This window comes from Callorhinchus milii, unplaced genomic scaffold (assembly GCF_018977255.1).
Source record: "Callorhinchus milii isolate IMCB2004 unplaced genomic scaffold, IMCB_Cmil_1.0 Scaffold2, whole genome shotgun sequence".
Taxonomy (NCBI): domain Eukaryota; kingdom Metazoa; phylum Chordata; class Chondrichthyes; order Chimaeriformes; family Callorhinchidae; genus Callorhinchus; species Callorhinchus milii.
Genome location: NW_024704743.1, coordinates 121,835,490 through 121,978,842, shown reverse-complemented (window position 1 = coordinate 121,978,842; position 143,353 = coordinate 121,835,490). Strand labels below are relative to the sequence as shown.

The 143,353-nt window shown below is 46.3% G+C and overlaps 5 protein-coding genes across 14 annotated transcripts; 1 reads left to right on the top strand and 4 right to left on the bottom strand.

The window, feature by feature from the left end:
• Positions 1-8,895: 8,895 nt before the first annotated feature.
• On the bottom strand, positions 8,896-42,511 carry grinaa (glutamate receptor, ionotropic, N-methyl D-aspartate-associated protein 1a (glutamate binding)). Of its 2 annotated transcripts, none has more exons than XM_042332163.1 (7): positions 42,334-42,511; positions 23,810-24,123; positions 18,700-18,815; positions 17,885-18,085; positions 16,835-16,963; positions 15,031-15,174; positions 8,896-10,474 (listed from the first exon to the last, which is right to left on the bottom strand). In XM_042332163.1, the coding sequence occupies exons 2-7, from the start codon at positions 24,093-24,095 to the stop codon at positions 10,325-10,327; spliced, it is 1,026 nt and encodes a 341-aa protein (XP_042188097.1). In that variant the 5' UTR covers positions 24,096-24,123; positions 42,334-42,511; the 3' UTR covers positions 8,896-10,324. The 2 variants fall into 2 exon arrangements, with proteins under 2 accessions (XP_042188097.1, XP_007893225.1); XM_007895034.2 differs by lacking the exon at positions 42,334-42,511 and adding an exon at positions 31,670-31,701.
• A 13,160-nt stretch (positions 42,512-55,671) lies between these two features.
• parp10 (poly(ADP-ribose) polymerase family member 10) lies at positions 55,672-71,170 on the top strand. Its single transcript, XM_007895033.2, has 11 exons — positions 55,672-55,903; positions 57,100-57,287; positions 58,024-58,269; positions 59,611-59,832; positions 61,002-61,876; positions 62,883-63,095; positions 64,097-64,235; positions 65,235-66,353; positions 66,997-67,133; positions 68,905-69,079; positions 70,685-71,170. The coding sequence occupies exons 2-11, from the start codon at positions 57,101-57,103 to the stop codon at positions 70,975-70,977; spliced, it is 3,606 nt and encodes a 1,201-aa protein (XP_007893224.2). The 5' UTR covers positions 55,672-55,903; position 57,100; the 3' UTR covers positions 70,978-71,170.
• Positions 71,171-74,782: 3,612 nt separating this feature from the next.
• recql4 (RecQ helicase-like 4) lies at positions 74,783-103,301 on the bottom strand. 5 transcript variants are annotated; one of them, XM_042332342.1, is made up of 25 exons: positions 103,147-103,301; positions 100,349-100,446; positions 99,775-99,808; positions 99,337-99,461; positions 98,228-98,374; positions 96,371-97,587; positions 95,618-95,720; positions 93,531-93,654; positions 92,952-93,071; positions 91,575-91,736; positions 90,916-91,008; positions 90,314-90,450; positions 89,450-89,533; positions 88,623-88,811; positions 86,695-86,877; positions 86,104-86,308; positions 84,617-84,894; positions 83,239-83,376; positions 81,719-81,896; positions 80,751-80,880; positions 79,902-80,077; positions 77,528-77,714; positions 76,897-77,065; positions 75,850-75,958; positions 74,783-74,978 (listed from the first exon to the last, which is right to left on the bottom strand). In XM_042332342.1, exons 2-25 carry the CDS (start codon positions 100,430-100,432, stop codon positions 74,857-74,859), a joined length of 4,494 nt encoding a protein of 1,497 aa, XP_042188276.1. In that variant the 5' UTR covers positions 100,433-100,446; positions 103,147-103,301; the 3' UTR covers positions 74,783-74,856. The 5 variants fall into 5 exon arrangements, with proteins under 5 accessions (XP_042188276.1, XP_042188277.1, XP_007893222.2 ...); XM_042332343.1 differs by having other exon boundaries at positions 100,349-100,443; XM_007895031.2 differs by lacking the exon at positions 103,147-103,301 and having other exon boundaries at positions 100,349-100,873.
• A 3,880-nt stretch (positions 103,302-107,181) lies between these two features.
• LOC103179654 (leucine-rich repeat-containing protein 14-like) lies at positions 107,182-114,461 on the bottom strand. 3 transcript variants are annotated; one of them, XM_007895030.2, is made up of 5 exons: positions 114,329-114,461; positions 112,886-113,265; positions 111,282-111,323; positions 108,583-109,224; positions 107,182-107,791 (listed from the first exon to the last, which is right to left on the bottom strand). In XM_007895030.2, the coding sequence occupies exons 2-5, from the start codon at positions 113,209-113,211 to the stop codon at positions 107,236-107,238; spliced, it is 1,566 nt and encodes a 521-aa protein (XP_007893221.1). In that variant the 5' UTR covers positions 113,212-113,265; positions 114,329-114,461; the 3' UTR covers positions 107,182-107,235. The 3 variants fall into 3 exon arrangements, with proteins under 3 accessions (XP_007893221.1, XP_042187927.1, XP_042187928.1); XM_042331993.1 differs by having other exon boundaries at positions 111,294-111,323; XM_042331994.1 differs by lacking the exon at positions 111,282-111,323.
• Positions 114,462-116,021: 1,560 nt separating this feature from the next.
• LOC103179730 (leucine-rich repeat-containing protein 14) lies at positions 116,022-131,949 on the bottom strand. Of its 3 annotated transcripts, XM_042332581.1 has the most exons (6): positions 131,918-131,949; positions 130,839-131,218; positions 129,019-129,060; positions 128,818-128,859; positions 118,210-118,851; positions 116,022-117,333 (listed from the first exon to the last, which is right to left on the bottom strand). In XM_042332581.1, exons 2-6 carry the CDS (start codon positions 131,162-131,164, stop codon positions 116,778-116,780), a joined length of 1,608 nt encoding a protein of 535 aa, XP_042188515.1. In that variant the 5' UTR covers positions 131,165-131,218; positions 131,918-131,949; the 3' UTR covers positions 116,022-116,777. The 3 variants fall into 3 exon arrangements, with proteins under 3 accessions (XP_042188515.1, XP_042188516.1, XP_042188517.1); XM_042332582.1 differs by lacking the exon at positions 128,818-128,859; XM_042332583.1 differs by lacking the exons at positions 128,818-128,859; positions 129,019-129,060.
• Between the last annotated feature and the right edge of the window lie 11,404 nt (positions 131,950-143,353).

Sequence of the window (143,353 nt, the reverse complement as noted above, 5' to 3'; positions counted from 1 at the left end):
TTGGATTTTCTCAAATGATGAAAGTCCTCCTTTAAGAATATCACTAATATTTCTTTCTCTCTCTCTCTCTCTCCAGCCTGCTGCTCAGGCCGTTTCAAGCTTCAGTGACACTGACACGTTTGAACTCCCTGTTCAGTGCTGCTGCAGGTTCTGTCAAAAACATCAAAGGCACCACATCTCGAGTTACACCGAACATGAAAGGAAACCGAGAAAAGGCAGAAGTAGTTCAAGACGGAGACACGGCAAGCTGGAGGCAACATCTTCCCTTGAGAAAATGGCACCTCGGTTGAGAAGGAAGGATAGAGTGAGGGTGATCGCCAAAGCGTTTGATAAAAGAGACCGGAAAGACATTGAACGTGCTGAAAAGGAATTGGTGTGGAGACAACTGCAGGAGGAAGAGTGGGGAAAGAAGATGTTGGCTTTGAAGGAGCATCGACACGAAGGTGGGAAGAAATCAACTTCCTCACGTACAGGAGCAGGAGATGAAAAATCAACGAAAAAATCTGCTTCAAAACATTATAGCCGGAATGCTTCGCAGCATGGGAAAAGAACTGAGAAATCAAATATAAGGCATGATCACAGCTCAAAAAAGCACAGATGAAAGAAATCCAGGCATAGTTCATCATAGACACAGTTAGCCAACTTTCTTTTTTATACACATTTGTAAAGCTCATTGGTTCAGATATTGTGCTTAATCCATCTCTTGGCTTTTGTGTTTTTTTGTTAAAATGATTGAATTCAGCAAAGCTTGCGTGTTCTCCGGTAATTGTATATAATGCAGTAGGATTTCATATTTTCAGGTACCCATGAACTTAACAATAACAAATTACATTCAGGAGGATGTCCCAAGGCGCTGAAAGTCAGGAATTTGGAGCGGAGCTGGAGATTGGGATCAGGAGGGATGGAGGGCAGAGAGGGTAGCTGAAAGTACGGTCGAAGAGAAGGGTCCCGAGACATTCCTTGAAGGAGCCATGGGAGGGAGCAAGGTGAAGGGACGATGAACTTGACATTTTCATAGGACAACTGGACTTTATATTATAGACTCAGAGGATGAAAGAATCACCTAAATGACCTGACACTATATGAGGCTGTTTTTCCAATTAAAGAAATTGCATTAGAGATTACAAAGCATTCAGATGAAATCATCTCCTGGATGATGAGACACTAAATGGCCAAAAATTAGATTCGCCGATTTATCTGACAATTTACCCACCCATTTTGGAAGATGAGTTACTCTCCCTCCACCCACCCACAACCTCCACTGACCCCATGAACTGGTTTTGTTAAGAAATGTGCTAACCGCTTGCTCCAATTGTACATCGAACTGTGTGTTTCGGTTCCAACGTTAAAACATTTCAGTTCAAGTGATTTGAACAAACTCAAAATCACAACATGAAAGATCTCAAGAACCTCACACGCTAACTTTGGATACGTTTTGTAAAGTCAGCCTGAGTCAAAAATAACATCAGGTGTTTGCCAATAATGTGTGTGACAAAATTATATCTGCCATCCAAATTTTCCCTTCCTAGCAACGACTGCCATCCCCCTTAAAATTCTTCCTTTTTTTCTCAATTATCCCCCTCCCCCTGCTCCAATTTTCTTCCCCCCCCACCCCCCCACCGCCCGCCCTTTCCTAGAAACCCTAATTTACACTGCAGCACTATTGCATGAGCATTAACTGGCCAACATTACACACTCAACTCTTCATTCATTCGTTAACAGACAGCCATCGTTGATAGAGTATTCAATTCTTGAAGCCATAACCTGATTCTGTTCTTGGCCAATATGCATATTTTCTAGTAACGTCCCTAGAAAATGATTATGAATGAGAACCTGGTTTATTTTTCCCTCCCACAATCTGTGGGAACCGTGTAGCTATTGTCATGTCCCTATTACTGCTGGGCTGAGATCAGCAAATTTATTACAAAACAGGAATCCAATCCAGGACTTCCAAGCAGCCACGACTCAGTTTCTCATCGGGAAAATGTCTTTACCACCGTAGTGGATAAGCGGAGTCTCCTTGGAGCTGAATTGGCCCCAAGGTGACGTGCCGGGCAACGGAATGGCAGAATCGAGCCAGCACTCTGTGGCGGTCTCGCTAGTCCGATTCCTGAGCAAGATGAGTCTGGCGTATTCCAGGGCACTGCTGATGACTGCACAGCCCATCGGGAGGACTTGGAAGGGCAGATCAGTGACCGGGGGGCAGGGAATCCACCTACTCAGCTCGTTAACTTTGCAGCCAAAGCTCTAGCGGGTAGGGTGGTCTCAGCTGAACACGCAGCAGAAACCAGTGGCGGGAACCCACCCCATTATTTATCAATTACGAAATAACAACTTTTGACTTACTGTTAGACTGCAATAGAAAACACGGGGAGTCATTTACAAAAATGCACTAATCCTAATTTTTAAATACCAGTTCATAACTAAATGCTAGTTATGAAAATTAGGAATCTTTTGATTCGTACTTAACACATAAACAGAAACATTTATCTATAATAATTATGCCGTACCGGTGTGTTCGATATTCATTATCCGGGATTGAGATTCTTCTTGGGCTGATACCGTAATCGGATATCTCGGCCATCACACATAACCAGATGTAGCTTTGTTTCATAATTCAGAATACAATAACAAAGTCAAGGTATTGTGGCTGATTATCCACAAATCTTAGAGCATTTTTGTTTGCACTGTTGCTGAAAGTGTATGGGAAAGTGAATATTCTAGATTTTAAGGTCTAATGTACACCACATCCTTTGGACTTCCAAAGCAACCATTATAAGGGGTATCAGGGGGAAATGACATGTCTTTCACTGGAGTTGGATATTCCAAACTGCAGGCAGTATAAATATTATTACCATAAGACTAACAAAATCCCCATAATAGTTCTGAATAACTGGCCATCCAAATTGTCTTACAGATGATGTTACTTGACTAAAAATGTTCATATCTGATTTTTTTTTAAATATTATATCTAAATAAATTTATATTTTTAAATGTCTGGAAGTCTGTCCTCACTGCAACTACTACTAAAACAATTCACATCATTGTTCTATTCCAGTGGTTATAATATACTTACATTTGATATAGCGTTTTATCACATCGTTGAGACATCTCTAAGCGCTTCATAGGATATGCTGTAAAGTGGATTTCCTGTGGATTTTGTGGGCGAAACACGGCAACCAATTGCGCACAGCAGCGTCCCACAAACAGCCAGTGACAAATTTTATTTAAGGGATTTGTTGGCCGAGTCACCGGGAGAGAATCTCCCTTAAATGCTTGTGTTTGAATGGCTAAAACCAGAGTGGTAGAAGGGCTGAAACAATTTTTCGATCTGATAGCAATCGCTAAGTGAAAAGGAGAAGCAAGACAGGCTCTCAACTGGGACCAATGAAGTAGTGCTTTTTTTCCAAACTTCCACTGATAAACATACATTTTATCCCAAAGTGAGTGAATGGGTAAAAACTGATTTGCATCTGAATTGGATTCTTAAAACTTGAATTCTGTGATTTTTTGACTGAGATTGTGCGCTTGTATTGTGAAACCCAACTGCTGCAATTTCTTTCAAAAGTGCCATGGAGTGTAGTTCGAATAGTTTCCCACATCACTTAAGGGTAAACCATAATCATTAAACTGAATTGGAAATTAATTAAGAAGAGTGAATAGAAGTTTTCAAAATTATGAGGGGATTCGAGAGGGTGAACAAGGAGAAGCTATTTCCACTGGCGGGTGGGTCGGTAACCCGAGGACACCGATTTAAAATAGTTGTTAAAAGAAACAAGAGAGGCGAGGAGAAATGTTTTCACACAGCGAGTTGTTCGGATCTGGAATGCATTGCCGGTGGTAGCCGATTCGATAACAACTATTAAGAGAGTAATGATTTGGGGAGGACAAGGGCTATGGGGAGTGGGATTGATTTGGATAGCTCTTTTCAAAAAGCCGACACAGACACGATGGGCCGAATGGCCTCCTTCTGTGCTATATAATTCTAGTTGTGGGTTGGTGGGGTGTGTGAAGAGGGAGAGAAACAAAATTATAACCACTTTAGCTCACTTACCTGTAAAAGATAATAATAATAATAATTCGGTGCACGTGATAATCATTGCAACTGATTTCATTCTATTTTTTGCCAACTGATGATGTTCTGATGAGTATTACCCAAAAAGAAAAATCTTTCTTTCAGATGTTGATTGATTTGCAGCATTTCTGTTTTTGTTGTCTAAACTCAAAATTTGAGAGGTTGTTTTGGGGGGGAAAAAAATGCAGCTACTATAGTTTGTGTGAAAACTTTATTCACTTGTAATGGTGCATTCAGCTAATATAGCAACACAGAGTAAGGGCCTCTATGGTACAGCATTTACGTCAATGATCCTATATCAAGAGGTTGAAAGCGGCATTGAACCATGAAATCTCTGGCAGCCACGTTTGTGTTATTAACTCAGCAATGACATCCGACAACAGTTAAGCACAAGCTTAGACAACTGGCAGCTCAGAGCACCAAAAGGTGAGCAGCACCCTCACTGATGCTAAATTAAACATAAAACAATACACAATTTTGCTGCCCCCAACGCCCAATGGCGGTGTGAAATTGAAGCCGATAAATTCCCCGCAGCTCAACTAATAAACTAGCTGATACAGCACATTCCTGATAACTGGTCGCTCCGAGGGAAAGGGTCACAGTGACAAACTATCAGGAGTGAGTAGCGAGTTTAGGCATATGTGGTAAATACATAAACGTGGCCCGGATATTGACAGCATGATGACTTAAGCGGTAATGATGACAAGTTAAGCCAGGGTTGAGTTATTAGGAGTTTACTGTACTTGCATCTATCTGAAGGCAAAGAAAGTTGAGAAAACATGGGACACTACAATCCGAGATTTGAAGAGGTACAAAAAATAAAATCCACAAAAATTAGCATTTAATGATGCCAAGTTCACTATAAGAATTCTCAATAATATGGTGGAATATGTATCTGTCAGATTACGTTGAACGTTACTATCTTGTATTTTGGTTTAAATCCATTTAGAATTAATATGGAGCAATGAACAAAGGTCATGCTTAAAGAAGGTATACATATTCTATGTAGGACAAAATGCTACGTATACACTGCACATCCCAGTACACTCGTTTAGTTGGAAGATGAACTGAAACAAATGGTGTAGTTCAGGGAATCTGAACGTTTGTTAAATGTACCACACCATAAATGGCGTTGATTTGAATGGAAAATTGGATGGATTTGATTTTGTCAAAACAACGTGGCTTTGCGAAATTCTCCACGCAAAAAAAAAAAATAGTATTGGCTGTTAAATGATTTCTGAACTCTACACCCCGGAGAATGGTGCTGAAGATCAAATCCATTGATCTGAGGCCAATTACAGTGACAGACTGCTGTCCCACCCAACAACCAGAGTGGAGAAATAAAACCTGGGAGTTGGGCCCAATTACTCACTGCATAAACTTACTTAATCTACACCTACATTAAAGGAAAGACTGTAAACCAGGATTATAGTCGTGCTAATTTGGAGAAAAGGAAAATTGCAACAACGTGCTCATGTAGTTGCACTTTTCGAAATGCATTTCAACATCTTAACGCAAATGATCTCAAAAACTCTCGTTTCTTTTCTCCTTTGGGATCTGGGTTAGAAGGAAAATACATGATACCAAGGATGAGGACCTTCAGCTGTGTGGAGGGGCTAGAGAAACTGGGATTGTTCTCCTTAGAGCAGAAAAGGTTATGGGGAGATTTAATAGAGGTGGTCAACATTTCTGAAGGGTTTTGATAAGAGTGAATTAGGAGAAATTGTTTCTATAGGCAGGTGGGTCGATAACCAGAGGACAAAGATTTAAGATAATTGACCAAAGAACCAGAGGGGAGATGAGGAGAAATGTTTGTAATCACAGAGTGGTTACAATCTGCACTGCCTGAAAGGGTGGTGGAAGCAGATTCAATAATAACTTTCAAAAGGGAATTGGATATTTACTTGAAAAGGAAAATAATTGCAAGGGTAATGGGGAAAGAGTGGGGGGAGTGGGTATGGTTGGGGTAGCTCTTCAAAGAGCTGGCATAGGCACAATGGGCCGAATGGCCTCCTTTAGTACTGTAAGATTCTATAGTTCTGAGACATGGTGGACCTTTCGTTCCAACCTGGATCCCAAAGGTGAAAAGAACAGAGTTGTGTTAATCCAATTGCAAAACAGCTTAATCTGGACTGTGCTTCACAAAAAAAAAGGAGCAATGTGTTAAAAATGTCCCGAGGCATTTTCAACCTAAGGAATCAACCTTCATTTGTATTTTCCAACAATTTAAATATACCTTTACTATAAGTTACTATGATACCACGTTAAATGCATGATGGACTAGTCAGAGGTTAAGCAACAATTCCAAAGCATTCCTGGGAAGGTCAGGGAGCATCAAGTCAACACAGATTGTTCAAGAACTCAGGTCAAGTTGTGGAATATCACGTAACTTCAAGCATCCAACAGTAGATTCAATGCAGTTCTGCCATGCAATGTTTCAATACCAAAATATTATTTTTCTACTGCAAGAATAATAGTACTCAGTAGCCCTATTCATCTTTGTGGCAGGAAGAGAGTCCTTAAGTTTCCTCACACCAAGATACTTTACTCTTATCCCTAGTTTAATATTTATATTTTTAATACTAAAATCAACATGTACAATATCCAACACAGTGTGCCTTTGACAGTTCAGAGATCAAATAGTTTCCTGTGAGTTTCTTTAAATATTAGACATAATAAAGAAAACTTAAAACCTCAAAGCCTGTTAAACTAGTACAGAAGAGCATCACGGATCCAAACATGAACTCGAAACTTTTTACTCCTGGCTACATATTATTTTCTTAAACAGCTGAACACATTCTGGGTGGTTCACAAACTAAAATTGAACCTTTCCTTTTTAAGAAATTTGAACACAATAATACATTGGTCTCACTTTTCATTTTGACAATACAAAGTAAACGATTTTCTTCAAAATGCTACAAAAATATGGGACCGCATTCTCATCTAGCAATCAACTTTATTTAAACAAAGTGCATCCTTAGTTATTAACATACCTTTTAAATTAATCTATTTACAGTAATAGTCCCACTTTGTGTGCAGGAAATGCTCAATCTCTTAATGAAGCTACCTCGGGTAATTCAGTCACTGATACATGGTCCCATGACTATTCACATCAATACGGTTGCAGTACAAACAGAAGCAGACAATACTGTTAATTCTCTAAGGTTAACTGTAAGGTTAATTTTATAAATATTCATTTGTTGTCCTATGCAGAAGTTCCGATTCCCCTGACCGCCCCACCACCACCACCACCATGCTGATAATTCCCAAGTTGAACTGAATAGTTTTATATTAAATGAATTCCGTTTCGTCCACAAAATACACAGTCTATTCACTTCACAGTATATTCTGTGAAGCGCTTCGGGACATTTCAATAAGGCGCTATATCAAATGCAAGATTATTATTATTACAGTACATTCCTCCATTAAATAATGTCTGCATTTTAACCATAACAAGTCCTGTCCTCACTGAGTGGTTGCTAATGTGCACCTTCACCTTGGATGACAATTGAGTGGGAATCTGTCTGATTTGCCCCCCTCCCCTTCCCTAATTGTGACGGGAGGCCATTTCTGCAACCACAATTTAGCATTGGGCAAGAAGCAAACTTTAGACCTTTCCCCTCTCTTCCCCCTGGACGTTATGCTAAGATTGTGCCTGAACAGACAGGCGTAGTCGGTTTCAATTTATTTGCAAGATTCTTGATGAAGATACCTAGAAAAAGACCTTTCTCTTTTCAATCTTGTGATCTTAATGTACACCCGATCAGGCAGATTTAGAGCGCAAGATTTTAATTGATTGAAAAAAAAGCACAACTGAGATGGATCATAGTAACACACTGGATGTACAGCATGTTAAATACACTATACTTTATGTTTTAGAAAGATTATGGATTCAGCATAAATGGGTAATATCATCTTTTTCGTGTGTAGTCCATTCCAACAATCTATCTGCGGGATTTCCATGTGCAGGTGGGAGGCATGGAATTCTCAGCTTGTTTTGCATACTCTTAAGCATGGTGATGTGTTTCTGCATGTGTCAGACACGCGCTGACCGAAAAAATATAATAGTATCAGCTTCAGTAGGTAGACCCCATGCTTCCCGCTGGGAATAATTTGTGCCTCTGGATGGGAGAAACATTTGACAGTCAAGAGTCTAATTCTTGCCCCACATTCTGATGGTCCTTGAACGATGGAGAGAAATAGCTTTGAAAATGGAAGAAATCTGTTCCAAGAACAGGAACAAAACATTCTTGGCTGCAGAATCAATTGGTTTAACAAACTGAAGTCCAAAATTCAAACTTGAAACATTTGCTGAAGAACTAAATGTGTTGCCTTGAACATAAAAACTCACTGAAAGCCACAAAGACAGTCAGGGATTATGTTATAACATTTCTGCACTAAGCAATTTGAACATGCAGTTGTGGTGGGGGGGTGGGGGGGGCGGTGAGCCTGTTCTAGCCTCATGCTGAAAAATCACAAACAAAAAAAACAGCGCAGTCTACAAAAACAAGCCATTAAGAGTTTCTTTTAAAAATGGACCACGCTTAAAACAATCCCTGGTCAGGTACAGTGCCAATCATTTTTGTAGGTTCTGGTCCAACAACAATTTTTATTCTACAAAACATTAACTTTTTAAAAATCAGACCAACTAAAGCAGCCAAGCAAGAAGCAGTTTCAGATTAGAGGGTCAGAATATATGAAATATGCAAGTAAGGCTTTAACAATCCTTGCATTTGATACAGCGTCTTATCACGTCTTCAAGTCGTCTCAAAGTGTTTCACAGAATATACTGTAAAGTGAATTGACTGTATATTTTGTGGGCGAAGCACAGCAGCCAACACTGTCCCACAAACAATCGTGGATTGAGACTTTAGAAGACTTTCCTACCTCAGACTGAAACTTAAATTGGATTTGTAAGAAATTAAGCCATTTGGCACAGACCTCAATAAGCAGATTTGTACCAAATATCAAGAATTAACATTAAAGCTAACCAGGAGAGGTTGGCTTCAACTATCCTTAAAGGCCAAATGATCATCTGGCTGGCCTGCTAGATCTTTTTCTAAATTTGGGATATAATTTAAATTATAACCTACTTCATTGGTTATAAATGCTATATTGGTATTCCATAGCTAGTTGTTCTTCCCATTATCCCACTTGCAACAGAGACGTTCAATATTCCTCAATTTTAGCACTACCTGCATAGGCCAACATAAGACTGGTACAATACGTTAAAAGCCATAATTTCGCTTAAAATCAAGCCCAGTTTTCACAATTTTAAACGTTCCCAAACGATTTCACCATTTGCAAACCCCAGAATATATTATAATATGCCAGGCAGCTTGGGCTCAATTCAGGAAAGTACAGGTTGAAGATTTAGCATGTTTACAAGCAGAGGGATAATTTTGGCTTAGGATAGTATAAATTGGGAAGCAAGATCAATTTCTATTCATCCTGAGGAAATGTCCAGATGTTTTGTCACAGTATGAAATTCAAGTAAGAATTAAATAAACCTCACTACTTTGTTCAGACAACTTAGCTCCACACACGTCAAGTGACCTAAGCACATGGTTGACAGTGCAAGATCCCACCAGAAGCAAATTATATAGTGAAGTAAGCCTTTTACGTCAGACACGGACCCTTCAATTAGTAATGATAGAACAAGCAGATCCAATTCAAATGTTAAGATCATTAAGTTCAACCATTTGGCAGCATCTCCTGCACACCCATTGCCCAAAAAATGTCTTGTAGTTTACAGGAAAGAATTTAGCCAGCGATATTTGAGATTTTCACCTCATTGTTGCAAAAGGTTAGTCTGCCTCATTACTATATACATCTTGGACACCCACAGCAGGATAAAAATCAATCATCTATTCAAAGATGAATCAGAAACATTGGTGCCGATCTCTCTTCCACGTTGCGTTATGACTGAAAAGTTGAAACCTTAGAACTGAAAATGACTGCCGATTTGTTGGGTGAGACAAATTATTAAAATACTTCCAATTCAGAACATTACATTTCTAGATAAATCTGATGCAAGTTAGGCAATTGTGATTGAACCCACTGAATAGCCATACTGAAGCGGTCATTACACACTTGCCCCATCCATGCAAACATGCTTATTCACAGGAGTGGCAATAACAACTGTACCAGTCTGCAAGAATATTTCTTAATCTAGTCTACACAAAAAAAAGTCTTCAAGTTAGCTCTTCACTGCACAAGGACAGCACTTCATCATCATGTTTCACTGGCTTACTCTCTGGTGTTCCCGATGATAGCCAGAATGAACATAAAGATATTGATGATGTCAGTGTAAAGGTTGAGCGCTGCAAAAATGTATTCCTCTGGGCTGATAACGGTCTGTTTGTTCCCCATGATCAGCTGGGTGTCAATGGCCAAAAACTACAGGAGGGAGAGGGGGAAAAAAAGCAAGTTAGACAAAATGTTCCAACTTCTCTATTAAAGTAGCTAATTCAAGTTGATGCTAAACTGGTGCAATTCTTTTGTATCTAGCACCACTTAACAAATCACTGCATCCCCATTTGTGAGTGGAATCGTGATCATGTAGGTACAAGTTAACACATGCCAACTGGCGGGGGGGGTGGGGGAGAGAAAGAGAAGAGGAGGAAGGTAAGTGGAGCCGCCTTGAAGCTGAGCTGGCTCCAAAGCGACGTGATTCGCAACGGAATGTCGGAATCAAGTCAATGCTCTGTGGCGGTTATGGTAGTTTGTTCCTGAGTTGGGCAGGTCCTTGGTAATCCCGGGCTCTACTGATGAGACACACTGCACCAGTTAACATTGCAAGCGGATTGGATGGTCCTATCTGGACAAGCAGTGGGAAGCTGGCCAGACAGGGCTCTCAACAGCAAGTATGCAACACAGGTTTAGCTGGTTAAACGCCAGCGGTTAGTCCAACAGACACTCTGGAGTTCCCAACCTGCACCTAATATTTTCCAGAATTAGGTAAGAAGGGTGTATCCCTCTCGGAAAAGTATGAATTCTATTCTAGATGCGCAGAAATTTCTACGTGCAAGTGGCATAATATGTGGAAATCTGTCTGGTTTGGATACTCTTAAGCATGGTGATGGATTGCCAGATGTGTCAAGACACCTGGCTGATAAAACAATTTACATCTAGTAATACATGGGACAATCTTTTATCAGCTGCTTGGGACGTCCTCCCGACGTGAAAGGCACTATACAAATGTAATCTTGTTGTTGTGGTTAATGAGATGAAATACAAATACAAATTCATTCCAGAAGCTAATTTGTATGAGATGTTTGGGTCACTTTTGGGCACCGAACCTCAGGAAAGATATATTGGCTCTGGAGGGATGCTGAGTAGATTCACCAGAATTATACCAGGGTTTAAAGGGTTACATTGTGAGAATATGTTGCATAAACTTGGTCTGTATTCACTTGAGTTTAGAAGATTGAGGGGTGATCTGATTGAGGTGCTTAAAATGATAAAATAATTTGATAGCGTAGCTGCAGAGAAACTACTTCTTCTGGTGGGTGAATCCAGAACAAGGGGGCATCATCTTAAAATTAGAGCTAGGCCACTGACAACAACAACAACAAGATTTCATTTATAGAGCACCTTTCACGTCGGTAGGACGTCCCAAGGTGTTGGACATTTGGGTCAGGACCCGAGCATTGGGGGGAAATGGTCAGGGTGAGGGGAGGGGGCGAGGAGGGGGTAGAGAGTCGAGAGGGGAGCTGAAGGCACGGTCAAAGAGGAAGGTCTTCAGACCAGCCTTGAAGGAGGAAAGGGAGGAGGCGGCGAAGGCACTGGGGGATGGAGTTCCAGAGCCCAGAAGCTGAGAGGCTGAAGGCCCGACCACCGATGGTAGGGCGGTTAGGACGGGGGATGTGGAGCAGACCGGAGCCGGAGGAACGGAGGGTATGGGCAGGTAAGTAGGGGGATAGTAGGTCAGAGAGGTAGGAGGGAGCGAGGCCGTGAATGGCCTTGTAGGTGAGGATGAGGATCTTGAATTTGATCCTCTGGGGGATGAGGAGCCAGTGGAGGCGAGCGAGGGTGGGAGTGATGTGGTCGCGGTGTCTGGTGCGGGACAGTACACGGAGCTGCAGAGTTCTGAATGACCTGCAGTGTGGAGGGAGGGCCGGGAAGGCCGACGAGGAGAGAGTTCCATAGTCCAGCCTTGAGGTGATAAAGGCGTGGACCAGAGTTTCAGCCGCGTGAGGGGTGAGGTAGTGCCGTAGTCTGGCGATGTTTCAGAGGTGATGGAAGGCGGTGCCAGTTGTGGTGCGGATATGAGGGAGAAAGGACAGCTCAGGGTCGAACAGAACCCCGAGGTTCCTGATGGCTTTGAGAGGTGGAGAGTGCAGCCTTGGATGCTGATGGTGTCAGCGCCTGAGGTGCGGAGGCGCTGACGTGAGCCAATCAGGAGGGCCTCAGTTTTACGCACATTGAGCTGAAGAAAGTTGTCTCTCGTCCAGGACTCTATGTCGGACAGACAGCTGTCAGGACATCGGGGGTCGTGGAGTTGAGGGTAGAGGAGGAAAGGTAGAGTTGGGTGTCATCCACATACATGTGGAAGTTAACCCGTGGGGCAAGGAGGTGGAGCTGAGAGATAAGGAGTGGAGTGGGGATGGGGTCAAGGGAGCAGGTGGTGGGTTTCAGGGACAGGATGAGTTTGGTGACAGAGGGTGGGGAAACGGGTTCGAAGGTGTGTAGGGGAGGATGGGTAGGAGTCGGAGTGTGGGAGGGTGGAAGTTGGAGGGGGAGTGACCGCGGAGCGAATTCCCTTGATTTTGGATTCAACGAAATCCAGCATCTCCTCGCAGTGAAGGTTGGAGGAGATGACCTGCGCGGGGGGTGGCGGGGGGGACGGAGGAGTCGGGATGTGGTAGAAAACAGTAGCCTGGGGTTGTTCTTCGCCTCCAGGATTATCCTGGAGTAGAAGGACGACTTGGCCGAGGCTAGAGTGGAGCGGTAGATTTTGAGGAGGTCCAGCCAGATTTGTCGGTGGACCGTTAGGCCAGATTTGACGCAGGTGCGTTCAGCGGCCCGCACCTGGCTCTTCAGTGAGCGGAGGTGGGTGGTGAACCAGGGGGAGGAGCGAGAGTAGGAGACAGTACGGGAGGTGATGGGGGCAAGAGTGTCGAGTGTGGAGGAGAGGGTGTTGTGGAGGAGGGTGAGAGCAGAAAAGGGGTCAGTGAGGGTTGAAGGCCAGAGGGAGAGGAGTTCAGAGGACTCCAAGACAGCGGTTACGGATTGTGGGGGTAACTTCTTCCAGGGGCGGTAGAAGATGGTGGTGGGTCTGGTGGAGGAGGAGGGTGGAGGTGGTGAAGGAGATGAAGTGGTGATCGGAGACGGCCTTGTCGGTAATGGTGACATCCGAGACACTGAGGCCCCGGGTGATCACCAAAGCGAGTGGGTGGCCGTGACTGTGAGTGGCGGAGTTGATGTGGAGGGAGAGGTTGAGCGAGGAGAGGAGGGAGGAGAAGTCCGAGGAGATGGAGCAGGAGGGGGTGAAGTGCAGGTTGAAGTCGCCCAGGATGATGAGGCGATCAGAGCAGAGGCAAAGAGATGTAAGTAGGGTAGAAATATCAGAGATGAAGGTGGGAGAGGTTTTAGGGGGCCGGTAGAGGAGGAGGATTTTGAGTGAGAGAAAGGAGGGGTGGGAGAGGTGCTCAAAAGAGGGGAAAGAGCCAGAGGAGTAGGGGGATAGGGCAAGTGCAGCCCTTGAAATAAGGGCTACACCACCGCCACAGCGTTTGGGCCGAGGGATGTGGTGGGAGGTGTAGCCGGGTGGTGTGGCCTCCGTGAGGGGGAAGGTGTCGCCTGGGGTGAGCCAGGTTTCCGTTAAGGCCATGATGTCAATGCTCTCATCAAGGATGAGATCGTTGATGACCAGGGCCTTGTTACAGAGGGAGTGGACGTTTTGTAGTCCGATGTGGAGGGAGCGGTTGACAGAAGGGTGTGTGGGGAGGGAGGGGGGTCCAGGTTGTGAGGCAGGGGTGGGAGGAATGGGGATGAGAGGTTGGCTCCCCAGGTCTGTGTCCGGGGTGGCTGGCGAATGGGGCAGTCGGTGTGGCTGCTGCTGGACAGCCAACGCCGAGTGCCACGGTGAGCCCGGCGGAGGATTTCCAGGCTGGAACAGAGGGAGGTTGTGGGAGGGTCAAGTGGGGATAGAAGGCGAGAGGGACAGAGAGAGAGGACAGAGCGGGAGAGATGCAGAGGGGGGAAGGGTTTGGAGGGAGGGAGGGGGTGAGGGTCAGAGCGGCAGCCATAATGCGCACGCGGGGACCGGGAGCGAGCGGTCAGGTGGATGGCATTAGCCCATAGGCTGGGGCAGCCAACCCAACAGGACCATAGTGGTCCCTGATGCGAGCCCTGGGGGGACGCAGAGGGTTTTTTTTGTTGTTGCACGTGCACACTCCTGAAACTAAACTATGATGTTAACGGTTCCCCCGCTCCGCCCTCTCCCCGCCCCCACAGCCCCCCACCCCCTAGCTGAACTCCCTGCCACCTCGTGCTCTTTACTACCTGAGAAGTTAGGCCCAGGATCCTCCCCGCGCTGTCCTGCCGCCGCTCCCCGTGTGGGAAATCAAGAAGCATTTCTTGACTTAGAAATCAAGAAGCATTTTTTCATGCAAAGGGTAGTGGAAATCTGGAACTCTCTCCCCCAAAAGGCTGTGGATACAGCATCCATTAAAATTTTCACACTGAGGTGGATAGAATTTTGTTAGGTCAGGGTGCCGTGGCATATGGGACAAAGGTGGGTAACTGGAGTTGAGGTACAGATCAGCCATGATCTTACAGAATGGCAGAACAGGCTCGAGGGACTGAATGGCCTACTCCTGTTCCTATGTTGGTATATCATAAACAGACATTGTCCGTAAAATCAGTGCAGTGAACAAAAGGCAAGTGTCACCTGAAGTGCACCAACATTCATTTTTAGGGTTAATTTTACGTGCAAGTGCCACACTTACCACAGTGAAGATCAGTGCACCAACTGATGCATAAACAATCTGGAGGATCTTGCTCTGGATGAAAATGCATAGAATTCCAAAGAAAAAGAGCACAACCACCGAGACCAGCATTACACCCATACAAGAGGTGAAGTCATACTTTGTCTGAGGAGAGAGGGAGAAATAACCATTAGCAGGGCAACAAATTGAAGCTTCAGAACAGTTCTGTGTGTCAGCACGAAAAGTTGATACGATCCGCTTTGCCTAGCAACAAAATGTAGACTCAGTGCAACTTAAAAGGAGTTTTATCAGCAGTTAATTGGGAATACGGTACTTGGGATCGAGTCTAGAGGAAGTAGATTTGTTCCACGTACTATTATGTGTTATCCACATAATTACACACACACACACACACACACACAAAGACGCTGACCCCACGTCTGAGGATGATGTTGCCAAGAGGAAGCACATAGAAGAGGAAAAGGAGGGGGCCAACGATACAGCCCTGAGGTCTACCTCAGGTTACTATGTCAGAGCAGGAGAAACAGTTGGAGACAGGGTATCTATTTGTTCAGTCAGGGTATTAAGGGATGCAGGGTAAGAGTGGGTAACTGGATTTGAAGTACAAATCAGCCATGATTTTATAGATTGGCGGAACAGGCTCGAGGGGCTGAATGGCGTATTCCTGTTTCTATGAGACAAAGTGGGGGCAGTGGAAGAACCAGGACAGTGTGGTCCCAAGGAGGTAAATGAGGGAGGAGGCGATAATAATAATAATCCTTGTATTTGGTAACAGCGCCTTATTACATCTTCAAGATACCTCAAAGTGCTTCATATAATATATTGTAAAGTGAATTCACTGTATATTTTGCAGGGAATTGCATACAGCAGTGTCCCACACACAGTCGTGGATTGAGTGACCAAATTTTTTGTTTATTTATTTCTTGAAGGGATTACCATCCCAAGAAAAGCGATCTGTCCATCGACTAACAACCAGGTTTCCACTTAATGCTAGGTAAACAGGCGTGAAGTAAGGAAACAACCGATTAATGAGGATGGAATGGTAGCCAGTATCGAAAGCAACAGAGAGGTCAAGGAAGATAAGGAGTTAAGAGAGCACGTCACTGGTTAACTCATAGTCCAGGCCGACAATCCAGTGCAGTATTGGGAGAGTGCCTTCAAATGGCAATATGGCCTCACTCCACCCTACCTCTGTAACCTCTTGTGCTCAGGCCATCCTCTCAATTCAGCAAACACTGACTAGCTTCACATCCTCTGCTACTTCCAATACCACAGGAATTTGAATCCCTCTGGCTCGTTGTCTGGAAATCCGTCCCGGAATCTCACAACTTGCTCCCTCCCTTCTCGCCTTCAAAACTCTTCAAACTTTTTCAATCATGCTTCTGGCTACTTTTCACCTTCCATTCTGACTCCTAGGCAACTGGGTGAAGAACTTAGAGATGTCCCTCCAAGGGGAGTGCTATAGAAATGTAAATTGTTGTTATCTTTTTTGAAATGTTAAACCTGTTCAGGCACATGTTAAAGATTCTATGACACTATTTGAAGAATGGTGATCCTGCCTACAATCCTCCACAAGCATTTTTCATTCTCCACATGGTTGTTTAATCGTGCTTTGTGCAATATAGCTGTTGCAAGAGTCACTACGATTCCTGGCCAACAATCCCCCAAATAAAATTGGTCATTCACTCCATGGCTGTTTGTGGGACATTGATGTGCGCAACTGGCCTGCCACATATCACCTTGAAGAAATTTCAATGTGATGAGGCATTAAGTAAAATTAGAAGAGTAAGTTGTTCCTTCTTACCTGCATGGAGAATAAGACCACAGTAAAGCAAACTGCTACAGTGATCCCAACAGCCATCACCACCGAATCTGTATTGTAGAAGCTAGCGACCATTCCAACCATGTACGACATACTTAGAGTCAGAACAGACTGCAGGCGAAAGGAACAAAGGATACCGGGTTAACCGTCCTCACTGTACTAAATGTATTAAAGAGAAACGTGTAATTTTATAAGATCTCCTACTGAACAGTTCACAGTTACATAGCCAGATCAACAATATACCCATTTAATAGGTTAATCCAGAAGCAAAAGTATCCAGTGGAACCGTAGAAATTTACAGCAGACAAGGTGGCTATTTGCCCCATTAAATCTGTGGGGCTAATTGAAAAACCAATTCACTCAGTCTCATATATGCTTTCCCCCCATACGTTGACACGTTATTCCTCTTTTGATATCTTTCTACTTTGAAAACTAATGTAGATCCTGCCACATCCTAAAAACTTCATAAAAACATTCCCCTTAAATTGCTCCCCTTGTGAATATCTTAATCTGATGCCCTCTAGTCAGTGATGCACCAATCAGTGGAAATAATTTTGCTCAACTATTGAAACAAAACCCCTCATAATTTTGAGGTCCACTGTCAGGTCTCCCCTCAACCTTGTCTCTTCCAATAAAAATAGGCCCATAAAGAGGGTGCAAAGGAGATTTATTCAGGTGGTATCAGGAATGAGTAGTTTGCAAGTACTTGCAAACCACTCATACCTATTACCACCTGAGTAAATCTCCTTTGCATCCTCTTTATGGCTCGGACTTCTTTTCTGAACTGGGGACTTAGTGGAGATGCCAATTCCAAATAGTGCAATTCAAATTTCTATACCTTTTGTCTTCACGTTAAACTTTTAACTTCAAGATAACCATCAAATTAATTCAAAAGAAAACAAAGCGATTTTTCTAGTTTGTGTGTCCCATACTTTCAACATTTGCTTTAGGTGAGTCAGCAGTTTGATTCAACTCTTCCAGCAAGATTTTTAAAGCCAATCCTTGGACAGGGAATTGAAGGCTTTTACGTACCAATGCCACCAGGTTCCAGGGATGCTTTCGTCGAAACTCTCCACAGCAGCTGAGGGCAATCAATGAAACTAAAAAGATGCCGTATGAGGCGTAGTATATTGAAGGAGTTTGTTTCACAAATTTCTTTGCATCATCAACGAATGTACAAATGCACACAAAGGCAAAAGTCACCATTAACTGAATGGTCAGAACCATATAAACCTGCAAGATAAAAACAAGCAAGCACGAGTTACACAAACGTCTTTAGCAGGTGAGTAACTGGACGAGGTGGTGCTCGCTCTCAGAATATCAAATTGCATAAAAGAAGTTTGAAGAAAAAGCATAGAAGAAGGCTTTCCTATAAACAGCTTCTCCCACATTTAGTCTTCTGGTGAAGATTAGAGTGTTAAAAGTTTTAATTTAGCAGAACCAAAATCCATGTCCCCAAAGTTAAGTCGAGTCCAGCAAACCTACCATCATAAAACTGTTGCCTTCCAGGACACTCCCATAGAAATAAATTAAAGCAAATACAGGGAAGCCCTGTTATAATAAGCTTTGCTTGTAGTGCTGGTATATGGTGGGCCATACTAACCGGCTGGACAGGACATCTAGCTTCTGCCACCCTTCAAAAAAACGACTTCAAGGTCTTCAGGTCACTGCTGACGTCACCCTCTCCCCCACACACCTACCCATACCTACCCACCCACCCACTGATATCACTGTCTGGCCAGCTTTCCCGCTTGAGGCAAAATTCCTTTCGACCAGGTCCTTGGGACTTCAGTTTCTCCCAAACTGTGGACTGTTTTTAAAATGAAGTAACACTACACACACCGTACCTTTCGAATGAAAGCTCTGCGGATGTTCTTGTCGTCAAAGTTTGATGAAGTCATTTCCTCGTTATCATAGTAGGCTGGTGGGATGTCGTCGTGGTAGCCTGAGCTGCTCAAAGAAACTGCAACAGAAAACGTAAATAACAAACCTTGCATTTAATATAGCGTCTTATGTCTTTGAGATGTCTCGAAACATTTCACAGAACATACGGCAAAGTGAATTGACTGTATATTTTGTGGGTGAAACGTAGCAGCCAATTGGGCACAGCAGCGTGTCACAAACAGTCATGGATCGAGTTAAGTAGGAGGGCCTCGGTCTTGCTGACATTCAACTGGAGAAAGGTGGCTCTCATCCAGGACTTGACGTCCGACAGGCAGAGCCAAGGTTAGCCTTCTGAATGACTCACGCGTCCTGCTACTTGAATCATACAGCACAGAAGGAGGCCACTTGGCCCATCGTGTCTGTGTCGGCTCTTTGAAAAGAGCTATCCAATTCAATCCCACTCCCCCGCGCTCTCTCCATTGCCCTGCAAACTTGTCCTCCCCAAATAATTATCTACTTCTCTTAAAAGTTGTTATCGAATCGGCTTCCCCCACCCTTTCAGGCAATGCATTCCAGATCCAAACAACTCGCTGTGTGAAACAATTTCTCCTCATTTCCCCTCTGTTTCTTTTAACAACTATTTTAAATTGGTGTCCTCGGGTTACTGACCCACCGCCAGTGGGAATAGTTTCTCCTTGTTCACCTTATCAAATCCCCTCATAATTTTGCAAACCTTCAAGTCTCCTCTTAACCTTCTCAGCTCCAAGGAGAATAATCCCAGTGTCTATCGCCTCTCCTGATAACTGAAGTCCCTCATTCCTGGTACCATTCTGGTAAATCTCCTTTGCACTCTCTCCAATGCCTTGACATCCTTCTTAAAGTGTGGGGCCCAGAACTGAACACAGTCTCTCGCTGAGGCCTAACCAGTGTTTTATAAAGGTTTATCATAACTTCCTGACTTTTGCATTCTATGCCCCATTTATAAAGCCTAGTATCCCGTATGCTTTTTGCTTTATCTCCCTATCCTGTCACCTTCAAAGGTTTACTTATATGAACCCCCACGTCTCTCTGTTCCTTCACCCCCTTTAAGACTCTACCATCAGCTTATATTACCTCTCCTCATTCTTCCTCTCAAAATGCATCACTTCACATTTCTCCACATTAAACTTTATCTGCCACGTGTCTGCCCATTTTACCAGTCTGTCTGTGTCCTCTTGCAGTCTGTTACTATCCTCCTCACTGTTTACTACTTTTCCTAGCTTAGTATCATCTGCAAACTTGGAAATTGTACTCCGTATACCCAAGTTCAGGTCATTTATATAGATCAATAACAACAGTGGTCCCAATACCACTGCACTCTTCCCTCCAGTCAGAAAAACCACCGTTCACCATCACTCTCTGCTTTCTGTCTTCCAGCCAATTCTGCATCCATGCTGCCACTGTCCCTCTAATACCGGGGGCTTTTATTTTCATTGCAAGTCTCCTATGTAGCACTTTATCAAAGCTCCTCTTGAAAATTCATATAAACTACATCAACTGCACTACCTTCATCAACCCTCTCTGTTACTTCATCCAAAAACTCTATCAGGTTTGTTAGGCGCGATTTGCCTTTAATAAATCCATGTTGGCTGTCCTTTATTAACTCATATTTTTCTAAGTGAAAATTTATTTTGTCCCGGATTATAGTCTCTAGAAGTTTCCCCACTACTGACGTTAGGCTGACTGGCCTATAGTTCCCGGATTTATCCTTTTGTCCTTTTTGGAACAGGAGAGTAACATGTGCAACCCTGCAGTCCTCTCGCACCAGCCCGGTGTTCCAAGGAGAAATGAAAGTTTGTGACAATAGCCTCCGTTATTTCCACCCTTACTTCCCTCAGTAACCTGGGATGCATCCCGTCTGGACCGGATGACTTATCTACCTTCAGCACCGTCAACCATTTTAGTACCGCCTCTCGGTTTATTCTCATCTTATCCAATTTCTCTACCTTCTCCTCCGATACTGTGGCATTGGCTGCATCTTCTTCTTTTGTGAAGACAAATGCAAAGTACTCATTCAGTGCGTCAGCCATGCCCTCTGCCTCCACAAGAAGATTTCCTCTTTGATCCCTAACTGGACCCACCCTACCTTTGACTAACCTTTTATTCTTTATATGTTTAAAAAAAACCTTAGGGTTCCCTTTTAGGTTACCCTCTAATCTTTTCTCATACAATCTCTTTGCCCCTCTTACTTCCCTTTTCAGTTCTCCTCTGTACTTTCTATATTCTATTTGATTATCTTCTGTATTTTGACCCTGACATTTATCATAAGCCTCTTTTTTCTGTTTTATTTTAATCCCAATTTCCTTATTTATCCAGGGAGGTTTGGATGCCCTACGTTTCCCCTTTGTTGGAATATATTCACGCCTGGTTCACGCCTTTGTCACCTCAAGGCTGGACTATGGGAACTCTCTCCTCGCCGGCCTTCCCGGCACCTCCCTCCACAAGCTGCAGGTCATTCAGAACTCTGCAGCTCGTGTACTGTCCCGCACCAGACACCGCGACCACATCACTCCCACCCTCGCTCCCCTCCACTGGCTCCCCATCCCCAGAGGATTGATTTCAAGATCCTCATCCTCACCTACAAGGCCATTCACGGCCTCGCTCCCTCCTACCTCTCCAACCTACTATCCCCCTACCTCCCTGCCCGTACCCTCCGTTCCTCTGGCTCCGGTCTGCTCCACGTCCCCGCCCCAACCGCCCTACTATCGGTGGTCGGGCCTTCAGCCTCTCAGCCCCGAGGCTCTGGAACTCTATCCCCCAGTGCCTTCGCCGCTTCCTCCCTTTCCTCCTTCAAGGCCGGTCTCAAAACCTTTCTCTTTGACCGTGCCTTCAGCTCCCCTCTCGACTCTCTTCCTCCTCCTCGCTCCCTCCCTTCCCTCCCCTCACCCTGACCATTTCCCCCTCCTCTCTCCCTCCCTTCCCTCCCCTCACCCTGACCATTTCCCCCCAATGCTCGGGTCATGACCCAACTGTGCAGCGCCTTGGGACGTCCTCCTGACGTGAAAGGCGCTCTATAAATGGAATCTTGTTGTTGTTGTTATATTTATTCTGTCTCCAAACTATCTCCTCCTTGAAGGCTTCCCATTGCTCTTTAGCTGTTTTATCAGCCAATCTTTCGTTCCAGTCCACCTTGGCCAGGTCCCTTTTTAAACTCACTGAAATTAGCCCTCTTCCAGTTGAGTATCTTCACCTTTGATTGTTCCTGGTCCCTTTCCTCACTTGCATGAGGTACTGGGAGTAATTCCGAGATCACCACCTTTGAGGTTCTACCCTTTAGCTTTTTCCCTAGCTTTACTCTCCCTGTAGTATCTCAGCCCTTTTTTTCCCCTACGTAATGGATCCCAACATGGACCACGACTTCTGGATGTTCCCCTCCCCCCTGTAGAACGCTTTGCGCCCGTTCTGTAATGTCTTCAACTCAGGCACCAGGGAGGTAACATATCATGCGAGAGTCACTTTTTGGTTGCAGAAATGTCTGTCTTCTCCTTTCACTGCTGTGTCCCCAAAGACAATTGCATTGACACTCTTCCCTGTGTCCCCCTGTCCATCCATTTGCTTTTGACTCCTCTACCCAGAGGTGTCATCACCCTCACCGGTATTCAGTACAGAGAACCAGTTTGTGAGTGCCACACTCTCAGGCGATTTCTGCACTGCCCGTCCCCTTTTCCATGCCGGGTGATCACCCACTCATTCAGTGACACCAACCTCTCCTCGAGCTCAGAAACCCTGAGCTTAAGCTCGAGCAGCCCGAGGTATTTGCTACACAGGTTTGTGGAGGGCACACAAAGCATCCTGGAGTCCCCACATAGCAGACATTGTGTATGCAACCAGTCTCAGCTGCCCTGCCATATTCCCAGATATTTTATATTATTTTAATATAACTATTATATATTTTATAATTAGGCACCTCTTTCCCCTCTGCACCGAATTTCTACTCTCACCAAACTCTTTAACAGAATTCTCATTCTGTTCCACCTCACTCAGTTCCCTCATCGCATTGCTGGGCTCTCTGCTCAAGTGAGGCTCCCGCAAGTCTTCCCCTTTATGTAGGACTCAAACAAAAGCATCCAGTTTCACCCAGTCAGCAAATATATTAATCCCCAATACCTGCTCTGTAATTAACTGCTAATTAACTTGTCTGCCTGCTTACATAGAAGGTTGCATCTACTTCCAGGAAGATTTCCCTCTCGTCTGCCAAATGAAAAAGTTCTCTCTTGCTCGCTGGTATTTCTCTTGCTGAAGAATTCCCACTCTCACCAAATTCCTTATCAGAATTCTCACTCTGTTCTACCTCACTCAGTTCCCTCCTCACGAGCCTGGACTCTCTGCTTTTTGACTCCAACTGCACAGCTCAACAGCATGGCTATAAAATATACAGCCACAGGATCTTGTGATTTTCTCCATGCACCCTCCCAAATAAAAAAGTTAAAGAACTTCCAGTGCTTCAGAGTAGTTTAATATCAATTTCACATTTAAAACATCCGGGTGTGCTCTTAAAAATGATGGAAAGACAGAATTCATGCTCCACGTGGACTTCGTGAGAAATCTGTTGAGCTGTCATAAACTAACTGGTCATTGAAGCCATTTGACTGCATGAAATGCACTTTTCAATTAATCCAATAGTTTTCTGTCAGATGGAGGAGCAACATCTATTGGGTTAGATGTTAAGGAGCAAAAGTGGAGTTATTACATTGCCGGGTGTACACTATAGACCACCAAAGAGTGGGAAGGAAATAAGAGGAGCAAATCTGCAAGCAAATTTCAGAAAGATGTCAAAGCAAGATAGTTATAATGGGAAACTTCAATTATCTTAACATAGACTGGGGGGAAAAAAAAGTGTAAAGGACAAGGAGGCGGAAGAATTCCTGAAATGTGTACTGGAGAACTTTCTTGATCAGTATTTTTCCAGCACAATGAGAAAGGAAGCTGGATCTAGTTCTGGGGGAATGAAGTGGGGCAAGTGGAAGCCCCTTCTGCGCTGTAACATTCTACGATTCTAACATGGGTCAAAACATTGCAGAACATTGCTCTTACCGTTAGAGTGCATCATCGGAGGCGGAGGCATGGGTGGCTGCTGTGCAGGATCCCTGTAAGTAGCTTGCGGGAAGGGAGGTGGCCCATACGCAGGCTGAGGGAAAGGCTGGCCGTAAGCTGATCCCATAAACGGAGGCTGCACACAACCAGCTTGCTGAAAGGAAGGCTGGCCATATGGTGGAGGCTGTGGTGGAAACGCAGGATTGCCAAATGGCATCTGGTTATGCTGTGGGTAAGGGAGCTGCTTGGGGTCCCCTGTGACCAGGTAACTCTTCTCCTGCGACATGGTTACAATATATATCTGTGCTCTCGATCTGTGTGGGAGGGGAACAAAAAGTCAGTCATTTAATAATAATCCTTGCATTTGATGTAGCGCCTTGTCACAGCGGTGAGACGTCACAAAGCGCTTCACAGAATATATTGTAAAGTGGATTGACTGTATTTGCGGGTGAAAAGCGACAGCCAATTGCACACAGCAATGGCTCACAAACAGTTGAATGAATTTTTTTTGAAGGAATTATTACTCCTGGAAAGTGATCCGCCAATCAACTAACAACCGGGTTCCCACTTACTGCTCGGCAGACAGAGACATGTGGAGTAAGGAAAATTGCTTAAGGTTTCGCTCTGCCTTTGAATCGAACCCGGGTTCTCTTGCTTTCAAGGCGAGTGCTCTAACCACTACTCTACAAGACACAGTCGATGAGAATTGAGCCATAGACAAAATATTCAAAACATGACATACCAGCCCCTCCTTGCCAAGCTGCATTGTTTAGTTGAGGAGGAATCATTTCAAGATCCTTATCGTCTAATATAATAATCCTTGCATTTGATATCACGCTTTATCATGTCTTTGGGACGTCTCAAAGCGCTTCACAGAATATACTGTTAAGTGAATTGACTGTATATTTTGTGGATGAAATCTTAGTTTTTAAATCCTCTCTCCACCCCCCATTGCCTTACTCTACACGGTGTAATCTTCCCAAGAATTGTATCTCACTCGACTACAAGTAAGAAGGCATTGACGGCATCAACTGCAAAAATGCTCACTGCACAGAGTGGTGTCTTGTTTGACTCACAACTTTCCTTCAAACTCCACATCTGTGCTCTCATCTGCACAGCTTTCCCTCATCTCTGCAATATCCCACCTGAAAACCCTTTGTCACCTCCCCCTCCCCTGATATCGAACCACATCACAGTGCGGCTCTCTGAGACATTACCCAACATGAAGGGTGTTATATAAAAGCAAACTGTTTTGCCACAACTGCAAGGATTGCCACAGATGCACAGCATAAACCTTGTCTAACCCTCCTCCACACGATTATTTTGAGCTCCAATCTGGAAGTCATGCAAGTACAAATAACAAATCAGGATCTACTGGGGGCAATTTGAGATGCTGCATTTTAAAATGCACTATTTTTAACAAGTACATTTTTTCCCTGAAGCAAATTGCTGCAGACATGTATTTTTTTTAAAAAAAATGTATTCTCACCTCCACAAGGACTGGGATCTTACACCACATTGCTAACACTCAGTTCCATTTTTCTGTATTCATGAGATTCTTAGTCTCCATCACCCAATGCACATTTTCACAATATCCACCGCTCACTGCACATCTAATTCAGGGATTTGGAATAAAACCTGAGAAAATTTTTGCCAATTATATGCAAACCCAATCTCTACCCTGAGATGTTGCAAGAAAATATGCAATTTGCCCCTGATTATTCAATGTCACCCTGTATTGAACACTTAAATTGGGTTATGTATTGTCAGATAGGTTTTAGCATTCTGAATAATAAATAATAAACCTTGCATTTGATAGAGCACCTTATTATGTCGTCGAGACGTCTCAAAGTGCTTCACAGGATATACTGTCAAGTAGTTTGACCTTGCACTTTGTGGACGTATAGGAGACTATCCTGCACACATTATAAGACGGTTCCTCTGGAAGGCAGTGATGAAAAATGACTGAAGTGTTCAGTGATATTGTCAACATGATATAGTTGAAATGCTAAGTCCTTTCCTGAGAGGCAATTAAGGAGGGTCTCATACAGATCCTAAGATATGGGCAGAGGGATTGCTGTCAGGTTGATGCACGATAAAATCATCCTGCCAACACGACAGTATTGCAGAGGCTGATCGTCCCAGCCCACCTACCTATGGAACTCCAATTGAGTGATTTCAGACCTGGCCTTGAAAACACACATCTGAAGAGATTAGCTTTTCACAAGGCAGATGGACTGGACTCTCCTGGGAATTCAGAGCCAGGATACTTTGATAGATAAAGGAGATTGCCTTGTTGAACTGCCCCTGAAAACCGCTGTTATCACACCCCTTCTCAAAACCCCCCATCAATCCCTTTAATCTCTCACACTCCCGGCCCATTTCCAAACTACCTTTCCTTGCCAAAGTGTTAAGAATAATTAGTTAAAAGCAATAAATTGTAAGTAAGGATAACAGGGAACTAGACAAATAGGGTGAACCACGTGAGGCAGGGAAAAACTGCTGACACTGACACTGTCTGAAGGTTGAAGCTCTGAACAATGGACACAGGGTATCTGCATTTCATAAGAATGCTTGCATAAACACATAACATATATATATATATATATATCTAGGTTGGAACAAGACAGAGGGAGGACAGATTACGGAAGGAGGTATTAAAACACGGAAGTAATGTCTGCAAAGCATCCTCTGTTACGGGTCACGCAAAAAGTACATGATAAAATAACGTTGATCCAGAATGTATAGAGAATCGTGTGATGCTATTCGGACTGTAAGAAATCACGTTGTAGCTTATCTGGACAGCAGTGGTAGAGTCGGATTATGCTGAGCAGTCTTACTGCCATTGCTGTCCAGAAGCTGGGATCGGGTAATATGGCTATTTTGCTGTACGCTGTCTAATATATGTATAGTGTTTAAGGTTTATCTTGTATGTGTTTGATTCAACTAATAAACTTGCTTGATTTAAATCTGCACATTGAAGTCCTAATGAAATCCTTACAAAAGTCCTGGGACGCATTGTTCAAGGTCAATTTTGGTCACACTTCTCCCTCCACAAGCCTCTGCAGTCTGGTTTTCACCCTGCCCGCAGCACAGAGCCAGCGCTTGTCAAAGTCACAAATGACATCCTCTCGATCTGTGACCAGGGCTCCCTCTGCCTCCTCCTCGTCCTGGATCCCTCTGCTGGTTTTGACACAGTCGACCACACCACCCTCTTCCACCACCTCTCCTCCCTCATCCATCTTAGTGGCACTCACGTGGTTCAAATTCTACTCAACCAATCACCTCCATTTCATCTCGGCAAATGGTTTCTCCTCCTGCCCCCGCCCGGTCACTTGCGGGGTTCCCCAGGGCTCCATCCTTGGCCCTCTTCTTTTCCTTATCTATATGCTCCCTCTGGGCGATGTCATCCGCAGACACGGGATAAACTTCCACATGTATGTGGATGACACACAAACCTACTTTGCCTCCAGTACCAACTCCAGGTCTACCGATGTTCTATCAGCTTGTCTGGCAGACATCTGCGCCTGGATGAGTGCAAACTTCCTGCAGCTGAATGTGGACAAGAAGGAAGCCATACTCGTTGGCTCCCGTCAATGTCTTCACTCCTAAGGATCTGAACTCCTCAACCTCCCTGGGTTCTCCCTCACGCTCACTGAACCAGTGCGCAATCTAGGCGTCCGGTTTGACCCCCAGCTTTGCTTCGTCCCCTACATCCGGTCCCTGACCAGGACCACTTTCTTCCACCTCCGTCACATTGCCTGCCTCCGACTGTACCTTACCCCAAAGGCAGCCGAAACTCTCGTGCATGTGTTTGTCACCCCCCACCTGGATTACTCCAATGCACTCCTCGCCGGTCTCCCCAGGTCCACTATTCAAAAGATCCAGCTCATTCAGAACCCTGCATTTGTGCTTACCCGCACCAAACTCCGTACCCACACCTCAGCAGTTCTGGCCAGGCTTCACTGGTTCCCCATCACCAAAAGGATCGACTTGAAGATCCTCAGACTCATATTCAAATCCACTCACTCTCTAGAACCTCCCTCCCTGACCTCCTCATTGCCCAATCCACTACCTAGCGCCTCCGCTCGTCTGGTACCGGCCTTCTGCTCATCCCTCACACACTCCACCCCACCATTGTAGGTCGCGCTTTCTGCTACTACACCCTGAAACTCTGAAACCTTTCCCCCTCACTCCCTTTTTCAAATCCAGCCTGAAGATCTTCCTCATTGACCATTCTTACGGCCACTCTCCACCCCACCCTCCACCCCGACTCGGAGTTAGGCTCCACCACTGTTAAGCGCTCAGACACTTCACTGCCTGGAGGGTGCTAAACAATTCCAAGTTTTTGTTGTTATTGTTGCTGATCGATGTGGAACTCACTGCCAGAAACTGTGGTTCAAGTAGGAAGTTCTCAAGGAGGCAAGGGAGAGGGTGAGGCAAAGGGATTCTGGATGAAGTTCCAGAGGGGACAGATAAGCTGAACGTTCGATCGCTAATGATGGTCAGGCAAGTGCCCACCGAGAGGAAGCAGCAAGCAGGTTGGTAAGTTTTTAGTAGGTCGCAGGGGTAGGGAAGAACAAGACTGCGTAGGGCTTTAAAAGTGAGAACGACAATCCTCTGGGGGATGGGGAGCCAGTAGAGCCGGGCAAGGATGGGGCGATCGGCTCACAGAGTTTGGTACGGGAGTTGACATGAGCTTCAAAGTTCTAAATAATCTGCATCTTGTGGAGAGAACACTTGGAAAATCCGCTGAGCGTGGAGTTAGCATTATGATGCCTGGACATAACAAAAGCATGGGTTAGGGTCTCAGCAACGTGAGGGGAGAGGTAGTGGCAGAGGCAGACAAGTATCATGGCAGAGATGTAGGATTTAAAGGACAGTTGAGGGTCAAACAGAACATCACAGTTCCATACTGGCTCAGAAAGGTGGAGATTGCATCAGTGAACAGTGATGTTTGTCAGAGCCTGAGATGAGGAGCCACTGACGGGAACCATGCACGAGGGCCTCCGTCTTATCAACATTCAACTGAAGAAAGTTGACTCTTATCCAAGACTTACTCTCTGACAGACAACCCATCAGGACATCAGTGGTCCTGGAGTCGAGGGAGGAGGCAGAGAGATAGAGTTGGGCGCCATCTTCATAGATGAAGAAGTTGACCCCATGCCTGTGGATGATATCATTGAGCAGGAGCATGTAAATATTAAAGAGGAGAGGACCAAGGACAGAGTCCTGAGGAATGTTGCACGGGACAGCATGGGGAGGAGGAAACGTCATTCGCGGGTATAAAATGGAGACAATGGGAAAGATAGGATTGCAACTAGGCAAGGGCAGAACTGTGAAGGTGGAGCTGAGGGGAGGTAGTGGAGAAGAATAAAGTGGTCAACAATGTTGAAGGCGGTAGAGAGATTGAGAAGGACAAAGAGACAGAGAGAGCCCTGGTCACAGAATATCATTTGCGACTTTGATGAAGGTTGCCTCTGTACTGTGGGCAACACAGAAACCGATTAGAGGGGTTTATGAGGGAGTCGCGTGGAGTATAAAGTGTCTAAACTGTTCTCCATTTATCCCAGCTCTTGAGCCTTCAGCAAAAAGAGATGTCCATCTGTGAAGCCAGGACCAGGCACGTATGGTAAACATCGGAAGCAGCTGAGGGAGGGATCTGGCTTATACACCTTCATACAAGCAAAGCAACAAGCAAACAGTCTAGTTACTTGATATTGAAAAATGGGGACATTGTACTTTCTACTCACTGGGGCTAATGTCCCATCAGAAGCATTTGAGCAGCTGGGTTTTTGCAATCCAGTAAATTGTAAGTATCGGTGCTTGAACCAAGTAAGTAAGTGGTAGCACAGCTTTGGGAATTGTCCTGCATTTGTGCCATTACAAATTCATGTCAGAATTAGACATTGTACATGATCCAGAGGGTGAGTTGCAAGAAACTAAATACATGTTAAAAATAGCTAACATTTATACAATACCCTTCAAGCAGGATAGCGTCATGGAGTGCTGAATTACTACAGTTTAATTGGTTTACAATTAATTTTATTACAACATCTAAAGACGCATTACTGATGGGAAAAGCCACAATACCACGAGGATGATAACAATAATAATCCTGGCGCTCGTCTCCATTATAATGGAGACATTCTAAGAAACTAACTGAATACACTTCTATGACCCTTAGCAATTAGCTGATACTGGTTACTATTTTAACAAGAGACAACAGCAGAACTGAACTTAAATTTTAGCACAGATTGGGGGAGGGGGAGAAACAGAAATGCAAGCAGTATTGAGTAACGACACCACTGTAATCTCAAAGTTCCTGAAAGCCAATTGCTGATGAGTTCTCAATAACCTTCCAGTAATTGCATCACGCAATATTAATCGCCACAGGAGCAAAGATTACAATCAATTTTGAGCAACTTTAATAATAATACTTGGAGTCCTGTAGCTCAGTGGTTAGAGCACTCGCTTTGCAGGCGAGACACCTGGGTTCAATTCCAGGCAGAGGGCGAAACCTTGGGCAAGTTTCCTTACTCCACACACAGCCTAATAATAATCCCTCCAAAACCAAAGACAATAATAAATTGGTCATTTTCAATCTACGACTGTTTGTGGGACATTGCTGTGCGCAATTGGCTGTCGCGTTCGCCCACAAATGTACAGTCAATTCACTTTACAGTGTGTTCTGTGAAGCGCTTTGGGACGTCCGCCTGACGTGAAAAGCGCTATATCAAATGCAAGGATTATTTATTTATTTGAACACAGCAGTGTCCCACAAACAGTCGTGGATTGTCAACTAAGGTTGTTTACAGGGAAATATGACAGTCATTAAATAGCCATGGGGCGAATAATTAATTTATATGGATGATTGATGGTTAGGACGCAGCGTAAATGCCGTACCCTTTTCCAATAGCGTCACGTCAGCCAATGTCCACCTGATTTGGCAGATAGGACCTTGGTTTAACGTCTCTTTCAAAGGGAAAAAGGCGTTTCAACCCAGCAAACTGCCAAGGTTCCAAGCCTAAAATGCACAGGAAATATTGCCAAAATACAGTACATCAAACAGAAGGAACGTTAGTGACTGGAAACTATGATACAATAGATGCTTCGAACAATAACAAAGATCATTATTTTAATCCCCAAAATGATTTTTGACAAATCTTTTTGTCATTTTAATTCACCACAGACAAGGGCTCAGATGTGGGTGGCATCATTGCCACAGGTAGATTTGTTTTACATTCAATTGATAGATCGTTTTCATATCTGAAATGATACAGGAATAAGGGGCTCACTAAAAATCACTTCACTGTACATGCATTGATTCATTCATTAGGGTGAATTTTATAATAATCCCTAATAATAATAATCCTTGCATTTAGTATAGCGCATTATCACATCGTTGAGATGTCTCAAAGCGTTTCACAGAATATCCTGTAAAACGCTTTGATGCAGATATTTTGTGGGTGAAATGCAGCAGCCAATTGTGCACAACAGTGTCCCACCAACAGTTATGCATTGAATGACCAAATTATTTATTTAAGACAGTTTTAGACACGCCCTCCAAGATACCACCAATTCTCCACCCAAATTTCCCGATCTCATTTCTACTAAATCAAGTGGATGATGGGCATTTTTTCCCACAGAAGAGAAAAATATGCATAAAAATATCAACAAATGGTACAAAATCTCTAGATAATATACTAACATATCACTTTTTCATTACAGTATGCAAAGCACTAAATTAGAAGCACTTTGAAACTATTTTGTTGCTAGGTTTAAAAAGGTAATGATGAACTGATAACCAACAGAAATTAGTCTTCAAACAGAGAACACAAGGTATCTCGTCATACGTACCGTGCAGAAAGCTTATGTAAAAACCTGCAGCACCAAACAAAAACAACAAATCACACTTGTATAGCGCCCGTCACATCGGAAAGACGTCCCAGGGCGCTGGACAGATTGGGTTTTTGGACACGAGCTGGGCGTTGGGGTCAGGAGGGGTGGAGGAGGTGGGAGGGTGGCTGAGGGCATGGTCGAAGAAGAAAGTCTTTAGAAGGGACTTGAAAAAGACAAGAGAAGGGGCTGTGGTGGAGGGATTGCGGGATAGAGTTCCAGAGTGTGAGGCAGAGATGTTGAATGCCCAACCGCCAATGGTGGGGCGGAGAGCGCGGACAGGCTGATATGGGGTTAGGAGGTCAGAAAGGTAGGGGAGCATACCATTCTGACCAAGTAGTCAAGTGACATTTATATTCCACCACCTCTAATCTCCTCTCTCGTACCTCTAATGTCTGCAAAGCATGTGGAATCAGCTCACTTATTAATGATGCAACCATAAACTTTTGAACCTAGGTTACTCCCCAGTGTTTGAAAGACGATGTCAAATCGACACCGTCAGCCTGGCTCAGTGGTAGCACTATTGCCTCTGAGTCAGAAGATTGTACGTTTAAGATCCACGGCGGAACTTAGAATCACATCGTCAATCTGACAGACACTCAACGCAGTGCTGGGGGGGGTGTTGTACTGTCGGAGATGCTGTCCTTCGGATGAGATTCAAACCAAAGTCCCATCTGCCTATAAGTGGATGTTAAAGATCCCATGCCGCAATTCAAAGAGAAGCGTGGTTTTCCCAGTGTCCTAACCAACAATGCCCCAAATAAAATTGGTCATTCACTCCATGGCTGTTTGTGGGATATTGCTGTGCGCAATTGGCCGCCACATTTCGCCCACAAAATACAGTCAATATCCACTTTACAGTATATCCTGTGAAGAGCTTTGAGGCATCTCAATGACATAATAAGCTACATCAATGCAAGGATTATTTATGTAGCATCTTTCACGTTGATTGTCAAATGCAAAATAAAGAAAATAATTAAGTATCAAACATCATTAACCCTTCTGCTTGGCGATACAGACAGCAATTGTTAGAAGAGAGAAAATATTCTAATCTGCATTGCAAAAAAAAGGGATTTAAAGGACTTAATCTACACTAACTAATCAGACATACAGTTAGAGAAGCTAAATTTCTAGGCAACGTGATTAACTTCTTGGAATGCTGCAAAAATCTTCCATTAATAAAATTATTTTTGGAATCATTGGACATTTTCCCTGCGGTACAAAGCAGACACTTGAGCTGAGTCAGACTGGGTCACGTAACAGTCAATGCTGCATTCACTCTTTTCTCTGCCAATTTCCGCATACATTTTGACTCAGGTAAGCAGAATTCAGCGCTGCATCTTTCTCCCAAGTTTCGCACCACAGCACTTCCCCAATCACAAAAACACAAACATACAGGGTTAGTTTAGTGGTTCCTGTGTTCAACAGTTATCAGATATTAAAATATCATTAACCCTTCTGCTTGGCCATGCACAGTGATTGTGAAAGGAGAGAAAATATTCTAATCTGCATTACAGAAAAAGGGAGTTAAAGGAATTAATCTAGGAATTAAAGGAATTAAATTACACTAACTAATCAGACCTGTTTTCTGTCAGATTTATGCAGTGCTTGAGCATCACATCCACATTTGATATGACAATAGCGATTAATCAACCACATGCATATTTCCGGGTCCCGTTGACAGTGGGGAAAACAAAGATATACATAATAATCTTATTTGATACAGTGTTTATCACATTGAAACCTCTCAAAGTGCTTCAAAGTTCTGTGTAATGACTGCGCACGTGTAGGTGAATCCAGCAATCAATTTGCACACATCAACATCCCATGCAAAACACGTGAAACGAATGACTTTTTTTAAAAAACTTGGGGGATTGTGACTAGAAACTCTCTTCCTCCTCCTGCCTCCGCCCAATTCAGGAAAACAAAGCTATTTAGACCATAGTGACCTCTGGATAAGATGGGGCAGCAAAGCAAAACCTGGAATTTCATAATGAGGGGAAATATTGGCCACTGCCAGTAAAATATATGATCAAAACCAGTTTTATTTAAATTATTTATTTATGGAGTTCTCAGTAATGTGTGCTGGAACACATTAGATACTTTCAACTAAAATATTGTATTGCCACCCACGCATGGAATTTTCTCTGGAATGGAGTGTGTACTCTCCAGTGAACAAACACACACGGTTTACCTAATCCTGGAAAATATTAGGCACAGGTTGGCAAGAGCTGAGGCTTGGGAACCCCAGAGAATGTGTGGTGTACTTGCCATTGAGAGCACCTCCCACTGTTTATCTAGCGGGGCCTATCCTCTAAGGCTTGGCTTGCAGGGTTAACAGGACCTGAGTGGAAAGAATTGCTGTTCCCAGTAGGATGACAGCACGGATAATAGAAAAGGGTTAAACCAGAGAAGCCTCAATGTAGGTCACAACAGTCCTTTATGGGTTGGTCTGCTACAGCAACCAGCAAACCATAGGGGAAAAATGGTACGACAAAATCTTGCACTCACACCTCCGAGCATCTTTCACATACAATAACTCTTCCACACTACTTAAGTATATAAGAACATAAGAATTTGCTAAGCAAAAGAAGACCAAGGTCCATCTAGTTCGCCTTCCACCAGCTTGGCAGTCGCTTGACATGTCATGTCCCAAACTATATACTGTATCCTGAGATATTATTTTCTAGCAGAAATCTATCAAAATTGTTCTTGAAACAAATGACATGTTCTGCTTTCACTGTCTCCCTAGGAAGCCTGTTCCATAAGTAAGAACAACAGGGAATAAATAGTGTACCAACTGATAAAACTCCAGGGTCAAGATCTGCGGTTCATCATCATGGTCAAACAAACTGATTTTACGCTGAAATCTCCACAAAATTCAGACTACTGAAAAACTGAATATTTTTGAGAAAATGTATTCACTCATTTTAAAAGAGCAATGAAGAATGTGGAGTGGGCGGCATAAGGACCCACAGCAGAAACCAGAGTGCAAAGCACTGCCCTTGTTCATCAATTACTTGCTTTCCTCACGTAACTAATCACTACTATTGGAGTCCTGAAGCGTATTGGTTAGAGCAATCGCCTCACAAGCGAGAGGACCTGGGTTCGATTCCCAGGCAGGGCGTTATGCAAGTTTATTTACTCCACACACCTCCATTTATCTAGCAGTAAGTAGGAACCCAGTTGTCAGTTGATTTGCAGGGATAATAATCCCTTCAGAAAAAATAAATTAAAATAATAATTTGGTCACTCAATCCACGACTGTTTGTGGGATGCTTTTGTGAGCAATTGGCTGCTGTATTTCACCCACAAAATATACAGTCGACTCACTTTACAGTATATTCTGCGAAGCTTTGCAGTATATTCTTATGTCGTTGAGACGTCTCAACAACATTAAGCGCTATATCAAATGCAAGGATTATTATTGTTATTTTCCAAGCTAATTTTGGCTACATATCAAGACAGAATTGTCCTGCAAGATGAAAAGTTAGACTCAATTAAACAGGCCCCAACTTTATAACTAACATACGACAGATTATCAAACAGGTTCCATCAACACCAGTTTGATAATTAGTGAAAGCAACACCATTTTCTACTCTCACTCCATTACCACTAAAATCGTGACAAAGGAAGTGACCATGTCTAGATGAGCTACAAGCAATAAAGATTCACACACTTACAGTTCTAGCAGGTTTTGCAAGATCTAGTTAATGTAGGTGTCTGGAAGAAATTTGTGGCTACGAGCCAATCACAAGATAACCCTAAATTTAAACATCATTGACAGATTATCTGCCTTGTTTTGCATTGTATAAATTGACCAAACAAGTCTGCAGTTTCCCAATTACTTGAATGGATTACCTGGCACAGATGAGATGCAGAGTCTCTAAAAGATTAAAAACAAAGTCATGCAATATACTTTTTAATAATAATAATAATAATCCTTGCATTTGATATAGCGCTTTTCACGTCGGGAGGACATCCCAAAGCGCTTCACAGAACACACTGTAAAGTGAATTGACTGTATATTTGTGGGCGAACGCGGCAGCCCATTGCGCACAGCAATGTCCCACAAACAGTCGTAGATTGAAAATGACCAATTTATTATTGTTTAAATTCTAGACATGGGGAAATTTCCATGTGTACGTGACATGCATGTGTGGAACCAGTCCGGTTTCAATACCTAAATCACGCTGATAGGTTTCCACATTCATCAGACACACGACTGACTAAAAATGTACCAGTTTGTCTGTCCATGTCTTTTTGTCTTTGGGATCAAGCTCAAAAACAAACGGTCAATCCACCCGGGCAGCAGTCAAGTGATTCACTGTTCAAATGCATTCCAGCCAGTTTTTACTGGTGGGTACCGGTCACTACCACAAAACTGTTTAAATTATAAGAGTTTTATTCAAAGGACGCTGGAAACCGTAGAAGTGTCATGCATCAGTATCCTTCCAAGGTTGAGTAATTTACGTAGAGGGAGCTTTATCACACATTTAACCCGCTGCAAATCGTCCTCTACTCCGCAGCAAAAATAAAAACCATTCTAACTGCACTTTGTAATTTTTTTGTCAACATCAGCTATCCTTGAGGGCTACAAGTAATTACACAAAGTAGCCATCGCTCACAGTGCCCAAACAAAACAAATGAAAAAACAAAATCCAAGAAGGGTTTATCTGCAAATTTTTTGGGGGGGTTTAAAAAAAAATCTACCAACCAGAGTTAAATAAGGTGAATCAAGAGACAGCTTGCAATTCATCAACTTTACAATAACAACTTTATATTTATATTTTGCCCTAAACAGGGCAGCGTCAGAACTAAACAGCTCGAATCCGAGCTGGGGGGAGGGAGGAGGTGACTGTAAGCACTGTCCAAAAGGAAGGTTTTACAACTGACCTAAGACCACAAATAGCAGATCTTTCAAGACCGAACTTTTTCTTCAAAAGAACCTAGAAGGTGAAATTGTGGTGCATAAATTAATATTGTTCAGATCTACATTCAGAGCCCAGGAAGGCAGCCTTGGGACGTGAGTTTCCATACTCACCACAAAAAAACAGGAGATTGTGTGAAAGAATCCCAAGGGCCTTTATTGGTCATCCGGGTGTCTGACAAATGCGGAAACCCATCACCGTGCTTTAGAGTATCCAAACCAAGCTGATAACACCACTCATCCCAACTACACATGGAAATCCCAGAGATAGATGGTTGGAATGAAATGCGCTCTCTCTCCCTGGAGGAACACATCCCGTTTACCCAGAAATTATTAGGTGCAGGTTGGCAAGAGCCAAGGCGTGGGGACCCCGGAGTGCGTGTTGGGATATTGCACGAGCCTAACCAGCTAAAGCCGCATAGTTTGCCATTGATATCACTCTCTGGCAAACTTTCCCGCCGCTGTACAGCTAGCACCACCCTACCTGTTAGGGTTTGGTTTGCAATGTTAACAGCTCAGTGAGATGATTCCCTGCCCCCAGTGACTGGCCTACCTTTCCAAATCCTGCCAATGAGCCAGACTGGCTGTCCTGTCATCAGCAGTGCCCTGGAATACTTCAGATCCTCCTGGCTCAGGAACCGGACTAAATCCTGAGGTAAATGAACTGTGATACACTGAACACGCTCGAGTGGAATGAGGTTTTAACCCCAGGTCTCAGTATTTGAAGGTTCTGGGATAGAAGGAATGTTACAGGTTGAGAAGTACACCAGTAACCACTCCATCCATTTTACATTTCAATGCTCTGAGGATTTCTTACATTCAGCTATTAAAAGTACCCACTAAATGTCAAGTTCCTTATTCTGGCAAGCAAATTTCAAAATACAGGGTGTCGATCGGAATCCATCCAGGTTTCAGCGTCACAGTTACGGGCAACTCAGAATCTGACAGATGTAGACATTGCAGGAAAGGTCCGGTGATGTGATAAACATGGTTAACCATGACATCAATGCAGAGTAATGGACAACTAATTTCTTCCATCATTCTGTATTACACAGAATGGTGTAACCGAATGCTAACAGTTTCATCCCCAGTCACTGAGCAAAAACAATGGAGTTGGGAGATGTTCAAGTTACAAACATATGCATGAGCAGCCCAATATCTGGAAAAGGTTTGGGGTTTTGAGGTCTTAATTATATATATATATATAAAATGCATATATATAAAATATATATATATATCACTAGTGCCTCACCTATCTCCTATACTGTATTGATTTAACACTTTTGGATACATATGTCTATTTTATCTAATTTATTGAAGTACATTGCTACACTGTCCACAAATGTACTCACTTTTTCCTGACTGATATGGATATGCTTCTGTGTGAGATTCAATGGTTGGTTTGCCAGTTTCATTATCGTTCAATAGAATTGTTTTGAAGATATGCCACTCACTCAGTGAGAGAGACACACATCATCGGCTCGATCAAATGCAAGTGTTTATTTAATATCATAGACAAGGAGAATTGAAAAGAATCGGCAAAAACCCAGAAGATAGAATGTAGAGCGATCACAAAAATATTGAGCAGTTCTTCAGGTCACTTTTGATGCAGTAAAATTACCCTGCAATTGGAGTACATGCACTAAAAGGTGGACCAATTTCACCCAAGGTGATATGGGTGGCGTATTTTATCGCATCCTGCCACTCCGATTCCATATGCAGAGAGTGAACAGCTTACAGCACCGCTCAGATTGTGTTTCAAACAATACATATTGCAATCAGGCAGGGATGAATAAACTCTTTGAGCTCTAGTATGAATGTCATGCATTGCATTGGTAGTAACAGGCTGAACTGCTTTTCTGGTGTCACATGTGCAAAATATGTTGGCAACAAATCCTTGGTACCGGCAGTCTGTTGACGTGTTAAAGCTGATCAATCAACAGCTCTGAAGTGGGCTGGTAATCAACATCAATTGGTGCACCCGAAATCTCTCTGCCAAAGCAAACGCATCGAGCAGCGATGGAAAGCTTAACATACAGCGATATTAATGGCAAGCTTTGCGGCTTTAGCTGGTTAGACTCCAGCAGTTACCCCAACACACACTTTGGGGTCCCCAAGCCTTGGTTCTTGCCAACCTGCGCCTAATACTTTCCGGAATTAGGTAAACAGGATGTGTCCCTCCAGGGAGAGAGAGCGCTGTCCATTCCAACAATCTATCTCTGGGATTTCCGTGTGTAGGTGGGAGGCAGGGAATTCTCAGTTGGGTTTGGATACTCTTAAGCACAGTGATGGGTTTCCGCATGTGACACCCGGCTGACTCCCAAAAAACAAGCAAACGACTTAGATTGGCCATAGTAAAGACCTCAGAGTAAAACCTTCATTGTAGGAAGTGACAACGGAGGAGGTCAGATGTTCCTTTTGTCACAGCTTTGAGCCATTAAACAGTCCGCCGCTGTGAAGAACTTGTAACAGATTTTTAAAATCACCTGAGTCCTGTGCTGTATTCGATTGCTTTTGCCCCACTTGAAAATCAAGTTGCTTCAATTTATATGCAAAGCTCACGTTGGGTATCACATGGTTATGACACAGTGCCAAAGGAATGCCTGATTTAAAGGGTAGATGACTTTCAAAAAAAAATCTAACAAGGAACTAATGCTGCAGCGTGTAGAGGATGTTGAGAATTAAAAAATATTGTGATGGGTGCTCAACACATACATATATTGATTTTCGAAATTTTACAAACTCTCTACAGACCCTTTTAGGCAGATTTGTCTGCATTCAAACAACAACAACAACTTGTACTTATATAACACCTCTCACGCAGGATAGTGTCTCAGAGCCCTTATTCAGGCGAGCCCTCGAGGCAAAGGAGGTTCGAAGACACAAGTAGTTATGACTAGTTTGTGAATTTTCATCTTAAGTCTAGTTAACTTAGCAGCATAAGATATTAAACAAGAAACATCATTTCATAACTTCCAATGCAGTGAAATATGCTCCTATGTAACTCTTCCCACTACAACAACAACATTACATTTGTATAGCGCATTTCATGTCGGGATGACGTCCCAAGGCGCTGGACAGAGTACAGCACTTCAGAATGACCGACTGGTATAGAAATAGATTATTGACAGTCAGTGATAGGTGGGCTCAAGCCGGGTGTCTGACACGTGCGGAAACCCATCACCATGCTTACATCTGCCAAACGCTCAAACCCCAACAAAACTCTACTGTACTGGAGAAAACAATGCAACTTTTTCATTGGAGCTTCTGATACTACAAGCCTAAACATCAAGAGTCAATGATTCTTCCAATGATCATTCAATCATTTAATGGTAGGTCAAGAGGCACAGGTTTGAGATTATGAAGCACAAATTTAAGTCAGCGGCAAGCAGTATCCCTTTACACAGAGGATGATTAACAACTGGAATGGATTACAAAGAATGGTGGTTGAGACCTGACTGGGAGGCATTTAATTAAAACAATGCTGCAATGGATGGCACCAATAGAATATTTTTCCAGCCAAAGCTACCTTGTGTCCCTGTCATCATCAATGTGATGCAGCCAAATTGAGAAAGACCAAAGCATAATTTTTTTTAAAACCTACAATAAAAACAATAAGAATCATTCAGACGGTTTTCTCCTTTTAGGGGTCAACTTAGCTCAGTTAGTAGACTCTGTGTTCAAATCCCACATTGGGAATACAAGTGTAGGAGGAGGCAGTTCAGCATTCAAGCCTATTTCACTGGTTTAATGGATCTGTGCAGTTTTAACTCTATTTTGCCAATTTTTCCTCTGTACCCTCAAATACCCCAATTCCCCCAAAGCAAGGATTTTAAAAATCCCAATTGATTCTACTTCCACGGTAACGGTTCTCTGCCCACAACCCTCCGCTTGAAGGAATGTTGTTTGATCTCACTTATAAGCGTCTGAGCTCTAATTTTAAGACAAAGTCCTTCCCCTTGTTATGCATCCCTTTACCAAGGGCAGAGGTTTCCCACCATCTAAATTTAAATATTGTAGAGAATTGATATGGTAAATACCTCAATAAAATCACCCCTTTAACTCTTAAGGAATATAATCCAAGTCTCGCCATATCTATGTTTTGCCTATAATGGTTAGCAATAGTAATTACTGTAAGCCATTATAACATGCGCAGAAATGATTTTTTCAGTTTGCTGTGGCCCCTCTAAAAACCAAGCTGTCTTGCTATAATCCTTTCCTCTTAAAAACACCACATTATTTTGCACAGACATTAGAACGAGAGACCGGGCATTTTACTTTCCATCAAATAAATATTACATGAATCTAATATCCTATTGCAACACATTCAGAAATTCGTTACGCTCGCGTGCAAAAATAAACGATTGCTTTTTTTTAAAAAGAAAGCAAATCCAGAAGCATCTGTCTTTTTCAATTTAAACAGTAAAGTCACGACAAGAGCAGAACAAGATAAACGCAGCGAAACAGCTTTTGGGGAAACACACAAACCATTCATTCACAGTCAGGGCAGATGATGGCGTACAAGGAAATCAGATTCCGCTCACATGGAGGTGAAATGAAACCGCCAACATGGCTAAAAATTGCATCTCCCTGGCATTGCATCCACCAATGCAATCTACCTTCTCAACATTTTGCTCTTTTCCCTCATCTCACAGCTCCCCCCCACCGCCCCCCCCAAAAAAAAAACACATACAACAGCTCGTTAAATTATAAAGAAACATTTCAAGGAAGGAGAGATTTCCATTTTTTTTCTATTTTATTTCTATTTTTAGCAGCGCGTCACGGATAATCTCAGGTGATAAGATGCGGCTTGTCCACCGGACAAAAACAACAGGGAAGAAGGAAGGGCAGAGAGAGACAGAAAAAAAATCAATGGGACACACCGCCACCCCCCCCCCCCCAAACCCCCTCCCCCTCCCTTCTGGCTTTAAAACAGAATTAAATGTAAAAATACAGTGTTTTTAACCCCGTTTGTGAATTCTCTCTCACCCCCGACCGAGCACATCAACTTGTACCGAAATTTAGATGAAAAATGGGAATAAAAAGAATCACAGCCCCACCTCTCCCCCTCTTACCCCCCCCTCTTTCCCCCCCCCCCTCTCCCCATCCACCGCTCTCTCTCTCCCTATTTTACACCAAAAATCCGCCATAGGAGGAGAGAGAACCTCCACATGTTTTTTTTGGGGAGGAAAAAAAAAGGAATTGCGATCGACATCGTCAGTAATTAAAACGTTACGAAGGACTGTGTGTGTGTCCAGAGATCTCCGTCAACAGCAAATACACACACAAACCCCACCGTAAATACAGAGATAACCCCCGAAATATACCATCCGGTTGTTAATACACCAACATCACCACCAAATAAACCCCATCTGCAACATATATAAACCCTTCGGAGAGATATAACCGGTCACACAAACCTGACAGCAACACATCAGCACATTCAGCGCATCGTAACACAAAATAGAGATACGAAAGTGGCAATGAATAAATATATAAAATAATATATAAATAATATATAAGATATATGTAACTGTCCGGAGCTGATGGTGAGGATCCCCCCCCCCGCGGGCGGCCTAACTCCCGGGGACCGTCTCCTCGTCGAACAACAACAAAATGACATTAAAACGTTAAATAAAACCACAACGTGCGCAGTGTTTTTTTTTAATCTTTATTACAAACGGTCCCCACTGACCTGCTCGGCCCCGCGGCGGCTCGGGCGGCGCTGGGTCTCGGTGGCCTCGGGGGGTGAGTGAGGGACGGAGGGAGTGAGGGGGAGAGAGAGAGAGCGGTAACGGCTGAGAATAAAACAAACGTCACTCGGTGTCGCCGGACTGACGGTTTGATGTCTGCTGTGGCTGCGCGCGCACCTCCGCCCCGGCACCTGACTCTCCCCCCCCCCACGCACTCACTGTGGCTGCGCGCGCACCTCCGCCCCGTGCCCCTGACTCTCACCCCCCCCACGCACTCACTGTGGCTGCGCGCGCACCTCCGCCCCGGCACCTGACTCTCCCCCCCCCACGCACTCACTGTGGCTGCGCGCGCACCTCCTCCTCCCCTGCACCTGACCCCCCCGCACTCCCTGTGGCTGCGCGCGCACCTCCTCCTCCCCCTGTACCTGACCCCCCCCCCCTCTGGCCTCGCGCCCCTTTTGCACGTGATCCAACAACACAACAACAACAACAACGACTTGCCCTGATATCGCGCGCCTTCCACACAGCAACAGCGCCTCAGAGCGCGGGCGGGAGGGACGTCCAGGAGGTAACGACAACAACAACCCCCACAACAACAACAACAACAACAACCCCCCACAACAACAACAACAACAACAACAACCCCCCACAACAACAACAACAACAACAACAACAACCCCCCACAACAACAACAACAACAAACAACAACAACAACAAACAACAACAACAACAACAACAAACAACAACAACAACAACAACAACCCCCCACAACAACAACAACAACCCCCACAACAGCAACAACAACCCCCACAACAACAACAACAACAACCCCCCACAACAACAACAACAACAACAACCCCCCACAACAACAACAACAACCCCCCACAACAACAACAACAACCCCCCACAACAACAACAACAACAACAACCCCCCACAACAACAACAACAAGATTCCATTTATAGAGCGCCTTTCACGTCGGGAGGACGTCCCAAGGCGCTGCACAGTTGGGTCAGTACCCGATCGTGGAGTCCTGTAGCTCAGTGGTTAGAGCACTCGCTTTGCAAGTGAGAGACCTGAGTTCAATTCCCGGCAGAGGGCGAAACCTTGGGCAAGTTTCCTTACTCCACACAGAGCCTAATAATAATCCCTCCAAAACCACAAACAATAATAAATTGGTCATTTTCAATCTACGACTGTTTGTGGGACATTGCTGTGCGCAATTGGCTGCCGCGTTCACCCACAGATATACAGTGTGTTCTGTGAAGCGCTTTGGGACGTCCTCCCGACGTGAAAAGCGCTATATCAAATGCAAGGATTATTATTATTATTATTATTATTGGGGAGAAATGGTCAGGTGAGGGGAGGGAAGGGAGGGAGCGAGGAGGGGGTAGAGAGTCGAGAGGGGAGCTGAAGGCTGAAGGTCAAAGAGAAAGGTCTTGAGACCGGCCTTGAAGGAGGAAAGGGAGGAGGCGGCGAAGGCACTGGGGATAGAGTTCCAGAGCCTGGGGGTTAACTACAGGTTAGAAGAAATCTGAATTGAATTACCATGGATTTTATCATTCCTATGGAATAGATGTATCTGCACCTAGGGTCAGTACTAAGCTAAAGGGAAGCCTCCACTATCCCAAATCTCAGCAACCTCCCGCTGCAGCATAAGTGTAGACATTCTTGTTAGCATTTTTGTATCTTTCCTGAATCAGGCATTCAGATAATTCTGCAATTTCAAAATTCTGTGGGAGATTTAACCCTCAATACCTCTGCCATCGATGATAGCTTTGGCAGAATTTGCAATGCAAAACAAACATGTGGACATGCAGGATGTTTTCAGGGGAGCAAGTGGCAGCTAAATGTCTGAAGGTGCAAGATGGTTGGTTTAATTACTTTACAGCTGGTGAATGTATGGAAACATTTTCCCAAAAAGGCAGAGGAGGTTGACAATAATAATCTCAAAGGTGAAAAGTGTGGTGGGGAATGGGGTATAACAACAACAACAAGATTCCATTTATAGAGAGCCTTTCACGTCGGGAGGACGTCCCAAGGCACTGTGCAGTTGGGTCAGGACCCGAGCATTGGGGGGAAATGGTCGGGGTGAGGGGAGGGAAGGGAGGGAGCGAGGAGGGGGTAGAGAGTCGAGAGGGGAGCTGAAGGCTCGGTCAAAGAGAAAGGTCTTGAGACCGGCCTTGAAGGAGGAAAGGGAGGAAGCGGCGAAGGCACTGGGGATAGAGTTCCAGAGCCTCGGGGCTGAGAGGCTGAAGGCCCGACCACCGATGGTAGGGCGGTTGGGGCGGGGGATGTGGAGCAGACCGGAGCCAGAGGAACGGAGGGTACGGGCAGGTAGGTAGGGGGATAGTAGGTCAGAGAGGTAGGAGGGAGCGAGGCCGTGAATGGCCTTGTAGGTGAGGATGAGGATCTTGAAATCAATCCTCTGGGGGATGGGGAGCCAGTGGAGGCGAGCGAGGGTGGGAGTGATGTGGTCGCAGTGTCTGGTGCGGGACAGTACACGAGCTGCAGAGTTCTGAATGACCTGCAGTGTGGAGGGAGGGCCGGGAAGGCCGGCGAGGAGAGAGTTCCCATAGTCCAGCCTTGAGGTGATAAAGGCGTGGACCAGAGTTTCAGCCGCGTGAGGGGTGAGGTAGTGCCGTAGTCTGGCGATGTTCCGGAGGTGATGGAAGGCGGTGCCAGTTGTGGCGCGGATATGAGGGAGAAAGGACAGCTCAGGGTCGAACAGAACCCCGAGGTTCCTGATGGCTTTGAGAGGTGGAGAGTGCAGCCTTGGATGCTGATGCTGTCAGCGCCTGAGGTGCGGAGGCGCTGACGTGAGCCAATCAGGAGGGCCTCGGTTTTTCGCACGTTGAGCTGAAGAAAGTTGTCTCTCGTCCAGGACTCGATGTCGGACAGGCAGCTGTCAGGACATCGGTGGTCGTGGAGTTGAGGGTAGAGGAGGAAAGGTAGAGTTGGGTGTCATCCGCATACATGTGGAAGTTAACCCCATGTCTGCGGATGATGTCACCAAGGGGGAGCATATAGAGGGTGAAGAGGAGGGGACCGAGGACAGAGCCCTGAGGGACACCGCACGAGACAGAGGAAAAGCCGTTTGTGGAAACAAAGTGAAGACGGTGGGAGAGGTACGACCTAAACCACTCAAGGACAGGGCCTTGAAGGTTGAGGTGGGAGGACAAGCGGTGGAGGAGGATAGCGTGGTCGACCGTATCGAATGCTGCCGATAGGTCGAGGAGGACGAGGAGGCAGAGGGAGCCCTGGTCACAGATGGTCAGGATGTCATTGGTGACCTTGACCAGGGCAGTTTCTGTGCTATGGGCAGCACGGAAACCTGACTGAAGGGGTTCGAATATTGAATGGGTGGAGAGGAAAGAGCGCAGTTGGGAGGCGACAACTCGTTCCAGGACCTTGGACAGGAAGGGGAGGTTGGAGATGGGCCGGAGATTGATAGCTGCGACGCATCAAGAGAGGGTTTTTCAAGGTGGGAGTGATGGTGGCAGTTTTTAAGGGAATGGGAACAGAGCCAAAGGAGAGGGACAGGTTGATGATGTCTGTGATAACAACAACAACAACAACAACAACAACCCACAACAACAACAACAACCCACAACAACAACAACAACCCACAACAACAACAACAACAACCCACAACAACAACAACCCACAACAACAACAACAACAACCCACAACAACAACAACCCACAACAACAACAACCCACAACAACAACAACCCACAACAACAACAACAACCCACAACAACAACAACAACCCACAACAACAACAACAACCCACAACAACAACAACAACCCACAACAACAACAACAACCCACAACAACAACAACAACCCACAACAACAACAACAACCCACAACAACAACAACAACCCACAACAACAACAACAACCCACAACAACAACAACAACCCACAACAACAACAACAACCCACAACAACAACAACCCACAACAACAACAACCCACAACAACAACAACAACCACCACAACAACAACAACCCACAACAACAACCCACAACAACAACAACAACCCACAACAACAACAACAATCCACAACAACAACAATCCACAACAACAACAACAACAACAACCCACAACAACAACCCACAACAACAACAACCCACAACAACAACAACAACAACCCACAACAACAACAACCCACAACAACAACAACCCACAACAACAACAACCCACAACAACAACAACAACCCACAACAACAACAACAACCCACAACAACAACAACAACCCACAACAACAACAACAACCCACAACAACAACAACAACCCACAACAACAACAACAACCCACAACAACAACAACCCACAACAACAACAACCCACAACAACAACAACAACCCACCACAACAACAACAACCCACAACAACAACCCACAACAACAACAACAACCCACAACAACAACCCACAACAACAACAAACCACAACAACAACAACCCACAACAACAACAACCCACAACCAACAACAACCCACATTAACAACAACCCACAACAACAACAGACAAATGTTCGTGGACCTGAAACGTTCATAGAATCACAGAATCGTACAGCACAAAAAGAGGCCATTCGGCCCATCGAGTCTGTGCAGTTCTTTGAGAAGAGCAATGTAATGTCAATCCCACTCCCCAGCCCTTTCCCCATAACCCTGCAAACCCGTCCTCCTCAAATACCCATCCACCACGTTTTTAAAAGTAGTTATCGAATCGGCCTCCACCGCCCTTTCAGGCAATGCCTTCCAGATTCCAACAACTCGCTGCGTGAAAAAATGTCTTCTCACCTCCCCTCGGCTTCTTTTAGAGACTATTTTGAATCTGTGACCTCGAGTCACCGTCACACCCACCAGTGGAAACGGTTTTTCCCTTTCCAACCTCTCAAATCCCCTCACGACTGACTTTCCTTTCTCGTTGACTGACTTTCCTTTCTCCCCGGATGCTGCCTGACCCGCTGAGGGTTCCCGGCGATTTTCGATGTTTCAGATTTCCAGTAGCTGCAGTATTTTGCGGTTTCTCTCTCCCTCTCTCTCCAGCTTCGCTAAGCGCTGGCTATCTTCCTGCTTGAGGTTGCTGATCCTCCTGCGATACAGGTCTAGCTCCCCGGAAAGAACAGAAGATCTCACACAGCAACGTGTTCCTTTCAAGCAACATCATACTTATCGATCTTAACTACGTTAAAAATATGCAACTCAGGAGAATCGAACCTTTAGCTCCTGCATTGACCGGAAAATCACAAGATTCCCTTGCAAGATCCCTTTGTACCACCACCTCGCTGGAAATTCGTGCAACTCTTATACAAAACACTTTGCTGGTTAGCACAGCCCAGTGCTAGCATCGGGGTAAATTCGGGATTGCTCCTTGTTCCGTCCTGTCTTCCTCTTCACCACAAGGCGAACAGGGTTGAATTGAACACCATGCCCTCCCCCTCCTGTGGACGTTTTGCAAGTTTCTGTACTCGTTTCACTTGTTGAAACAATGATGTACTTTCCCCTTGATGTCAATATCTTAACAGTCTTTGGGTTAATGGCCTTCACCACCTTACTCGGTTTGTGAAATCAGTCACGTAAAGTCCCTCCAACGTAGTGAGTTTTCCAGGCAACAAAATCCCCCTCTGCATAATCACGTTCACTATTCACTGAATGACTTGCATTATAATCAGTTGTCATACAGTCCAAAGCTTCCACTGAAATGTTCTAGTCGTGTCGTACCAATGCTCATGTAGTACAAACTCTCAACGAGTTTTTTAGTGCAGTAATTATATATTTTAGTAGACTGCAACCCCTCCCCCAACACTCCTGCTTCAAGAACAGGACTTGCTGCTCTGATTTCGCTTTCCTGAAGAAAAGTGTCTCCGCTGTTTACATATAGAACTGTGTACTGCTCTCATGTGGGGTATTCAGTCTACAGCTATTCTTTCCTCGGACCCAGTACTTAAATTATTGCCCCAAATTAAGAACTTGTTGAACGCTTGTGGTAGGCTTCCCTCCCAATTCCCTGCAGTGACTTCTCCCCGTGCAATCTGTGCCCTTAACTCCCCATTCTCCTGAGCATTCACGACCCGTTTTTGGCATTGAATGTACCCCTTGAATACTTCACCCTTGGAATCCCATTTTGTCTTCCAAGTCCAGTCGGTCCCTGGAGTTATGGATCTATAATGAACACTGAGATCTGGGAAATTTGCTCTCGACTTTCAATTCTAGGGATTTCACCGTTGGGTATTAAACCTGATGGCTCACCCGTGTGGAACACTTTCTTAATTTTTTCTCACGAAGTGAGTGACTCATTCTTTTAATCCCCTCAACTGATGTAACTGATGTTGAAGAGCTTTCATCCTCGCTAGATATCTCAATAGAACTGGTTTCACTGGGTTTATATTTAATTTCTTTAATTTCCTTGATGTGCGTCTGTCTGAATCTCAAAATTCAAAGTACTCGGCTTCGTTACCAGATCTACTATTTAATTTTTTTGACTAACAAACCCCAGTCTTTCTTGGTTTTCGTGTCTTTCACAAGCATACCTCACCTGTGTAGCCATTTCCCCCCAGAGAATGAGTTCTCCCAATGGGTTTCCCCGTTTTGTGCGGCAGATTTAGAAATGTTATGTGTTAATTTGTTGTCTGATCCCTGGCTGCGTCCATTTTTACTTATCTTAAACTAAGAATAAAACCTTGGTCCATCGGCCTGCTCTCGAACCCCATGTTGGGCACCAAGTGAGACGGCTTTATCAGCCTTATATGTATACCCACAGTATGGCTCGCTCTCCCTCGCAGAATGTACTGGGTGGCCTCCATGTTCAATCCTTACTAATGAATGCAAGTCCCTATAACTAGGTATAACTTGACTAATGAGTTCTTCCACATCGACAGGTACTACCAATTGTTATTTAAATTAAAGCGAATTGGGAAGCTTCAGTCAATCAGAGGTTTATTGTCGAATACCTCTGTGACCGAGGCTGAACCTGTTTGTGTTCCCTCGTTCTTTGATTTATACAGAAAACTCGAGTAAGCACAGTTAAGTAAACTCAATGGAATTTTATTGTACCTTCGATGAAATCCACAACACACAATAGCTCACACACACTTTGTCATCTGACTTGATAGCGTGCACCAGTCACAAAACAACAGCCAGATTATATATAATATAATAATCCTTGCATTTGATATAGCACCTTATGACATTGTTGAGATGTCTCAAACCGCTTCACAGGATATACTGTGAAGTGGAGTGACTGTGTTGCATGGAAACGCGGCAGCCAATTGTGCGCAGTAGTGTCCCACAACAGTTGTGGCATGAGTGACCAAATTAATATTATTTTGTTTGAAGGGATTTTTTACCCCTGGAAGAGTGATCTGCCAATCGACTAACAACCTGGTCCTCTTGCTTGTGAGGCAAGTGCACTAACCACTACGCTACGGGAATCCGGGATGCTTTACTGTCCCTTTCCTCACCTCCACAACTCTAGGTGACAACGGATCAGAACTGGCCTAAAAAGCGTCTCAGAGCTGTGATGAAATGGGGGGAATCCTTTAGCATGTGAGAGTCGGACAGGGCTGCTCAACAAAAACTAATCTACCTGGTGCCGGAGAGTGGTGGGAGAAGGGGGATTGGGTGGGTGATGGGGAAGCTAAGAGGAAGAGATGAATGTACAAGAAACAGGAACAATTTATACCACAACGAGGCCACGTTACACCCACTGTCACTTTCAGAGATCCTTACACAACCCTTACACATCCCCACCCCACACTCCCCCCCGCAACCCTTCACAGAAACAACCAGAACTGTGCCTCGCTTGCTGTTGTTGCCTTGCCCTTCCTATTCTCTCTGGCTCTGCCCCCTCCTTTCCCACACCCACCAAGCTGTCCCGTCACGAGGGGAGAGCTGTGGCTGAGGCTGGGAGTAAATCCCGTGGCCTCGCCTCGCTGAAAGGTGGACGTGAGACAAAACAAAAATCCATAATCGCTGAGTTTAGGCACATATATCTACATTTACAATAGCTGCTGCACAACCATTAGTCTCATTAATCACAGGCAGTTATATCAGAACTCCGTCAAGCAATGCTGTGCTCTTCACCAAACAAATAATAAGTAATAATAATCCTCGCATTTGATATAGAGCTTTTCACATCTTCTAGACGTCTCAAAGCGCTTCGTAGAATATACTGTAAAGGCAATATAAATATACTGTGGGCGAAACACGGCAGCCAATTGCGCACAGCAGTGTCCGACAAACAGTGTTGGATTGAAGTGACCAATTTATTATTGTTTTTTCTTTCTTGAGGGATTATTGTCGGGCGTGTGGAGTAAGGAAACTTGCCCAAGGTTTCGGCCTGCCGGGAATCAAACTCAGGTCTCTCACTTGCGAGGCGAGTGCTCTAACCACTGAGCTACAGGACTCCACAACTGCCTCATATCCTGCTAAACCTGAAGCCAGTTAATGATGTGTGTTTATTGGTGGGGGGTGCGGGGGGTTTGATTGTTAAATCAAGTGGCTGTTAGTAAAGTAATTAAATATTAATAATTCTTACATTGATATAGCCCCTTATCACTGAGTCGAGATGTCTCAAAGCGCTTCATAGGATTCATTGTAAAGCGAATTGACTATGTTTTGTACTCATATACACACACAGTAACTCACCCATTGTGCCGTCTCTGAAAAGAGCTCTCCAAATCAATCCCACTCCCCCGCTTTCTCCCCACAGCCCTGCAAACTTGTCCTCCCTAAATAATGATCTACTTCTCTCTTAAAAGTTGTTATCGAATCGGCTTCCACCACCCTTTCAGGCAATGCTTTTCAGATCTGAAAAGATCTGAACAACTCCCCGTGTGAAAACATTTCTCCTCACCTCCCCTCTGTTTTCTTTTAAATGTCCTCGGGTTACCGACCCACCCGTCAGTGGAAATAGTTTCTCCTTGTTCACCCTATCAAATCCCCTCAATTTTGAAAACGTCTGTTAAGTCTCCTCTTAACCTTCTCAGCTCCAAGGAGAATAATCCTTGTTTCTCTACCTCTCCTGGTAACTGAAGTCCCTCATTCCTGGTACCATCCTGGTAAATCTCCTTTGCTCCCTCTCCAACGCCTTGAGATCCTTCCTAAAGTGTAGTGCCCAGAACTGAACACAGTCTCTCGCTGAGGCCTAATCAGTGTTTTATAAAGGTTTATCATAACTTCCTGACTTTTGCATTCTATGCCCCTATTTATAAAGCCTAATATCCCATATGCTTTTTTAACAGCTTTATCTACCTGTCCGGCCACCTTCAAAGATTTGCTTATCTCTCTGTTCCTTCACCCCCTTTAAGATTGTACTATCAGTTTATATCACCTCTCCTCATTCTTCCTCACAGAATGCATCACTTCGCATTTCTGCACATCAAACTTCATCTGCCACGTGTCTGACCATTTTACCAGTCTGTCTATGTCCATTTGCAGTCTGTTACTATCCTCCTCACTGTTTACTACTTTTCCTAACTTAATATCATCTGCAAACTTGGAAATTGTACTTCCTATACCCAAGTTCAACAACAACAACAACAAGATTCCATTTATAGAGCGCCTTTCACGTCGGGAGGACGAACCAAGGCACTGTACAGTTGGGTCAGCACCCAAGCATTGGGGGGAAATGGTCAGGGTGAGGGGAGGGAAGGGAGGGAGCGAGGAGGGGGGAAATGGTCAGGGTGAGGGGAGGGAAGGGAGGGGCGAGGAGGGGGAAATGGTCAGGGGGAGGGAAGGGAGGGGGTGAGGAGAGGGTAGAGACGCGAGAGGGGAGCTGAAGGCTCGGTCAAAGAGAAAGGTCTCGAGACCGGCCTTGAAGGAGGAAAGGGAGGAAGCGGCGAAGGCACTGGGGGATGGAGTTCCAGAGCCTCGGGGCTGAGAGGCTGAAGGCCACCGATGGTAGGGCGGTTAGGGCGGGGGATGTGGAGCAGACCGGAGCCAGAGGAACAGAGGGTACGGGCAGGTAAGTAGGGGGATAGTAGGTCGGAGAGGTAGGAGGGAGCGAGGCCGTGAATGGCCTTGTAGGTGAGGATGAGGATCTTGAATTGGATCCTCTGGGGGATGGGGAGCCAGTGGAGGCGAGCGAGGGTGAGGGCGAGGGCGAGGGTGGGAGTGATGTGGTCGCGGTGTCTGGTGCGGGACAGTACACGAGCTGCAGAGTTCTGAATGTCCTGCAGTGTGGAGGGAGGTGGCGGGAAGGCCGGCGAGGAGAGAGTTCCCATAGTCCAGCCTTGAGGTGATAAAGGCGTGGACCAGGGTTTCAGCCGCGTGAGGGGTGAGGTAGTGCCGTAGTCTGGCGATATTCCGGAAGTGATGGAAGGCGGTGCCAGTTGTGGCGCGGATATGAGGGAGAAAGGACAGCTCAGGGTCGAACAGAACCCCGAGGTTCCTGATGGCTTTGAGAGGTGGAGAGTGCAGCCTTGGATGCTGATACTGTCAGCGCCTGAGGTGCGGAGGCGCTGACGTGAGCCAATCAGGAGGGCCTCAGTTTTGCGCACGTTGAGCTGAAGAAAGTTGTCTCTCGTCCAGGACTCGATGTCGGACAGACAGCTGTCAGGACATCGGGGGTCGTGGAGTTGAGGGAAGAGGAGGAAAGGTAGAGTTGGAGTTCAGGTCATTTATATAGATCAAAAACAGCAGTGGTCGAAATACTGACCCCCGGAGGGAACCCAATTCCCTCCAGTCAGAAAAATAACCGTTCACCACAGTTCGTTGTTCACTCCTGTAGATGTGTGTGTGTGTGACTGGTGTATAAGCCAGTCCAGAACCTTAGGGTCTTGTTTGACCCTCAAGTATCCTTTATACCCCACATCTGTGCCATGACCTGCTCTGCCTTCTCGTACCTCCGCAACATCAGCCGGCTCCACCACGGTCTCACACCGCAGGACGCCGAAACCCTCAGACACGCCTTCATTACATCGAGGCTCGACTATGCAAACTCATTGCTTGTCGGCCTCCCCAACTCCTCCCTCCATAGGCTGCAGATCATCTAGACTCTGCAGCCCGTGTCCTCTCCCGCACTAGGCTCCGTGACCCTATCGCCCCCATCCTCGCCCGACTGCACTGGCTTCCCATCACACAGAGGATACAGTTCAAGATCCTGGTCCTCACCTTCAAAGCCCTCCATGGTCTCGCTCCCCCTACCTCTGTGACCTCCTAACCCCCTATCATCCTGCTCGCTCTCTCCGCTCAGCGGGCTCCGCCCTGCTTCACGTCCCCAGCCTTGCTCACCCCACTATTGGCGGGTGGGCCTTCCACCACTTTGCCCCCATCCTCTGGAACTCCATCCCGCAGTCCCTCCATCTCGCCCCCTCCCTCGCCACCTTCAAGACCCATCTCAAGACCCTTCTCTTCGACTGCTTTTGATCTCCCTGTTTCCCCCCCTGCCCTCCATCCTCCCCGATCCTGACCCTCAGCTCGGGTCCGAAACTCAGTCTGTCCAGCGCCTTGGGACGTCCTCCCGACGTGAAAGGCACTGTACAAATGCAACGTTTTTTGTTTTTGTGTGTGTGTGTGTGACTGGTGTATCTCTGTAACTGTGTGTGTGTGTGTACGTATGACTGGTGTATCTGTGGGTGTGTATATGTATGACTGGTGTCATACATACACAGATACACCAGTCACACAACGACAACAACAACAACATGAGGGCAAATTCCCTACAGTTGAATGAACAAGACTGAGGCCCTCCTGATTGGTTCACACCAGCGCCTCAGCACCTCAGGCTCTGGCAGCATCACCCTCCATGGTTACACACTCCAACTCACCGCCAGTCAGGAACCTTGTGGTCTTGTTCGACCCTCAACTGTCTTTTCTCCCCCATATTCAAACCATGACCCGCTCTGCCTTCCCTCACCTCAGTAACATCGCCCGACTCCGCCACTACCTCACCCCTCAGGCCACTAAAACCCTTGTTCATGCCTTCATCACCTCCAGGTTCAACTATGCAAACTCCCTGCTTGTCGGCCTTCCCAACCCCTCCCTCCTCAGGCTGCAGATAATCCAGAACTCTGCAGCCCGTGTCCTCTCCCGCACCAAACTCCGTGACCCCATCTCCCCCACTCTCGCCCGACTCCATTGGCTCCCTATCCTTCAGAGTATCCAGTTCAAGATCCCCACCCTACCTCTGCCACCTCCTAACCCCCTACCAACCCGCCCGCTCCCTCCGCTCAGTCGGCTCTGACCTGCTCCACGTCCCCCGACCCACCCGCCCCACCATTGGCGGGAGAGCCTTCAGCCACTCTGCCCCAACCTCTGGAATTCCATCCCCCAATCACTCCGCCTCGCCCCCTCCTCAGCCTCCTTCAAGTCCCGCCTCAAGACCCTCCTCTTCAACCATGCCATCGGCCACCCCCCTTCCCCTCCCCTCCCTTACCCCCCCTGACCCCAGCTCGGGTCTGAAATGCTGTACACTGTCCAGCGCCTTGGGACGTCCTCCCGATGTGAAAGGCGCTATACAAATGTAATCTTGTTGTTGTTGTTTTATCTAAGTGTGTGTGTGTGTGTGTATGATTGATGTATCTGTGTGTATGTATGACCTGTGTGTGTGTGTGTGTAACTGGTGTATCTGGTGTATGTATGACTGGTGAACCTGTGTGTGCGTGTGATTGGTATATTTGTGTGTGTGTGTGTGTATGTATGACTGGTGTATCTGTGTGTGTGTATGTATGACTGACGTATCTGTGTGTGTGTGTGTGTATGTATGTATGACTGCTGTATCTGTATGTATATGTATAACTGATGTATGTGTGTGTGTGTATATGACGGGTGTATCTGTGTGTATGTGTGTACGTATGACTGGTGTATCTCTGTGTGTATGTATGTATGTATGTATGTATGACTGGTGTATCTGTGCTTGTACGTATGACTGGTGTATGTGTGTGTGTGTGTGTGTGACTGGTGTGTCTTTGTGGGTCTGTGTGAGATTGCTGTGTTTCTGTAGCTGTGTGTGTGAGAGATTGCTTTATCTCTGCAGCTCTGTGTGTGTATGTGAGAGAGAGAGAGAGAGAGCTCTTTATCTCTAAAGCTGGGACTATGTGCTGGATGGATCTCATTTGTCCCTGGACTCTCCAGCTCTGGCATTGGGCTCAGGAAAGCAGTCTCCTCCTCCAACACAGGACGTCTGGGAGAGAGAAAAAGAGAGAGAGAGCTTTTATTCAGATTTTTTTTAAAAAAAAGACTCTTGCAAACTCATTGCATTGCATTGCATTTTCCTGGTTGGGGTAGTAAATGCAAGGGGTGGAAGGCATCTAAAAAATCAGGCTGAAAGCTGAGTTTGCATGGTTCATGTTCTATATATATATATAGAGAGAGAGAGAGAGAGAGAGATTAGCAAAGGACCCAATCTGGGGCTTTGCTGCACTTTGGTCGCTTCTATCAATTATACTTTCACTTTCATTTATCCAACCATCTCTCCCTCTGGAGTTTTATTCCAGTGGTGGCTTGCTTTTTGGATGGTTTAACAGACTGAAGAGGGTCAAAGAGTCTTTCTCTCTGGGGGAGGGGGGGGGAGACCCACAGAAGCCAGAGGAACCAGTGTGGACTACCTCCTTTGGGTGTCTGGAGGTTAGCAGGATATTTGGACCACAGTTTGATGTTGCTTTTCTTTCTGTGTTGCTTTGCAGTGCAGTTTTGCTTGTTGTTATTTTTTTTGGGGGGGAGGTGGGGTGGGGCAGGGTGATGGTTGGGGTGGGTGGTGGTATAATTGTCCTTAAAAATGATGTGCAAGTAAATCCGGGAGTGGGGGTGCGCAGGTGAATTTATCGTCGTCGCATTTGATACGGAGCCTTGTCACGTTGTGGAAGTGGCTCAAAGCGCTTCGCGGAATATACTGTATTGTAAAGTGGACCGACTGCGTATTTGCTGGTCAGTTGCAGAGCGGAGTTTTGCCTATGTGCTTCCCCTTCTTACCTCGGTCTCGTCTCTGCCTGTTTTCAGGTTCCCTGCTCTTATCTACCCCATCAGCGGCAAGTTAGGAATTCTGCCCCTTCTCCCCCCCCCACATTCTCTAGAACTGCATCCCGCAGCCCCTCCGACTCACTCAAGGTTTCAAGATCTTCCTCTCTGACCAGGCTTGCGGTTATCTTTGCCCTCCCCAACTTCCTGGAGGGGTTGGTCCTTTGCTTCTAGGCCTCTGTCTCTGCAATTTCCTCCTTAACTTCCTGCTTCGTTCATTTCGCTGAACTTTCTCCTCTGGTAAACATTGAGTCCGTGTTTCAGTCCCGCACCCTGATGGTAGAGTATGAAGCGAAGGGAAAGGAAGGTCGTTACACCCCTACCCACAACCTGCTGCTTCCGCTCGACTGGCTCCAGCCACCTGCTCGTCCCTCATGCCCTCTGTTCCACCATCGGTGGCCGTGTTTTCTGCCACAACGCCTAGAGACCCTGGAACGCTCTTTCTCCGTCCCTCCACCCTGCCCCGTCCTTCCCTATCTTCAGGTCGCGCCTTAAGACGGTGCTTACGGTCACCTCCCACCTCCCCCGGCTCGGGGATGGCACCATCAAGTGCTCTGGGATGCCTCCCCGTTTGAGGGGCGCTATATAAAGCAAGTTGTTGTTGTGCGTATAGTATTGTCTTGTGCTCACGTGTTTACGCTGTGTGATATTTCTGTGTGATTTGTGGAGTCCTGGTGATTGGTCAGAGCGCTCGTCTCTTCTTGTTGTTGTTGTTGTTGTTGTTGTTGTTGAATAAGGCGCTGTAGCAAAATAAAGGATTATTATTATTATTGTAACCGGCTCCTTTGTGCTTGTGTCCGCCACAGGATGGACACTGTGGAGCAGGAGCCATGTTCTGCCGATGCCACACTGGAAGTTCACGGCATCACAGACGAGACCCAATTGGAGTTCCTGTCCTTGTACTTCGAGAACAAACGGCGTTCTGGTGGTGGGACCATCAAGTCCATTGAATACCGGAGGGATTACACACTTTTGACCTTCGAGAACCCAGCAGGTAATGTTACTGCAGCATTTTAGTAGCTTCTATGGAGTCCCGTAGTGTAGTGGTTAGAGCACTCGCCTCGCAAGCGAGAGGACCCGGGTTCGATTCCCGGGCAGAGCGAAACCTGAGGCAAGTTTCATAAGAATTTTGTTCGGCAAAAGAAGACCAAGGTCCATCTAGTTCACCTTCCACCAGCCTAGCAGTCGCTTGACATGTCGTATCCCAAACTATACACTGTGTCCTGAGAGACAGTTTCCTCGCTCCACACGCCTCTGTTTACATAGCAATAATTACGAACCCGGTTGTGAGTCGATTGGCGGATCGCTTTCCAGTGGTAATAATCCCTCCCCAAAACAAATTTGGTCACTCAAACCACGACTGTTTGTGGGACTCTGCTGTGCCAATTGGCTGCTGGGGTTCGCCCACAAAATATAAAACAACAAATTAGATTTGTATAGTGCCTTTCAGTCAACTCACCTAACAATATATCGTGTGAAGCGCTTTGAGATGTCTCGAAGACGCAATAAGGCGCTCTATCGAGTGCAAGGAGTATTATTTTAAAATTTAAATATTAAAAATACAGATTTCTACCTTCCTGACTGTGAACAGCAACAACAACAAGATTACATTTGTATAGCGCCTTTCACGTCAGGAGGACGTCCCAAGGCGCTGGACAGAGTACAGTATTTCGAAGGAAGAAACATAATATAAAATGCTCTTTTGTGTTTTTTTTGTGTGCCGGTTACAGTCGCTGAGAACGTGCTGGCAAATGGGAGACATAAATTCAACAACATTGAGCTGATAGTGAGGAGAGCTCGACCGCAAGACCCTGGGAAACTACTGCTGTGTGGGTTGAACCCAAAGACCGCGTACCAGACCCTGGAGCTATACCTGGAGCTGATCACTGGACTGGACAGTAACACCATGACTGTCCATTACACTCCGGACAGGAGCCAGGCCCTCATCCACTTCAAGGAGGCTCTTTCAAAGGAAGGTACATATAAACGTGGGGGTTTTTTATATCTTGTGGTCAGTTGATAGTCTGACTCCTATGGACACCCATCGCCGTGCTCAGAAATGTTCCACCCAGATAGAGTGTTCCATCTATGTTCATTTTGCGCACAAACCCCCAATCAATTTCACTTTACAGTATATTCTGCGAAGCTAACCAGCTACAACCGTATTGAGAGCACTGCCTGGCCAGCTTTCCCGCTTCTTGTCCAGCTAGGACCACCCTACCCGTTAGGGCTTTGGCTGCGGGGTTACCAGGAGCTGAGTGGGAGGATTCCCTGCCCCCAGTGACTGGTCGGCCCTTCCAGGTCCTGCCGATGGGCCGGGCTGTGCTGTCATCAACAGTGAGTGCCCTGGAATACTGAAGTCCCTCCTGGCTCACGAACCAGACTATTGAGACAGTCATAGAGGGTTGACTCGATTCTAACAGTCCATTGCTAAGCAGGTCACCTTGGAGCCAGTTCAACTACGAGGAGACCCGCTATACCTTTTCCATGAGGATAGGCACGGGGAGGAGCACTGCATAGCAAAGGGAACATGTTGCATTTGGGAGGAGGGAGCGGGGGGAGACACAACGGATGGGACATGGGCGAGGGGCGACCATTGCAGGGTGGGGCTGAGTGCGGATGCTCGGGGAGAATTGCGCATTGAAAATCTTCCTTTATAAGCATCCCCGTAACGTACTGGTTAGCACACTCACCTCACAGGCGAGGGGACCCTGATTCGATTCTCGGGTGGGGCGAAACCTTAGGCAAGTTTAGGTAATAATCCCTCCCGAAATAAAAAAAACCCCCAAGAATAACAATTTGATCACTTCAATCCACGACTGTTTGTGGAACGCTGCTGTGCACAATTGGCTGCCGCATTTCGCACACAAAATATACAGTCGATTAACAGTACATACAGCGAAGAGCTTCAAGACGTCTCAATGTCGTAATAATAATAATAATCCTTGCATTTGATATAGCGCTTTTCACATCTTCTCGACATCTCAAAGCTCTTCACAGGATGGACCGTAAAGTGAATTGACAGTATATTTGCGTGTGAAACACGGCAGCCAATTGCGCACAGCAGTGTCCCACAAACAGTCGTGGATTGAATGACCAATTTATGATTGTTTTGTTTTGGAGGGATTATTATTAGATGTGTGGAGTAAGGAAACTTGCCTGAGGTTTCGCCCTCTGCCGGGAATTGAACTCAGGTGTCTCGCTTAAGGCGAGTGCTCTAACCACTGAGCTGTAGGACTATAGCATCACAAGGCGCTATATCAAATGCAAGGATTATTATTATTATTATTATTTATTACAAGAATGTGACTCTTCAGTTCTCAGGAAGTTGAAGGAGAAGTTTGAGAGCAGGCGCCTGGATGGAGCCAGTGTCAGAGCGGAGCAGGTCCGGGTGACGGACCGCGTTCTGGTGGAGAACTTCGACGATGATTGCCTCCTGAACCTTTACTTCGAAAGCCCACGGAGCCATGGGGGGAGCGTCACCAAAGTGACCCGGCTCCCCGGGGGTAGAGCTGTCGTGACGTTCCACGAGTGGGAAGGTATTTGGTTCTGTTCTCCCCGCGTTCGGCCCGTCCCACCATCCGCGGTCGGGCCTTCAGCCTCTCTGTCCCCACCCTTTGGAACTCCATCCCTCAGCCCCTCTGTCTCGCCCCCTCCCTCGCCTCCTTCAAGACCTTCCTCTTTGACCCCACCTTCAGTCGACCGCCTACCCTCCCCGCCCTCCACGTCTCCTGATCCCAACCCTCAGCTTGGGTCCAAATCCCTGACTGAGCAGCTCCTTGGGACGTTTTCCTGATGTGAAAGACGCGATACACATGTAATTTAATCGGGGAGGTTCAGATAATAATAATAATAATAATAGTTATATTTGATATGGCGCCTTGTCACATCAGCACAAAACATAGCAGGGATTGAAGACCGTCGGTTAGCTGAAGTCCAGTGAAAGCCTTCACTGTTCCTGTTGAGGCCTTTCTGTGAGGATCCGTGTCGATTCATTCACTCAAATGCAAATTAGTTTTGGAGTCCCGCAGCACATCGGTTAGAGCACTCGCCTCGCTAAAGCAACAGGACCTGGGTTCGATCCCCGGGTGGGGCGAAACCTTCGGCAAATTTCCTTACTCCGCACACCTCTGTTTACCTATAGCAGTCAGTAGGAACCCGGTTGTTCGTCGAGTGGCAGATCGCTTTCCGGGGGTAACAATCCCTTTAATAATTAACAAAAAATTAAAAACGACAGAAAATAATAATTTGGCGACTCAATCCATGACTTCGTGGAAAACTGCTGTGCGCAATTGGCTGCCGTGTTTCGCCCACAAAATATACAGTCAGTCCACTTTACAGTATATTCTGTGAAGCGCTTTGAAGCCTCAACCAAGTGATAAGGCGCTGTATCAAACGCAACGAGCATTATTATGATGATGATTATAATTTTTATAATTTTTTTTCTTTTTGGCCCGTCTCAACACCTTCCTCTTCGACCGCATCTCCGGTCACCCTCCTACCCCCACCCTCCCTTGACCCTCCCCACCCCTCTGTGATCCCAACCCACAGAGGTGCGACCCGCTGATTGTCCAGCGCCTTGGGACATCCTCCTGACGTGAAAGGCTCTGTATGCAGTTAGCTGCTGCTGTTGTTGTTGTTGTTGTTGTTGCGTTAGTTTTCTGCCCCGTTACCTGTTGTACCTGAAGACGGTCATCTTTGTTCACAGCTGTCGACCGGGTACTAAAGCACGAGCAGTGGCTGAAGGGGCAGCTGCTGATCATACGCCCTCATTACGACTTCCTCCAACCCCCGGACAGCGAGCCTGAGCCCAAGGCCCGGGCGGACGCTAAGCCGGGCGTCTCCGCCCAGCCGCGGGAGGAGCTCTCCAGCACCGTCAACGTCCCCGACGAGCTGAAGATGGAGCTCCTGCGCACCAGCCGGCTCCTGCGGGAACTCCAGGAGGCGGAGCGCTCCGAGGTCTCCGTACAAGTCTCCGAGGGAAGCGTCCGCGTGACCAGCCGGGACAGTCTCCTCATCGAGAGGACCAAGAACCGGATCCTGGAGTTCCTGAGCTCCGTGGCTCAGGCCACCCTGACGGTCACCGCAGACGAGGCCAGATTCCTCTCTCGGAGCGAAGTCCGAGATCACCTCCAGGCCTCTCTGCTGGGGCAGGGCGCTCCGGCCCGCTACTCGCTCTCGGGTGGTCTGCTGACGGTGGCCGGGTTCTCCTCGGCCACGGCACAAGCGATCGCCCAGCTGATCAAGAAGGAGCTGAGCCACATTAACGTCCCGGTGTCTGACCGGCAGCTCCACGCTCTGAGCTCCCCCGACTGGCAGAAACTGGTCTCGTCCCTGAGGTGTTGTCAGGTCCAAGTCTCCCACTCTGGTGACCGGGTCCACCTCCTCACCCTGGGGGAGTTCCGAGCCGAAGCCGAGAAACGGCTGGAGGATTATTTTGGGGAAACTGGTTTGCAGGAGTCGGTGATCGTGATGGAGTCTGGGAAGCTGAGGTTCCTGCAGGATAATTACCACGAGGTGCTGGCTGGCATCGGACAGGTCTCCATCGTACCCCTGGAAGGGAATGATATCACTGGGCTGAGGGTGAGAGTTCCTCTTGTGTTTGGGATGCGGGGTGTCTGTGTGTTTGGGGTGGGGGGTTGTCTGTGTGTCTGTGGCGGGGGTGGGTGTCCTTGTGTCGGAGGTGGGTGTCTGCGTGTCTGGGGGGGGGGTGGTCTGCGTGTCTGGGGTGGGGGGGGGCTGTCTGCGTGTCTGGGGTGGGGGGGTGTCTGTGGGGGGCGTGTCTGTGTGTGTTGGGGGGTGTCTGTGTGTCTGGGGGGGTTTATCTGTGTGTCCGGGGGGGGGTTTATCTGTGTGTTTGAGGGGTTTATCTGTGTGTCTGGGGTGGGGGGATATCTGTGTGTCTGGGGTGGGGGGTGTCTGTGTGTCTGGGGTGGTGGGGGGGTCTGCGTGTCTGTGACGGTGGGGGGTGTCTGCGTGCCTGTGGCGGGGGTGGGTGTCTGCGTGTCGGGGGTGGGTGTCTGCGTGTCTGGGGTGGTGGGGGGGTTGTCCGGGGGTGGGAGGCTGTGTCTGCGTGTCTGGGATGGGGCAGTGTGTCTGCATGTCTGGGGTGGGGGGCGTGTCTGCCTGTCTGGGGAGGGGGGGTTTAATCTGTGTGTCTGGGGGGGGATTTAATCTGTGTGTCTGGGAGGGGTTTAATCTGTGTGTCTGAGGGGGTGGGGTATCTGTGTGTCTGGGGTGGGGGGGGTGTCTGTGTGTCTGAGGTGGGGGGTGGTATTTGTGTGTCTGGGGTGGGGGGTGTAACTGTGTGTCTGGTGTGGGGGGGGGATATCTGTGTGTCTGGTGTGTGTGGGAGGGTATCTGTGTGTCTGGGGTGTGGGGGGTGACTGTGTGTCTGGTGGGGGAGTGTCTGTGTATCTGGGGTGGGGGGATGGGGGTCTGTGTATCTGGGGTGGGGGGGTATCTGTGTGTCCGGGGTGGGGGGGGGGGGTGCGGGTGTGTTGGGCCTGTGTGGGTATCAGGGATTATGAGTTGCTGTCCGCTGTCTCTCCTGACTGACCACACGGGCTGCCCCTCCTGTCCTGGACAGATCAGCGGGAGCGCCAGCGCCTGCCAACCTGCGGACGAGCTCCTCCGCAGCATCATCTCCAGCATCTGCTCCAGCACCGTGATGCTCCAGCACCCCGGCATCGCCCGCTTCCTGCTGGAGGAGCGAGGGAGGAATATCCTGAAGCAGTTGGAGACCAAGTACAGGTGCACGTTCGGGCTGGAGAGAGTCCGCTGGCTGCCCCTGGAGCCTGAGGTACGACAGTACCCGAACCCACGCTTGCAGCATGTCAGACCTCACACAGTCGCGCACCGATCGTCTGCTCCCTCCCTCGACCCCTTCAAGGCCCGTCTTGAGACCCTCCTCCTTGACCTCGTTTTTGGTCCTCTTTCTCCCACAAAATATACACTTCGGTTCACTTTACGGTGTATCCCGTGAAGCGCTTTGAGACGTCTCAACGACGTGACAAGGCACGATATCGCATGCGCGGTTTATTAATATTATTATCTTCCCTCCGCTCTTGACTCCAGTTCCCAGCTCGGGTACAAACCTTTCACTGTCCAACAACAACAACTTGCATTTATATAGGGTCCCTCACGCAGAGTAGAGTCCCAGAGTGCTTGACAGCGCCTGGGACATCCTCCCAACGTGAAAGGCGAGGGAGCTCAGTTGCTTTCATAGGTAGTCGCAACACAGAAAAAATAATAATACTACAACTAATAATCCTTGCGTTTGATGCAGCGCCTCATCAAGTCGTTGACAGGTCTCAAGGTGCTTCACAGAGTATATTGTAAAGTGGATTGACTTATTAGTACTAAATTTGTCCACAGAAGTGGGCTTTGTGACTGACGGGTACAAATGTGGAGTCCTGTAGCTCAGTGGTTAGAGCACTCGCTTTGCAAGTGAGAGACCTGAGTTCAATCCCAGGCAGAGGGCGAAACCTTGGGCAAGTTTCCTTACTCCACACAGAGCCTAATAATAATCCCTCCAAAACAAAACAATAATAAATTGGTCATTTTCAATCTACGACTGTTTGTGGGACATTGCTGTGCGCAATTGGCTGCCGCGTTCGCCCACAAATATACAGTCAATTCACTTTACAGTGTGTTCTGTGAAGCGCTTTGGGACGTCCTCCCTACGTGAAAAGTGCTATATCAAATGCAAGGATTATTATTATTAAATGTAGGTTTCCATTGTATAGACGCAGGTTGTGGTGGCATCATTTTTAAGTTATGGTTGTCTTTTTAATAAACCAGCATTCCCTGGACAGCTCGGAGAAATGGATAACTCCCAACTTCCAAAGAAGCGGTTCCGGTGGTAGAGAGAGGTCCATCCAATCCCACCAACAGCCCCCGGTCAGTGTCACTGATCCCAATGGGAATCGTCTGGATCTGGGTGAGTGGGACATCCTGTAGAGTATTGGTTAGAGCACTTGCCTGCTTACCTAATTCCAGAGAGTATTAGGCGCAGGTTGACGGCAAACGCTGGCAAACGTTACATGCAACAGGAATTAGAGTAGAAAGCCTGACAACCACAATGTCAGGCTCCCTTTCTATTTTGCATTCCCTCTGTCTCTCTCTCTCTCTCGCTTTCACACTCTCACTCGGTGTCGCTTTCTCTCTCTCTTGCTCTCTTTCTCTTTCTCTCTTGCTCTCTTTCTTTCGCTGTCTCGGTCTCGCTTTCTTTCTCTCTCTCGGCCTCACTTTCTCTCTCTCTCTCTCTCTCTTGTTCTCTTAACTCTTAACCCTCATACACACATTCATAACATCGAGGCTTGACTATTCAAACTCTCTGCTTGTCGGCCTCCCCAAATCCTCCACTCCATAGACTGCAGATCATCCAGCACTCTGTAGCCCATGTCCTCTCCCGCACCAGGCTCTGTGACCCTATCATCCCCATCCTCGCTCGAATCCCCTGGCTGCTCATCACACAGAGGATACAGTTCAAGATCCTGGTCCTCACCTTGAAAGCCCTCCATGGTCTTGCTCCCCTTTACCTCTGCGACCTCCTAACCCTCTACCATCCTGCTCGCGCTCTCCCCTCAGCGGGCTCTGGCCTGCTTCACATCCTCCGCCTCGCTCACCCCACTATTGGCGGGTGGGCCTTCCGCCACTCTGCCCGCACCCTCTGGAACTCCATCCCACGGTCCCTCCTTCTTGCCCCCTCCCCTGCCTCCTTCAATATCCATCTCAAGACCCTCCTCTTTGACCGTGCCTTCGATCAACCTCCATCCTCCCCACTGCCCTCCACGCACCCCGATCCCGACCCCCAGCTCGGGTCCGAAACACTGTCTGTCCAGCGCCTTGGGACATCCTCCCAACGTGAAAGTTGCTAAACAAGTGTAATTTTGTCGTTTGTTTTATGGTTAACTGTTTCAATGTAATATCCATTCAGGTATGATTACAAATCTAATTGCCTCAATCGATGGAGATGAACCGATGGCCACATCTGTTGAAACCGGCAATGAAGCTGGAGAGATCCCAGCTGCCCGAGGATCAGCTGCCACCAGCGAAGCCAGTTCCCCTGAAGAAGATCTGTACACAGAACCACTGGCTCAAACCATGAGCATGGCCAGGGAGGAAGAGGAATTAGAGATCATAGAGATGGACACTGTAACTCAGCAGGAAGGTGGCAATGAAGGTGACGGTGATGGCGAGCGTTTGGAAGACTCTGGGATGATGCTGGTAGCGTCTGATAAAGACCTTGAATTCGCTACCAAGTTATCTCTGGAAACCTTCCAGACGGAGAGGAACCTGGATGAAGATGCTCAGTTACTGCTCGCTCTGCAATGTTCCATGGACAACAGGAGCCGAGAGGACGAGGAGCTCCAGAAAGCCCTCGAGCTGTCCATGGTGGAGAGCCATCGGTCGATGGAGCTGGAAATGTCCAACAACATGGAGAGCTCAGGGGCCAGCGCCATGGAGGACGTCCTGCAGATGTCCATCCAGGATGCTGTGGAAGCCTCCAATTCCGCGCAGTTGACTGTCTACGGAAACTGTGACCTGGACTTCAGGAGGGTCAAAGCCGAGCTGGAGAAGATCATCCAATCCAATTTGCGTCGGGAAGAGATCGAGAACGACTGCCTTCAAGAACTGTCCTCCGAGCACGAACGTTACCTGTCGCACCTCCAGCGCCAGCACGGGGTGACCATCACCCGGCGAGGTGCCGTGCTGCAGGTGTACGGCTTTGCCGACTACACCATGCGCGCCAGCACGAGGGTCAACCGGCTCGTCAACAGGGCCCTCCGAGAACAGAAGGCCCAAGTGGAGGAGGCCGAGGTCGCCAGGTCGGTCAAGTGGGTGCGTTACGGTGCAGAGGAGGGAGCCACCCCCGTCCCCTATCCAGCGAGCGCCAACGCTTTCATCGAGCAGGCGTTCCAGCACAAGCAGAAGAAGGTGGAAGTGATGTTCGACCACAAGCCCTACACCGTCAACCTGGATCGTATGGAGGAGTACAACATCGGAGCAGCCAAGGCACTGCGGATCGAGAGGCAGACCCTGGGCAGCCCGACCGGTAACTCTACCTACTGTCATAATGTGATATTACATTGTAATAACAATAATAATAATCCTTGCATTGAATACAGCGCCTTATCATGTCCTTGAGACGTCTCAAAGAGCTGCATATGATATACTGTAAAGTGAATCGACTGCATATTTTGTGGGCATTTCCTCTCCGCTTCCTGTATCAAACCATGTTGGCAGGTTGATCGATCGGGGGATGGTGGGGAGGGATTGGCAAACTCATTCCTACACTTGCTCAACACTCGCCCGCCCAGCGCAACATCCACAGAGGAGTTTTAATGCTCTATCCCAGATACGCTGACTCTGCTGGGATCAGTACCTGAGAAGATAACTATTTAACCCATCACCCTGGTCTGTATGGAAAAGAGAAGGGAGTTTCTCTCTCTCCCGGTGTCCTGGCCACTAATCCCCCAAATAAAATTGGTCACTCACTCCATGGCTGTTTGTGAGGCACTGCTGTATGTAAATAGATTGCCGCGTTTCGCCCGCAACATACACAGTCACTGCATTTCACAATAAATCCCGTGAAGCACTTTGGGGTGTGAAAGAAGCTATATCAAATGCAAGAATTTCTATTATTTTTATTATTATTGGTCTGAGTATTATCTCATCCTATTATCTCCCTCTCTTAGACCAGGAAGTTTTGACCTTGGCTTCGGGAAACATTGAGCTGGTTCGGGTGAACGAAGCAACTGATGAATATCGTAAACTTATCCGACCTTTCTACGATACTCTGCAAGACTTTTACAACAAAATCCGAATCGTGAAGGTCAGCTCGAAGCGTCTCTTGACCTTGTACAGTTTTAATAATTTTTTGGGTGTCAGCCGGTGGGTGTCTTGATACATGCGGAAGCCCGTCATCACACAGCATGTAAAACAGCCCTGGTCAAAGTTGCTACCGACATTCTACCATCTGCGACCAGGGCTTCTCTCTTGCCTCCTCCTCCTCCTCGACCTCTCTGCTGCCTTCGACACTGTCGACCATTCTATCTTCTTTCGCTGCCTCTCCTCTCAGCTCAATCGTCGCAGACCTGCCCTTGCCTGGTTCGAATCCTACCTCTCCCACCGACCCCACTTTGTCTCCACTAACGGCTTCTCCTCCAGCCCTCAGGGCTCTGTCCTTGGTCTCCTTTTCAACATTTGCATGCTCCCTCTTAGTGACATCATCCGTAGACATAATAATAACCATTGCATTTGATATAGTGCTTTTCACGTCTTCGAGACGTCTCAAAGCGCTTCACAGAATATACTGTAAAGTGAATTGACCGTATATTTGTGGGTGAAACGCGGCAGCCAATTGCGCACAGCACGGACTGCCGGTCGGACAGAGCAAACCTCCCCAGTTAAATGTTCCATGTCCACCGCCTTGCCCGCCCCACCATTGGCGGGCCTTCAGGCCCTCTGCCCCCACCCTCTGGAACTCCATCCCACAGTCCCTCTGCCTCGCCCCTGCCTTGCCTCCTTCAAGACTCATCTCAAGAACCTCCTCTTCGACCGTGCTTTCAATCACTCTGCTTCCCCCCTCCCTGGCCTCCGCCCTCCCCTACCCCTATCGTCCCTGCCCTCCACCCCTCCTGATCCCAACCACCAGCTTGGGTGCGGAAACCCTGACTATCCAGAGCCTTTGGACGTGCTCCTGATGTGAAAGACACCATATAAATGTAATTTGTTGTTGGTAAGATTATCCAAACCAAACTGAGAATTCCATGCCTCCTGCCTACACATGGAAATTCAACTGGCCCATAGCTAAACATGACCGTTGTGAGAATGTGAGCTGGGGGAGGGAGCGTTAAGTTTGAAGGTGTGCACAGCTGTGGAACTCACCACCTTGTTAAGCCTGGGGCAAAAACAGAGAGAACTGGGAAAACTCAGCAGGTCGGGCAGCATCTATGGAGAAAGGAAAGTGAGTCAATGTTTTGGGTCCACGACCCATCATCAGTTTTGGACCCGAAACGTTGACTCACTTTCCTTTCTCCATAGATGCTGCCTGACCTGCTGAGTTTTCCCAGTTCTCTCTGTTTTTGTTTCAGAATCCAGCGTCCGCAGTATCTTGTGTTTTGTTCACTGTTTGTGGGAGACTGCTGACATTTGTCCAAAATATTGAGCGAAATTCACTTTGCAGTATGTTCTATGAAGCGCTTTGAGACTTCTCAACGATGTGATAAGGCGCTCTATCAAGCGGAGATATACCAGCGTGGAGTCCTGTAGCTCAGTGGGTAGAGAGCTCACCTCACAAGCGAGAGACCTGGGTTCGATTCCCGATAGGGCCAAACCTTGGGCAAGTTTCCTTACTCCACACCCCTGATGATAATCCCTCAAGAAAAAAAACAATAATAAATTGGTCACTTAAATCCACAACTGTTTGTGGGGACACTGCTGTGCGCAATTGGCTGCCGTGTGTTCCCCACAAATACACAGTCAGTTCACTTTACAGTATATTCTGTGAAACACTTTGAGACGTCTCCAAGGCGTGAAAAGTGCTATAGAAAATTCAAGGATTGTTATTATTATTGTGCTGACCGTGTGCTTTGTGGTCACAGGTGGAGAAGGTGAATAACCCACTGCTGTACCAGCAGTACATGCTGAAGAAAGCCAAGCTGCAGGCCGTGTTGGGCCAGACCAACGTTGAGCGAGTCCTCTACCACGGCACGAATGAAGAGAGCGCCAAAGAGATCTACGTTCACGGCTTCAACAGGAGTTTCTGTGGAAAGAACGGTGAGACTTCACGTATCCCTTGGGGGTGGGGGAGGAAGAGGGTATCTATCTCAGGAGATTGGTGTGTATCACTCAAGGGACTGATATATCTCTCAAGAGAATGGGACGTCTCTTGAGGTAGGGAGGATTGGTATATATTGGAGTTCTGTAGCATATTGGTTAAAGCACTCGCCTCACAAGTGAATTGACTGTACATTTTGTTGGAGAAATGTGGCAGCCAATTGCGCACAGCAGTGTCCACAAGCAGTCATGGATTGATATTATATATTGCGAGGCAAGTGCTTTAACCACTGAGCTACATATCAAACGCAAGGATTATTATTATCTAAAGAACTGGTCAAACTGGTTCGATGGGTTGAATGGCCTCCACCTGTGCCTGTTTTCTGTGTCAATTTGTGGCTGAGATCAGGAAAAGAAATTTGAAATAATATTATAATTATTATAATAATAAATAATAACAGAAATAATAAGGATCATTATTATTAGGAAGTTCAAGCCAATTACAAAACGTAATAATACTGTGGGATTTTTAACGCCCGCCTCAATGGATAGATGGGGCCTCGGTTCAAAACATCTCGGCTGACTCTCCAGTGAGGTCCTGGGGGATTGCTGCCTTGTTAGACGTGCTGTTATTTGGAATGAGATGTTATAAATCAAAGCCCCATCTATCTGTTGAGATGGGTGTTAAAGATCCCATGGTATTATTTTCAGAATGCCTTCCCTGACCATCCTCGAGATGAATTGGTTTGTGGGACCATACTTTGTGTGTTTTTTAAAAAAAATCAATATACAGAAAGCAGCACTGCCCAGTGTGGATTACATGTCAAGCACTTTAAGACCTGTAGCATATTGGTTAGAGCACTCGCCTTGCAAACAAGAGGACCTGGGCTTGATTCCCTGCAGGGCAAAACCTTGTGTAAGTTTCCTTACTCCACACACCTCTGTTTTCCTAGCAGTAAGTAGGAACCCGGTTGTTAGTCGATTGGCGGATTGCATTCCTTTACTCTACACTGCATTCTGCGAAGCTCTTTGAGACTTCTCAACGATGTGATAAGGCACTATATCAAATGCAAGGATTATTATTGTTTAAGATGTTTCAGCATGATAAAGTATTGGAAAAATGTAAGTTCTGTTTCTCCTCTTTCCTCCGACACTGTTGTTAATGGTTTCCACACCCGTACACACACAAGTACACACCCACCCAAGAACTGTAATAATAATGAATAATAATCTTTGCATTTGATATAGCGCCTTAGCACGTCACTGAGACATCTCAAAGCGCTTCACAGGATATATTGTAAAGTGGACTGACTATCTTGTGGGCGAAATGCGGCAGCGAATTATGCACAGCAATGTCCCACAAACTGTTGTGGATTGAGTGACCAATTTTTTGGGGGAATGCAATCTGCCAAATCGACTAACTTACTGGAAGGTAAACAGAAGTATGTGGAGTAAGGAAACTTGCCTAAGGTTCCGCCCTGGCAGGAATCAAACCCAGCTCGTTTGGCTTGTGAGGCGAGTGTGCTAACCACTATATTACAGGATTCCACCAAAAACCGTATGTACTGTTTTGATACTGATTTGTTCCATCTGATTCTGTTCTAGCGACGCTTTACGGGCAGGGTGTCTACTTTGCAACCAACGCTGTCATGTCAGCGCAGGACAACTACTCCCCACCCAACGAACAGAAGCATAAATTTATATTCGTGGTGAACGTTCTGACCGGGGCGTACGCCAAAGGGGAAAGCTCGATGAAGGCTCCCCCTCTGAAGCAGGACTCCACCATGCCTCTCCGCTACGATTGCGTGGTGGATGACTGCAGGAATCCCACCATCTTCGTCATTTTCAACGACACTCAGGCTTACCCACAATATTTGATCACCTGCCTGAGAAATTGACGCTTCTCTCATCTCGGCTTCTGCTCTTTTCCCTTCTTAACTCCCATTCCCTGAACTGTGACATTTGCTCCACTCAATACTGTGAGATGGTTAATTTTTCCAGATTATTCTGCTGCTGCTGTTCCAGGGATTTCCTTTCGCCTCCTTTGCCTCTTTCGCCTGCAAGGAGATGCCAGTCTCTTGTAGCGGATTGGTTAGAGCACTCGCCTCACAAGTGAGGACCTGGGTTTGATTCCCAGGCAGGGCGAAGCCTTAGGCAAGTTTCCTTATTCCACACGCCTCTATTTACCGAGCAATATAGGAAACCAGTTGTTTTGCTTTTCCTGGGATAACAATCCCTTCAAAGAAAAATAAAATAAAAAAAATAAAAATTGTTCCCACGACTGTTTGTGGGACACTGCTGGGGCACAATTGGCTGCCGAGTTTCGCCCACAAAATAAAGTCAATTCAGTTTACAGGATATTCTGTGAAGTGCTTTGAGACGTCTTGAAGACGTGATAAGCCGCTGTTAAATGCAAGCATTCTTATTCTATATATCGAATGTAGTATAACTAGGTGACGGGTGGGGGGATAGCTATCCAGTAAATTTTTGCCATGTTGCTCAGCTCACACGTATGGTAATTTTGGTGAGCCCATCGTGTTTAATGTAAGGCTGGTTCCTGGGTTGCTCAATACAATTTAGGTGTTGGCCAGGCTCAGTTGGTAGTGCCTTTGCCTCTGAGTCAGAAGGTTGTGGTTCTTCCTAATAAGAAGTTAAACCAACGACTCATCTGCTTGATCGGATGGGTGTTGAAATCTTGTGATACTTTAAAAGAGAAGGGAGTTTTTCCTGGTGTCCAGGCCAACAATCCTCCAGATAAAATTGGTCATGTGTTTCAAAACTCTTTGTGGGACATTGCTGTGTGCAAAATAGCTGCCTTGTTTGCTCACAGATAGTCACCACACTTACAGAAATCCCCTATAAAGCACTTTTGAGTTTTGATAATTTAGATAATTAATCAAACGCAAGCAGATTTTATTTTAATGCGTTTGATCATTGAGTATTTGGTGAACGTCGTAAGATTTGCTGTCATGTCTTTGTGGCGTGGCTGCTTACGCCTGAGGTAACTTGGTGTGACTGTCCGTGTGGGAAATAATAATAATTATCCTTGCATTTGATATAGCACCTTATCACCTCGTTGAGACATCTCAAAGAGCTTTCTGATCAAATGAGTTCCTAACCAGCTTTGTGTAAGTCGCTTCATCACCACCGGTCAGGGCCTGTGTACCAAGTTCTTAATTTCGGCCACAAAATCTACTTTCCAATGTATCCCGTGAAGCACTTTGAAATGTCTCAATGATGTGATAAGGTGCTGTATCAAATGCAAGGATCATTATTCTCATTGTTCCTTTTGGGCCAAACCTCAACTAAAGGGAAAGTTATGTGGCCTTATCTCTTGCTTCCTGCCAGTGTTGCTTTGAATGACACAACTCCCCCAACCCCTGGCAGCTTGCCCTCTTTATTTAGGCCCCCACCCCCTTGCCCACCGAGGCTGTGTGTGGCGGGGGAGTGGATTCAGGGGGAGTTAAGGAAAGATACAAATTTATGTTTGAACTGTGTAAAGTATTGCAATATTATGTTCAATTTAAAAATAAAGACATCCATTTCTGCAGTTACTGCCCGATATATTTATTGTGGGAAAGTGGAGAAAGAGATGTTGAGATCATCGCAGTGACATTGCATGTGTTTTGCTGAGTTTTTGAACAGGCAGTTGATGACACCTGATCACGGGGCTCAGAGATATTCAGCCTTGCAGTGGTACAGATGGATTTGAAGTACTATTCTCACTGGTACAAGTGTTGAGAGGAGACCAGATAGAGGTCTTTAAAATTATCAAAGCTTTGTTAGTCAATAGGGAGAAATTATTTCTACTGGTCGTTGAGGTAGTGACTCGAGAACATCGATTTAAGATAGTCAGCAAAGGAGCAAACGGGGGAAGATTCTTGAGTTATTGTGGTATGTGAAATGTCTTGCTGGGTAAGGCAGTTGACATTAACTTTCAAGAGGGACTATTTGGATATCTGAAAAGGAGCAATTGGCAGGGCATGGGGGTAAAGGCAGGTACATGGGACAGAATGGACTCCTCTTTCAAAGAGCCAGCAACAAAACAAGCAACTTGCAGTTATATAGCACCTTTAATGTGGGTTGGTGTCTTGGAGCACTCAGCCACAAACATAGTTGAAATGGTCTTGATCTGTGCTGTGAATCCGTGTGGTTCTGAGGCCGCTCGCAGGGCAGAGCAGTGACAGATTGGGACCTCTTTTTTTAAAAACCAAAGCCAGTTCCTGAATTTACAGGAAGTCAGTGTGTAACCACTTAATTTCCCTTCCGATAGTTTTTGGTCAGCTGGGGGTCTGACACACATGGAAACCCATCACCATGTTTCCTCAGAGGATCCAAAACCAAAATTCCATGCAGAGAAAGCCAGAAAACATTTTATAGAAAATTTAATTCACTAAAAGAAGTACTGTACAGAGTTAAATCTTACATTGACCATCATTCACTAGTTAATAAAAAATGTCATAAAAGATGAAATGCATCAGTCCAGACCTTATAATATTCCTTGCATTTGATATAGCACTTTTCACGACTTCTCGACGTCTCAAAGCGCTTCACAGAATATGCTGTAAAGTGAATTGACTGTATATTTGTGGGCGAAACGCAGCAGCCAATTGCACACATCAGTGTCCCACAAACAGTCGTGGACTGAAGTGACCAATTTATTATTGCTTTTTTTCTTGAGGGATTATTATCAGGCATGTGGAGTAAGGAAACTTGCCCAAGGTTTCTCCCTGCTGGGAATCGAACCCAGGTCTCTCGCTTGCGAGGCTCTAACCACTGAGCTACAGGTCTCCACAAGGTGGACTCCATCTTAGATACAGTCCCACACAAGAGATGCGACTCCTGCACTCTGCCTCGGTGAGTGCTGCTGCTGTAATCAAGATTCTTTCTGCTGGGCCTGGGGTGGGATTATAATAATAATAATTGGTGACAAAGGCAAAAGACGGCAACAAATCACTTGATTCTCAATAATCAGCATTGTGAAGGGGTGACTGGATTAACAGTTCAGTTGCACGGCATGATCACTGAACAGTTCTAAGCAATGTCACTAATTTTGCTCTTAGACTCTATGGGGAAAAATTACCCTCAAATTTCCTCCTTCCAACCTAGAAAAAAGGAGTTTGAACTGAATAAACACGTGTTTGCTGATGAGCAGAGCCTCAGCCAGCCCGTCCTGCAGGCTACAATTCCACTGAATGACAATAAGATATTTCAGCAGCCATTGATTTACAAGAGGAGTCTTTCAATTCCATTCAGTTACATCACCAGTTTACTAGGCAGCAGCAACGGATTCAAACCTATTGTTTCTGGATCGCAGACCAATGAGGAATTTAACACACCAGAGTAATAATAATCCTTACATTTGATATAGCACCTTATCACGTTGCAACATTTCAAAACACTTCACAGAATATACTGTAAAGTGCAATTGACTCTATATTTTGTGGGTGAAACACGGCAGCCAATTATGCACAGCAGTGTCCCACAAAGTTCTAGAATCAGTGATCAAATTATTACTTTTTTTTGAAAGGATTATTACGGTAAAGCAATCCGCCAATTGACTAACAGCTGGGTTACTACTCACTGCTAGGTAAACAGAGGCGTGTGGAGTAACAAAAATGCCTAACATTTTGCACTGCCTGGGAATCAAACCCAACCAATACGCCACAGGACTCCTGTATGTACTGTAATGTAACTCTGGAAGTGAAGGAATTATCAGGCAATGGACAAATGCTCCTGATAAACCTGCTGTGGTAAACACAACTCAAGTCTATGATTTACTTCACTCTGATAATCTCCTCTGTTGCTAGTCGTATTATTTCATTGAAGTCAAAGTTGAGGTATTTTCGCCAGAACCTGCGATCTCTGCCAAAAACCTGAGCTGGGTAACATGGGCTTTCTGCAAATAAAAAAAAATGTTGTTTTAGTGAGTGACATGATGTGAATCGGTTTGAGACCCAACATTAGAAAGGCACTATGTGAGACATAACAATAATAAAAATCCTTGCACTCGATATAGCAGCTTATCACGTCTGCGAGGGGTCTCAAAGCTCTTCAACAACAACAACAAGATTCCATTTAAAAAGCGCCTTTCACGTCAGGAGGACGTCCCAAGGCGCTGCACAGTTGGGTCAGGACCCGAGCAGGGGGGAAATGGTCAGAGGGAAGGGAGGGAGCGAGGAGGGGGGAAATGGTCAGGGTGAGGGGAGGGAAGGGAGGGAGCGAGGAGGGGGAAGAGAGTCGAGAGGGGAGCTGAAGGCTCGGTCAAAGAGAAGTCAAAGTTGAGGTATTTTCGCCAGAACCTGCGATCTCTGCCAAAAACCTATATTCTTCACGGAATATACTGTGAAGTGAACTGACTGTAAATCTTGTGGGCAAAACGCGGCGGCCATTTGCGCACAGCAGTGTCCCACAAACAGTCGTGGATTGAGTGACCAAATTATTATTATTATTCTGGAGGGATTATCCCCCAGAAAACAATCTGCCAATCGCCTAACAACCGGGTTCCTACTTACTATTAGGCAAACGGGCGTGTGGAGTAAGGAAACTTGCCTAAGGTTTCGTCCAGCCTGGGAATCGAACTTGGGTTCTCTCGCTTACGAGTACTCTCACCAATACGCTACGGGACTCCACAATGACATGAAGCTGCCCCTCTGACAAACACCCCACTCCGGAAGAACCACATATTTCTAATATTTTGCTCTTTTGCAAATTGTGGGAATTAAAAAAATGGTCTCTTTAAAGTCTTAAGAGTAAAGCCAGAGTCTCACCAATCCCATGAAATATTCTTGCGATAGCTCTGCCCGAGAATCTCTCATCATGACGAATGGACAGGAACTGTCGGATGTCTGCTCGGATCGTGTTCTCCCATTCCTTCAACTGAAAGACAGAAGTCCAGAGTAAAAAGGGTGATGTCTGGTACTTTCCACACTTACTCACAGAAGGGTTTCACAAACCTTTAGCTGCAACTTTTTAAATCCTCCCTAACATTCAGCATCTCTGCTGTGAGATTGATCAGATGCTAGGGACAGTCTCCAACTTCTGTTCTGTTGTTTCCAGCACACCTTCAGTTATCCTCCAACCTCTCTCCTCCCTCCTAATCCAACCCCCAGCTTGGGCCCAAGTTCCTGACTATCGAGCGTCTTGGGATGTCCTCCCGATGTAAAAGGCTCTTTACAAATGTAATTTGTTGTTGATGGGGGACAGGTGTTGCTGAGTTTCCAGCCTCTGCTGTGTTGCCAGGGACCAACCGGTGCTGCGTTGAGTCACAGATGTTTGTCAAAATGGAGGGAATCATCTTCCTCAGCTCTTCCAGAGCCCAATCCAGGACTGAGAGAGACCTCCATCAGGCCACTGAACCACAAGAACAATTCACTTTACAGTATATTCTGTGAAGCACTTTTGGACGTTGCGATAACGTGATAAGGCGCTATTATCAAATGTAAGGATTATTATTATTATCTGAACCTCCCCGATTCCCACTCCCTTTCCTTTCTGCACCCAGCAACATCATTACATTTGTATAGCGCCTTTCACATCGGGAGGACATTCCAAGGCACTGGACAGTCAGGGATTTGAACCCCAGCAGAGGGTTGGGATCGGGAGGGGCAGGGAGGGTAAGAGTAGGAGGGTAGACCAAAGGCGTGGACAGAGAGGGTCTTCAGACTACTTACCAATAGGGAAGCTGAACACACACACAAACAAACTTAATGTCTGGGACACGGGCTCCATTTACCACAATGTCAAATTGAACTTTCTAATTGAGTTTTAATGGAAATATGCACAAATAGCTCAATACAAAGAAGGGTTTCACAAACCTTTAGTTTGTCAAGCTCCTCCTCCTCCACCCCTTCCTGCTCCAGGTCTTTTTTGCTGTTGTCCGAGTCACCCCACTGGTCAAAATATTCCTTTAGCTGCTGCTTCAAACGTGTGCTCCGCTCCACGTTAATGTGATCCATGCATGAGCTGCAATTCCTAAAAGCCACACTGGGGAGGAGACAGTTATTAGGCCTCTCCGAGCCTGCACTTTCACATCCCCCAGCTCAGGTCCGAAACTCTATCTGTCCAGCGCCTTGGGATGTCCTCCCGACACGAAAGGCGCTTTACAAATGTAATTTTGTTGTTGTTGTTGGGATCCTCGGGATTCCAGCAATGGGATTACTGATCATTAATTCAGTGCAAAAAAGCTCAGCCAACAGGTCTGCACTGACCTTGTAACTAACCCACTCTACACTGACACAGTGCCACCCTGTAACTAACCAATCTCTATTAGACCACACGACTCATATAACAAAGCCCGCATTGCAGCCAATGTCACCAGTATTTTGTTTTGGGCGGTGGGTGTCTGACACATGCAAAAATCTATCCTAGAGTATCCAAATCAAATTGCATGTTCGACATACTGTACGCCACCAATATAACTAATCTCATAGTGCAGACAGTGCCCACCTCTGAAATGCTTTAAAGCAAGCCTGGAGGCGGCGTAGTGCTGTCTTCTCACGTGCCAGGATGTGCTGGTGCAGATATTCACACACTGAATCCAGTTCCTGGAAGCTAAGGTCTCCGTAAGATCGGAAGTGAAAGGATAGGTTATCGAACTCCACCAGGACTCCACTCTTCCCTGTGCCCTGAAAACCTGCCAGAGGAAAGCAACATTAAATGAAACTTTCTCTCCCTGTTCAAGGGGCAGAGTCTGATAAATTTATTCTTCAACAACAACAACAAGATTCCATTTATAGAGCGCCTTTCACGTCGGTAGGACATCCCAAGGCGCTGGACAGTTGATTCAGGACCTGAGCAGGGGGGTAAATAGACAGGGTGAGGGGAGGGAAGGGAGGGAGGAGGGGGGAAATGGTGAGGGTGAGGGGAAGGAAGGGAGGGGGCGAGGAGGGGGGAAATGGTCAAGGGGGAGGGAAGGGAGGGGGCGAGGAGAGGGTAGAGACTTGAGAGGGGAGCTGGAGGCACGGTCAAAGAGAAAGGTCTCGAGACCGGCCTTGAAGGAGGAAAGGGAGGAAGCGGCGAAGGCACTGGGGGATAGAGTTCCAGAGCCTCGGGGCTGAGAGGCTGAAGGCTCGGCCACCGATGGTAGGGCGGTTGGGGCGGGGGATGTGGAGCAGACCGGAGCCAGAGGAACGGAGGGTATGGGCAGGTAGGTAGGGGGATAGTAGGTCGGAGAGGTAGGAGGGAGCAAGGCCGTGAATGGCCTTGTAGGTGAGGATGAGGATCTTGAAATCGATCCTCTGGGGGATGGGGAGCCAGTGGAGGCGAGCGAGGGTGGGAGTGATGTGGTCGCAGTGTCTGGTGTGGGACTGTACACGAGCTGCAGAGTTCTGAATGACCTGCAGTGTGGAGGGAGGGCCGGGAAGGCCGGCGAGGAGAGAGTTCCCATAGTCCAGCCTTGAGGTGATAAAGGCGTGGACCAGAGTTTCAGCGGCGTGAGGGGTGAGGTAGTGCCGTAGTCTGGCGATATTCCGGAGGTGATGGAAGGCGGTGCCAGTTGTGGTGCGGATATGAGGGAGAAAGGACAGCTCAGGGCCGAACAGAACCCGAGGTTCCTGATGGCTTTGAGAGGTGGAGAGTGCAGCCTTGGATGCTGATGCTGTCAGCGCCTGAGGTGCGGAGGCGCTGACGTGAGCCAATCAGGAGGGCCTCAGTTTTGCGCACGTTGAGCTGAAGAAAGTTGTCTCTCGTCCAGGACTCGATGTCGGACAGACAGCTGTCAGGACATCGGGGGTCGTGGAGTTGAGGGTAGAGGAGGAAAGGTAGAGTTGGGTGTCATCCGCATACATGTGGAAGTTAACCCCATGTCTGCGGATGATGTCACCACAGGGGGAGCATATAGAGGGTGAAGAGGAGGGGACCGAGGACAGAGCCCTGAGGGACACCACACGAGATAGTGCGGGGGGGGGGGGGGAGGAAAAGCCGTTTGTGGAAACAAAATGAAGACGGTGGGAGAGGTACGACCTAAACCACGCAAGGACAGGGCCTTGAAGGTTGAGGTGGGAGGACAAGCGGTGGAGGAGGATAGCGTGGTCGACCGTATCGAATGCCGCCGATAGAAGACACTTCCATTGAATCCTTGTAGTCTATGTTGACACTTCAATGCCATGCTGGGGTGTGTTGTATTGTTAGAAGAGATATTAAACTGAGATCCCATCTGCCTGTTCAGGTGGATGTTAAAGATCCCATGGCGCTATTCGAAAAGAGAAGGAAGTTTCTCCTGCTGTCCTGGCCAATAATCTCCCAAATATAGTTTGGGCGTTGACTTCATGGCTGTTTGTGGGACACTGCTGTGTACAAGTTGGCTACCTACTGCATTTGCTTACAAATACAGTCACTATATTTTACAGTAAATCTTGTAATGCTCTTTCAGATGTTTTGATGACGCAACATGGTGCTGTATCAAATGTAAGGATTATTGTAAGAACAACTTAAACATTAAAATTACATTTGTTAAAATACAGAAATGAAACAACTAATCAATATCTTCATTCTCAGTTCATAGACTCCAAAGGTTTGTACATCTACCCATTGTTTAGAATCTCAATAGCATAGCAGTTATTCAGTTCTCTCCTGACCGTTTTGGGGTGTTTCGCACACAAAATAAGGTCAATCCACTTTACAATATAATCGATGATACGCTTTGAGACATGTCAACGACATGATAAGGCGCTAGATCAATTGCAAGGATTACTATTATTATTACCCAATCAATAAATTGAAGTACAACACATCAAAACCCCTTTCTTTGCATTTTCCAGCAGATTCCCTCCCTGTATAGGATTTCTATGGGAACTCAGATTAATCTCCCTGGAAAGCTCACCTGGTTTGAATTGCGTTGTGTTCCACTGGAGCTGCCTGAGTTCCCGTCTGACCGGGATCAGTTCCCATCCCATGGAGTCCGCCAGTGACACCACGTCAAACTCCAGTGAACTGCAATGGGTGTGATCCACTCCAGACAAACGCTCTTTGGCCATGGCCACTGCCACAGGGGGACACCTTCAAATAAAGAAAGATGGACATTGAACGTCTTTAAAGGGGTTGGGACCTGAAACACATCGATATTAGCAGCTCTCACATTTAGGTCAGAAGACTATAGGTCTGAGCCCCACACTAGCACCTGAACTCTTTGTTCCCACGACAGCTCAGTACAGCACCATAGGAGGGTAACATTTGTGGAGATGCTGCCTTTGGGCAATACCCTTAGGAAATGTTAAACAAAGGACCTGGCTGCCTGTTTTTATAGTTCTGGTTAGTGTTATATAATAATAATACTTGCATTTGATATAGCGCCTTATCACATCATTCAGACTTCTCAAAGCTCTTCACAGAATATACTGTAAATTGAATTGACTGTATATTTTGTGGGCAGTCACGGATTGAGTAATATTATTACTTTTTAAAGGATTATTACCCCGGAAAAGCGATCAGTCAATCGAATAACAACCAGATTCCTGCTTACTGCTAGATAAACAGAGGGGTTTCTCCCTACCCGGGAATCAAACCCAGGTCCACTTGCTTGGTAGGTGTGCTCTAACACTACAGGGCTCCACGTCTTGATTTCATCGTATTATTTGCAAGGTAGTTCGGCCAGTATTCTGGTCGATCTTCTTACTCATCCAAATTCCTTAATGCCTAATTCCAGCCCAAATATTACAGGAGCAAAACCTACCTCCTTGCTATGAGTCTTAGCTGAGGGGGTCCGCTGTAACACACCAGGCGGCACGTTGACAGGGTTGGATGCATCAACTCCACCCAATGTTGGGTGTGGAGCTCCAAGTAACACAGCAAGGTCTCGATCCCTGCAATTAAAGGCCAAAAAATTAAGCACCTCAGCAAATAATGCAACCTATCAATACATGGGGGTTGGGAGAACGTCATAAAAATTGGATTACAGTGGGAGCATTTAAACAAGGTTCATAAGGTGTTCTTTTCTTTGCACACTGTTATAATGATACATAACAATAATCCTTGCATTTGATATAGCGCCTTAACAAGTCGTTGAGACGTCTCAAAGTGCTTCACAGGATATACTATAAAATGGATTGACTAATTTATGGGCAAAACGCGGCAGCCAGATGGGCACAGCAGCATCCCACAAACAACCATGGAGTGACCAATATTATTTGGGGATTGTTGATCAGGACACTGGGAGAATCTCCTTTCTCTTTTCAAATAGTGCCATGGGATCTTTAATATCCACCTGAATAGGCAGATGGGACCTTGGTTAAACATCTCATCTGAAGGACACACCTCTGACAACGCAACACCCCCCCAGCACTGCATATGTTGTGTTATCCCAGATTATGTGAGTTCAAGTCCTGACACGGGATCTGAACCCACAACCTTCCGACTCAGAGGCAAGAGCCTACTCTCTACACAACATACTGTACTAATGTATGAGCTGAAAGCACTCATTGCTATAAGGTTTTCAACTGCACACAAGTGCCAATGGGTACCTCTTCCCAGTTCAGCTCTGATTACATAGCAACTTTTATTTCCCATTAATGTATAGCAGAAACATTTATAAAAAATCATCCTAGTCGTTTTCCCTCCCTTTTCCCAAAAAGATGCACCTCTCCAATCTTTCTCATGGTCTCTGAGAGTTTTTCTGCCCTTGCCCCCATTACGACTAGTTACCCTCCTCTCGGATGTCTAGTGTTTCTATGGTGCTCTGGATTGGCATGGCCCTGGCGTGGGTTTGGCAAACTCTTGGAGAAAGTGCATTGAATTCCTCAACGGGCTCAGGCTTCTCAGGCAACTGCTCCTCTGATGGGTCAGGAATGTGCATCATCTCATCATCTCCCACATGCCCGCTCTGCCAATGGAAGGAATACAACACGCTGTTAACTTCACTGGATCACATGGAGGGAAGAGAAAGATAAAAGCAATCCACTAAGGGAGGTATCCAGCATCCAATGGAATGTCCCTGCAGTATTCATTAGTTGAAAACTGCAATTGTTTTGAGCTGAGGAAAATCTTAACTGTTAAATAGCAAACCATAATGGATACAGTGACAAATATGAATTAAATGTGATATGGGTAATCAAAAGCTCCCCGTTGTAACAACAACAACAAATTGCATTTATATTGTGGACGTCCCAAGGCGTCAGACAATCAAGAGTTTGTACCCAACCGGGGGTTGGAGACAAGAAGGGTAGGGTCCAAGGGTAGGGAGTGGGAAGATGACCAAAAGCACAGAAGTCTTGAAATGGACCTTGAAGGAACTGCCAAGGTGAAGCAATTCCGGCACGGAATCAGAGTATTGGTAAAAAGGCTAAAAGCAAGACCGAGTGGTATGGGTAGGGGACATGAAGCAGGCCAGTACCTGCAGAGCCAAGAGAAAGGGGGTATTGGTAAGGTTTATGAAGATCAGAAAGTTAGGGCGGGGCAAGACTGTGGAGGGCTTTAAAAGTCATCTTGAACTCGATCCTTTGGGGGATGGGGAGCCCAAGTAGCCGGGCGAGCACAGGGGGATTGGCTTACAGAATCTGGTGCGGAAGAGGAAACAAGCATCAGAATTTTGAATAGTCTGCAGCTTGTTGAGTTGGGTAGACTGGTGAGTAGAGTTAGCAAAGTGTACTGGAGGTGAGAAAAAAAATTGCATTTGATATAGCGCCTTATCACGTCGTTGAGACGTCTCGAAGCACTTCACAGAATATATTGTAAAGTGGATTGACTGTATATTTTGTGGGCGAAACATGGCAGCCAATTGCACACACAGCAATGTCTCACAAACAGTCACGGATTGAGTGACCACATTTTTTAAAAAAAATTGAAGGCCAGCGTTTTGGAGCACTTAACAGTGGAGCCTGATGCCAAGCCGGGGGGAGGGAGGAGGTCACCATTATCTCCATCATACCTGGCAAAGGAAGGCAGCTTCAAAGGAATCCAAGAAACTGTTAGTGTTAGGAAGACAGAAAACAAACAACTTGTACTCCTATAGCTCCTTATAAGATCATAAAAGACCTCAACACATATTATAAGGAGTACCTATAGATCTTGTTCTACATGCCAATTATTCTTTAACCAAAAATGTCCTGCATTTCCTAATCACATTGCTTGTATTTTGAATCTATGACCCTTGCTTGTGAGTTTTACTTAGCAGAAAAACATATCTGTGTTTACATTAATGCAAGAGTTGTTCTTCTGTCACTTACACTGATAAGGTCCTGCTGTTTCTGATGAATTTCACGGCATTTGCAGGGAGGGAATGCATTTTGCACCAGTTTCTTGACAGTGAAATAATCGACTGTGTCAGCATATATATGTCGTCGCAGCTCATTCATGTCTCCACCCTGACCAGAAACAGATACACAGTCAATTAACATACAAGGTGAATCAGAAATCCTTACTCATAGTGTTTTTAATTAATGATGTTCTTTAAAACAACATTGGTAGAGACAGCTGCAGGAGATTTTTTTGCATTCATTGCGTTCGTGAACGTTTTTATTCACCGAGCTTATGTGTGTAAAGATCTACATGACATGAACTTTGAACATCTCATATAGACCTAGGAGTAAGGACTTTTGATTCACCCTGTATTCTGTCCCACTGCGGCTAAGATTTCACATGCTAAAGGGCTTTGGTGCAGGGTGGCAGAGAAACTGTTCAAACCCTTTGTAGGTTCTAGCCAGCTGCTTTTCATTAAGTATCTAGTTCATGGGATTTCTGACCTGTGGGTACTCACTTCTACAACGGTTGCATAAAATTGGGAATCTTATTCACCAGAAATGACCTTTATCGATTTAAAGAAAAAATGCATGCACTGCAAAATGGATCATATAACCCAATGGAAGATTTATGAAAAATGCAAAATGTTTCTTCCCAATAGAAGTTAAAAATATATGGAATGGGGAAAGAGAGCTGACCATTATCCCATCTAGCTCCAGTATTTTTGTTCCACCGTGGATTCTTTACTTGCTGAAAGGCAGGTCTGTGGCCCTCACAGGTAGTTATGCAGAACTCCAGAATGTTTTGGATACCCTTTAAGAAGAAATGACCAATTAACTGGGAGCCAGTAAAAGGGGATCAGGATGTATAAAGCAGGATGCAGGAAAACTAACTGAAGGGGTTTGGGTCATATTGTTGGATTTTGAGAGTTGAGAATAAAACAGTGATTTCTACATTTGAGTTGTGAGAACATAATAGAATGTATACCTAACCCTACAACCTGCATTGCACTCATATCAGCCTAACCCTTGGAAGTGCATTACAGTATATGCAAAGGTCTTGTGAGGCTAGAGTACAGNAAAAAAGTACATATAATAAAATAATAATCCTTGTATTTGATATAGCGCCTTATCACGTCATTGAGAAGTCTAAAGCACTTCACAGAATATATTGTAAAGTGAATTGACTGTGCATTTTGTGGGTGAAACGTGGCAACCATTTGCACACAGCAGCGTCCCACAAATAGTTGTGGATTGACATTGACCAAATTATTATTTTTTTAAAAAAATTTACTTTGGAGGGATTACTATCCCCGGAAAAGCGATCCACCAATCGACTAACAAGAATATCTTCCAACCCCCTCACCTCTCGGTTTAAGAAGAGGTGGCAATGAGCTGGCTTTCCATCCCTTCCCGCCCTACCAATCTCTTGCACATAGTTCTCAAAACCTTTCGGCATGTTGTAGTGGATGATCCCTCGGACATCAGACTTATCCAGTCCCATGCCGAACGCCACCGTCGCCACAACAATACGAAGCTGACCGCTCATGAAGTGGTTTTGGACTCTCCTTCGCTCAGCAGCTGACATTCCTGCGTGGTAGGAATCTGCCATCCACTTCAACGGCTGACGAATCTTCTTTTTAGCTGTTTTAAAATTAATAAACAAGTAATATTGTTTAGGCGTTCCTCCAAATGTCAGGAAAAACACCGCAACACATGGTTAAAGGACTATTAGTCATTTATTTTATGCACAAATTAAAAATATGGGTATTTTGCAGTCTATTTTTTGTGTCAAAAACAGAGATACTGTAATTTGAAGGGAAAAATTGCCCTTCAATTTGGTGAACATTGAGGTTTATTTTAGAACTTCTAAAAACTTAAGAAAAACTTGACTTGATAGGGTAAGGAGCCAATTCTCTGAACTTGCAGATAAGCAAACAGCGCAGATAATTGGACCACGTAAAATCTAAATCGGCTCCAGTCAAGGATGAACATTCGAACTGGGGGTTGGGTTCAGGAGGGGTGAAGGGCATGGAGGTTAGGGGTAGGAGGGTGAATGAAGGCATGGTTGAAGAGGATGGTGTGCAGATGGACCTTGAAGGAGGCAGAGGACTGCGGAATGGAATTCCAAAGGGGCAGAAAGTCTGAAGGCCTGACCGCCAATGGTCAGGGGACATGGAGCAGACCAGAGCCCGCTGAGCGGACAGAGAGGACAGGTCTGTCTAATAATAACATATAATAATCCTTGCATTTGATATAGCACTTTTCACGTCTTCTAGATGTCTCAAAGCGCTTCACAGAATCTACTGTAAAGTGAATTGACTTATTATTTTGTGGGTGAAATGCGGCAGCCAATTGCGTACAGCAGTGTCCCATAAACAGTTGTGGATTGACTGATCAAATTATTATTATCTTTTTGAGGTATTATCAGGCGTCTAGAGTAAGGAAACTTGTCGAAGTTTCCACCCTGCTGGGAAATGAGCCCAGGTCACTCGCTTGCAAGACGAGTGCTCTAAACAGGACTCCTGTATGGAGTAAGCAGGTCAGAGAAAAGTTTATAATAATAATAATCCTTGCATTTGATATAGCGCCTTATCACGTCTTCAAGACATCTCAAAGCACTTCACAGAATATACTGTAAAGTGAATTGACTGCATATTTGGTAGACAAAATTTAAATGAAGTTTAAAAATAAATTAGATAAAAGTCACTTTATCAAAATAAAGGATTAATACCATTCAAACAAATGTAGTTTGCATGTCATGTATAATAGCTTTCGATAAGCATTACATTTCAACATTGATGTTTTCTTGACCAGCCCCTCCCACTGACCCAGAGCTAGACATCCACTTACTCAAGGCCTTCTTCCGTTTACTGTGGATTTCTTCAGGTGTATCCTCCTTCTTGTTCAGTTCCACTGGTTGTTCCTTCACAGACACCCCCTGTAGGCACGTCCGAAGCAGTGCGGCAATGCGGGTGGTCTCCTCTCGCCTCGTGCAGTAGACAATAATGGAATCTAGGGCACCAAAGCGATCGCCTCGCAGCAAAGTAACCAAGGCCTAGGGATAAGAAGACTCAGGAAAAATTGTACCATATAGATCTGGAACCCAATACAAGAAGGCGAGACTCTAAATTACAGGCATTACCATTCCTTTAGCTAGCACCATTAATATATACTTTCTCCTTCTCCAAGTTTACATCTCCTCAGTTCCACAAAAGGGAACTTAGGAACCTACTCCTGACTTTGAACCTGCACACGAGGAAACTGACAAAATCTATGGGAGTAAGAGAATTTTGGAGTATCAGATGATGCTCAGTCACCTACTTGGGCCATGTTCAATGGTAACCACTTTTCTGTTTTGTAAAAAGTAAAATGCCGTCAAAGTGGGCCACTCTGATAATGTTGAGCAACAAATCACCCTCAGTCTGTCAAGGTTTTTTTTACCTGGTCCCGGTCTTGGTCTGTAGACACACTGAGGAATAGATTTTCTGGGACATCTGCCGATCGCACAGCTATTCCCTTTTCCTCCTTAATGCCGAAGTGTTGTGCAACGTCACGAGCCGTTGCCAATGTGGCGGTGGCTGTCAATCCCAACAGACACTTCACTCCCAAACGTTCCTTCAGGACCTAAAGACCGGACACAAAATGCATCTTTCAAAGAGCAGCAGAAATTGACCCATCTCTCCCTTTAGGTGTCAGCTTGGTTCAGTCAGTAACACTCTTGCCACTGGTTCGGAGGTTTGTGGGATCAAGTCCCATGCCAGAGACTTTTAGTGCATGATGTAGGCTGACGCTCAAAATACACTCAATTCACTTTAAACTATATTCTGTGAAGCGCTTTGGATGTCCCAACAACGTGATAAGGGTCTCTATCAAATACAAGGATTATTATTATTATTGATCAGTTGCATTTTGTTTACCTAGCAATAAGTTGGAACCCAGTTGTTAGTCGATTGGCCGATCACTTTCTTGGGGTAATAATCCCTTAAAAAAAAATGTGGTCACTTAATCCACGACTGTTTGTGGGACATTGCTGCGTGCAATTGGCTGTCATGTTTCGCTCACAAAAATACAGTCAATTCATTTTACAGTGAATTCTGTGAAGCGCTTTGAGACGTCTCGACGATGTGATAAGGCAAGGTAAGGATTTCAAACGCAAGGTTTGTTATAATGTTGGGGAGCACTGCATTGTTAAACCAACGTCTCATCTGCCTGTTCATGTGGATGTTAAAGATTCCATGGTGCTATTTGAAAGGAGAAAGATGTTTTTCCCGGTGCCCTGTCCTACTATCCTCCAGTTAAAATTGATCTTTCACTTCCTAGTTGTTTGCAGGATTCTGCTGTGCATAAATTGGCTGTCAGGTTCACCTACAAATATAATCACCACACTCAACAGTAATTGCTGAGAAGCTCTTTGACACTTTTCAGTCTGATAAGGCACTATATCAAATATAAGGATGATTTTCATTATTATAATAATAAGCCAGGGCATTAAGGAATCTGGAGGAGAGATGGGAACATACTTTTCAAACATGACTAAAATATTTAATAAAATGGGAAAATGAAGGCTCAATAGACTAAATTACCAGCTCTTTTTATTACGTTCCTAATTCAGGCTAAATCCTGATACATTAGCCGATAAACTGTCATAGCTGAGTAAAAAGTTCAAGACATTCAGGATCTTCCTCCTAGAAGCCACACCGTACACCAAGGACAGGACAAAACCCAATGTACAAACTATCTACGTTTGAAATCTAAAATCCAAACCAATAAACTTGCAGAAGGAAAAAGGGATAAAGCCCTCCATCAGGAGAGAGCAGTCCCTCCATCTGACTCTGACAGTTAATCAGGGATTAGCCTATAATTACGCAGCAGATGAGATAAAAGGTTTTTGACTAACTAAACTGAGAGAGCAGCTCTGTAACCCCACTAAGGCCATTCATTAATTTACTTTTCTACTATATACTTTGAACTAGATGGGGGGTATACAACAACAACAAGATTTCATTTATAGAGCGCCTTTCACGTCGGGAGGACGTCCCAAGGCGCTGGACAGTTGGGTCGGGGCCCGAGCAGGGGGGAGATGGGAGATGGTCAGGGTGAGGGGAGGGAAAGGAGGGAGCGAGGAGGGGGTAGAGAGTCAAGAGGGGAGCTGAAGGAATTTGTCTTCACAAGTATTCGTGAATACCAAAAAGTTCTGGATCAGCAAAGCACGTGCTAATCACACTAAGAGCCTCAGTAACTACAATGTCTTGATTGGAGGACAAATACATTTATTTTAAGAAATATTAGGACCAACATACAAGTCCTCTAGGGACTTTATACTATAGTTGACTCTTATCTGATTCCACCCTCAGCCCAGCTCCTCTTACCTTGCACAGTCGAAGGTAACATGGTCTGAAATTGTGAGACCACTCAGAGACACAGTGTGCTTCATCGATGCAAGCGAAGGCCACCGGTGGCAGTTCATGGGCTGGGGGGAGAGTGCTAGGTCCACCGCGGCCACCACCAACAAGCGCTTCTGGAGACAACAGGAGCACATGTACCTCTCCTGCTTTCACCTGCAGAATCCAGAGTTAACTACAGGTTAGAAGAAATCTGAATTGAATTACCATGGATTTTATCATTCCTATGGAATAGATGTATCTGCACCTAGGGACAGTACTAAGCTAAAGGGAAGCCTCCACTATCCCAAATCTCAGCAACCTCCCGCTGCAGCATAAGTGTAGACATTCTTGTTAGCATTTTTGTATCTTTCCTGAATCAGGCATTCAGATAATTCTGCAATTTCAAAATTCTGTGGGCGATTTAACCCTCAATACCTCTGCCATCGATGATAGCTTTGGCAGAATTTGCAATGCAAAACAAACATGTGGACATGCAGGATGTTTTCAGGGGAGCAAGTGGCAGCTAAACGTCTGAAGGTGCAAGATGGTTGGTTTAATTACTTTACAGCTGGTGAATGTATGGAAACATTTTCCCAAAAAGGCAGAGGAGGTTGACAATAATAATCTCAAAGGTGAAAAGTGTGGTGGGGAATGGGGTATAAGATCGTATAGAGCAATGGCATTTAGATGGACTAAAATGTTCCTTTCCACTCTTGCATATTCTTATGCTCCTACTTGAATGTTGAACGAGGATAACTTCAGTGAGAACCTTACAACCTTTTACACACAATCACATCAACTCTGCACTTGACCTTAGCAATGGCAGCTTCTCTCTGTGACTTTGACATATTGGAGTGTACACAAATTGCTTTCAGATTGGAAGGGAGCCCAGACACCTGTAGACAAGAAACACGATTAATATGTAAAATAAAACACACAAATATCACCAGATTAAGTGGAGTTTTCAGATATTAGTAGGCGATAATAATCCTTGCATTTGATACAGCACCTTATCAGGTCTTCGAGATGTCTCAAAGCGCTTCACAAAATATACTGTATAGTGAATTGACTATATTTTGTGGGCAAAATGCAGCAGCCAATTGTGCACAGCAATGTCCCGACAAACATTGAATTGAGTGATCCTTTTTTTTTTGAAGGCATTATTACCCCCGGAAAAGCAATTCGCGAATCGACTAACAACCGGGTTCCTACTTACTGCTGGGTAAACAGAGATGAGTGGAGTAAGGAAACTTGCCTAAGGTTTCATCCAATTGCCAGAATGCAGACAACAACAAGATTCCATTTATAGAGAGCCTTTCACATCGGGAGGACGTCCCAAGGCGCTGTACAGTTGAGTCAGGACCCGAGCATTGGGGGGAAATGGTCAGGGTGAGGGGAGGGAAGGGAGGGAGCGAGGAGCGGGTAGAGAGTCGAGAGGGGAGCTGAAGGCACGGTCAAAGAGAAAGGTCTTGAGACCGGCCTTGAAGGAGGAAAGGGAGGAAGCGGCGAAGACACTGGGGGATAGAGTTCCAGAGCCTCGGGGCTGAGAGGCTGAAGGTCCGGGCACCGATGGTAGGGCGGTTGGGGCGGGGGATGTGGAGCAGACCGGAGCCAGAGGAACAGAGGGTACAACACTCAGTGAACAAACCCATTATGGCATTAGAAGCAAGACAGACCTGATCATCCATCAGCGACACAAGGGGAGACACTACCAAGGTGATGCACTTCGACCTTTTGGCATACAAATATGCAGGTAACTGATAGCACAAGGATTTCCCCATTCCAGTGGAGAGAACAACCAAGCTAGATAGACCTAAAGGAAAGGGAGCACAGAACAATCTTTGTAAACAGAATCTCATAATTCCTCACAAAAAGCACTTAAGCCAAGTTGAGGCCCGGGTTGGTTCCTCTGACATCAACTGTTATCAGGCACTGTTTAGTAACAGAGAGGAGGTACATTATAACCATGATCAGTGATACTTGCCCCAATTCTCTGTTACTGTAGGTCAGTAAATATTGGACTGCTGAGTCACTGAACATTTTATAAAGAGCTATGCTCTATGAAAGTGAATACTATGTTAGTTAAGATATGTGGAAAGTGCTGCGTTGTCGGAAGTGCTATCTTTTGGCTGGAATGTTAAACTGAGATTCCATCTCAGGTGGATATTCAAGAGCCATGGCACTATTCGAAAGCCGATATGTTATCTACCTAATGCAGCCTACCTAATCACAACTGAATCTCACTGAATTGTACAGAAACACAACTTCTTTGACATACCTGATAAAATTCTCATGACTGCCAATTCCTGTCCAGATCTGAATGATGTGTAGCCGAGCTCCAATAGGGCTTCATGCACTTCTGGTGGTGTATCTGGTAAGGGATTTTTTAAAAAAATCTGAATTGAAGTGCAAGAGGAATATTTGTTTTCTGTCTACTTTTTCCTTGAAGAGATTCACTGCACCTCATATCCTAGAATACACAGTGGGAAGCAACAGCAATACATTTGTATAGCGCCTTTCACACTGGAACGAAGTGCTGTGGATGTTAAGCATTATGCATTATAAAACATAATTATGCATTGTGCATCTTAAAGCATAGAACTTCACACAGGCCTAATTTTGCTTAACATCCACAACACGTCCTGATGCTTAACACTCTCAAGACAATGGCAAACTCCATCCAGATTAAAATAACTTTTATAGAACCAGATTATTTCCACTTGGTGCTCTTTATAGCAATGCATTGAAATATATTTAGTACTTATGAATTTTAGCTAGCTGTAGCATTCTACAGCAACAATATACTGAAGATCTACACAGCTCTGGCATGCTCCTAGTCACAATACTTCATCTGACCCTGTGTGAACTGCTCCAAAATGTTATTTTACATGAAGGAAGCTACGTAAATGCAAGTTATTATTGGTTAGGGCAGCATACCTCGGATATTTCCGTCTTCCCTGAGGCTGTACAGAGGCTCCATGGGGGATGGGGGAACTGGAGGCTCGTACACAGGACGCATGTTGTTCATCAGAACCTCAGCATCTTTGATATGTTCAAGCTGATGAGAGCTCTCGTCTGCAGCATCTGAAGCCACGCCACCTGCAACCAAACTATTAGATATGAAAATATTCCCTGGACATAGGTAGGAGCAGAGGTAAAATATAGTGTGTGGATCACAATCTCAGAATTTGGATGCATATTCTGTAATTATAGGGCAAAGTACTTAATTTTCTGACTTGCTAGATTCCTGTCTTAAAGAAGCAATCCAAGAACAGATAACTAAAACTTACACACTGATGAAGACATTCAAAGTCCACAAATATGTTAATCAGGATATAATATTACCTCATTATAAACCATACCTCTGCTTTGTGTTGGAAGCTACACATTGTATAAAATGTATTTGTGGAGTCCTGTAGCATAGTGGTTAGCATGCTCGCCTCACAAGTGAGAGGATCCGGGTTCGATTCCCAGGGGAAACAAACCTTGCTCCACACGTCTCTATTTACCTAGCAGTAAGTAGTAACCCAGTTGGTAGTCTATGTATGGATTTTTTCCAGGAATAATACCTCAAAATAAATAAATAAATGAATGGTCACTCAATCCATGACTGTTTGTGAGACATTGCTGTGCACAATTGGCTGCTGCGTTTTGCCCACAAAATACAGTCAATACACTTTACAGTATATTCTGGGAGCATGTTGAGACGTCTCAATGACGTGATAAGGCGCTATATTAAATGCAAGGATTATTATTAGTGTCTTCACTGAGCTACATCAAACAGGAGGTTCCTCTTTGCTTCTCAATTCACAACTTTAATTCACCTCTTCACAATGCTTAACATCCACAGCATTTCATTTATCTTCAGTGAGCCTCTCTCTCCAGGCTTAAAAATAATAATCCTTGCATTTGATACAGGACTTTATCATGTCAAGACATCTAAAACTGCTTCATAGGATGTGAATTAACTGTGTATTTTTTTTGCCTTTGCTCACCTTCCTCCCCCTCCCCCTGGCTTGGTCCGGGATCCGTTACTGTCAAGCGCTCTGAAATGCCATCCGGCGTGGAGGGCGCTATATAAATCCAAGTTGTTGTTGTTGTATTTTGTGGGCGAAAACGCGGCATCCAATTTGCACACGGCAATCTCCCACAAATAGCTATGGAGTGAATGACCAATTTTATTTGTGGGATTATTGGCCAGGAAACCAGGAGAAACACTCTTCTCTTTTTGAATAGCGTCATGGGATTTTTGACATCTACCCAAACAGACGGGACCTTGGTTTAATGTCTCATCTGAAGGACGGGAAGGCTTACCCCATGTGGTGCAGCTCATGGATGTTAAACGTGCCACCTCTTCCAAGGTAGGTAAAGGAGCAATATCCTCCTCCTCAGGGGCTGAACCTTTTGCATTCTCATCACCCGTTGCTTTGAATCCTGAGGAAAAACATGAAACAGTGTTATCGAACAGTACCAAATCCTGAGGAAAGGAACTTATTAAACAGCCTCCTTGAAACATACCGTGCAATACTCTGATGTATATTGCTTTGCCACTTTTAATAACACAGGAACCATATCAATAATGGAGAATTTATGATACACCCTCTCTCCCAATTGTCTAAATAACGAGTTGCACTGTAGGTCCAGTGTGTACATAAACTACACTAAGAAATGGATTCTGTTTGTACTGTACTTGCAATCAAAACATTTGTCTTTGCACAGATTTGTCATGATGAGCTGCCTCTTGGGAATGAATTATACACAGAATGTGGCCAGTGGTGCAATGCAAGGAAGATTTCGGATGCTTTATTTTAAGGCTACCTGACAAATTTTAGAAGATTACTTCATATCCTCTCAAAGAAACAGAATTATTTGGTTTCTGCCATCTGTATTTACCTTGACCTCTGCAGTCCTTGGCCCAGTGGCCTGTTCCACCACAACGGAAACATGTGTCTCCGCTCCTGTTAAATCGTCCACCACCAAAACGCTCTCCCTTCATCTGCAACTTCTGTTTCCACACCTTGAATAAAACAACAAGAATTAAAGTATGATGATATGGTACAGGGCACATAGCACCAACACACCATGATATATCTAAAACAAACACGAGACTGACTGTAGAGTACTAAAAGGAGTATTTAAAAAATATATCTTCTAGTAAAACTACTAAATGTTTAGCATTGTCCATTGAAGGCAACAAACAACTTGTATTTGTATAGCACCCCTCACAGAGCACTTCAAATGATAAAACATTCAGTGATGAGAATTGAGTTAAAAAACACAAATAATAAACACGATGACCATTCAGATAATTCAGAAGCATCATTGGATATTTTACTTTGTTTTTGATCAGTCATGCGCCTGCAATATTCAAAAAACCATCACCATGCTTAAGAGTATCATACAGTATGAAACCAGACTGAGAATTCTCCATTTGCATGCATGTAAATTTCCATGCATTTAGAATGGAATGCGCACTCTCTCTTTGGAATAACACGGCCTGCTTCCCCAACTCCAGAAAATATTAGACACAAGTTGGTGAGAGCCAAGGTTTAGGGACCCCAGAAAAGAGCATTGGGGTACTGCTGGATTTTAACCAACTAAAAATGGCATAGATTGCCTTTGCCAGGACTGGCTGGTCCAGCTAGGATCACTGGACTTGGGCTTTGGCTTGCATAGTTAAAAGGAGATGATTAAAATAAGATGGTTAAAAGAGGTAGTTTATGAGATAGTGGAGGCCTTGTGTCTGATCTTCCAAAATTCCTTGGTTTCTGGAACAGTCCCCATGGATTGGAAGATCGCAAATGTCACACCACTATTTAAAAAAGGTGGAAAGGAAAAGATGGGGAACTCTAGGCCAGTTTGTCTAACATCAGTGATAGGAAAAATTTTAGAATCATTGATTAAGGATGTGGTAGTGCGGTATTTAGAGGAGCACAATATAATTAGGCCAAGTCAACATGGCTTTACGAAAGACAAGTCATGTTTGACAAATCTCATAGAGTTTTTTGAGGATATTTCCAGTAAACTAAATAAGGGTGAATCAGTGGATGTGGTCTATTTGGACTTCCAGAAGGCATTCGATAAGGTGCCGCATAAAAGGTTAGTCCAAAAGATAGGGGCCCATGGAATTGGGGGGAGCATATTAACGTGGATTGGGGAATGGTTAACGGATACGAAAAAAAGAGTAGGGATAAACAGGTCCTTTTCAGATTGGCGGGATGTGTCTAGTGGAGTACCACAAGGATCAGTCCTTGGGCCTCAGCTATTTACCATCTACATCAACGATCTAGATGAGGAACTCTCTACCCCAAAGGGCTATTGACATTCAGTCCTTGAACATATTCAAGACTGAGATAGATATATTTCTTATTGCAAAAGGGATTAAGGGTTATGGGGATAAGGCAGGGTTATAGCATTAGCTGGAGTTAGATTAGAAGATCAGCCATGATTGAATGGTGGGGCAGCCTCGAAGGGCCGAATGGTCTACTCCTGCTCCTACATGTTATGTTATGAAAATAACCCATTAAGCTAGCCCAGTGCTGGATCAGTACTGCAAAACTAGAAGATTCTACATAAACTAGAACAGGGTGGTCCAACCTTTTGGCTGCTGAGGGCCAGGTGCCCTATTTTGAGAAATGTCTGCGGGCCGCTTAAGCAATATTTTGGTGTTTCCCTTCCAGAAACATAACATTTATGGGTTATGGAGGGAATGGGTGGGCCAGATGAAATGGAGGGGTGGGGGGCGTGGATGCGGTCCGTGGCCCACCAGTTGGACCACTCTGAACTAGAATATTACAGGTGTGCTCTCAAAGGATGTTGGTAAAATATCAGTATAACTTTTTATATTTTGCACGATGACCAATTATCCACGCATTTCCATATTCACAACGGGGCCAGCCCTAGGTAGTATAGATAAGGAGCTCTCTACTACACATGATAAATATCAAGATACTATTTTACATTACAAATAAATTCAGTACCTGTTTGCGGAGTTGTGCTCCTTTCAACACATTTCCTCTGACGTGAGATTTCTTCTTCAGGTTGATCCTTACAAAATTTCCATCCTTTTTAGGGGGAGCAATCCTAAAGCACACGCATTCAAAATGTATTTGTCAGGGCTCAAACCGACCAAATCCCAAAGAAGTCAGTGGCAAATTCTTTCCTGAGCAATGGTAATTCAATCGTTATCTCTGATGCAATGCATGACTAAACTGCAATAATGCCAGTAGTGCAATAGTACAATAGATTAACTGCCAGTGACGATGCTTATTACTGTTCTATAACAACAAAATTACATTTATATAGCGCCTTTCATGTTGGAAGGATTTCCCAAGATGCTGCATAGTTAAGGTGGTTGGAATCAAGAGGGGTGGAGAACAGGGAAGATGGGGGATGGCCGAAGGCATGGTCAAAGAGGAAGGTCTTGAGACGGGCCTTGAAGGAGGCGAGGGAGGGAGTGAGGTGAAGGGATTCCAGGATGGAGTTCCAGAGGTTGGGGCAGAAAGGCTGAAGACCTAACTGTCAATGGTGGGGCAGATGGGCTGGACGGGACATGGAGCAGGTCAGTGCCTGCCGAACGGAAGGAGCAGATAGGTTGGTATGATGTTAATAGATCGCAATGGTTTTGAAGTTGAACCATATCAATTAAGGGCTAACCCGCATGAAGGGCGCAATATAAATGCAAGTTGTTGTTGAGTCCACTGCACTAGCTTTTAACTACTGTGTGTACGTACCTTATACTCTTTCTAGGCGCTGAATTCAGTTTCTCCTCTTCCAATTCCCCAAACAGATTTTCCCTCAGCATCTCAGAATTGGATTTGTCCAGTTCTTCATTGATTGAAGAATCACTTACATCGTTCACAGATTTTGAAGCAGCCGTGGATTTCCTTTTCTGCTTCTGAGTTGAAGAAGCCTCTGAAGATCTGATACTCTTCCTGCGCTTTTTAGCCTTTCCTTCATGTTCTGGGGAAGCCGCCTTGCCTTCTCCAATACCTACCCGTATTTCTCTCGGTCTCTTTCTGCTATTATTACCATTACTCATTTTTGTCTTCAGTGGTCCTTTCTTGGAATTCACTATTTCAATGGAATCTTCGTAGTCATTCTTCAATTCGCTCAACGTGGTATTGAAATCTACTTTTACTTCATCACAAGCGTCTTCTGAGGAAACTTCACAACATGAATGCTTCCTTTGCTCAGTTCCAGAATCCATACCAACCAAATTCAATTTGCAATTTGTTTCATTTTCTCTGAAAGGAAAACTTTTTTCTGGATCACATTTTACCCGAGAAAGGCGAGGCTTTGGTGAACTAGTTTCAGACAGATTACTGTCAATAGAAAATTGTTCATTGCAATTTATTTCATCAGAATTAGTTTCTGAAGAGATGTCCCCCTTCGATGACAGTTTGCCATTGGCTAAAGTAGAAGAGTTACTCAATGGGCAAAAGCGTCCATGGTTTGCAGAAACAATGTCACTTGAGGACACCAGAATCCCATCCGGTCCAGATGCAGAGTCACACAAGGGCAAAGGTTTATTATGATCTGAATTATCAAATTTGTTGTTTTTCTTTCCCGGAGCTGGTTGAAAAGAGATGCCTGAAATGATCACCTCTGCTTCAGGCTGCACATTGCCCTGACACCTAACCAACCAGCCAGGATCGATAGAGGACATTCTTCTAACTACATTCTGTCGCAACTGTTCAAGTTTACTAGCTGATCCAGGAATCCGTGCATGAGATGCATTCGATGGAGTCGCCCTCTTCTGCATTGGATATGGAAAATCCAGTTGGTCAGGTTCATTGTTTGAGTCCTTGGTTGCAATCTCTAGACTGTCTGAGGGGTTTGAGGTGACTAGACTTGTTCCAGAAACTTGGCCAATTTCATTGTCCTGCCTCTCCCTGGACATCTGTGGCTTTCTAGGAGTCATTGTTTTGCGGAGAGAAATTGGTCGTTCCTATTAATGAAAGGTCAAACAACATCTAAATTATAACCACAACTCTAAAGGGACTTTGCCTAGAAAAAAAATAAGCATCAACATACTCGTGGTTGGATACAGAGCAACATTTTATTTAGTATTCAGTGATTGTTGGAAACCTGTCACTGGCCTCGTCCCAGTGATACACTTAAAATAAAAGCTAGCCAAATCTGACTAATCACATATAGATTTCCTGTATGAAGGGGACTCAACTTCTGTACATGTATTAATGAAGCATTTACTGGATTTATAAACATTTATGAAAACATTTATTAGAAAATTCATTGGGACAGTAAGAGGTTGTCTAGTCTGGTGAGCTGGATCTACCAGAAGCTCTTTGCTTTTTAATTTCATTTCCCTGCTTTTTACCATATTCCTTAATAGCCTTGAGAGAAACTCTCAACAACAACTACTTGTATTTATATAGCACTCCTCACGCAGGGTAGTGTCCCAAAGCGCTTGACAGTGGCGGAACACAAATACCAAACCGGAGGGGAGGTGACCGTAGGCACGGTCGAAAGGGAGGTCTTCAGAGCGAACAGGAAATCGGAAAGAAGGGTGCAAGGTGGAGGATAGAGGAGTGTTCCAGAATTTTGTAGCATAATTATTAAAATCTTGCCTTTCCCGACGCTCCAATCTTAGTCTTCAATTTCATTCCGTAATACTGGGCTGATACCGTGATGGAATTGTGCTGCTTTGATGAGAGCTTCTCAGCAGTCCTGTTCCCACGATTTAGATGTGATCCCCAAATATCAGATCCAGGAGCCTAAAAGCAGAAATAGCTATTTACTCATCGGTTTTAAATTTGATTTTCTTCAACACCCTCCTGCCCCCCATTACAAACAACTGGGTGACACCATATGTGGCAAGCAGAGCTGAAAATCCTGCTTGCTAGCCAACCATCAAAAAGCAACTTTCCAGTTAACAAGAGCCATAAATAATATTTCACATTTCATCAGGAATTCACAAGCTGAATGTAATAATGATAATTCTTGCATTTGGTATAGTGTCTTTCGCATCAGGAGCATATCTTAAAGCACTTCATAAAAAGGACAGCACTTTTGACAATGGACCCCCAACACTACACTGGAGATTAAGTCCAGATGTGGGCTGTGAACCCACAACCTTCTAATTCAGAGGTGTGAGTGCTACCAACCGAGCCAGGCTGACACATATCATACAAAACAGTTGGATTTACATGACAACTGTATTTAACATCTGTTCAGTCATCACAAAGGCCCCAATAGTTCAGGATGTAATGACAATGAGTTAGAACACACTTTTGTTTTCCTCAAATTCAGCTCAATGTACAACCTTTTGGCAAAACAGATTCAAACCCACATGGTTTCAATCTCACTCCGACTAAAGAGGAAAGCATAAAAACAAGAAGGTGGGCTGCAGATCTGTAAGTACACTCCGAGTATTAGCTGGAAAAGCATAGTCTAAGCTACGTCCTTTCACCCCACAAAGCATTTGGGATCTCAGAACCTTATAAAATAGAAGAATAAGTTAAAATTGCAGAGGCTGGTATGTTTTTCCCTCCTCCTGAATCTGCCACATGTCTGCAGCAAAAAGGGCAGGTGAACTGATCGCAAGTTACTCCGCAGTAAACTAGATGGAGGTGCACAAGAACAACCTTGAGAATCATAGCCGTCGAGGGGATTTCGGAGCAAGATATCAAAGGAAAAATAAAAATAAAAAACAAGGGACAATCCATAAATAAATTACCTTGTCGTGGTGTTGTGTGGAATCGGCTGAGTCTCTGCTCGTGATATCTGAAGTTGCACTTTGATCATTCTCTCCACTCGGTTCCTCTTTAGCTTGTTTGATGGCTCGGTACTCTCTGTATAATTCTAAGATTTGAAGACATGCATGTTACTGGTGAAGCCTTGTGCATGAGCAACTACCCATCATTTTTGTTGGTACTAATTTACAGTGGTAGCTCTCTCGTTCCAGATAGTTTAAAACCCAGGCAGCATTGGAATGGATAAAATAGATGAAACAGACAACTCCTGTGTGAAACGCTCTCCCCCACCAATCAGACCCATCCTCACTCACACATATGTAATTTCTCCCCCCCCCCATAACCACCACCACTGCCCCCTCAAAAAGTGCAGGAAACCACACATTCCAGTCAGGAAAGATCTTTGATTAATTCAAACTCACTCTGGGTTTCCTCTGAAGCACAGCCAATGTCCACCTGAAGAAAGGGTAAGCAGGAAAACTGAAAGTTTACAAAAACATTTACCCAGTGGCATCATACCTACAAAATATGATCAAATTTACTTAATACCCCACGAATACCATGTAACCCGAAGCTTAATACCAACTCCACTGTAGACCAACTGTAATGAACAACAAATAAAATGTTCCTGATCAGCTGGGTACCAAAACCCTATATCTCAGTGCTCCTCACAGGGTAGCGTCCCAAAGCGCTTGGAAGCTACCCTGCATGAGGGGTGCTGTATAAATACACCATATCACTCAGTGTATTATGTACAGCTCCATTTGTAAGGAAATAAGTGCCAATAATTCCACACAATAAGCTTTCAACTTACATATAGGACAGACCATCTAAGATTCTGACAAGCACAGTAATGTGTTGTTGAGAACCCAAAATGAAGGGCAAAGACCCACCAGATTTTGTTTCATGAACACAAACCCTCATTCAATCACTTGAGTCAGCATCCAATTATAACAGCAAATTCCATTTATAACAGACACAATGCTGTCCAATTACCTTATTTGGTTTCCTCTTGTGCTCCTCAAAGAATGAGGTCTCCCACTTTTTCAGCAAAATTTTTATTTCATTGTATCGGTCCATTTTGTAACCGTCTTCTTTCATGTCCATTATGGTAAGTACACAAATGACAATTTGAAAGGTTATTTAGTCATTCATAGATCCAGGTTTAATAACATTTTTCTATATACAGAACCACCACAAAATCTTAAAGGTGAATTCAGAGGCATAAGTATACAACAGAGAAAAATGCAGAATATTTCATAGCCGTGTTGTAATAGTAATCATGCAACATACAGGTTTACATGTCCAGCAAAGGCAACCCTATTCATTTAGGGCTTTCAATTTTTTTTATATCTCCAGTACCTTGGATTGCTGTACCTCAGGTGAGATTGGCAAGTATGTCCTCCTCCTAGCCAGTTCTGATAGTAAAGAACCACTGTATTTTCTCTCCCACCACCCCCCATAAGAAGATATTTTTCAGACATGGTGCTCGGTTTTAACCAACCTCAATATAGTTGTGTGGACAGAGCAATAAATAATAATAATCCTTTCATTTGATATAGCGCTTTTTACGTCTTCTAGACGTCCCAAAGCGCTTCACAGAATATACTGTAAAGTGAATTGACTGTATATTTGTGGGTGAACGCGGCAGCCAATTGCGCACAGCAATGTCCCACAAACAGTTGTGGATTGAAAATGACCAATTTATTATTGTTTTTGGTTTTGGAGGGATTATTATTAGGCTCTGTGTGGAGTAAGGAAACTTGCCCAAGGTTTCGCCCTCTGCCTGGAATTGAACTCAGGTCTCTCGCTTGAAAGCGAGTGCTCTAACCACTGAGCTACAGGACTCCACTAGTATTTGCTTTCAGTTGTCAATTTAGATTTGGGTGCATAAAACCTGATCACACATTACAACAAGGGCACTTCGTATTACAGTGCTTCGTGGTCATGAAACCCTGAGTGTTGTACTGTATTCTTTATTACAATTAATTTTTATTTTCTGTTGCGGATGAGTGGAGTGCAACAATGTTTAATACCAGTAACTATACCATCGAGGAATATGTTGCGGGTCGCGGGGCCATGGATGTCCGAGGACACTGCTGTGTGCAATTGGCTGCCTCATTTCACCCAAAAAACAGTCAATTCACTTTATTGCATATTCTGTGAAGCACTTTGCAACATCTCGGAGCTGTGATAAGGCGCTATATCAAATGCAAGGATTATTATTAATCCAGCTCCTCATATGAGGGGCTTTGGCAAATGGATGTGGATGCACGAATGTCCGAGGACCAGAAAGACGATGGATAATGTGCGTTGGGATTTTAAGGAACAGTTCCAAAAAGTGGCTCTCCCAAAAAGTTAAACCCTTGTACTGAATACAATTAGGTACTTCTAAATACAATATATATCATTGTTCCACACGTTTCAGCTGTTGGTCAGTGCACTACTGTGTAAAAAAAAACCACGGGGTAACAGGACTTTGTAAACACCCTGTACATATTTCTCATTTTTAGTCTCTTTTCTTTGAAATTAACCCAATCATTTGTTTTACTGCATAAACTATTGCACAGATACAACAACAAAATTACATTTGTGTAGTCTTTCATGTCGGGAGGTACAGACAACGTGTACATTAATATATATCGTACAGATATATAGAATACATTGGCACAAAACACAGGGCGGGGGAGGGGCGGTGAAATCTCCCCGCACTGACACTCGCCGCTGACAACACACATACTAACCCCCCCCCCACCCGCTCCAGACACACACCCACACTGCTCCCCCCCCCCCCCACACAGCCCTCACACACTAACAGCCCCCCCACACACAGCTCCCCCCCCAGACAGCTCCCGCCCCACACACACAGCCCCCCCCACACACACAGCCCCCCTCACACACTAACAGCCCCTCACACACTAACAGCCCCCCCCACACACAGCCCCCCCCACACACACAGCCCCCCACACACACAGCCCCCCCCACACACACAGCCCCCCTCACACACTAACAGCCCTCACACACTAACAGCCCCCCCCACACACAGCTCCCCCCACACACACAGCCCCCACACACACACAGCCCCCCCACACACTAACAGCCCTCACACACTAACAGCCCCCCCACACACAGCCCCCCCCACACACACAGCCCCCCTCACACACACAGCCCTCACACACTAACAGCCCCCCCCACAGCCCCCCCACACACACAGCTCCCCCCCACACACACAGCCCCCCTCACACACACAGCCCTCACACACTAACAGCCCCCCCCACAGCCCTCCTCACACACACAGCTCCCCCCCCACACACAGCCCCCGCCCACACACACAGCCCTCCTCACACACACAGCCCTCACACACTAACAGCCCCCCCCCACACACAGCCCCCCTCACACAGCTCCCCCCCCAGACAGCTCCCCCCCACACACAGCCCCCCTCACACAGCTCCCCCCCAGACAGCTCCCCCCCACACACAGCCCCCCCTCACACACAGCCCTCACACACTAACAGCCCCCCCCACACAGCTCTCCCCCCACACACACAGCTCCCCCCCACACACACAGCCCCCCCACACAGCCCCCCCACACAGCTCCCCACACACACAGCTCCCCCCCACACACACAGCCCCCCACACAGCTCCCCCACATACACAGCCCCCCCCACACACAGCCCCCACACAGCCCCCCCCCACACACAGCTCCCCACACACACGCACCTCCCCCACAGACCGCCCGCGAACAAACAAATGGAGTTAAGAGGCATCCGATGTCGAGGGTGAGCCAGGCCTCACCTGCCCGGGGTCGGGGAGACGGTCCCTCGGTCACTGTGAGCCGAGGCTGTATTGCGGGGCCGGAAACTTCCAGAACAAAACTCCCGCCAACGCCAAGTCACGTGACCGCAGCGCGAGCCGCCGCCGCCCCAACCGTCACCTCAACCAACACCCGGCGACCCCCCCACTACCCCCACCCCCACACACACCCACTTACCCTCACTACCCCCCACTACCCCCCACACACACCCCCACTACCCCCCCCACTACCCCCACCCCCACACACACCCACTTACCCTCACTACCCCCCCACTACCCCCCCACACACACCCCCACTACCCCCCCCACTACCCCCACCCCCACACACACCCACTTACCCTCACTACCCCCCCACACTACCCCCCACACACACCCCACACAAACACACTACCCCCCACACCCCCCCACTACCCCCACACACTACCCCACACACACACCCCCACACTACCCCCCCCACACACACCCACTACCCCCCCCCACTAACCCCACACACACCCCCACTACCCCCCCCACTACCCCACCCCCACACACACACACTTACCCTCACTACCCCCACTACCCACACCCACACCCACTACCCCCCCCCACTACCCCCACACACACCCACACACACTACCCCCCACACACACCCAAACACACTACTCCCCCCACTACCCCCACACACACTACCCCCCCACACACACCCACACACACTACCCCCCCCCCACACTACCCCCCCACACACACCCACACACACTACTCCCCCCACTACCCCCACACACACCCACACACACTACCCCCCCCCCACACACACACACACACTACCCCCACTACCCCCCCCACATACACTATCCCCACTACCCCCCCCACATACACTATCCCCCACACACACTACCCCCCCCCCACACACACTACCCCCCACCCCCCACACACACTACCCCCCACCCCCCCCACTACCCCCCCCACACACACTACCCCCACCCCCCCACTACCCCCCCCCACATACACCCCCACCCCCACACACACCCACTACCCTCACTACCCCCCACACACACCCCCACTACCCCCCCCACACACACCCACTACCCACTCCCACTACCCCCACACACACCCACTACCCACACCCACTACCCCCCACACACACCCACTACCCACACACACTACCCCCCACACACACCCACTACCCACCCCCACTACCCCCCACACACACCCACTACCCACCCCCACTACCCCCCACACACACCCACTACCCTCACTACCCCCCACACACACTACCCCCCCACACCCCCCCACACACCCACTACCCACCCCCACTACCCCCCACACACACCCACTACCCACCCCCACTACCCCCCACACACACCCACTACCCACCCCCACTACCCCCCACACACACCCACTACCCTCACTACCCCCCACACACACCCACTACCCTCACTACCCCCCACACACACCCACTACCCTCACTACCCCCCACACACACTACCCCCCACACACCCCACCCCACATACACTATCCCCCACACACACTACCCCCCCCACCCCACTACCCCCCCACACCCCCCCACACCCCCACTACCCCCCCACACCCCCCCACATACACTATCCCCCACACACACTACCCCCCACACCCCCACTACCCCCCACACCCCACTACCCCCCCCCACCCACACTACCCCCCACACCCCCCCACACACACTATCCCCCACACACCCCCCACACACACTACCACCCCCACACCCCCACACACACTGCCCCCCACACACACCCCCCCCCACACACACAGCCCCCCACACACACTACCCCCCACACACACACTACCCCCCCCCACACACACACTACCCCCCCACACACACTACCCCCCCACACACACTACCCCCCCCATACCCCCCCACACACACTACCCCCCCCCACTGGCCCCCACACAACAACAACAAGATTCCATTTATTGAGTGCCTTTCACGTCGGGAGGACGTCCCAAGCCGCTGGACAGTTGGGTCGGGACCCAAGCATTGGGGGGAAATGGTCAGGTGAGGGGAGGGAAGGGAGGGAGAGAGGAGGGGGTAGAGAGTCGAGAGGGGAGCTGAAGGCTGAAGGTCAAAGAGAAAGGTTTTGAGACCGGCCTTGAAGGAGGAAAGGGAGGAAGCGGCGAAGGCACTGGGGGATAGAGTTCCAGAGCCTCGGGGCTGAGAGGCTGAAGGCCCGACCACCGATGGTAGGGCGGTTGGGGCGGGGGACGTGGAGCAGACCGGAGCCAGAGGAACGGAGGGTACGGGCAGGTAGGTAGGGGGATAGTAGGTCGGAGAGGTAGGAGGGAGCGAGGCCGTGAATGGCCTTGTAGGTGAGGATGAGGATCTTGAAATCAATCCTCTGGGGGATGGGGAGCCAGTGGAGGCGAGCGAGGGTGGGAGTGATGTGGTCGCGGTGTCTGGTGCGGGACAGTACACGAGCTGCAGAGTTCTGAATGACCTGCAGTGTGGAGGGAGGGCCGGGAAGGCCGGCGAGGAGAGAGTTCCCATAGTCCAGCCTTGAGGTGATAAAGGCGTGGACCAGAGTTTCAGCCGCGTGAGGGGTGAGGTAGTACCGTAGTCTGGCGATGTCCCGGAGGTGATGGAAGGCGGTGCCAGTTGTGGCGCGGATATGAGGGAGAAAGGACAGCTCAGGGTCGAACAGAACCCCGAGGTTCCTGATGGCTTTGAGAGGTGGAGAGTGCAGCCTTGGATGCTGATGGTGTCAGCGCCTGAGGTGCGGAGGCGCTGACGTGAGCCAATCAGGAGGGCCTCAGTTTTACGCACGTTGAGCTGAAGAAAGTTGTCTCTCGTCCAGGACTCAATGTCGGACAGACAGCTGTCAGGACATCGGGGGTCGTGGAGTTGAGGGTAGAGGAGGAAAGGTAGAGTTGGGGGTCATCCGAATACATGTGGACGTTAACCCCATGTCTGCGGATGATGTCATCGAGGGGGAGCATATAGAGGGTGAAGAGGAGGGGACCGAGGACAGAGCCCTGAGGGACACCGCACGAGACAGTGCGGGGGGGGGGGGGGGGAGGAAAAGCTGTTTGTGGAAACAAAGTGAAGACGGTGGGAGAGGTACGACCTAAACCACTCAAGGACAGGGCCTTGAAGGTTGAGGTGGGAGGACAAGCGGTGGAGGAGGATAGCGTGGTCGACCGTATCGAATGCTGCCGATAGGTCGAGGAGGACGAGGAGGCAGAGGGAGCCCTGGTCACAGATGGTCAGGTTGTCATTGGAGACCTTGACCAGGGCGGTTTCTGTGCTATGGGCAGCACGGAAACATGACACACTATCTCCCCCCCCCACCCAACCCTACCACCCCACACACTTAACTGCCCCCCCCACTCCCCACCCAACTGCACCTCCAGACTAGAATGATGAGTTCAGCACTCCGCAAACTAGATGAGTGCTCCCGAACAGATTAGATTGAGAAACCCCTGCCCCCCCTTCAGATTAGACAGATGTCCCTGCACTCTGGTCTGGCATTATCCATCCAACTGGTGAGAAGTTGAAAGTTTCATGTAAGTCATACATTTTACTCTTAAAACTTTACTCTTAAAACTTAAAACTTGCCCTGAAAATAAATGTGAGTTTTAATCCATTGCTCTTGTACAGCCCACCCTCTCTTCCAAGGCACAAAACCAGATTGGAAAAGTGAGTGGCCTGGAAAGAGAAATCAGCAATTCTTCCCTCGTCCCCTGTGAATCCGCGAGAGCTGCCTCCGTGTTTAACCCAGACAAATTAAGAACGGAGACACTGGTGATGTAATGTTTCTTTTTAAAGTGTGTCTTCTGATCAATGATACCAACAGATTTGATTGTACCTGGGGGAGGGGGGAAGCAGTCTGGGATATGTGTATTGGCCAGGCCAGAGGGAGCTGGTCAATCTCAGGCTGTTTGTACGTGCACGGGGGGGGGTAGGGGAGTCTCAAGCGTGTGTATTTGAACCAAATGAACTGTGTTTTGGTTTAATTTTCTTTACTGCAAGAGTTAACTTGGAAAAACAATTCATATAAAAATTGGTCATTCCTGTCTCAACGCATTTAATACAAGCTGTTTCAGTTGTGAATGGGGGACACTTCAGTACCACTCTATATTGTATAGTTTAACTGTTGTGACAATATCAGTCCGAACCGCATTGAGACGGATTTCATTCAGTTCAGCATCAACCCTGCTCAGCTTTTCCTGGTCAACACTGTAATCAATCAGATCGTAGGTGGACGGCGGCCAAGGCAGTCCCTCTTCATAGCAATCAACGGGATTGGGGTGTACGACAACCTTGAGGTTGGGCAGCTCCACGACACAGTGAAGCAGGGACTTCAAGCCTTCGCTGGAGATGGGGTTACAGAAGCAACTGAAGTACTGGAGCTGAGAGCACTGCCTGAGCGCAGGTAGGAACGCAGACAGTTGGCGGTCCATCACCCGGCACTCCATGATGTCCAGATAGATAAGCGAGTTGGAGGCTTGCTGCAGTAACTGGCAGAATGGGTTTAGCAGAACATCAGACAGATTGTTGCCGCTCACGTCCAACTTCTTCAAGGTGGCTGCATGGTGGCTACTGGCCAAGTACGTTACATCAGCTGGCAGAAGGAAACAGTAGGCGAGCTCCAAGCTTTCCAGAGGTTGTTGCAAGACACTGTTTAGAAACAAATTCATTTTAAATTAGACATGCTGGACACACACATTGAAAGCCTTGCATGCTGATAATATTTAACAACAACAACAACAACAAGATTCCATTTATAAAGCGCCTTTCACGTCAGGAGGACGTCCCAAGGCGCTGCACAGTTGGGTCATGACCCGAGCAGGGGGGAAATGGTCAGGGGGAGGGGAGGGAGCGAGGAGGGGGGAAATGGTGAGGGGAGGGAGGGGAGGGAGCGAGGAGGGGGAAGAGAGTCGAGAGGGGAGCTGAAGGCTGATTATTTAAGAATAATCCTTGCATTTGATATATCCTATCACATTGTTGAGATGTCTCAAAACGCTTCACAGGATATACTGGAGTGGAGTGACTGTGTAATTTGTAGGAGAAACACTGCAGCCAATTGCACACAGCAATGTCACACAAACAGTGGTGGGACAGTGATTACATTTTTTTGGAGGGATTATTACCCCTAGAAAATGATCCGCCAATTGATATTGACTAACAACCGGGTTCCTACTTACTGCTGGGTAAAGAGAGGCACGTGAAATAAGGAAACTTGCCTAAAGTTTCACCCTACCTGTAAATGGAACCTGAGCGCTCTTAACCAAGAGACTAATGTGGAGGATACTTTGGACTGAGAGGAAACAGAGAGAAAAGTAGGAATGCCTGTATGTCTCTGCTGTTAACTGAGCAGCAAGTTCACAGAATGGAGGGTCTGGTGATTCCATACTGCCATGGGTGAAAGTGCATAAATGAAGCTAGGCACTGACTCACTAACCACTTACATCAGCAGTTCACGGATCCTTCCAGATAGCCTAGAGGACACCAGGTTCAGCTCTTTCAGGTTGGACAGTTGACTGAGAACCGAGACAATTTTCTGGAAAGATTCTTCCATCTTCAGGGTCATGTACCTGACATCGATATTACTGTAGGGCAGTTTGAGGCTATTGAGGTTTACGAAGCGCGGGATGAATGGGAACACGGTACTCAGGCAACAGAGACCCAGATTGTTGTATCTCAACTCAATCTTCCGGAGAACCATGGGATCCAAGAGCTCCAAGATGCTGATGGTCTTCTTCACTGATAACTCTTCTGCTCGCAGATCTCGGCACTTCAGACACAAGGGGAAAGTTTTACTCAGATGGAGGGCATCCTTCACTGTCCTGTAGGAATTACTGGTGATGAAGAGGTTGGCATGGATATTCACACAAATTTGAGTGTCGCAGGAACCCTCCATCAGGACACCTCCCTTCCCCTTCCTCCGTTTGGATGAATTATATTCCTCTCTCTTGCTAGTCCTAGATACCTCAATGCAGGCTTTGGCCAGAGCCACGGTCCGGGACCATTGGCCAATGGTTTCTTCGTCTGGTTTGTCACCATCGTCCTGGAGTCCTGTAAGATCCACAATGTGGAGTAATCTGTTTTTCCTGTGGATCCAAGATGGGAAACTACTGTTAACAAGAGCAGCACTTTGGATCTCAATTTAAAAGCACCAAACACAGTACAAAACGATCAACTCTACCGTGGAGAATCAGAACCAGAAAAAACATTTTCACAAATGTCCTTAATACACCCGTGACTGTACCTTACAAGGTTTGTATTCATGAGCGAGAGGAAATCTATTTTCCTTTCACTTCTAGTTTACAAAGATTTACAAAGAACGTACAGTACGGAAACAGATCCCTCGGCCTAAACAGTCTATGCTGGTGCTTATACTCCACAAAACTTCAGTTCATATTTCACCCATTCCTTAGTCCCTGCCAAACACTTCTATTCCTCTCTCCCTCATGCGAAGATGAGAGGAAATCCTGTTTTATGGAGCCTAACCCACACAGAAATCCCTCACTGTAATCTAGTTAAAATAGTTTATTGAAGTGAATTTCTCCCCATCCCCCCTCCTCCCCGCATTCCCCAGGGAAGGGGACAGATACACTCTGCTTGCCTTTTCCAGGAAAATACAGGCAAAGTTTAGCTAGAAGCCTAAGGCTCTCCATTGTGAGCATTGGGGTACCGATGGAATTTTGTACACAGAATAAGGAGACATATACATTAAATGATACAAAATTGAGAGACCTGAATTCAATTCCAGGCAGGGCGAAACCTTGGGCAAGTTTCCTTACTCCACACGCCTAATAATAATCCCTCCAATAAAACAAAACAATAATAAATTGGTCATTTTCAACCCACAACTGTTTGTGGGACATTGCTGTGCGCAACTGGCTACCACGTTCGCCCACAAATATACAGTCAATTCACTTTACAGTATATTCTGTGAAGCACTTTGGGACGTCGAGAAGACGTGAAAAGCGCTATATCAAATGCAAGGATTATTATTATTAAGAGCAGAGACCTAGGGGTTTAAATACAGAAATCTTTACAGGGAGGGCAAGTTGACAAAGCTGTAAGAACAACAAATGAAATCCTATGTTCTACAAATAGAGGTTTGGAATATAAAAGCAAAAGTGATAATGGTAAATTATATAAATCATTAGTTTATATGATTGCACTTAAAGTATTGTATCTGGCTGTGGTCATTACACTGCAGGGAGGATGTCAAAGCCTTTAGAGAATGCAAAGATTCATTAGTATGAGACCAGGACACACACTTGAATAACTGCAGCTGTTTTCCTGGAGTAAAGGATACCTGACGGCGGTGCTTAAATTATGAGAGGTTTTTAAAATGATGAGGCGTTCCAATAGGCTAATGGGGAGAAATTATTTCTACTGGTTGGTGAATTAGTAATTGGGGGGGCATAATTTAAGATAGTTTATAACAAATCCACACTACGTAGAAAATCCTGTCAAGCCCTTTGAGACAATTCACGGCTTTGATAAGGCCTTATATTGAATGCAGTCATTATTATATCAACAGCAATAACAAGAAGTAGTTTACATTTGTATAGCGCTTTTCACGTCGGGAGGATGTCCCAAGGCGCTGAACAAAGTACAGCATTTCAGACATTAATATCATTATTAATAGCTCTCACAGGTTTTATAGAGGCTGAGGGAGGGGTCCACTCTGTCACAAGGTACTAATGGCAGCGAGAGGGTGAGCTGTCAAAGGACAATTAGAGATACACAATCTCTGGGATAGTGCTAGTTAACTGTTGAGTGGGTTAAGGTGCTAATACTTCACATGTGCCTTTCTGTCTATCTGAGCGAGCATATTAAGCCCTCTTGCTGCTGTACCAAGACTTGTAACTGTCCTTTGGAGCTGCTGCTTTTGTTTTTCTGTAAAATAGTAGAATAATAATCCTTCCACTTGATATAGTGCTTTATCATGTCATTCAGACGTCTCAAAGCGCTTCACAGAATAATAACAAAATGTAAAATAATAATAAATTATTTTTTTGAACCTTCCACCTCATCTCTCCTCTCCTGCAACTTAACTTTTTTTAAAAAAAACATCATATTTCTTTGTATTTTCTTTCTTGCTCTCTCTTTCTGTCTCTCTGATTGCACAGATTAATACATCTTTCTGTACCTAAATGTGTACCTGTACTTTGATGTTGACGCTTTAGTTTTTCTGTAAAATAACAGAAATAAAGTTAAAAACCCTTCTGTCTCTTCTCCCTCCTCTGTTATGAGTAAGGGTCTTGACTAGCTCCATTAAACACATGATTTTCAGCAAGCAGCTGCTTTTCTCCGTCTCTCCGTGGTTAATGGACAGACATGGAAGATCGGAGAACCACGATCTAAAACCTCTCGAGAGAAAAGCTAAGTTGAGCTCTGAAATTTCCCCTCCCTAACCCAGAGGCACTCAACTACAGCACTTCCAATTGCACCCAATTGCCTCTCCAATTGAGATCAGTTTGCTCAGCACAAACTGCGAGTGATGCAGCAACAACGAATTGCATTTACATAGCGCCTTTCATGTCGGAAGAACGTCCCAAGGCACTCAACAGTCAAGGGTTTGCACCCGAGCTGGGGGTTGGATTTGAGAGAAGATAGGTGGGAAGATAATTCAATACGATTCAAGAGGAAGATCTTAAGATGGACCTTGAAGAAGGAGAGAGAAGAGGCGAGGCAAAAGGACTCCGGAATGGAGTTCCAGGGAGCGGAGGCAGAATGGCTGAAAGCCCGATCACTGATGGTGGAACCTCAGTATTTCTCTTTATTTAAACAACAACAACAAGATTCCATTTATTGAGCGCCTTTCACGTCGGGAGGACGTCCCAAGGTGCTGTACGGTTGGGTCAGGACCCGAGCAAGGGGGAAATGGTGAGGGAAGGGAAGGGAGGGAACGAGGAGGGGGTAGAGAGTCGAGAGGGGAGCTGAAGGCACGGTCAAAGAGAAAGGTCTTGAGACCGGCCTTGAAGGAGGAAAGGGAAGAGGCGGCGAAGGCACTGGGGAATAGAGTTCCAGAGCCTCGGGGCTGAGAGGCTGAAGGCCACCGATGGTAGGGCGGTTGGGGCGGGGGATGTGGAGCAGACCGGAGCCAGAGGAACGGAGGGTACGGGCAGGTAGGTAGGGGATAGTAGGTCGGAGAGGTAGGAGGGAGCGAGGCCGTGAATGGCCTTGTAGGTGAGGATGAGGATCTTGAATTCGATCCTCTGGGGGATGGGGAGCCAGTGGAGGCGAGCGAGGGTGGGGGTGATGTGGTCACGGTGTCTGGTGCGGGACAGTACACGAGCTGCAGAGTTCTGAATGACCTGCAGTGTGGAGGGAGGTGCCGGGAAGGCCGGCGAGGAGAGAGTTCTCATAGTCCAGCCTTGAGGTGATAAAGGCATGGACCAGTTTCAGCAGCGTGAGGGGTGAGGTAGTGCTGCATCAGCTGCATCATCACACACTTTCTCCTCGGCTTAGACCTGCCATGTTAGGAGCTGAACTTCCCTGATTCAGCTTTATTAAAAAAAAACTCAATTTATTAGCGGGCATTGAGGATGCTCCAGGGAAGCGGAATATGAGCAACAATATTGCCCTTGGAACCTCACTGATAAGAGAGCAAGCTCCCCACAACAACAACTTGCATTTATTTAGCCCACATCACGTAGAGGAAGAGTGTTCCTGAGTTTCGGGGTGCTGTGACTGAAAGCAATGGTGGAACAGAGTGCACGAGGGACAACCTGCAAGGCCACAGCAGGGTACCTGTTGGTGAGGCTTCGGTTCTGTCGCAGCTCGTTGATCACGTAATCCTTCACCCCGAGGATCACAGCTTGCAGGCACTGCTTGTTGGGCTTCTCTCGGATCATGTCCCGGTCGCAGTGCTTGCACTTTTTGAGGATGCTGGAGAAGTTGAGCTCAGCAAATGGCCACGTCTGGACCAGGTCACGTAGCACCAGGGTCCGGAGGTTGAGGAAAGCAGCTTTGAAGAGCACCGGATAGATTTCACGCGGGATGGAGTCCAGGGCTTTACGGGTCGAGGCATGGTCAGAGATGACTTTCTGAGCGCAGAAGAAGACAAGGGAATGCATCCTTCCAAACTACCAGCCCAGATTGCGTTGATCTTGCGGTTAATCGATGCTGCACTAAGGGAAGAAAAAGACGTACAGGTCAGGGCAGAGTCAAGCACACAATCACAACAAGAGAGAACAGTGTTTAGTAACAAGTAATAATAATCCTATTGATATCAGGGCTTGCATGTCGAGAAATTTCACTGAGCTCCGTGAGCCGATCCTTCAAAGGATCGAGTTCAAGATCCTCATCCTCACCTTTAATGCCATCCAGGATCCTGCTCCTCCCTACCTCTGTGACCTCCTAAAACATTACCAACCAGTCTGCTTTCTAGGCTGACTGACTCCAATGCAGTGCGGGGCAGGAACTGCATAGTCAGAGGCATTATCCTTCAGATGATATGTCAAACTGAGGTTCCGCCTGATCAAGTGGATATTAAAGATCCCATAGGAGGGAGTCTCTCCTGGTGTCCTGGCCGACAATCGCCCAATAAAACTGGTCACTCAGTTGATGACTGTTTGTGGGACATTGTTGTGCAAATTGGCTGCAGCTCTCACCTACAGTTACACAGAGGCTACACTTCACAGTAAAATCCTGGGAAGCATTTTTAGATGTAACCACAGTGTTGCAGGACAGCACATCAACATCAACAGTACGTCAACAGCACATCAACAGCAACAGCACATCAACAGTACATCAACAGCAACAGCACATCAAAGCAAGGAATCTAATGATTTTACCCAGATACCAACCCGTGCCCAGTAACACGGGTATTTACCCAGACACCAACCTGTGCCCAGTAACACGGGTATTTACCCAGACACCAACCTGTGCCCAGCAACACGGGTATTTACCCAGACACCAACCTGTGCCCAGTAACACGGGTATTTACCCAGACACCACCCTGTGCCCAGTAACACGGGTATTTACCCAGACACCAACCTGTGCCCAGTAACACGGGTATTTACCCAGACACCACCCTGTGCCCAGTGACACGGGTATTTACCCGGGAGTGACCCTGTAGCCCCGGGCAGTGACTGCAGGAGCTCAGGCCCCGCTGAGCCTCGGCCTCTCGTCACTCTGGGTCCCGGCAGCGGGAGCACAGTCCCCCCCCCCGGCCCCCGGGCCGCCCCTTACCTGCTGTGTTGGTGTCGGCAGTGGGTGAGGGAGAGATTGAGGCGGTGTCTCGCTCTCGGCGCTGAGACTCCCTGGTTACGGGCCTTGGTTACCGGGACAGGACCCGCCCCGGGATCAGCTCAACGGATCGTGGCGTCACCGCCTCCACAGCGCCCCTCGCGGTGAGCGACACAAACGGCCGCCCGCCCGTACCCACAGCGCCCCTCGCGGTGAGCGGCACCAACTGTATACTAACATATACACACAGCGCCCCTCGCGGTGAGCGGCCTGAACTGCAGCCTCGATCACCTTCGGATGAGATGTTAAACCGAGGTCTCTGTTCAGGTGAAGACACTAATAATAATAATAATCCTTGCATTTGATATAGCGCTTTTCACGTCGGGAGGTCGTCCCAAAGCGCTTCACAGAACACACTGTAAAGTGAATTGACTGTATATTTGTGGGCGAACGCGGCAGCCAATTGCGCACAGCAATGTCCCACAAACAGTCGTAGATTGAAAATGACCAATTTATTATTGTTTTTGGTTTTGGAGGGATTATTATTAGGCTCTGTGTGGAGTAAGGAAACTTGCCCAAGGTTTCACCCTCTGCCTGGGATTGAACTCAGGTCTCTCACTTGCAAAGCGAGTGCTCTAACCACTGAGCTACAGGACTCCACTATTTGAAAAGAGAAGGGAGTTTCTCCTGATGTCCTGCCCAACAATCCCCCAAATAAAAGTATTTGTGGCTGTTTGAGGGACATTACTGTGTGTGACTTGCCTATGTTTACATCCCGAAAAGCATTTTTGTTTTCCTGAACAACAAAAAGATTATAATAATAATCTTTGCATTTGATAAGATGCTTTTTATGACCTCAACGTCTCAAAGCGTTTCACAGAATAGACTGGGGGCGAACGCGGCAGCCAATTGCGCACAGCAGCGTCCCACAAACAGTCGTGGATTGAAAATGACCCATTTTTTATTATTGTTTTGTTTTTTGGAGGGATTATTATTAGGCGTGTGGAGTAAGGAGACTTGCCCAAAGTTTTGCCCTGCCTGGAATTGAACCCAGGTGTCTCGCTTGCAAAGCGAGTGCTCACATTTGTATAGCGCCTTTCACGTTGGGAGGACATCCCAAGGTCTCCCAGTGTATAGCATTTCAGACCTGAGCTGGGGTCAAGGGTGGAGAAGGGAGGGGAGGGGAAGGGAGGTGGCCGATGGCATGGTCGAAGAGGAGGGTTTTGAGGCGGGACTTGAAGGAGGCTAAGGAGGGGGCGAGGTGGAGTGACTGGGGGATCCAATTAGAGGTTGGGGGTAGAGTGGCTGAAGGCTCTCCCGCCAATGGTGGGGCGGAGGACATGGAGCAGCCAGAGCCGGCTGAGCTTAGGGAGCGGGCGAGTTGGTAGGGGGTTAGGATGTTGCAGAGGTAGGGTGGGGTGAGGCCATGGAGGGCTTTGTAGGTGAGGACAGGATCTTGAACTGGATCTTCTGAAGAATAGGGAGCCAGTGGAGTCAGACAAGAATGGGGGAGATGAAAAGTACACTTTTCATTTAATGATCCACTCAAGGCACCTGAGTCAAATCATCAGAAGACTGCAGGATATTCATTCAAAACATTGTGAACTTGGGAAGTCCTTCAATGTATAAAATATGGTCAATCGTTGAGATATTTACCTCAATCAATATTCTATATTTTTATTTCTTGATCATCCCCTTTTGATTATGATTAATTAATGTTCAGCCTGCCATGCGATTCAAACAGCCATAAGCATCTCTTTCTCCCAGACCCCCCCATCCCCCATTCAAAAAAGCATGGAATTTTCTCTCATCCAAATTTCTTTTTGAAATAAATTGACTGCTCATCTCAAGGTTTTGCCTCAATAACAACACTGACTTAATTTCTAATCAATCTCGTTTTGTCAAAGATGCCACATAAATACAAATTGTTATACAGAGAAAGCTCAACAAAGCCGCACCGAATTATCCACTATTTCCAAGCTCTTCGTAAACTCCAATACACCTCTGATCAGCTTCAAGACCCCCTAAAACACTCCTGAGAAAAGAACTTATTTAAAAACTAACCAATTGTCAATGATATTTTACTATAACCTCTGACCTTCTTCTCTAGGCAGAGTGGCTTATTGTTGCCAACAGTCACAACACTTGACACAAACTATTCTGAAGTGCATTGAGTCCTACGATGTGATAAGGCACTGTCACAATGTATGTTCTTCCTTGCTTTTCTAAAAGGATAGTAAAAATGATAAGATCTCAAAAATATTTATTACAACTTTAAAGCTTTCGAACAAAGCAATATTGAACATGTTACTCGTATATGTTCTAATGGCTACATCCATCTAACAATCTATTGTGCAAGAGTGAACTTGGAAAATCAATTCATTTAAAAATTGGTCATTCCTGTCTCAAACGCATTTAATACAAGCTGTTTCAGTTGTGAATGGGGGACACTTCAGTACCACTCTATATTGTATAGTTTAACTGTTGTGACAATATCAGTCCGAACCGCATTGAGACGGATTTCATTCAGTTCAGCATCAACCCTGCTCAGCTTTTCCTGGTCAACACTGTAATCAATCAGATCGTAGGTGGACGGCGGCCAAGGCAGTCCCTCTTCATAGCAATCAACGGGATTGGGGTGTACGACAACCTTGAGGTTGGGCAGCTCCACGACACAGTGAAGCAGGGACTTCAAGCCTTCGCTGGAGATGGGGTTACAGAAGCAACTGAAGTACTGGAGCTGAGAGCACTGCCTGAGCGCAGGTAGGAACGCAGACAGTTGGCGGTCCATCACCCGGCACTCCATGATGTCCAGATAGATAAGCGAGTTGGAGGCTTGCTGCAGTAACTGGCAGAATGGGTTTAGCAGAACATCAGACAGATTGTTGCCGCTCACGTCCAACTTCTTCAAGGTGGCTGCATGGTGGCTACTGGCCAAGTACGTTACATCAGCTGGCAGAAGGAAACAGTAGGCGAGCTCCAAGCTTTCCAGAGGTTGTTGCAAGACACTGTTTAGAAACAAATTCATTTTACATTAGACATGCTGGACACACACATTGAAAGCTTTGCATGCTGATAATATTTAAGAATAATCCTTGCATTTGATATATCCTATCACATTGTTGAGATGTCTCAAAGCGCTTCACAGGATATACTGGAGTGGAGTGACTGTGTAATTTGTAGGCGAAACACGGCAGCCAATTTCGCACAGCAATGTCCCACATACAGTCTTAATTTAAGTGACTAAACTTTTATTATTTTTTGGGAGGGATTATTACCCCTGAAAATGGATCTGCCAATTGATATCGACTAACAACCGGGTTCCTACTTATTGCTGGGTAAACAGAGGCGTATGGAATAAGGAAACTTGCCTAAAGTTTCACCCTACCTGTCTGCAGTCTGTCTATGATTACAGTGGTGAGACATCACCTTGTTGACGAGTATCAACAAGATAATAATAATCCTTCCAAAAAAATCAAAAAACAATAAAAAAAAAAATTGGTCATTTTCAATCTACGACTGTTTGTGGGACATTGCTGTGCGCAATTGGCTGCCGCGTTCGCCCACAAATATACAGTCAATTCACTTTACAGTGTGTTCTGTGAAGCGCTTTGGGACGTCCTCCCGACGTGAAAAGCGCTATATCAAATGCAAGGATTATTATTACCTGCAAATGGAACCTGAGTGCTCTTAACCAAGAGACTAATGTGGAGGATACTTTGGACTGACAGGAATCAGAGAGTGAGAGGTAGGAATGTCTGTATGTCTTTCTCTGTTGTTAATGCAGCAAGTTCACAGACTGGAGGGTCTGGCGATTCCATACCGCCATGGGTGAAAGTGCATAAATGAAGCTAAGCTCCGACAGAGACTCACTAACCACTTACCTCAGCAGTTCCCGGATCCTTCCAGATAGCCTAGAGGACACCAGGTTCAGCTCCTTCAGGTTGGGCAGTTGACTGAGAACCGAGACCATTTTCTGGAAAAACTCTTCTACCTCCAGGGTCATGTACCTGACGTCGATATTACTGTAGGGCAGTTTGAGGCTATTGAGGTTCACAAAGCGCGGGATGTATGGGAACACGGTACTCAGGCAACAGAGACCCAGATTGTTGTATCTCAACTCAATCTTCCGGAGAACCATGGGATCCAAGAGCTCCAAAATGCTGATGGTCTTCTTCACTGATAACTCTTCTACTCGTAGGACTCGGCACTTCAGACACAAGGGGAAGGTTTGGCTCAGATGCAGGGCATCTTTCACTGTCCCGTAGGAATGGCTGGTGATGAAGAGGTTGGCATGGATATTGACACACATTTGAGAGTCGCAGGAACCCTTCATTGGGACACCTCCCTTCCCCTTCCTCCGTTTGGATGAATTATATTCCTCCCTCTTGCTCGTCCTAGACACTTCAATGCAGGCTTTGGCCAGAGCCACAGACCGGGACCATTGGCTAATGGTGTCTTCATCTTGATTGTCACCATCATCCGGGAATCCTGTAAGATCCACAATGCGGAGTAATCTGTTTTTCCTGTGGATCCAAGATGGGAAACTACTGTTAACAAGAGCAACACTTTGCATCTAGGTTTAAAAGCACCAAGCATGGTATGAAATGATCGACTCTACTTGGAGAATCAGAACCAGGAAAAACATTTTCACAAACATCTTTAATACACCTGTGACTGTACCTTAAGAGGTTTGTATTCATGAGCAAAAGGAAATCTATTTTCCTTTCACTTTTGTAAGGATTCTATAACGAATGTGTTAAATATTATCTGAAATTATACTTGTGATGGTTGATTTTTTTTAAGGTTTTAAATACTTTTAGAATGTAACCTACCTATAATCCTTTAATAAGGTTGGTTTGATTTTATGACTAGCTTAGCAGGGGTTAAAAGTATCTTTGCTGGAACGGTTATGGTCAGCTTCTGATTATGTTTCATATTTTCCTGGGAAGATGTTCACTCCTGTGAGAATAAAAGACCAAAAGAAATGGCTGCAAGCTCCCTCAGACACCTGCGTATCTCAAGCCTGAGAAACACATAGGTTGGATAAGGCAAAAAGAAAACAAAAAGTTGGCTATCTCTCTTTAGCCCATTTCCTTCCTCATGGGAAAACAGCCTGCTCAAGGTCACTAAGAGCTTGAGCAGAGTGGGGGCTTATCCATTTTCTTTCATAGAAAATACGAGAGACAAAGGAATCATCTTTGCAAAAGATGAACAACAACAACAACAACAAGATTCCATTTATAAAGCGCCTTTCACGTCAGGAGGACATCCCAAGGCGCTGCACAGTTGGGTCATGACCCGAGCAGGGGGGAAATGGTCAGGGTGAGGGGAGGGAAGGGAGGGAGCGAGGAGGGGGGAAATGGTCAGGGTGAGGGGAGGGAAGGGAGGGAGCGAGGAGGGGGAAGAGAGTCGAGAGGGGAGCTGAAGGCACGGTCAAAGAGAAAGGTTTTGAGACCGGCCTTGAAGGAGGAAAGGGAGGAGGCGGCGAAGGCACTGGGGGATGGAGTTCCAGAGCCTCGGGGCTGAGAGGCTGAAGGCCCGACCACCGATGGTAGGGCGTTTGGGGCGGGGGACGTGGAGCAGACCAGAGCCGGAGGAACTGAGTGTACGGGCAGGTAGGTAGGGGGATAGTAGGTCAGAGAGGTAGGAGGGAGCGAGGCCGTGAATGGCCTTGTAGGTGAGGATGAGGATCTTGAATTCGATCCTCTGGGGGATGGGGAGCCAGTGGAGGCGAGCGAGGGTGGGAGTGATGTGGTCGCGGTGTCTGGTGCGGGACAGTACACGAGCTGCAGAGTTCTGAATGACCTGCAGTGTGGAGGGAGGGCCGGGAAGGCCGGCGAGGAGAGAGTTCCCATAGTCCAGCCTTGAGGTGACAAAGGCGTGAACCAGGGTTTCAGCCGCGTGAGGGGTGAGGTAATGGCGTAGTCTGGCGATGTTCCAGAGGTGATGGAAGGCGGTGCCAGTTGTGGCGCAGATATGAGGGAGAAAGGACAGCTCAGTGTCGAACAGAACGCCGAGGTTCCTGATGGCTTTGAGAGGTGGAGAGTGCAGCCTTGGATGCTGATGGTGTCGGCGCACATGAAGTACAATACAGCACAAAATTACATTTGTAAAGCACCAAGTAGGTGAAAGGTCATCTACCAACTGGATAAAGAGATTGATTCGGGAAGAGAATCAGAAAAGACAGAGAGTTGGAACTTGGAGTCGCGAACCATATGCAAGCTTCGAAAGAAGGAAGACTAAGACTTAGACGACTATCAACAACTTTATCGACGCTCTCCAGTCGGCAATGGTACAGCAGCATCTGGATAATAATAATAATAATAATCCTTGCATTTATTATAGCGCTTTTCACGTCGGGAGGACATCCCAAAGCGCTTCACAGAACACACTGTGAAGTGAATTGACTGTATATTTGTGGGCGAACGCGGCAGCCAATTGCGCACAGCAATGTCCCACAAACAGTCGTAGATTGAAAATGACCAATTTATTTATTTTTTTTTGGTTTTTGGAGGGATTATTATTAGGCTCTGTGTGGAGTAAGGAAACTTGCCCAAGGTTTCACCCTCTGCCTGGAATTGAACTCAGGTCTCTCGCTTGCAAAGCGAGTGCTCTAACCACTAAGCTACAGGACTTCACAATACCTTTTGGTGGATTAAATCAGACATTACTCCTCCATCTCTTCCACAACATTTGGTTTGGCCAACCTTAATCGTTGTGAACTGAGCGTGGATACGTAAGCATTATTCTGTTGTACTATTTTAACTATTATTAATCTGAATTAATAAACAGCTTTTTTTAAAATATCAGATTTGCGTCAGTTTTCACATCATTACAAGGTTAAAAAGGACATCTTACAAATTGGTGCCCGAATGGGGACCCTCGTGTTGAAGTTTGACAAATACAAATTATATATTTTAAAAAAAGGTAGTCAATTGAACTAAATAACAGTAAAATTAGAAGATTAGAAAAGTATTCTAAAAACATGGAAGATTCAATGAAAAAATGTGGAGAAAAGATTACCCAAACACGAGGAGCTTTCTACGGAGGCACGAATAAGTGACACTCCAATTGAAACGTATGGATGAATTTTTGCAGAATTAAGAGATAAAAGGTAGTTGAAACTAACCAAACTAAAGCTGCAGGGGTTAAAACCTTGCAATCTTTTTTAATTGAAGAGAAAGATAAGAGAGTTTAAAGAAACTAATATAATGGAGTTAAAAGAAACTCAAATCGGGCTCAAAGAGGCGCAAATGGAGTTGAAAGAAACTGGATAAACAGGTGAAAAGAGTCCAAGAGACTAAGGATCAAGTGAACGATCTTATGCGCTTTGGGACATCCTCCCGACGTGAAATGTAATTTTGTTGTTGTTGTATGGATGATCTGCAAAGAGTACAGACAAATAGAGGGGAAGAAATGGAATCTTAAATCACAGTTTAGAAGTTCACACCGAATATTATCAAGTCCAGGCAACTGATACTATGAGGCAAGCACAGGAATTGGGTGACAAGAAAAATGATTGTATGAGAAATATTAAACAACTTAAATAACAGAACAGTGATTTCAAAGTTGTAATTAGAGTGCCAGCAGCTGTCACAAGAAGCCAGAAAAGGGTATCCTGTGTCACGTTGCATGCCCAAAAGAAATATAAAAGCTTAAAATGCAATTATCATCACAGCGAGGCATTATTTGTTCCATGTTAGACAAACAGAATGAGGATATCACTGTAGTGAGTAGGATGACTACCCCATGCTCGGAAATCAAAGAGAAAACAGTCAGGATAAATGGTCCTTTCCAATGTGCTCTATAACAACATTACATTTATATACGGGAGGACGTCCCAAGGCGCTGGACAGTCAATGTTTCAGACCCGAGTTGGGGGTCAGGATTGGTGAGGGTGGAGAGCGGGGTGATCGAAAGCATGGTCAAAGAGGAGTTTTAAGTGGGTCTTGAAAGAGGCAAGGGAGGGGGTGAGGCAGAGGGACTTCGAGATGGAGTTCCAGAGGGTGGGGGCAGAGTGGTAGAAGGCCCGCCCACCAATGATGGGGCGGGCGAGGCAGGAGACGTGAAGCAGACTGGAGCTCGATGAGTGCGGGGAGCGGACAGGTTGGTAGGGCGTTAGGAAGTCGCAGAGGTAGGGTGGAGCAAGGCCATGGAGGGCTTTGAAGGTGAGGACCAGGATCTTGAACTATATCCTCTGAGTGATGGGAAGCCAGTGGAGTTGGGCGAGGATAGGGGGTGATAGGGTCACAGAGCCTGGTGCGGGAGAGGACACGAGCTGCAGAGTTCTGATCGGCAGCCTATGGATGGAGGAGTTGAGGAGGTCGACAAGCAAGGTGTTTGCAAAGTCAAGCCTTATGAATGCGTGTATGAGAGTTTCGGCGGTCTGCGGTGTGAGACAGTGGCGGAGCTGGGTGACATTGAGGAGGTGGGGGAAGGCAGAGTGGGTCATGGCATGGATGTGAAGTAGAAAGTTTAGTTGAGGGTCAAACAAGACCCCAAGGTTCCGGACTGGCTTAGTGAGGTGATGTGTGCAACCATAGATGGTGATGCTGTCAGCGACTGAGGTGTGGATGCGCTGATAGGAGCCAATCAGGAGAGCCTCGGTCTTGTTGACTGAAGAAAGTTAGCTCTCATCCAGGGCTTGATGTCTGACAGACATTCTGTCAGGACAGCAGTGGATCCTGGAGTCAAGGATGGAGGCAGAGAGGTAGAGTTGGGTGTCATCTTCATACATGTGGAAGTTGGCCCCATGTCTGCGGATGATGTCACCAAGAGGGAGCGTATAGATGTTCAAGAGGAGGGGATCATGGACAGAACCCTGAGGAACGCCACACGAGACGGTGCGGGGGCTAGTGCGGGGGTTTGTGGAGATGAAGTGGAGGTGGTGTGAAAGGTACGATCTGAAACAGTCAAGGACAGAACCGTGAAGGTTAAGGTGGGAGGAGAGGCAGTTGAGGATAGAGTGGTCGACGGTGTCGAAGGCAGCAGAGAGATCAAGGAGAATGAGGAGGCAGAGGAAGCCCTGGTGGCAGATGGACAGAATGTCATTGTCACCTTGACCAGGGTTGGTCTGTGCTATTGGCGGCACGGAAACCCGATTGGAGGGGGTCATGAAGAGATTGGCGGGAGAGGAAGGAGCGAAGCTGGGATGCAACAACTAGTTCCAGGACCTTGGAGAGGAAGGGGAGGTTGGAGATGGGGCGATAGTTTGAGCAGGAACAGGTCCAGAGAGGGTCCAACACAAAGGTGGAATATGACAATGGGGTTGAGGTAGAAGAGACTAAAGTACAGAAACCTTATGATGCAATACAATTACAGGCAATGGCCAGTTGACTACCGAAATTTGATGGAAAGCAGGATGCTTACGAACATTTTGATGAAGTTTCGCGGTTAGTCATACTACAAGCATGTGACGAGAGAGAAGCGGTTTCTAATAATGACACTCGCAACTCAAGCATTTAATGTATTACTCTCGCAAATGATATTTGGAGAAAGGACATTGGAAGGGTTGCGCAGAGCCATAATGAGTGCTATGGGGTACGATAGAGATGATCCGAATGCAATCATAGATAAAAGCAGACCGGCAGCCAAAAAATTAAAAGGGCATAAAGTAGCAGCCTTGGTATAGAAACAATCTGAAAAAGTGTGGAAGAACTAACGTTCAATGCAAACTTTGAAAGACATGACAGGACAAATTAATTTCACAGGTGAAAGGAATGTACTCAGATCCGGTAATAAAACCACAATCGTGTTACAGATGTGAAAAATTGGGACATATCAGTCCTGAGTGTAAATCAGATAGAATGTCAAACTTGTAAACAAGTACACTGTTGTACACTGTCCAGCACCTTGGGACATCCTCCCGACGTGAAAGGTGCTATACAAACGACAAACTTGTTGTTGTAAACAGACACACATTGGTCCTGATTGTAGATCCAAAATAGAAGGTCAGAATTGTGGAAAAATGGGGCATATGACAAAAAATTGTAAAGAGGTCAAACATGAAGAGAAAATGCAGCTGCCAATTGTGCACAGCAGTGTCTCACAAACAGTCGTGCATTGTGTTTTTATATATGTCTTTTTCTTTTTTTTGGGTTATAAAAGAAATTTTGCAATTACAAAATGGCCAATAATGTTATGTGTTTTAAGTTTTTATGTCTCAGTTTTAGGTTTTATATATTTTGTCTTTAAGTGTTTATATAATAATCCTTGCAGTTGATATAGCACCTTAACATGTCTTCGAGACGTCTCAAAGAGCTTCACTAATACACCATAAAGTGAATTGAATGTATATTTTGTGGGCGAAATGTGTGTTAAAGTAAAAATAATGGTAAACTATATGCATTATTAGTTTGATCGCAATTAAAGTATTGTGTCGTCCAAGTTTATTAACCATAATAATAATCCTTGCATTTGATATAGCGCCTTATCACGTTGAGATGCCTCAAAGCACTTCACAGAATATACTGTAAAACTGTTTCCACTGGCAGGTGGGTCGGTAACCAGAGGACACAGATTTAAGATAATTAGCATAAGGATCGTTGGGGAGATGAATTGGTACGATCTGAAATGTACTGCCTGAAAGGGTGGTGGAAGCAGATTCAGTAACTTTCAAAAAGGAATTAGATATATACTTGAAAAGAAAAAAAAATGCAAGACTATGGGGAAAGAGCCAGCACAGGTAGGATGGGCTTCCTTCTATGCTGTAGGATTCTATGATTTAGTCATTGCACTGCAGGAAGGATATCAAGACAGTAGAATCAATACAATCAGACCAGAAGACATAGTTTGAAGAACTGGAGTCCTGTAGAACTGGGGCTGTTTTTCCTAAAGTAAAGAAGGTTTGAAAGAGATCTGATGGGAGTTCTTAAATTATAAGATTTTTAAAATGTTGAGGACTGCTGATGGGTTAATGGGGAGAATTTATTTCTTCTGGTTGGTCAATTAGTAATTGGAGGGAATGGTGTAAGGCAATAATAATAATAATAATCCTTGCATTTAATTTAGCGCTTTTCACATCTTCTAGACATCTCAAAGCGCTTTACAGAATACACTGTAAAGCGAATTGACCGTATATTTGCGGGTGAAACTTGGCAGCCAAATGCGCACAGTAGTGTCCCACAAACAGTCGTGGATTGAAGTGACCAAATTATTATTGTTTTTTTCTTGAGGGATTATCATTAAGCGTGTGGAGTAACAACAACAACAAGATTCCATTTATAGAGCGCCTTTCACGTCGGGAGGGCGTCCCAAGGCACCCAAGACGTCTCAAGTAAGGAAACTTGTCCAGAGTTTCACTCTGCTAGAATCGAACCCAGGTCTCTCACTAGTGAGGCGAGTGCTCTAACCACTGAGCTACGAATGAGAGGTAATTACTAAAAGAGAAAATGAAATGTGATATGTGGGAGTTGATGGATGGTGCCCTGAGCCCGGGCGACTTCATCTGCAGCAAATATGTGCAACTGAGGAAGCTCCACCTTAGAATAGCTGAGCTGGAGTCACAGGTGGAGACACTGCGCAGCATTAGAGATGGGGAGAGCTTCCTGGACAGTTTCATCCTGGAGCCAGACACTCCCACTAATCCCAGGGAACATTCCGTTGCCAGCTACGGACAGGACTGGGTGACGGTCAGACAGGAGCGTAAGAGGACCCGAAAGAGAGGGACAGAGGAACCCCAGGCTTTAACCTTGTCCAACAGGTATGAAATACTTGCAACCTGTGTGGGCAAGGAAGTCTGTGAGGAAGATGGGCAAACTTACCCCAACACCTCTATACAGGAGGCCACACTGGGAATAGTCAGAAGGAATAAAGAGGTAATTGGGGATGAGACAGTCAGGAAGACTGAAACACTTTTCTGCAGCCGTAGCAAGGAGACAAGAAGACTCTGTTACCTTCCTGAGGCCAGGGTGAAGAACGTCACTTCTGGGTTGGAGAAAAATTTGAAGCAGGAGGGAGTGGATCCAATCGTTATGAATCACAGAGGGACCAATGATGTAGGTAGGACAGGTAGGGACAAGTTGAGGAGCAAGTTCCAGGAATTGGGAGTTAAGCTAAAGAGTAGAAAACCCAAAACAATAATAAATTGGTCATTTTCAATCTACGACTGTTTGTGGGACATTGCTGTGCGCAATTGGCTGCCGCGTTCGCCCACAAAAAGTCAATTCACTTTACAGTGTGTTCTGTGAAGCGCTTTGGGATGTCCTCCCGACGTGAAAAGCGCTATATCAAATGCAAGGATTATTATTATTATTATTATTAACACGAATAAATAGGGAGGTAGACAGGGCTTTAAACTACTAAGGGGGGTGGGGGGAAATTCAATCACATGTAATCCGTTACAATTAAAATTAGGACCGATGAAAGTGGGAGAGCAGATTAACCAGGGAGATGAGCAAAGGGTGTCAAACGGGGAAAGGAAGCCCAGGGATAGGGTACTGGTGAATAGGACTCATAGCCCGAAGTCAGAATTAAAAGTGCTATATCTGAATGCGCGAAGCATTCGAAACAAGATAGTTGAGTTAAATGCACAAACAGAAACAAACGGGTATCATCTGGTAGCCATCACCGAGACACGGTTACAGGGAGACCAAGGGTGGGAGCTAAATATTCCAGGGTACGTGGTGTATAGGAAAGATAGGCAGTGTGGTAAACGAGGAGGGGCGGTGGCCCTTTTAATAAAGGATGGGATAAAAAAAGTAGAGAGGAAGATTTTAAATCAGAAAAGCAGGAAGTAGTCAGTATGGGTAGAGGTACGTAACAACAAGGGGCAGAAAACTCTAGTGGGAGTAGTTTATAGACCCCCGAACAGCAGTCACAGTATCTCTCAAGGTATAAATCAGGAAGTTAGCAGAGCATGTAGTAAAGCAAAAACATTAATTGTCGGTGATTTTAATCTGCACATAGATTGGGACAACCAAATTAGGAAAAGTATGATAGAGGAAGAGTTTATAGAATGTATTAGGGATAATTATCTGGATCAGTATGCCGAGGAGCCAACCAGGGAACAGGCCATATTAGACCTTGTTTTGTGCAATGAAGCAGAGCTGATCAGCAAACTGGAAATTAAGGCTCCTCGGGGGCCTTGAAGGAGGAAAGGGAGGAAGCGGCGAAGGCACTGGGGGATGGAGTTCCAGAGCCTCGGGGCTGAGAGGCTGAAGGCCCGGCCACCGATGGTAGGGCGGTTAGGGCGGGGGCTGTGGAACAGACCGGAGCCAGAGGAACGGAGGGTATGGGCAGGTAAGTAGGGGGATAGTAGGTCGGAGAGGTAGGAGGGAGCAAGGCCTTGAGTGGCCTTGTAAGTGAGGATGAGGATCCCCAGAAGGCTGTAGATTTATCAGTCTCAGCCTTGAATACCGTCTGATAAATTTTTTAAAAATAGAGGGATTAGGGGATATGGGGATAGGGCAGGTAATTAGAGTTAGGTCTGAAGATCAGCCAAGAGGGTTTTAGAACATGTCCTATCTAGAATGGTGATTGAAGCAAAATCCGTCTTAACGTTTGATAATAATCCTTGCATTTGATATAGCACTTTATGAAGTCATTGAGATGTCTCAAAGTGCATCACAGAACATATTCTAAAGTGGATCGACTTACTTCGTGGGCAAAACGCGGCAGTCAATTGCACACAGCAGTGTCCCATAAACATTTGTGGATTTTTTTTTAGAAGGGATTATAACACCTGGAAAGTGATCTGCCAATTCTGAAACAACCTAATTCCTACTTACTGCTAGGTAAACAGTGGAGTAAGGAAACTTGCCCAAGGTTTCGCCCCCCCACCCCACCCAGAAATTTAATCCGGGTCTTCTCGCTCACGAGGCAAGCCCGCTAACTACTACCCTACGGGATTCCATCTCTGTGTGTTGCAATCAAACCCAGGATACAATATAATGAAAGCCTCCTCTCTGCTGACATAACTACTTCTGTTTCAAACCGTTGCAAAAGGTCATACAGATTTTTTTTTAAAAGTTGGGATTCATTTACACTGTTGGGCCAAGTAGGGGAAGCTTTACTTTGGATCCGAGCTCAGGGGGTGGTTGATGCAAACACTAGAAAATTCTCCACATCTACAATAAAACCTCACCTTAATGTGCAATTGCAACTTTTACCAAAATAAACTGGATTAAATTCAGCACCACAGCAGAGGGAGGGTCAGCTCTTTATAGCCAATCCACGCCACAGAGAATCCTGTGAAGCGCTTTAAGATATTTCACAGCTGTGATTAGGCCTTATACTGAATGCAGTTATTATTATCTCATTATTAATGGCTCAGTCAACAGGGCTGTAGAGGCTGACGGAGGGTCCACTCTGTCAAAAGGTACTAATGGAAGAGAGAGGGTGAGTTGTCAAAGGACAATTGGAGATACCCAATCTCTGGGATAGCACTGGTTAACCGTTCTCTTCAAAATGTTGAATGGGTTGAGGTGATAATGCTTCACATGTGCCTCTTTATGTCTATCTGAGCGAGCAGAATAAGCCTCTTGCTGTACCTAGACTTGTTCCTGTCCTTTGGCGCTGCTGCTTTTGGTTTTCTGTAAAATAATATGTAAAATAATAATAGAAATCATTTTGAGAACCTTCCACCTCATCTCTTCCGCAAATTAACTTTTTTTTGAAAAAAACACATCCTATTTCTCTGTACGTTTTTTCTCTCTCTCTCTGATCGCACAGATTAATATATCATGCTGTACCTAAATGTGTACTTGTCCTTTGATGTTGATGCTCTAGTTTTTCTGTAAAATAACAGAAACAAAGTTAAAAATCCTTCTGTCCCTTCCCCTCCTCTGTTACGAGTAAGGGTCTTGGCTAACTATTAAACACATGATTTTCAGCAAGCTGCTGAAATGTTTTTCTTCGTCTCTCCATGGGTAATGGGCAGACAACAACAACAACTTTCATTTATATAGCACCCTTCTTTGGGGTAGTATCCTGAAGTGCTTGACAGTGGCGGAGTCTGTCCCCAAGCCAGGGGGAGAGGCATGATCAAAAAGGAAGATCTTTAGGTGGAATTTAAAAGGGGGAGGGAGTGGGCAAGGCAGAGGGATTGAAGAAGGGATTTCCAGAGCTTCGGGGTGCAGTGGCTGAAAGCACGGCAGCAGGTGGTGGAGTGGGGGCTAAGCAAATGGATAGGTAGGGAGGTCCGAGCACATCAAGGGATTTGAAAACGAATGAGAGGATCTTGAAGTCTATCTGTTTGGTAATTGCGGGCTGCGGAGTTTTGAATTAATTGTATTTTTGTATGGTGGAACTGGGGAGGCCAACAAGGAGGGCATTTGAAAAGTCCAGCCAGGACGTGACACAGGCGTGGACGAGGGTTTCTGCTGCTGTGGGTGTGAGGTACAGAAGGAGGCAGGCAATGTGGCGGAGGTGGAAAAATGTGTTCCTGGTCAGGGAATAGATGTGGGGGAGAAAGGAAAGCTGGGGATCGAACCTGATGCCCAGATTGCGCACAGGTTTGGTGAATCTGAGGTAGAGCCCAGGGAAGTTCAGTAGTTCAGACCCGCAGGAAAGAGGACGTTAGCGGGAGCCAAAGAGTATGGCTTCCATCGTGCCGATGTTCATCCGCAGGAAATTTACGCCCTAACAGGAACCTGATGTTCATCAAACAAGCTGACAGACATCAGCGGACTGGGGGTCACAGCTGAAGGAGAAGAAATTTGCGGGTCATCTCATACATGTGGAAGTTGACTGTGGATGACATGGTTGAGGGAGCATGTAAATCATAAAAAGGGGGCCAAGGATGGAGCCTTGGGGTACACCACATGTAACTGGGCGGGGGCGGGCGGAGAAACCATTGGCCAAGATATATTGTTGGTTGTTAGTCGAGTAGGACTCAAACCATGCAAGTGCAGTCCCACTAAGGTGGATGAGGAAGGAGAGGCAATGCTGCTGTGTTCTCCGCTGTGGCAAACGCGGCAGAGAGGACAAGAAGGATGAGGAGGCAGAGGGAGCCCTGATCAGAGAGAGGGAGAGGACATCATTTGTTACTCTGTCGAGCGCTGTCTCTGTGCTGTGGGCAGGGCGATAAACGGAATGAAGGGGTTTGAGTAGGGAATTGAGAAATCCTCCAGACACAGAGGATCAGAGAAACTATGATCCAAAACCTCTCAAGAGAAAAGTTAAGTTGAGCTCTGAAATTTCCCCTCCCTAACCCAGAGGCACTTAACTACAGCACTTACAATTGCATCTCCAATTGAGATCAGCTTGTTCAGCACAAACTGTGAGTGATGAGGCAACAACAACAAATTGCATTTACATCGCACCTTTCACGTCAGGAGAATGTCCCAAGGCACTGAACAGTCAAGGGTTTGCACCCGAGTTGGGGGTTGGATTCGAGAGGGGTGGGGGTGGGAAGATGATCAAAGGCGCTCAAAGAGGAAGCTCTTAAGACAGAACGTGAAGGAGGCAAGCGAAGGGGGGATGTGGAATATTAGCACTGATATTGCCGTGGTCCCCAACTGATGAGGGAAGCAAGCTCCCAGCTTGCAAGGCGATAGCAGCCGTCGGGTACCTGCTGGTGAGGCTTCGGTTCTGTCGCAGCTCGTTGATCACGTAATCCTTCACCCCGAGGATCACAGCTTGCAGGCACTGCTTGTTGGGCTTCTCTCGGATCATGTCCTGGTCGCAGTGCTTGCTCTTCTTGAGGATGCTGGAGAAGTTGAGCTCAGCAAATGGCCACATCTGGACCAAGTCACGTAGCACCAGGATCCGTTGGTCGAGGAAAGCAGCTTTGAAGAGCACCGGATAGATCTCGTGCGGGATGGAGTCCAGGGCTTTACGGGTCGAGGCATGGTCAGAGATGACTTTCTGAGCGCAGAAGAAGACAAGGGAATGCATCCTTCCAAACTACCAGCCCAGATTGCGTTGATCTTGCGGTTAATCAATGCTGCACTAAGGGAAGAAAAAGACGTACAGGTCAGGGCAGAGTCAAGCACACAATCACAACAAGAGAGAATAGTGTTTAGTAACAAGTAATAATAATCCTATCGATATCAGGGCTTGCATGTCGAGAAATTTCACTGAGCTCCGTGAGCCGATCACCTCCATCCTCACCCAGCTCCACTGGCTCCCCATCCGCCAGAGCATCAAGTTCAAGATCCTCGTCTTCACTTTTAAAGCCCTCCAAGGTCCTGCTCCTCCCTACCTCTGTGACCTCCTAAAACATTACCAACCCGTCCGCTCCCTCTGCTTGACAAGCACTGGCCTGCTCCATATCCCCTGCCCTGCCCACTATCAGAGGTCAGGCCTTCAGTCTTTCTGCCCCACCCTCTGGAAATCCATTCCGGAGTCTCTTCCACCTCGCCCCTCCCTTGCATTCATCAAAGCCCGTTCTAAGATCTTCTTCTTTAACCACATCATTGGTAATTTTCCTACCACCAAACCCCTTCCCCTCCTCCCGTCTTCACTCCCGCCCCCAGCTCAGGTGTAACCCTTCACAGTCCAGCACCTTGGGACGTCCTCCTGATGTGAAAGTCGCTATATAAACACAATTTTCTGTAGTTGTTCAGAGAATGTTTCAAAGCTCTTCACAAGATTTAGTGTAAAGTATAGTGACTACGCAACCGGTAGTGTAGTGGTTAGTGCACTCACCTCGCAAGCGAAAGGACCCGGGTTCGATTCCCGAGCAGGGCGAAACCTCACGCAAGTGTCCTTACTCCACATGCCTCTGTTTACCTAGTAGTGAGTAGGAAACCGGTTGTTAGTTGATTGAATTTTCTGAGGGTAATAATCCCTCTTCCCAAAAAAGAAATAATACAAATAATTTGGTTACTCAATCCACGACTGTTTGCAGGACACTGCTGTGCACACATGTGCCATGTTTCACCCACAAAATATGTCAATTAACTTTACAGTATATTCTGTGAAGCGCCTTTGAGACGTCTCGAAAACGTGATATAAGGCGCTATATCAAATGCGAGTTTTCAGATCACCCCCATCCTCACCCAGCTCCACTGGCTCCCCATCCGCCAGAGCATCAAGGGACTAACACGAGGATTGAAATCAGGTAAGTTTAGTCGATTTGTTTACCCCTGGGGACCCAAGCGTTGAGGCTCAGTAGTTGAGTAATTTAGTTTTGATTGAAGTATAGTGTGTTTGTTGCTTTTGTGATGATTGCTCCGAAAGTGGGAATATGAATATATTTAATTGTATCAATTGATTAAACATGAAAGATTTTATTGGAAGCTACGTATTGAGTGTAGTTTGTGAGATTACTCTGATTGGGCGAATATCTTCGACAAAATTGAGGTATAATTCTCACCCAGAGACGAGAGTTCTGTGACATTTGGTGCTCAACATGGGGCCCGGTTGTCGATCTCACAACTATGTAGAGCAGGAAAAAGAAGTGCGAATGTATCTGTATCCGCCAGGGGACTTAAGAGTTTAGCAGGCAGGTAATGGTGGGGTCAGTGAGAGGAGAATCTGAGCCAACAGGGTTCACCCAACTCACCCACACAATGAAAGAATTGTAAATAGAGTCCTACATTGGTTAGAGCACTCGCCTCGCATGCGAGAGGATCTGGGTTCGATTCCTGGGCAGGGAGAAACGTAAAAAGACACCGGATCTGAGATCCGGGAAAAGGTATGCGGGGGATACCTCACATTATTTGGTGCCCTTATAATCCAATCAGAATCCTCCCCTCAGTTGCCCAATACAGGACAGGTTCACTTTCCAATCCTTCATGTGCATATTAGAATGGCAAGTTACCCGCCAAATTAGTGTAACCTACTCCTTTGGACACTTGATGACACCATCCGGGTCACAATGTTATTTAAATTCAATCAAAATGTACTTAAATGAATGTTACGCTGAAATAACGGTATGTGCAAACATTCAGAAGTACTAGCGCTCAAAGGAACTTCCAGCGTTGGTACGGGTTTACCCAACAACAACAAAATTACATTTTAGAGCACCTTTCACGTCGGGAGGACGTCCCATAGCGCTGAACAGTCAGAGGTCAGGACCCAAGCATGGGGGAGGGGTGGTGTAGGGGTGAGGGAAGGCAGAGAGTAGGAGGGAGATCAAAGGCACGGTTGAAGAGAAGGGTCTTGAGACCGGCATAGAAGGAGGCGAGGGAGGAAGAGAGGCGAAGGGACCGTGGGATGGAGTTCCAGAGTGTGGGGCAGAGAGGCTGAAAGCCCGGCCACCGATGGTAGGGCGGGAGACATGGAGCAGCCCGGAGCCTGATGAACGGAGGGAGTGGGCAGGTTGGTAGGGAGTCAGCAGGTCAGGGAGGTAGGAGGGGGCCAAGCTCAAGCTCATTTGGGTCAGACAATAACCCCATTTAAGCAATCAATGCTTTAAACTACATAATACGCATACGTTAAGCAATACAATATATAATTATTACAGTCAGTCAGTCGTTTATACACAACAGGTTGGTAAAGGGGACAGAAGTATGAGTTAGAAAAAGAGCTGTCAGTCCCATACTGTGACTAGAAAATAGAAGAAAAGAGACCCGGGGGGTTAGGAATTGTGACAGGGACATGGTTCTCTTCGGGGTGGAGAGAGACAGGCGCTATTTGTGTAAAGAAAAGTTGCCGGACGGCATTCAGACATCCTAGCTCTGAAAGAAGCATTAGAATAATATAGGGATAAACAAAGCAACGATAGATCAGGCGCACAGCGAGGAATTAGCAGATTGGAAAGAGGGTGGGTAGACCACCAGAGTAAACCACAAGTACATAAAGACACATATACTAAAACAGCAGGAACTATTCATTCTTATAATATAGCTTACAAATGGACACAGGAGAGTGGGGGAAGATGCTCAAGGGAATGAAAGAGCAGATACCCTAGCAAAAGCAACATAATATAAAAAAGACGGAGTGATGATCATAGGAAAGGTAGACTGTAGTATAAGTAAGGATAAAGAAATCCTGTAGCTCAGTGGTTAGAGCCTCGCAAGGAAGAGATCTGGGTTCGATTCCCGGCAGGGTGAAACCAAGGGCAAGTTTCCTTACTCCACAAGCCTGATAATAATCCATCAAGAAAAAAACTATAAATTGGTCACTTCAATCCACGACTGTTTGTGGGACGCTGCTGTGCGCAATTGGCTGCCGCGTTTCGCCCACAAATATAGTCAATTCACTTTACAGTATATTCTGTGAAGCGCTTTGAGACGTATAGAAGACGTGAAAAGTGCTATATCAAATGCAAGGATTATTATTTATTATAAGGAACTGGTACAACTGCTGAGCCTGCTTGCTTTGAACATGAGGGATACCCTCCCAATTTGGACAAGGGAAAAAATTGGAAAATCGGAAGGATAGACTCCTATGGGTAAAAGAAAACGGAGGCCTCCGGAACATAACATAATGGAACGAAGGGGACCATAAATAATTTATGAGAATATTGGCGGGATAAAATGGACACCAAGGTGGATGTTTAAGTGTCAGCTTACACGAGGTGTGAGAGAGTAAATCAGAACTGCCAAATAAAAAAATACTGTGACGAAAAAGTTGAAATGGGACCTGTAGCGTATCAAGTACCGAGACTTGGGAAAGACTAGACCCCAAACAAAAAAGGGGAATTCATATATTTTGGTAACGTATTCATATCAGGGTATACATGTGAAATGTAATTTTTTTGTTGTATACGTTGGCAGTTCCCAAAGGGAATCCAGAGCAACATTGGTACACAGGATTCTATAAACTAAAGCAATTCCACAAAATGAAGTTATTATTCATTTTTCATTATTATTCATTATTATTATTATGAAAATATTGGAAACAGTGACAGGAGAACTCATTTTTCTAGTGAAGTTACAACAACAAGCAACAACTTACACTATATAGCGGCCTCCATGCAGGATGTGTCTCAGAGTGCTTAACAGATACAGAGCCTGACTCCGAGCTGTGGGGGAGGGAGGGGGCCGTAAGCACGGTCAAAGAGGAAAGTTTTCTGGTGGGACTTGAAAGAGGGGAGAGAGGGGCAAAGTGGAGGGATTGAGGGAGAGTGTTTCAGAGTTTGGGGGAGTAGTCACTGAAAGCGCGACCTCCGATGGTGGGGCGGAGGGAGTGAGGGACGAGCAGGAGGCCAGTGCCAGTCGAGCGGAGGTGCCGAGTGGTGAATTCGGGAGTGAGGAGGTCGGAGAGGTAGAGAGGTCCCAGAGAGTGAGGGATTGAACATGAGAGTGAGGATCTTGAAGTCGATCAATTCAGTGATGGGGAGCCAGTGGAGCCTGGCCAGGACTGGTGAGAATTGGGTAAGGAGTTTGATCCGGGTCAGTGATAGCGCCTTGGGACATCCTCCCAACGTGAAAGGCGCTATACAAATGTAATCTTGTTGTTGTTGTATGTTGACAGCAGAATTGTGAATGAGCTGGATTTTTTGAATGGTGGAGCTGTGGAGACTGGCGAGGAGTGCGTTGGAGTAATCGAAGCAGGAGGTGACAAACACATACACATGTTTCGGCTGCATTGGGGTAAGGTACGGTCGGAGGGGGCCAATGTGGCAGAGGTGGAAGAAGGCATTTCTGGTCAGGGACTGGATGTGGGGGAGGAAGGACAGTTGGGGGTTGAACCGGATGCCTAGATTCGGTGAGTCTGAGGGAGAGCCCAAGGAGGTTGAGGAGTTATACCCGCAGGAGTGAAGACATTGATAGGAGCCAAGAAGTATGGCTTCCATCTTGTTCATATTCAGCTGCAGGAAGTTTACACTCATCCAGGCCTTGATGTCTGCAAGACAAGCTGATAGAACATCGGTGGACCTGGAGTTGGTACTTGAGGAGGTAAAGTACATCCATGTTATAAGTTTACACCGTGTCTGCAGATGACATCGTCCAGAGAGAGCACATAGATAAGGAAAAGAGGGCCTAAGATGGAGCCCTGGGTTACCCCGCAGGTGACCAGGCAGGGACAGGAGGAGAAAGCATTTGCTGAGATGAAATAGAGGCGGTTGGTTAAGTAGGACTAGAACCATGCGATTGCAGTCTCACTAATAATAATAATAATCCTTGCATTTGATATAGCGCTTTTCACGTCGGGAGGACGTCCCAAAGCGCTTCACAGAACACACTGTAAAGTGAATTGACTGTATATTTGTGGGCGAACGCAGCAGCCAATTGCGCACAGCAATGACCCACAAACAGTCGTGGATTGAAAATGACCAATTTATTATTGTTTTTGGTTTTGGAGGGATTATTATTAGGCTCTGTGTGGAGTAAGGAAACTTGCCCAAGGTTTCACCCTCTGCCTGGAATTGAACTCAGGTCTCTCGCTTGCAAAGCGAGTGCTCTAACCACTGAGCTATAGGACTCCACACTAAGGTAGATGAGGGAGTGGAGGACGATGGCGTGGTCGACTATGTCGAATGTGGCAGAGAGATCCAGGAGGACGAGGAGGCAGAGGGAGCCCTGATCACAGATAGAAAGAATGTTGTCTGTGATATTGATTGGCGCTGTCTCTGTGCTGTGCGCAGTCAGGTCGAAAACCATACTGCAGGGGCTTGTGGAGGGAGTGGAGGGAGAGGTGTGACCAAAGTTAATACGCAACAACACGTAGGATGGGGGTCGTAATAGGAGCTGAGTGGAGGGGGCGGGGTGAGGATGGGTGAAGGAGACAGAATGGGGGTGTGTGGTAGGAAACACAGGGCAGGAGGAAGACGCTGCAGGGGGATGTTTTCTATTTTAGAGGTAAGGAAGTCCATGACCTCTTCACACTTGGTGTTTGATGTAATGATTGAAGGTGCTTGAGGGGGCGCACGGAGGAGGTGGTAGGTGGTGGGAGAATAGGATTTTGGAGTTATTTTTGGCCTCCAGATTGATCTTTGAGTTATACACAGTTTTTGCTTGCGAGAAGGAGCGGCGGTAGGTGTGAAGGTACTCAAGCCACAGCTACCAGTGAACAGAGAGGCTGATTTTCTGCCACCTGAGCTCAAGCAACCAGGTTTGTGATTTTAGGGAGCGGAGATGGCTGTTGTGCCGGGGGAGCGGGTGAGTTTGGAGATGGTCCTGGATTTCAGGGGAATAAAGGAGTTGAAGTTGGAGGAGAGACCATCATGGAGCAGCTTGACTGCTGCATCAGCGTCACTGTGGGTGGAAGGCCAGAGGGAGACGAGGTCTGAGCATGAGAGGCCATTTGTAAGGGTCTCAAGGAGGAGGAGGGAGCCTTTTCCATGGGCGGAAAAAGATGGTGGAGTGATAATAATAATCCTTGCATTTGATATAGCGCCTTATCATGTCTTCGAGACGTCTCAAAGCGCCCCTTGATTGAGGGACATGGATGCTAGAGGAGAGGGAGTCAAGGAAATGATCTGAGAAGGCCTTGTCTTTGATGGACAGACCGGATGATAAGGTGATAAGGAAGTCTAGGGGCAGGCCACGGTTGTGGGTCGGGGAGTTTAAATGGAGTGTGAGATTTAGGGTGGAGAGGAGCGCAGTGATGTCAGGGGAAGTGGAGCAGAAGGAGGAGAGATGAAGGTTGAAGTCACCATGATGAGCAGGTGCTCAGTGCAGAGTGACAGGGATGAGAGGAGATGTCCGTGAGGAAGGAGCCAGGAGGTTTGGGGGGGCGGTACACAAGACGTATTTTGAAGGAGAGAGGAGGGATGGTAGAAGGTGACGTGCTCAAAAAGGAAAAGCCAGAGGAATAGGGGGATAGGTTAAGGGAAGTTTTGGAGATGTGGGCAACTCCACTGCTGCGACGGTTGGGGCGGCGGGGGGGGGGGGGGGGTGCATGTGGCACAGCCAGGGAGGGTGTAGGGAGAGGCTTCGACGAGGGGATGCCAGGGGACAGCCAGATTTCCGTGAGCCCTAGGACGTCAATATGCTCACCCAGGTCCTGGATGGCGAGAGCTTTGTTTGAGAGGGAGCGGACGTTTTGGATGGCTATATGGGTGGGGGCACTGATGGGATTGGATACTGGGGGAGGGGTTGGGGGGTTTGCATATTGTCGGGGGAGAGTGGCCATTGGGTTTGAAGGGGGAGGATGTGGGAAGGGTCTGCCTTGTGGATGTGGAGGAGGGTCTTGCGTAATGAGTGGGAGATGGGGCAGTTGGGGTGACTGCTCTGGGACAACCAACGACGCATGCCGCGACGAGCACAGAGGAGGATGCCCAGGCTGGAGCAGAGGGAGTCAGTAGATGAGTCCAGGAGAGAAGGCGAGGAGGGCGATAGGAGAGGATAAATAACTGAAGTCACGTAGGGAGGGGTGGGGAGTAGAATTTGGGTGGTGGGGGGGGGAGGGGGCGCGGCTCGGGTCAGGGGTTGCAGCCAAAACGCACACGCCTGGACCTGATATATTCAGGAGGGAAGAGGGGGAAAAAAGGTGGGGGGTGGCAGTATTGTGTAATGATAACTAAACATAGAAGATAAGTAAAAGTACTGTTGCAGCCCTGGAAAGGGATGATGCGTGTGCTGGAGGGAGCAAAGACGGAATCTATTTGGTTAGAGTCAAGGAGACGAGAAGAGGAGCTGTTATGCTACTGGATGTATATTAGAGACCAGCGTGGCCCAACAGGCGGCACTGGCCGGCCGGTGATATTATGCAGCCCGCAAACCATTTCAGATTCAGTGTTAACTCCCAGCTGCACCGCTCTTGTGGTCCGACTGCATGAGGCAGCGCTGAGAGTGACAGGGAAAGGATGGAACCGGAGGACTCCTCCAGCGCCACCCCACCATCTCAGTCAGGAACCAGGGAGAATCTAGGCCCAGCAGCACTAACGTTGGAAGTGGAAAATAGAGGATTTTAGTGTAAGTGGGAAATTGTATTACTTGTTTATTGAAGATAATAATAATTCTTGCATTTGAATATAGCGCCTTATCGTGTAGTTGAGCCGTCTCAAAGCGCTTCACAGAGTATATTGTAATGTGGATATTTGTGGGCTAAACCTGGCAGCCAATTGCAGTGTCCCACAAACAGTCGTGGATTGAGTGACCAAATTATTATTTTTTTAAAAAAAGGGATTTTTACCCCTGGAAAAGCGATCAGGTTCCTACTTACTGCAAGGTAAAGAGTGTGTGGAGTAAGGAGACTTGCCCAATATTTCACCCTGCCTGGAATCAAACCCAAGTCCTCTCGCTTGCGAGGCGAGTGCTCTACAACAACTTGCACTTACATAATACCCTCCGCGCAGGGTGGCGTCTCAGAGCGCTTAACACTCATGGAGCCTGACTCCGAGTTGTGGGGGGAGAGAGACAGTTTCAGGGAGTCATGGCTGAAAGCGCAAACTCCAATGGTAGAGCAGAGGGCGTGCAGGACAAGCAGACGGCTTGTCCTTCACATCAGTCGAGCGAGGCACCGGATTGGGGAGTGAGGAGGTCGGAGAGGTACGGAGATGCCAGGGAGTGAAGAGATTTGAACATGAGTGTGAGGATCTGAAAGTCGATCCATTCGGTGATGAGTAGCCAGTGGAGCCTGGGCCAGAACTGATGATATGTGGGAACGGAGTCTGGTCCGGGTCAGTATGTTGACAGCAGAGTTCTGAATGAGCTGAATAGTGGACCTGGGGAGACCGGCGAGGAGTGTGTTTGAGTAATCCTGACCGGAGGTGACAAAAAACATGCACAAGTGTTTTGGCTGCATTTGGCGGTAAGGACGGAGGAAGACGGTCCTGGTCAGGACCTCGGATGTAGGGAAGGTAGGAGAGCTGGCGGTTGAACCAGACGCCTAGATTACGCACAGATTCGGTGAGTCTGAGGGAGAGCCCAGGGAGGTTCAGGAGGTCAGATCCAAAGGAATAAATACGTTAAAGGGAGCCAAGGAGTACGTCTTCCGTCTTGTCCACATTCAGCTGCAGAAAGTTTGCACTCATCCAGGCCATGATGTCTGCCAGACAAGCTGATAGAACATTGGGGGATCTGGAGTCGCAGCTGGAGGAGGCAAAGTAGATGTGTGTGTCATCCGCATACATGTGGAAGTTTACCACATGTTTGTGGATGACATTGCCAAGAGGGAGCATGAAGATGAGAGAAAAAAAAGGGGGTCAAGCATGGAGCCCTGGGGTACCCCGCTGGTGACCGGGCAGGGGTGGGAGGAACAACCATTTCCGAGATGAAGTGGAGGCGGTTGGTTAAAACATGCGAGTACAGTCCCATTAAGGTGTGTGAGGGAGGAGAGGCGTTGGAGGAGGATGGCATGGTCGATTGTGTTGAACGTGGCAGAGAGAACCAGGACGACGAGCAGGCAGGCAGCAGGAGCCCTGGTCACAGATAGTGAGGACATCGTTTGTCAATTTGACAAGCGCGGTCTGTGCTGTGAGCAGCGCGTAAAGCAGACTCGAGGAAGGAGTGGAAGGAGACGTGTGACCGAAGTTGACCTGCAACAATGCATTTCAGGACCTTGGTAAGGAAGGGCAGGTTGGAAATGGGATGGTAGTGTAAGGTTAGAGGGTTTGAGGTGGGTTTTTTGAGGAGGGAGATGATAACAGCAGTTTTCTGGGGGAGTGGAACAGAGCCGGAGGAGACTGGTTGACCATGTTGGCCAGCGGAGGTGGGAGGAGGGGGAAGAGGAGGGGGAGTTGAGTGACAAGCAGCTGGGTGGGGGTCAAGGCAGCAGGTGGTGAATTTCATGTGGGTGATTGTGGTTGAGAGGGAGGGAGAAATGGGGGTGAAGGAGTGTAAGGAAGGGGGAGTGGCAGGAGCCATGGTGGAGCGAGAAGGTGGCGTGGATGGTCTGGGTAGGGTGGAAGGGGACGGGGGCGGGACGAGGCACAATGCAGTCAAGCGGGTGTTTTCAATTTATGAAGTGAAGAAGTCTAGGACATCTTCGCACTTGGAGTTTGATGCGAGGATCCTCTTTGGTCTCTAATTGGACCCACCCTACCTTTGAATAACCTTTTATTCTTTATATGCTTATGAAATGCCTTAGCATTCCATTTTATGTTACCCGCTAATGTTTTTTCATACAATCTGTTTGCCCCTCTTATTTCCTTTTTAAGTTCTCCTCTGTAGTTTCTATATTCTATTTGATTATCTTCTGCATTTTAGACCTGACATTTATCATAAGTCCCCTTTTTCTGTTTTATTTTAATTTCCTTATTCATCCAGGGAGGTTTGGATGCCCTACCTTTCCCCTTTGTGGGAATGTATTTGTTCTGTCCCTGAACTATCTCCTCCTCGAAGGCTTCCCATTCCTCATGAGCTGTTTTACCTGTTTTAATCTTTCCGGTCTCCCTTGGCTAGGTCCCTTTTTGACTCATAGAAATTGGCCCTCTTCTAATTGAGTATCTTCATCATTGATTGTTCCTTGTCCCTTTCCATAAGTACTCTGAACCTAACGATGTTGTGATCCTCACTCTCGTGTTCAAATCCATTCACTCCTTGGCACCTCCCTACCTCTCCGACTTCCTCACACCACCACCTGGTGCACCCGCTCAACTGGCACCGGCCTCTTGCTCATCCCTCACACCTTCCGAAGTCAATCCATTTGGTGTTGGGGAACCTGTGGAGTCTGGCCATAACTGGTGAGACGGGGGTACAGAGTTTGGTTCGGATCAGTATACAGGCGGCTGAGTTCTGAATGAGCTGGAGCCGGGGAGACCGGCGAGGAGTGCGTTGCAATATTCCAGGTGGGAGGTGACAAATGCATGCACAAGGGTTTTGGCTGCATTTGGGGTAAGGTACGGTTGGAGGTAGGCAATGTGGTAGAAGTGGAGGAAGGCGGTCCTGGTCAGGGACCAGATGTAGAGGAGGAAGGACAGCTGAGGGTCGAACTGGATGCCTAGATTGTGCACTAGTTCGTGAGTCTGAGGGAGAGCCCAGGGAGGTTGAGGAGTTTAGATCTGCAGGAGTGAAGACATTGATGGGAGCCAAAGAGTATGGATTCCGTTTTGTCCATATTCAGCTGGGGAAGTTTACACTGATCCAGACCCTGATGGCTGCCAGACAAGCTGATAGAACATTGGTGGACCTGGAGTTGGTACTAGAGAAGGCAAAGTAGATTTGTGTGTCATCCGCATACGTGTAGAAATTTACCCCGTGTCTGCGGATGACATTGCCAAAAGGGAGCGTATAAAGAAAAGAAGAGAGCCAAGGATGGAGTCCTGCGGTTCCCCACAGGTGACCGGACGGGGGCAGGAAGAGAAACCATTTGCTGAGATAAAATGGAGGCAGTTGGTTAAGTAGGACTTGAACCATGTGAGTGTGGCCCCACTAAGGTGGATGAGGGAGGAGAGGAGGAGGTGGAGGAGGTTGGCATATTCGACTGTCAATTGCGGCAGAGTGAGGGACGAGGCAGCACAGGGAGGTGGGTTGGATGGAGGAATTTGGGTCGTGGGGGAGAAATGACCGTGGAGTTTGAGGATGGGGGAGTGTTGGAGAGGGTATGGATGAGGGAGAGATAAAGGGGTGTTTGCATTTCGGAGGCAGTTGGTGCGGAGAGAATGAGCGATGGGATAGTTGGTGTGGCTACTCTGAGACAACCCATGCCGAGAGCCACGATGGGCCTGGCAGAGGATGTGCAGGCTGGAGCAGAGGCAGGTTATGGTGGTTTCTGGTCCACGACCCTTCATCAGAACAGAACCATTCAGGTGGAGGTGAGAGGAGAGGCGGTGGAGAAGAATAGAGTACTCAACAGTATCGAAAGTGGTCGAGAGGTCGAGAAGGATGAGGAGACAGAGCCCTGGTCGCAGATGGACAGTATGTCATTTGTCACTTTGACCTGGGCTATCTGTGCTGTGAGCAGCATGGAACCCAGATTGGAGGGGTTCATGACCTTTGATAGAAAAGGAAGATTTGAAATGTGGTATTTAGAGAGCAGAGATGGGTCAAGTAAAGGTTTTTTGAGGGTTGGGGTGATGATGGCTGTCTTTAGGGGGATGGGTACAGTGCCAGTGGACAGGGAGAGGTTAACAAGGTCTGTTGATTGGGGGGCAAGGAGATGAAGCTGGGTGGTGAGGAGTGGCAGGGATTGGATCAAGGGAGCAGGTGGTGGGTTTCATACAGGAAATGATGGGGCAGGAGGAAGACGCTGCAGGGGGATGTTTTCTATTTTAGAGGTAAGGAAGTCCATGACCTCTTCACACTTGGTGTTTGATGTAATGATTGAAGGTGCTTGAGGGGGCGCACGGAGGAGGTGGTAGGTGGT

Bases quoted from the DNA above. Each gene is read 5' to 3' on its own strand.
- grinaa (XM_042332163.1), bottom strand. From the start codon at position 24,095: ATGTCGCAGGAGAAGAGTTACCTGGTCACAGGGGACCCCAAGCAGCTC. The intron at 18,086-18,699 runs GTACGGTGTGTG...TTTATCTTGCAG, and splicing joins GCAGAGCTTTCATTCGAAAG to GTTTATATGGTTCTGACCAT. The intron at 15,175-16,834 runs GTAAGAAGGAAC...CTCTCTCCTCAG, and splicing joins TGGTCTTATTCTCCATGCAG to ACAAAGTATGACTTCACCTC.
- parp10 (XM_007895033.2), top strand. From the start codon at position 57,101: ATGGACACTGTGGAGCAGGAGCCATGTTCTGCCGATGCCACACTGGAA. The intron at 57,288-58,023 runs GTAATGTTACTG...TGCCGGTTACAG, and splicing joins GACCTTCGAGAACCCAGCAG to TCGCTGAGAACGTGCTGGCA. The intron at 67,134-68,904 runs GTCAGCTCGAAG...TTGTGGTCACAG, and splicing joins ACAAAATCCGAATCGTGAAG to GTGGAGAAGGTGAATAACCC.
- recql4 (XM_007895031.2), bottom strand. From the start codon at position 100,459: ATGGACATGAAAGAAGACGGTTACAAAATGGACCGATACAATGAAATA. The intron at 95,721-96,370 runs GTACGTACACAC...CGTGTGCTTTAG, and splicing joins GCGCCTAGAAAGAGTATAAG to GATTGCTCCCCCTAAAAAGG. The intron at 93,655-95,617 runs GTACTGAATTTA...GTTTTATTCAAG, and splicing joins GAGCACAACTCCGCAAACAG to GTGTGGAAACAGAAGTTGCA.
- LOC103179654 (XM_007895030.2), bottom strand. From the start codon at position 113,211: ATGCATTCCCTTGTCTTCTTCTGCGCTCAGAAAGTCATCTCTGACCAT. The intron at 109,225-111,281 runs GTACAGAAAGAT...TTGGATCCACAG, and splicing joins AAGTACAGGTACACATTTAG to GAAAAACAGATTACTCCACA. The intron at 107,792-108,582 runs GTAAGTGGTTAG...GTTTCTAAACAG, and splicing joins AGGATCCGTGAACTGCTGAT to TGTCTTGCAACAACCTCTGG.
- LOC103179730 (XM_042332581.1), bottom strand. From the start codon at position 131,164: ATGCATTCCCTTGTCTTCTTCTGCGCTCAGAAAGTCATCTCTGACCAT. The intron at 129,061-130,838 runs GTACCCGACGGC...GTTATTTTACAG, and splicing joins AACCGAAGCCTCACCAGCAG to AAAAACTAGAGCATCAACAT. The intron at 128,860-129,018 runs GTACAGCATGAT...ATTATTTTACAG, and splicing joins AAGGACAAGTACACATTTAG to AAAACCAAAAGCAGCAGCGC.